We start from the raw sequence: 144179 nt of genomic DNA on the forward strand, positions 1-144179 counted from the left end.
GAAGTGGGGGTGGGCAGTGGCAGTGGAAAGGTTCTCGCTGGGAACAAGCCAAATAGTAATAATTGCTGCTGATGTAATGTGTTGGTTAATGTGGTTTAATGCTAACAGCGATAACAGGCTTAGAATAAAAGTTTGTTATATCTGTAAATAAGCGAATGAAACCTGCACAGATCAATGTGCCCTTTGCCCCATAAAATAGCTGTGGTCACTTGGACCTTTGGACCATCGCTCTCTGAAGGTGTGTCCCCAGCCCATGTTGAATAAACCAGATTAACTTTACTCCTATCCCAGCAAAACCCGACACTTTTAGCATGGCCAATCTACCTAACCGACACATCTTCGGACACAAAGGGACAATTTAGCGTGGCCAATCCACCTCACCTGCACAATCTTTGGACACTAAGAGGCAATTTAGCAGGGCCAATCTATCTAACCTGCACATCTTTGTAACCAAAGATGTTAGTGTTGGTGTCCAAAATAGTTGGGCCAGGGTTTGTGTTAGACAGGAAGATTTTTTTAGGTGTTTAGCCTGGTTGAGTTTCCCTATTAGGCCAGAATTCTCTGGCCATTCAAGCCAGTGAGATTCTCCAGTCCTGCTGGCAGCACACCCCCATCCATGAGTTTCCTGCTGGCATGGGGTGCTGTCAATGGGAATTCCCACTGACGGCGATGGGAACCAGAGAATCCCGCTGACAAACAACACACCACCTCCAGCCGAGGGGCTTGGAGGCTGGTGAACTTGAGGTTTTTAGGTGTCCAGATTACCAGCAACCTGTCCTAATCCCCCCTGCTCACGCTACAGTTAAGAAAGCCCACCAACACCTCTACTTTTTTTGGAAACTAAGGTAATTTGGCATGTTCGCTACGACTCTCTCCCACTTTTACAGTTGCACTATGGAAAACTTCTTTCTTGTTGTATCACAGCTTGGTATGGCTCCTGCTCTGTCCAAGACCACAAGAAACTAAAGGGCCATGAATGTAGCCCAATCCATCATGCAAACCACCCTCTGTCTACACTTCTCGCTGCCTCAGAAAAGAAGCCAGCATAATCAAGGACCCCACATGCCCCAGACATTTGTCTCTTCCAGCTTCTTCCATTGGGAAAAAGCTACAAAGGTCTGAGGCCAACTCAAGAACGGCTTCGTCCCTGCTGACTTTTGAATGGAAATACCTTGTATTAAGTTGATCTTTCTCTACACCCTGACTATAACCCTACATTCTGCACTCTCTCATTTCCTTCTCTATGAGTGGTATGCTTTGTCTGTATAGCACGCAAGAAACAATATTTTTCACTGTATACTCACACATACAACAATAATAAGTCAAATAAAATCAAAGAATCTTGTCCTTTACGTTTGATTCAGACTATTTGGTAATGGGGTTTGTTGCGTGTCTAATCTCTGGGTTGTGTTTTTTTCCTGTTTGTTGCCCATTGCAATGGCACAAAGGTGTCCTATGAGTCTAGTTTTTAAATGTTGATTTGAGACATTGTTTAGTTTGGACTGACAAGATTACATTGTGTTGCTCGGATGCAATGTTTGATTTACTGAGGTGGTTCTCATGTGTTCTTGTTTTGTCAGAGGCTGTGGCTTAGAGGTATCGTCATTGGACTCGCAATCCAGAGATTCGGCGTAACGTCCTGGGGTCCTGGCTTCGAATCCCGCCACAGCAAATGGTGAAACTTGAGTCTGGAATTAAAAGTCTGATGATAACCATTGTCGATTGTCAGAAAAACCCATCTGATTCACTAACGTTCTTCAGGGAAGGAAATCCACCATCCTTACCTGGTCTAGCTTACATGTGACTCCAGAACCACAGCAATGTGGTTGACTCTGAAATACCTTCTGAAATAGCTCGGCAAGCAAACTAGTTCAAGGGCAGTGCTAGTCCAATGAATGAAAAGAGAGGAAATGCTGAAAACTCCCCAGAAACAATAGAGAATCAAGGGATTGTGAATCAGTCGAGTGAACCTTCATTGCACTCCCTCTATGTCAATATTCCAGGTGTGGCCTCACCAAGCGTCAATACTCTCTGACGATTAAGGAATGTACATTACTGTCTAGCACTTCCTGGCCACTCAAAAATAAGCAATATTAGCATACATGGGATTGGGGGGTGGTGGGTAATACACTGTCTTGGATTGAGAAATTTGGGACACAAAACAGAGAGCAGGAATAAATGGGTCTTTTTTCAGGTGGGCCAGCTGTGATGGGTTTGGGACTGTAAGGATCAGTACCTTGGGCTTCAGCTATTCACAATGTTTTAGATGTCGGGACTAAATGTGATATTTCCAATATGACACAAAACTCGGTGTGAACTGTGAGGAGGATACAAAGAAGCTGCAAAGGGACTTGGAGAGGCTGGGTGAGTGGGTGAAAATTTGCCAGATGGTTAGCGCTGCTGCCTCACAGTGCCAGGGACCCGGGTTCAATTCCGATCTCAGGTCATTGTCTGTGTGGAATTTGCACATTCTCCCCATGTCTGTGGGTTTCCTCTGGGTGCTCCGATTTCCTCCCACAGCCCAAAGATGTGTAGGTTAGGTGGATTGACCATACTAAATTGCCCCTTAGTGTCAGGGGTACTAGCTAGGGTAAATGTGTGGGGTTATGGGGATAGGGCCTGGGTGGGATCGTGGTCGGTGCAGACTTGATGGGCCAAATGGCCTCCTTCTGCACTGTAGGGATTCTATGTTATTCTGATATGGGCCAAACGTGAGCAGTTGGGATTGCTGGGAGGGCACCATGGATCAGTTGGACCGAAGGGCCTGTTTTCATGCTGTGTTGCTCTATGACAGAGCAGGTTCAAAGGGCCGAATGGTCTACTCCTGCTCCAACCTAATATGCTATTATGTATCGTTTTTAATGCCCTTAATTGATGGCATGTTCCTCGAGTAAACGTTTCAACTAAAAGACAGCACCTCTGGCAGTGCAGCATGTCCTCAGTACTGCAGCAAGTGTTGGCTGGTACATGTTCGGAACTCTGGATTCAAAACCATATTTTTCTTCTTTCAAATCATAAAGTTTAAAGTTTATTTATTGGTGTCACAAGTAAGGCTTACGTGAGCACTGCAAAGAAGTTACTGTGAAAATCCCCGAGTTGCCACACCCTGGCACCTGTTCGGGTACCCTGAGGGAGAATTTAGCATGGCCAATGCACCTAACCATCTGGTCGCAGCAGCTGAGGGACTTCACTGGTGCAACATTTATCAAGAAGTGGGAAGCAGAAGATCTGGTCTGAAGGAGTGTTAAGCCAGAAACATTGCATTAGCGTTTTCCAACTACTCTCCTTCTCTAACCCCCAAAAAAGGAAGGTAAAAGTGAAGCTAAGTTTTATACATTTTTTCAAACAATTGTGTTGGTGCTCAAAATGTCAGTCAGTGGGGTTAAGTGCTGTGGTTGTGAGATGTGGGATATCTGTGATGCTTCCAGTGTCTCGCCTACTATATCTGCAGGAAGCTCACCCTATTGCAGCTCCTTACAGAACGCATGGATAGGTTGGAGCAGCAGTTGGATGCACTGAGGAGCATGAAGGAGGCAGGAAGCGTCATAGATAGGAGTTGAGAGACATGGTCACACCCAAGGTGCAGTCTGATGGGTGACTGCCAGAAGGGGGAGCCAGTCAGTGCAGGAATCCCCTGTGATCATCCCCCTCTCCAACAAGTATACCATTTTGGATACTGTTGGGGGAGATGGGCTGTCAGGGGATCCACACAGAAAGAAGGCTCACAACACCAGGTTAAAGTCCAACAGGTTTATCTGGTCGCAAAATCCACTAGCTTTCGGAGCGCTGCTCCTTCATCAGGTAAGCGGCAGGGTAAGGGAACAGGTAAGAGACACTTACCTGACGAAGGAGCAGCGCTTCGAAAGCTAGTGGCTTGTGCTACCCAATACACCTGCCGGATTTTCACCTGGTGTTGTGAGACTTCTTGCTGTGTTTACCCCTGTCCAACGCTAACATCTCCACATCATGACTATCAGGGGATACCAGCAGCAGCAGCGGCCAAAGCAATGGCACCGCAGCAGGCTCTGTTGTTAAGCAGGGAGGGATAAAGAGGACTAGAGCAATAGTTATAGGGGACTCTATAATTAGAGGTGCAGATGGGCGTTTCTGTGGATGTGAAAGAGACTCCAGGATAGTATGTTGCCTCCCTGATGCCAGGGTCTAGGATATCTCTGAATGGACAGAAAGCATTTTGAAGGGAGAGGGCGAACAGTCAGAGATCCTGATACATATTGGTACTCATGACATAGGCAGGAAGAGTGATGAAGTCCTGCAGCAGCAGTTTAGGGAGTTAGGTAGAAAGTTAAAAAGCAGGACTTCTGGGTTGTAATCTCAGGGCTACTCTCTGTACAATGTGCTAGTGAGGTTGGGAATAGGAAGATAGTGCTGCTGAACACGTGGCTAAGCAGCTGGTGTAGGAGGGAGGGTTTCCGATATCTGGACCATTGGGGTCTCTTCCGGGGCAGATGGAACATGTAGAGGAAGGATGGGTTGCATCTAAACTGGAAAGGCATAATAAATATTCTGGCCGGGAGGTTTGCTAGTGTCACACGGAAGGATTTAAACTTGTTTGGCAGGCAGGGTGGCAACGAAAGCAAAGGTGAATTAGCTGAAGGGGAACCTGAGAGTAGGGCCAGTAAAACTCAGAGAAATAGCAGGCAGGGAGGGATTGCTAATCAGAGTCTGGTGGACTGAGGTGCATTTGTTTCAATGTGAGAAGTGTAACAGGTAAGACAGATGAACTTAGAGCTTGGATTAGTACTCGGAACTACGATGTTGTTGCCTTTACAGAGACTTGGTTAAGGAAAGGATGTGATTGACTGCTTAACATTCCAGCATACAGATGTTTCAGGCGGGATAGAGGCAGATGTAAAAGGGGTGGGGGAGTTGCATTCCTGGTTGACAAATTTATTGGAGTTCTATGAGGATGTGTCTCAGGCGGTGCATAGAGGAGAGCCGGTGGATGTGGTCTTTCTTGATTTTCAGAAGGCGTTTGACAAACTACCTCACAAGAGGTTATTGCAGAAGGTCAGGGGGCATGGAGTTGGGGGTAGGGTGTTAGTGTGGATAGAGGATTGGTTGTCAAATAGGAGGCAGAGAATGGGGGTTAATGGGTGCTATTCGGATTGGCGGTTGGTGACTAGTGGAGTGCCCCAGGGGTCGGTGCTGGGGCCTCAGCTATTTACCATTTATATAGATGATCTGGAGGAGGGAACCAAGTGTATGGTGTCGAAATTTGCTGATGACACCAAGATTGGTGGAACGGCAAATTGCGCGGAGGGTGTGGAGAGTCTGCAGAAGGATCTAGATAGGCTGGGCGAATGGGCCAGGAACTGGCAAATGGAATTTAATGTTGGCAAGTGAGAGGTGGTCCACTTTGGTAGGAATAATGGTAGGAAGGACTATTACTTACGTGGCGAAAAACTGCAGCAGGCGACGGTGCAGAGGGACCTCGGGGTCCTTGTGCATGAGTCGCAAAAACCCAGCCTACAGGTGCAGCAGGTGGTCAGGAAGGCAAATGGGATGCTGGCCTTCATAGCGAGGGGGATTGAATATAAAAGTAGGGAGGTCTTGCTGCAGCTGTATAGGGCATTGGTGAGGCCGCAGCTGGAGTAGTGTGTGCAGTTTTGGTCGCCGCACTTACGCAAGGACATTTTGGCCTTGGAGGGAGTGCAGAGGAGGTTTACCAGGCTGATGCCGGAGTTGAGGGGGTTGAGCTATGAGGAGAGGCTGAATAAACTAGGCTTGTACTCATTAGAGTTTAGAAGAATGAGGGAAGATCTCATTGAGACATATAAGATGATGAATGGGATGGATAGGATAGAGGTGGAGAGACTCTTCCCGCTCAGAAAGGACAGTAGGACTGGGGGGCAGAGCCTCAAGATAAAGGGGGGGCGGTTTAGAACGGAGTTGAGGAGGAACTTCTTCACTCAAAGGGTGGTGAATCTCTGGAATTCTCTACCCATTGAAGTGGTGGAGGCTGCCTCGCTAAATATTTTTAAGACACGGGTTGATGGGTTTTTGATAAGCGAGGGGGTTAAGGGTTATGGGGAGAGGGCAGGAATATGGAACTGAGCCACGACAGATCAGCCTTGATCTTATTGAATGGCGGGGCAGGCTCGAAGGGCTAGATGGCCTACTCCTGCTCCTATTTCTTATGTTCTTTTGTTCTTAAGGAGAATATCACATTTGTACTCCAGGAGGATACCTCAGAGGGCTCATACAGTGAGGTAATATGGGGAGAGTTCAGGAATAGGAAAGGTGTAATCACAATATTGGGGGTTTACTATAGACTGCCCGACTGCCAGTGGGAGATTGAGGAACAGATATGTGGGCAGATTTTGGGAAAGTGTAAAAATAACAGGGTTGTTGTGGTGGGAGATTTTAATTTCCCCTAAATTGACTGGGACTCACTTAGTGCTAGTGGCGTGGATGGGGCAGAGTTTGTAAGGAGCATCCGGGGCACTTCCTGAAACAGTGTGTCGATAGTCCAACGAGGGAAGGGTCCATCCTGGACTTGGTATTGGGGAATGAGCCCGGCCAGATGGTCGATGTTTCATTCGGGGAGCAGTTCGTGAACAGTGACCACAATTCAGTAAGCTTTAAGGTACTGATGGATAAAGATAAGTGTAGTCTCCTCAAGTATCCTGGCAGATGGACTGCAACCCAGACAAGTGTGTGGTGGTTCATTTTGACAGGTCAAATGGGATGAAGGAATATAATATTAAGGGTAAGACACTTAACAGTGCGGAAAATCAGAAGAATCCTAGGGTCCGAGTTCATCGGGCTCTCAATCGGCTTCGCATGTAGAGGATGTGGTTAAGAAGGTGTATGGTGTACTGGCCTTCATCAATCGAGGAATTGAGTTTAGGAGTCGGGAGATAATGCTGCAGCTGTGTAAGACCCTGGTCAGACCCCACTTGCAGCACTGTGCTCCGTTCTGGCCGCCACATTACAGGAAGGATGTGGAAGCCATTGAAAGGATGCAGAGGAGATTTACACAGACGTTGCCTGGATTGGGTAGCATGCCTTATGAGGATAGGTTAAGAGAGCTCGGTCTTTTCTCCTTGGAGAGACGAAGGATGAGAGGTGACCTGATAGAGGTTTATAAGATGTTGAGAGGTTTTGATCGGGTGGATTCTCAGAAGCTTTTTCCCAGTGCTGAAATGGCTGCCACAAGAGGACACAGGTTTAGGGTGCTGGGGAGTAGGGACAGAGGAGATGGCAGGGGTAAGTTTTTCACTCAGGAGGGTGGTGGGTGCATGGAATCGGCTGCCAACAGTGGTGGTGGAGGTGGAATCAATAGGGTCTTTTCAGAGACTTCTGGATGAGTACATGGAACTTAGTAAGATTGAGGGTTATAGGTAAGCCGAGTAGGTAGAGATATGTTCATTGCAACTTGTGGGTCGAAGGGCCTGTTTGTGCTGTAGTTTTTCTATGTTTTATGTTCTATGTTCTAAGCTAAGGTGCTAAATTGGGGGAAGGCTAATTATAATAATATTAGGCAGGAACTGAAGAATGTAGATTGGGAGCAGATGTTTGAGGGCAAATCAACATCTGGCATGTGTGAGTCTTTCAAGTGTAAGTTGATGGGTGTTCAGAACTGACACATTCTTGTTAGGATGAAGGATAAATGTGGTACGTTTTGAGAACCTTGGATAATGAGAGATATTGTGAGCCTCGTCAAAGAGAAAAATGAAGCATTTGTCAAAGCTGGGATTCTGGGAACACACAAAACAAATGTGGAATACAAGGAAAGTAGAAAGAGACTTAAGCAAGGAGTAAGAAGGGCTAAAAGGGGTCATGAAAAAGCATTGGCCAGCAGGATTAAGAAAAATCCCAAGGCTTTTTATACATATATAAAGCGCAAGAGGGTAGCCAGGGAGACGGTTGGCCCACTCAAGGACAAGGGGGATATCTATGCATGGAGCCAGAGGAAATGGGCAAGATATTAAATGAATACTTTGCATCAGTTTTCACCAAACAGAAGGACTTGGTGGATGTTGAGTCTGGGAAAGGATGTGTAGATAATTTAAGTCATGTTGACGTCAAAAAGGAGGAGGTATTGGGGTTCTTGAGAAACAGTAAAGGAGACAAGTCCCCAGGGCCTGATGGGATATTTCCCAGAATACTGAGAGAGGCAAGAGAGGAAATTGCTGGGGCCTTGAGAGAAATCTGTGTATCTTCACTGGCTACAGGGGAGGTTCCAGTGGATTGGAGATTAGCCAGTGTTGTTCCTTTGTTTAAGAAGGGTAGCAAGAATAATCCAGGTAATTACAGGCTGGTGAGCCTTGCATCAGTGGTACGGAAATTATTGGAGAGGATTCTTCAAGACAGGATTTATTCCCACTTGGAAATAAGTGGTTATATTAGTGAGACGCAACATGGTTTTGTGAAGGGGAAGTCACGTCTCACGAACTTGATCTAGTCTTTGGAGAAAGTGACAAAGATGATTGATGAGGGTAGGGCAGTGGGTATTGTCTACATGGACTTGAGTAAGGCCTTTGACAAGGTCCCTCATGGCAGACTGGTGCAGAAGGTGAAGTCGCATGGGATCAGAGGTGAGCTAGCAAGGTGGATACAAAACTGGCTTGGTCAAAAGAAGACAGAGGGTAGCAGTGAAGGTGTGTTTCTGAATGGAGGGCTGTGACAAGTGGAGTTCCTTAGGGATTGGTGCTGGGACCTATTGCAGACAGCATATATATAAATGATTTGGAGGAAAATGTAACTGGATTGATTAACAAGTTTGTGGATGACACAAAGTTTGTGGATTTGTGGATAGTGATATGACCATCAGACGATACAGCAGAATATTGATCAGTTGGAGACTTGGGCGAAGAGATGGCAGGTGGAATTTAATCTGGACAAATGTCAGGTAATGCATTTTGGAAAGAGTAATACAGATAGGAAGTATACTGTAAATGGCAGAACCCTTAAGAGTATTGATAGGCAAAGGGATCTGGGTGAAACAGGGACAAAAGTCTGAGGTCACATACCAACGGCCTCAAGAGCAGCTTCTTCCCTGCTGCCGTCAGACTTTTGAAAGGACTTACCTTATATTAAGTTGAGCTCTACATCCTAGCTATGACTGTAACACTACATTGTGCACTCGCTCCTTTCCTTCTCGATGAGCAGTATGCTTTGTCTGTATAGCGCACAATAAACAATACTTTTCTTTGTATACTAACACGTGACAATAATAAATCAAATCAATATCAAAGTCGCTGAAGCAGGCTGTTGGCAAGGGGTTGAGAAAGGTGTGTACTCTGCTAGGTTATAACCCAAAAGAACTCCCCAGGAGGATAAGGGTGGCAGGTGCATGGGAACACCAACACTTGAAAGGTCCCCTCCAAGCCACCCATCATCCAGATTTGGAAATATATCAATGTTCCTTCACTGCCCGAGAAGTCAAAATCCTGTAGCTCCCTCCCTAACAGCGCTGTGGATGTACGGACACAGAAAGAAGTCTCACAACACCAGCTTAAAGTCCAACAGGTTTATTTGTAGCAAATGCAACAAGCTTTCGGAATAGGCTTTCCTTCGTCAGGTGGGTGGGAGTTCCACACTGGTGGGTGTACTTACACTGCAGGGAGAGCAGCGATAGAGGCGGGACGTAGAGGGAAGGGGCAGAAGGTTAGGGGAATGGGGCGAAGGAGAGGGGGAACGCAATGAAGCGGAGGGGGAATTAGGTGAGGAGGGTCCCCGGCACTGAGGGACAAGAGATGCAGCCAATCACCTCCGAGGTTCCGCAATACCGCTTCCCTTCAGATGAGTGACAGGCGCTCCGGCCAATCCTGCTCCCCAATTGGCAACGCCCCTGGAACGCTGCGTGTCAGCGGATGAGGCCAATCCGTATCCGGCTTAACTGAAACCTCGCCTCTCTCAGTCTGAGTGACAGCGGCACTGACCAATCGCCCTCCATCTTCCGGGAACGACCTCCTTTTATGTCAATTAGTCATAGTGACCAATCGGCTTCCCCATTGCTCGGAAACCCGCCTCTAAATCTGAATGAATGACACAAGAGCCAATTGTCTTGCGGACCACTCGAAATCCCGCCTCCCTCATGGTGACTGACAGGCGGTTGAACCATTCGCATTTCAGACTCTCCCAAAATCGGTGTTCAGGCGCAGAGCGACAGGGGCGCGAACCAATCGCCTTCTAAGCTTCATGATCCCCTCCTCCTCAGTCTCAGTGACCGGTGTCTTCCCGGTGTCAAGAGCGCCCGCTTCTTCTCTGATTGACAGTTATTGCGACCAATCGACAGTCCCCCGAACCGCCCCCTCAATGTAAATGACATCCTGTCTGACCAATAGGCTTCTCCATTCCAGGAATCCCGCCTCCCTCGCTCTGAGTGACAGGAACACCGGCCAATCAGCTTCTCCATTCCCCGGAATCCCGCCTCCCTCACTCAGTGACAGACACAAACAACATGTTGAGTTTCTGTTCTTTTTTTTAAGGGGGCGGCTGTTCGTTTGTCCTTGCGGGTCGAACCAAGTAAACAAACTTAAATTACGTTTGGACAAAGAAAAAGGGGGCGGCTCCCCAAAAGGAGGGGGGACGGCCCGAACGGAAACAAAAGTACAAAGGAAACTTAAGACAGGCCAGCCTCGGAAATGTCCCGAATTAACACATTGCTGAAGTCGCGGCCTCGCTTGGCTCTGTGGCAGAGGTAGATCAGCTGTGGGCCAACAACCTTTGTACAAATTCACTGCTCGAGGTATGTCACAGCTAAGCGTTAATGGCTCTGGTTGAAAGAGTCGTTCGTGCATGTTAAGTGTACCAGAGTGTAACGCCGGGCTCAGCATGACGGCAAGCACTAGGCTTCTACTGTGCTGTGTGCTGCGATTGGTGATGTTTCCTAAGGAAAAAAAGGCATATCAAAACCTTAATCTATCCTTGTGTCTCTGTATTCTGTGTATTATTAGTGGTTTTGAGGCTTGTGGTGTTCTTTTCAAAATATCATGCTGTGATGTTCCACATGGTTATCCAATTTACCATTCATCTGTTTTACAGTGTTGCGAATATGGCAAGTTGGCCAAATCTTTTGAGGTATTTTTTAAAAAGGTAGTTTTTTTCCCCCCTCATCTTCCCCTTCAGGGATTCGCACTGTGGGTAGTCTCACAACACCAGGTTGGGGTCCAATAGGTTTGCTTGGTAGCGCGAGCTTTTGGAGCACTGCTTCTTCATCAGGTGTGTCACCTGATTTAAGAGCAGCGCTCCGAAGGCTTGTGCTACCAGGTGAACCTCTGAATTTTGATCTGGTGTTGTGAGACTACTTACTGTGCTCTTCCCAGTCCAACGCTGGCAATTCCACCTTCAGGGATCGGCTAGCATTATGATAATGCCTTCACGGTAAGCCCTATCCCCAAGTGAAAGATAGAAGGTATAAGAATATAACATCTTTCACACCACTACAAAGTCCCAAATGCCTCAGAGATGATGACTAGCTTTCCAATTTCGCATTCTGCAGAAAAACATGACAGCCAATTGGCATACAGTTCGATCACAAATAGAAGTCACATGAAGGTCTGGTTAACCTGCTTTCTCTTCATGGTGACTGAGGGAGGAATTGTGGCCAGATCACCAGTTCCTCGTGCCCCATCAGCTCTTTCCACAAGAACGGAACTTGATGGTGCTTTGGCTGTACAGAACGCCCTCTTGACTGCACTAAAGGGTCACCGTAGTTTAATGTGATTTATTATTGTCACGTGTATTGGGATACAGTGAAAATACTGTTCCTTGTGCACTGTACAGACAAAACATACTGTAGTTAAGAAAGCCATCAGTGGATGAGAAACTGGTTTGCATGATGGACTGGACGACGTTCACAACCCTTTGTAGTTTCTTGCGTTCTTGGTCAGAGCAGGAACGATACGAAGCTGTGATACATCTGGACAGGATGCTTTCAATGGTGCATCTGTAAAAGTTGATTAGAGTCATAGCAGACATGCCAAGTTTTCTTAGCCTCCCGAGAAAGTTGATGCATTGGTGGGCTTTCTTACTATTGCGTCAGTGTGGAGGTGCTTTGGCAAAGCAGAGCTCACCCTAGTTTGTATGTTGAGGGCTGGGCCTTGAAACTGAATCTCCTGATAGATGGATAAGGCTGCTGAGTCAAGCTCCCACTTTGATGTAACCATTCTTCATATCATACAATCATACAATCCCTACAATGCAGAAGGAGACCACTCAGCCATTGAGTCTGCATTGACCACAATCTCACCCAGGCTGTATTCCAGTAACCCCACATATTCACCCTGCTAGTCCCCCTGATACTAGGATCAATTTAGCAAGGGGAGCTGGAGTGCTGTGTGCAGTTTTGGGTGCCGTACTTACGCAAGGATATTTTGGCCTTGGAGGGAGTGCAGAGGAGGTTTACTAGGCTGATACCAGAGTTGAGGGGGTTGAGCTATGAGGAGAGGCTGAATAAACTAGGCTTGTACTCGTTAGAGTTTAGAAGAATGAGGGGAGATCTCATTGAGACATATAAGATGATGAATGGGATGGATAGGATAGAGGTGGAGAGACTCTTCCCGCTCAGAAAGGATAGTAGGACTAGGGGGCACAGCCTCAAGATAAAGGGGGGGGGCGGTTTAGAACGGAGTTGAGGAGGAACTTCTTCACTCAAAGGGTGGTGAATCTCTGGAATTCTCTGCCCGTTGAAGTGGTGGAGGCTACCTCGCTAAATATCTTTAAGACGCGGGTTGATGGGTTTTTGATAAGAGAGGGGACTAAGGGTTATGGGGAGAGGGCGGGAATGTGGAACTGAGCCACGACAGATCAGCCATGATCTTATTGAATGGCGGGACAGGCTCGAAGGGCTAGATGGCCTACTCCTGCTCCTATTTCCTATTTCTTATGAGTGAAATCAAAATGTGATTATCGGGGTCTATAAGGCACCTCAGCCCCTGCGGTGCCCAACGGGCACCGAAGAGAGTTTCTGCTTCTTGGATTTAATGATGAACTGTGGAATCTTTGAGAAAAACTGTTTCGATTCCAGCGGTTCACAGATTGTTTTGTTTGAAGAATCATTTTACAAATGTAATCATGGAGCCTCCAATGTAAATTATAATTCTATATAATAACCACAATATGAACAGGTTCCATCAGTTTACAGCTGGCAGGAGGCAGGGAGACGGTGTGAAATTATGGGATGGATCTGTCAGTGACCTTTAATCCCGTAGATTGTCAACGGCGCCGAGTTTTTCCCGTCGACATTCCATCCCGGGCTGAAGATGGGAAAGATTCTCCCAGTGAAAGTGTGGGTGAAAGTGTGGAGATGGGACATGTTGTCCGCATTGTAAAATGACACCTGTCCACCCTCACAGTCCAGGAAAACCCCGATCTTCCGGGGATTCACACTCGGGATGAGGGGCGTCAGTGAGGGGGAGGTGAAGGCAAAATAACTACTTCCGGGTCTCAGCCCCACCATCCAGAATCCAGACTCAGGTCTCAGGTAGATTCCCCCTTTCCTCTTCACAGACTCTCGGGCCACTCCCAGAAACCACCGTGTCTTCTCCCCCACCTCCACCTCCCAGTAATGTCTCCCTGATGTGAATCTCTCTGATCCCAGGACAAATTCCCAGGAATCAAACCTCTCCGGGGTGTTAGGGAGCAGCTGCCGTTTGTCTCCGAGTCTCACACTGGTCCGGTCCTCAGACAGGATGAGCCGGGGATGCGCTGTGTTCGGATCCAGAGTCAGAGAGGCTGGAGCTGGGGGAAAGTGAAAATAACACAGTCAGTGATTTAGAGAGAGGGGGTGGGGAGGGGAGAGTGTGTGAGGAGTGAGGAAGAGAGGAGAGAGGTTTGTGAGGGGGAGGGGTGAATGAGGGGGAGGAGAGAGTGGGAGCAGGAATGGGATGGCAACATGGAGCCAGAGGGAGGGAAGAGGAGGGGGAATAGACCAGAAAGGAGAGGCAGGGAAGAGCGGAGAGAAGATAGTGAGTGACAGAGAGATAGGGAGGGGGTTGAGAAGACAGGTGGAGGGGTGCAGTTGGGAAGAGAGAAAAGAGGCAGGAATGAGAGGGACGAGAGGGAGCCGGAGTGTAAAGAGGGAGATTGAGAGTGGGATGTGGGAGATTCAGAGTGGGATGTTTGAGTGTGGAAGCAGGAGCGAGAACGGCAGAGCAGATGACAGGGGTTGGGATAGTGGGTGAGAAAGAAAGAGCAGAGTGGAGAGAGGATCTGGAAGGCAGATAGTGTGGGAGGAAGAAATAAACAGACCCTTCCATGTTAAGACAGGATGGGAAATAAAGCAGGAGGGGCAGGGAAGAATGTGAGAGAGAGGGAAAGGGGAGAGAGTCTGAAGAGAAGAGAGTGAGGGGGAGAAGTATACCAGAATGATGAGGGAAGGGGATAGGAGGTGAGGTGGAGAGAGATTATGTGTCGATGGGGGAGAATAGGAAGGTGCTGAGAGAGAGTGGGTGAGGAGCAGGGTCAGGGAGCAGGAGGGACAAATGAGTGGCTAGCAGGGAGATGGGATGGTTGTGGGAAATGGGAGAGAGATTGCGGGACAGATTGATTTCCAAGTTAATTACTGTCATAAGTAGGCTTACATTAACACTGTAGTGAAGTTAGTGTGAAAATCCCCTGGTCACCACACTTCGGTGCCTGTTCGGGTACACTGAGGGGGAATTTAGCATCGCGAACCAGCATGTCTTTCGAACTGTGGAAGGAAACCCACGCAGACGTGAAGGAGAACGTGTAGATTCTGCACAGACGTGACCCAAACCAGGAATGGCAAGCGGCTCCCTGGCTCTTTGGGGCAGCAATGCGAACCACTGAGCCACCATGCCACACAAGGTAGGAAGAAGAGACGAATTAAAGAGGGAGAGACAAAGGAAGAATGGGAGGTGAGTGAGAGAGGGAGAAAGGGGAGGGAGAGAATGTAGATGGAAAGAAGTTAGTGGGGAGAAGGGGGGAGTATGTGAGCAGAGGAGCGCAAAAGTGACAGGGAGTGGAAGAAGAGAGAGATAGCATGGTTGGGGAAGGAGAATTTGAGAGAGGGAAGACAGGCTGTGAGAAGAAGAGTGGGGGGGTGACGGTCAAGGTTGAGGAGAGAGGGAGAGGGGACAGAGGTAGAGGAGAGAAAGCTGGAGATAGCGGGTGGGAGGTGATATCTCTGTGAAACATTGTGTAAATGTCACTGTACAGATTGTTCACAATCCGAGTCTGTAAGATATCACACAAAACCTCAATTCCAAGAACAAAAGAATTTGGAACAGGAGTAGGCCATTCAGCCCCTCGAGCCTGTTCTGAGCAAGATCATGACTGATCTGATTAAATATTGCCAGTGATCCGGCCTCTACTGCTCACTGGGGTAGAGAATTCCAACACAAGTGACCCTCTGATAGAAAACAAAATCTCATTTCTGTATTAAATGGGAGATTGCTAATTTTCAAAATGTGCATTATACAAGATGCCATCGCAAGGGAAACATCCACGCAGCATCAATCCTGTCCAGTCCCCTCAGTGTCTTCTATGTTTCAATAAGATCACCTCTCATTCTCCTAAACTCCAATGGATGTAGGCCAAATCTGCTCAGACTTTCATGATAATATAACTACCTTCATCCCAGGAATCAGTCTCTAATTCAATGGTCATTTCTTACATTGTGTATATTAATAATTTGGATAAGGGAAGTGAATGTGCTACTGCTAAATTTGAGATGACACAAAAATAGGTGGGAAGGCAAGTGCTGAGGATGACAGGGTCTACAGAGGGATAAAAAAATTAGGTGTGTGGGTGAAAGCTTGGCAGATGAAAAATAATGCAGGAAAATGTGAAGTTATGCAGATTGGTGGGAAGAATAAAGGAGCTGGATATTATTTAAATAGAGAAAGACTGCAGAAAGCTGCAGCACAGAGGGATTTGGGATCCTTGTGCATAAATCACAAAAAAGCTGGCATGCAAGCTCAGCAAGTGTTAGGGAAGACAAATGGAATATTGACCTTTATTGAAAAGGGAATGGAGTATGAAAATAGGGAGGTCTTGTTAGAACTGTGCAAGTGACTAGTTTGACCACACCTGGAATACTGTTTTCATCCCCTCAACTCAGAAAAGACATGCCACCATTAAAAGTAGTCCAGAGAAAGTTAATTTGACTGATTCCAAATATGGCAGGATATTTTTATCAATCGAGGCTAAGTAGGTTGGGCCTGTACTCATGAGAGGTGACCTTATTGATACATATAGGATTCTCAGGGGGCTTGACAGCTTGGATGCTGATAGTTCATTTCGCCTTGTAGGAGAGTCCACGACCAAAGGGCATATTCTCAGAGCAAAGGCTTATCCATTTAAGACAGAGATGAGGAGGAATTTCTTCTCTCAGAGTAGTGAATTCTTGGAACTCTTCACCGCAGAGAGGTGTAAAGGCTGGGATATATCTTTGGGGCTGAGAGAGACAGATTTTCAATCAGTAATGGAATCAGGGTTATGGAAGTAAGGTGGGAAAATGGAGTTGGAGGATTGTCACATCAGACCAGTCCTGATCTCATTGAATGGCAGAGCAGACTCAATGAGCCAAATGGCCTACCTTTGTCTTATGATTTCATGATCTTACGTAAGGAGATCAAAATATTGCACATTCCTCCAAATGCAGCCTCACTATGGCCCTGTATGCTTGCAGGCACAATTTTTTAAATGTGATTGTCCTTACAATAAACACTAACATTCCATTTATATTCCTAATTACTTCCTGTAAATGCAAACTAAGGTTTTGTGATTTTTACACCAGGACATCCAGATCCCTCTCTGCACTAAAGTTCTGAGTTTCTCAGTGCGATATCAGACCAGACCCCAAATTTGTTACAATATTGGATGAGGCTCCATATTTGGTTATGTTCAGAATAGGAACAATGTTTTTTTGGTGCACAGGGCAACTTTGAAATCCCAGTTACTGAAGAAGGGTAGAAAGCCATGAGATTCAATAATTTGAAAGAAATTCAATAATTTGAAAGAAATTCAATAATTTGAAAGAAATACAATAATTTTTGAGACAGCGTCAGGTTGGCAATGCTGCCTCACAGCTCCAGAGACCTGGGTTCAATTCCAACCTTGGGTCACTGTCTGTGTTGAGGTTTGCACGTTCTCCCTGTGTCTGCATGGGTTTCCTCCGGGTGCTCCCGTTTCCTCCCCACATCAATGATGTGTGGATTAGGTGGATTGGCAATGTTAAATTGCCCCTTTAATTTTTGTGTGTGAGTGTGTGCCCTGTGATGGATTGGTGTCTTAACACCCTGTGCCTGTTGGCATTGTCTCTGACTCGCCAGTACCCTGAATTAGAGTAAGTGGGGAAGTGAGGAATAAATTTTTCTCTGAAAGAGTCAACAAAGCAAACAGTTAATACTATATATCTTATACATAAATAATGAACAAGGTAACCATGAATTAAAAGGAAATCCTAATTACCCACAAAGAGGATAAAGCCATAAGATTCCATAATTTGAAAGAAACACAACGCACAGTGGTGCATTGGTTCGGCTGCTACCTCACAGCTCCAGGCACTGGTCTCACACACACCTCAAACCTCATGTTAGATGACATGACCAAGGCAGAACACACAGACTTTCTCAATAATCTGTCCAAATGTCAATGATCACCATTCATTAAAAACCTTCCATAAATAATGGAGGATCAGGTGACTGGCATTAATGAGGAACAACAAGATGCTTTTATGCTTATAAGAATAGTAGAAATAGAGAAATGAATGAGATTTGAAGTAGATAAATTTCCCCAGACTTGGTGGTCTCTATCTCAGATGCTGAAAGTAGTGACTGTCAAGAAAGTTGACGCATTGGTGGTTATCTTTCAAAATTCTACCGACCCTGCAATTGTTCCTGCAGATTGGAAGGTGCAAATGTAACTCCGATGTTTAAGAAAGAAGGGAGAGAGAATATGGAGAATGAAAAACTTGTTAGTCTGACATTAGTCCGAAGGAAAATGCTAGGATCTGTAACAAATGATGTAATAACTGAACACTGAGAAAATAATGGTGAATTTGGGCTCAGTCTGGATTTCTGAAAAAGGATCAGTTTAACAAACTGCATAGGAACAGGCCCTTCGGCCTTCCAATCCTGCACCGACCATGCTGCCCAACTTAACTAAAACCCTCTACCCTTTTGGGGACCATACCCCTCTGTTCCCTCCAATTCATGTACTTGTCAAGACGCCCCTGAAAAGTCACTACGGTGTCCGCTTCCACTACCTTCCCCAGCAACCCAGTTCCAGGCACCCACTCTTGGAGTAAAAAATTTGTCCAGATCAATTTCCATCTGCCATCTCTCCGCCCAAGTCTCCAACTGCTGTATTCCCTGATGGTCCTCATCGCTATCCACAAATCCACCAACCTTTTCGTCATCCGCAATCTTACTAATCCATCCAGTTACATTTTCCTCCAAATCATTTATATATATTACAAACAGCAAAGATCCCAGTACTGATCCCTAAGGATCACCACTTGTCACAGCCCTCCATTCAGAAACACACCCTTTCATTCCTACGCTCTGTCTTCTTTGACTTTATCCACTTTGCTAGTTCACCTCTGATCCCATGCAACTTTAGCTTCTGCACCAGTCAGTCATGAGGGACCTTGTCAAAGGCCTTACTGAAGTCCATGTAGACAACATCCACTGCCCTACTCTCATCAGTCATCTTTGTCACTTCCTCAAAAAACTCGATCAAGTTTGTGAGACACGACCTCCCCTTCACAAAACCATGTTGGCTCTCACTAATACGTCCACTTATTTCCAAGTGGGAATATATCCTGTCTCGAAGAATCCTCTCCGATAATTTCCCTACTACTGAAGTAAGGCTCATCGGATTGGAATTACCTGGATTACTCTTGCTACCCTTCTTAAACGTAGGAACAACATTAGGTATTCTCCAATCCTCTGGGACCTTCTCTGTATCTAGTGAGGATGCAAAGATTTCTCTCAAGGCCCCAGAAATTTCCTCCCTTGCCTCTCTCAGTATTCTGGGCTATATCCCATCAGGCCCTGGGGATATGGAGGGCATTAGATATGACAAGAGGTTAGAGAAACTTGTTTTGTTCTCACTGGAACAATGGAGGTTGAGGGGCGAATTGATAGATTATGAGGGGCATAGACAGAGTTGATATTCAGAAGCTTTCTCCCAAGGTGGAAGAGTCACTTACTAGTGAGCATAAGTTAAAGTTGCGAGGGACAAGGTTTATAGGAGATGTACGAGGCAAGTTTTTTTTTACACAGAGGGTGATAGGTGTCTGGGATTCTCTGCCAAGAGAGGTGGAAGGAGATACGATAGTGGCTTTTAAGGGGAGTCTTGACAAATACATGAATAGGGTGGGAATGGATGGATATGGTTCCCGTAAGGGTAGGGGGTTTTAGTTCAGTTGGACAGCATGGTCGATGCAGGCTTGGAGGGCCAATGGGCGTGTTCCTGTGCTGTAATTTTCTTTGTTCTTTGATATGTTGACCTTCATCGCGAGAGGATTTGAGTATTGGAATAGGGATGTTTTGCTGCAATTATATAGCGCATTGGTGAGGCCACACCGGGGGTACTGCGTGCAGTTTTTGTCTCCTTATCTGAGGAAGGATGTCCTTACTATCAAGGGAATACAGCAAAGGTTTACCAGGCTGATAGCTGGGGTGGCAGGTCTGTCATATGAGGAGAGATTAAGTCGGTTAGGATTATAGTCACTGCAGTTTAGAAGGGTGAAATGGGATCTCATAGAAACTTTTAAATTCTAACAGGGTTAGACAGGATAGATTCGTAAAGAATGTTCCAAATCGTGGAGGAGTCTGGATCGAGGGGTCATAGTTTGAGGATAAGGGGTAACCCTCTTAGAACTGTGGTGAGGAGGAATTTTTTCACCCAGAGGATGGTGAATCTGTGGAATTCACAATAACTGAATGTAGTTGAGGCCAAAATGTTGTGTGATTTCAAAAAGAAATTAGATATAGTTCTTGGGGCTAATGGACCAAGGGATATGGGGAGAAGGGGGGATCAGGATATTGAATTTGATGATCCGCCATGATCAAAATAAAAAGCAGAGCATGTTTGAAGGGCCAAATGGCCTACTCCTGCTTCTAATTTCTATGTTAACTAGAGAACTATATGGAGTGGCAGTTATCTGTCAACCACCAGTTGGTTCATGAGTGTTAGTCAGTGCAGCAGGAAGTAAAACTAGCAAGCGACTCAGCAGAGAGTCTATAAATAAGACACACCTTTCAAAATGCATGGCCAGTAATAGGTGCATGAGACAGGTGACTGAGCTGGACTGGGATGGAGACTGAGTGAGGGGTGAATTAGGTTCATGCGGGAATGAAATGCACAGGGGAAAGAAATGTGGTTGTCATTGGAATTATTCTAAGTTAATTAGGTGAGTAATTTAATTAAATTTAAGTAGATAACATGAGGAATAATGCAAGACAGGTGTTATGTTGCAGATGAGGAATGTGTGATTTTGGATGTCCAGGTAATCCATGACTAACACATCTGCAGGAAGTGTAAGTAGCTGGAGGACTTCCAGATCAGAATTAGTGAGTTAGAGGCTGAACTGCAGACACTGCACAACGTAAGGGAATGGGAGAAATCCCTGGATAATTTGATCCGGAATATGGTCACACCTCTGAGAATAGTGAGTGACAGGAGAATGTGACCTAGAGTGAGACAAGTGAAGGGACACAGTAATGGAGAAGCCTCAGACTTTGCAGTTGTTGAAAAGATTTGAGGTGCTTATCATCTGTGTGGATGAAAGCAAAGGCTGCAAAGTTAATGAGCAGTCTAACCATGGCACCATGATACAGGAAGCCAATGAAGTGAGGGATGACAAACAGGAATGTGGTGGCAGTAGGGGACAATATAGTGTGGGACACAGATACTGATCTCTGCAGCAAAAGCGAGAGGCCAGACAGTTGTGTTGCTTGACCGTACCAGAGTTCTGAGCTGGAGAGGAATTTTCATTGTAAGTGGGAGGATCCAGTTGGCATGGTCTATTTCGGTACCAAAGACATAGAAACGACAAGCAAAGAAGATTGTCCTGGTCCACTCCACTAATGGCAAATCAGGGTGATATTGTGGGCTGGGTGGGGACACTGAGGTTGGAGGGAAGTGGTCACACAAGCAGGGATATTTGGGATGTCTGTAAAGGGCATAGTCACCATGAGAGGCTAGGTACCAATTACGAAGCAGAACCTCAAAGGTAGTAATCTGTGGATCATTACCTGAGCTACATGTAAACTGGCAGAGGGAACATACGGTGGCAAAGATAAATGTTCAAAGGCTGGTGTCTGTATCATGGGCATTGGCACCAGTATTGGGCAGAGTGGGGTTGTTTTGATTTGATTCTGGTGTAATGTAATGAGGCGGGTAGAATTAGGGACCTTGTGGTGAAGGATCCTCTTGGGAAGAGTGATCATTGTATGGTGGAGTTTCTGATGCAGATGGAGGAGGAGAAAGTGGGTTCCCGGACATGTGTCCTTTGTTTGAACAGAGGGGAGTACGGTAGGATGAGAGAGGAATTGGCGAATGTTGATTGGAGGAGCGCGATGGAAGGTAGGTCTGCTGAGGAACAGTGGAGGATCTTTAAGGAGATCTTTCTTGGTGCTCAGCAGAAATTTATTCCGATGGTTAAAAAGGTTCGTAGGAGGAGAGATAATCAGCCGTGGATAACGAAGGAGGTAAAGGAAAGTGTTAAATTAAAAGCGGATGCGTTCAGAGTCGCTAAGAGTAGTGGGTGAGAAGAGGATTGGGAGAGGTTTAAATGTCAACAAAGAATGACAAAGAAGTTGATAAAGAAGGGTAGGATAAACTATGAAGCTGGGCTAGCGCTTAATATAAAAAAGGATAGCAAGAGTTTTTATAAATATATGAAAAGGAAGATCTGGCTCGGGTGAACGTTGGACCGTTAGAGGATGAGAGGGGTGACTTAGTGGTAGGGGATGGGGAAATGGCTGAGGCCTTGAATAACTTTTTTGTTTCGGTTTTCACGGAGGAGGATGTGAATAATTTGCCGGGTGTTAGCGATGGAAAGATGGTAGGAGTGGAGGGCCTGAATGACATTATTGTTACTAGAGAGGCGGTGCTCGACAGACTGGAGGGACCGATTGTGGACAAGTCCCCAGGACCGGATGGAATGCATCCAAGGGTTCTGAAAGAAATGGCGGAGGTGATAGTGGATGCCTTGGTGATTATTTTCCAAACGTGGCTGGATTCCGGGGAAGTGCCGGAAGATTGGAAAACGGCTAATGTTACGCCGTTGTTTAAGAAGGGTGGCAGGCAAAAGGCAGGGAATTATAGGCCGGTTAGTTTAACGTCCGTTGTAGGTAAAATGTTAGAATCCGTCATCAAGGAGGAAATAGCAAGGCATCTTGAGGAGAATTGTTTGATAGAGCAGACGCAGCACTGTTTCATTAAGGGGAAGTCGTGTCTGACGAATTTATTGGAGTTCTATGAGGATGTATCTAGGGCGGTGGATGGAGGAGAGCCGGTGGATGTGGTGTTTCTTGATTTTCAGAAGGCGTTTGACAAGGTGCCTCACAAGAGTTTATTACAGAAGGTATGGAGTTGGGGGTAGGGTGTTAGCGTGGGTAGAGGATTGGTTGTCAAATAGGAGGCAGAGAGTGGGGGTCAATGGGTGCTATTCGGATTGGCGGTTGGTGACTAGTGGAGTGCCCCAGGGGTCGATGCTGGGGCCTCAGCTATTTACCATTTATATAGATGATCTGGAGGAGGGTACCGAGTGTATGGTGTCGAAATTTGCTGATGACACCAAGATTGGTGGAACAGCAAATTGTGCAGAGGGTGTGGAGAGTCTGCAGAAGGATCTAGATAGGCTGGGCGAATGGGCCAGGAACTGGCAAATGGAATTTAATGTTGGCAAATGTGAGGTTGTCCATTGTCCACTTTGGTAGGAATAATGGTAGGAAGGACTATTACTTACATGGTGAAAAACTGCAGCATGCGACGGTGCAGAGGGACCTCGGGATCCTTGTGCATGAGTCGCAAAAACCCAGCCTACAGGTGCAGCAGGTGGTCAGGAAGGCAAATGGGATGCTGGCCTTCATAGCGAGGGGGATTGAATATAAAAGTAGGGAGGTCTTGCTGCAGCTGTATAGGGCACTGGTGAGGCCGCAGCTGGAGTACTGTGTGCAGTTTTGGGCACCGCACTTGCGCAAGGATATTTTGGCCTTGGAGGGATTGCAGAGGAGGTTTACTCGGCTGATACAGGAGTTGAGGAGGTTGAACTATGAGGAGAGGCTGAATAAACTAGGCTTGTACTCGTTAGAGTTTAGAAGAATGAGGGGAGATCTCATTGAGACTTAAAAGATGATGAATGGGATGGATAGGATTGAGGTGGAGAGGCTCTTCCCGCTCAGAAATGACAGTAGGACTAGAGGGCACAGCCTCAAGATAAAGAGGGGGGGTGCGGTTTAGAACGGAGTTGAGGAGGAACTTCTTCACTCAAAGGGTGGTGAATCTCTGGAATTCTCTGCCCGTTGAAGTGGTGGAGGCTGCCTCGCTATATATTTTTAAGACGCGGGTTGATAGGTTTTTGATAGGCAAGGGGATTAAGGGTTATGGGGAGAGGACGGGAATGTGGAACTGAGACACGACAGATCAGCCATGATCTTATTGAATAGTGGGGCAGGCTCGAGGGGCTAAATGGCCTACTCCTGCTCCTATTCCTTGTGTTCTTATGTTCTTAAGGAAAGTATAGGGTGCCGAATATAGTGTTACAGTTACAGGTAGGGTGAAAAGAAAGCTCAGCTTAATATATGATAACACCAATCAAAATACTGATGGCAGTAAGGAAGAAGCTGTTCTTGAGTTGGTTTGTACGTATTCTCAGACTTTTGTATCTTTTTCCTGACAGATACAAGAAGTTGGAAGGGAATATGTCCAGGGTGCACGGGGTCCTTGATTATGCTGGCTGCTTTCCCTGAGGCAACGGGAAGTGTAGACGGAGTCAATGGATGGGGGGCTGGTTTGCATGATGGATTAGGTCTTGGTCAAAGCAGGAGCCATATCAATGCTTTCTATGGTGCATCTGTAAAAGTTGGTGAGAGTCATGGTGGTCATGCTAAATTTCCTGAGCCTCCTGAGAAAGTAGAGGCACTGTTGATCTTTCTTAACTATAGTCATGGCGTGGAGGGACCAGGACAGGCTATTAGTGATCTGAACACCTTGAATTCTGAAGCTCTCGACCATTTCCACTTCCTCCCTGTTTTTGTAGACAGGAGCATGTCCTCCAATACATTTCCTGAAGTTGATGACTCTTGTTCATTTTACGACATTGAGGGAGATTGTCGTCAAACCATTTTACCAGATTCTCTATCTCGTCCCTGTAGCCCATCTCATCATTGTTTGAGATTTGACCCACCACGGTTGTATCATCAGCAAATTTGAATATTGGGCTGGAGGGGAATTTGGCCACGTGGTCATAGGTGTTTGAGGAGTATCGTCGGGGACTGAGGAAACAGCCTTGTGGAGCACTGGATGATCACAGAGGAGATCTTGTTACCTATCCTTACTGAATTGCGGTCTGTGGAAAAGAAATCTAGGATCCAGTTGCAAAGGGACGAGCCAAGCCATTGGCTAGGGAATTTCAAGATGAGTTTTGTAGCAATAATAGTGTTGAAGGCTGAGCTGTAGTCAATAATTAGGAGTCTGTCATAAGTGTTCTTGTTAACTAGGTGATCCAGGTTTGAGTGTCGGGTTGGGGAAATGGCACCTGCTGTGGACCTTTTGCGGTGATAGGCCAACTGTGATGGATCCAGTCAACCTGGGAGGCTGGAATTGATTCGTGCCATGACAAACCTTTCAAATGGTGGATGTCAGAACCACCGGACGGTAGTCAAGTTAAAGTTTATTTATTAGTCACAAGTAAGGCTTACATTAACACTGCAATGAAGTTACTGTGATATTCCCCGAGTCGCCACAGTCTGGCCCCTGTTCCGGTCAATGCACCGAACCAGCATGTCTTTCAGAATGTGGGAGGAAACCGGATCACCCGGAGGAAACCCAAGCTAACACAGGGAGAACGTTCCAACTTCACACAGACAGTGACCCAAGCTGGGAATCGAACCCAAGTCCCTGCTCACCACTGTGCGATATTGCCACCTCCCCCACTCCCCCGTGCTGCCTGATTGTTGGGACGGTCGACACCTGAACTGCTAGAATGAATGTTCCAGCAAATCGCATAACTCGGGAAGTCAAAAGGGCTTCAAACTAAATTCAGAGGGTAAGCTAACTTGAATATATGTGGCAAATCCAGGGGGAGATTCAAGGCAAGAAACCATCAAAATAATATGGGAAATGAGGATCAGACAATAACGGGAATGGACAAAGAAATAAAACCTACGAATATACTAATAGTCAAGACGAAATAGTACAAAGATAATAAAAATATGAAACTAAAGGCTCTGTATCTGAATGCACACAACATTCATAATAAAGTTAACAAATTGATAACACACATTGAAGTAAATGAATATGATCTGATTACAGAGACATTGCTGCAAGAGGAAAGGATAACATTTACTAACATTCAAGAAGAATAGAAAGTTAGGTAAAAGTGGAGTGGGAGCACTGTTTATCAAGGACCTCATTGTGCAATAGCTGAAGATGATCCTGGTTCAGGAGATCCGGATATAAAATCGGTTTGGAGATGAGGAATAGTAGGGGAAAGAAGTCAATAGTGGAAGTGGCCGACAATCTTCGTAACAGTAGCCACAATGTGGGTCACAGATAAAAAGACAGTAATAATCATGGGTGATTTTTCATCTAAATATAAACCAGAAAAATCAGGTTGTAGTTGTCTGGATGGGGAGTTCACAGAATTCTTTCGAGAAAGTTTCTCATAGCGGAACGTTCTGGGATTAACCAGAGAGTAGGTTACATTGGACTTGTCTTTGTGTGATGTGACAGGAATAATTAGTGAATTCAGAATGAAGGCAGCACTTGGTCGCCGCAACTACAATATAATTGAATTTGAAATCCAGTTTGAAAGGGAAAAGAGATCGGCATTTTAAACTTAAATAGGGGCAACTATCTGGTCATGAAAGGAAAGCTAGTTGTAGTGAACTGAATCCCCAGGCTTGGGGGCATATCGATAGAGAAGCAATGGCAGATATTTAAGACAATATTTCAGAATATTCAGAATAAATATATTCCTACTGTAAAGAAAATCCCCAGTGGGAGGACCCACCATCTGTGGTTCACTAAAGAAGTTAAGGAAAGGCTCAAATTCATGGAAAAACATATAACTGAGCAAAGATGAATAGCAGGACAGATGACTGATCAGAATGGAAGGAATGGCAGAGATCAAACCCCCACAATAATGTAGCAGCAACAAAATAGGTATCCAGTGTTCCCACACTAAACATAAGAAGTCACATTGTCTCTACAAACTGGAGACATTTGATATAACTGGAGACTCAATACAATCTTGATCTTCCATTGGATGGTGATGCCCCACCCAGAGGAACAATCTGTACAATTAATCCCTGGTCTTCAAGGGACGACAGGAAATCCTATTAGAAATGATATAAGGAGTTATTTGCTCCGTTTCCTTTCTAATATTTATACCGGAAACGACAACATCAAAACAGAAAACTTCATCATTATCACAGTGCTGTTCCTGTGATCTTGATGTTTGGAAATTGGTTTTCTCATTTTCTACATTCAAACGCTGACTGTTCCTCAAAATAATTCCAGCGGTTCTAAAGTGTTTAAGCTCACACTGCAGGAATGAAGGGAGCTTTTGATGATTTCTCTGTGAGCAGGAGGTGAGTTATTGTTCTTACTCCTGCTTGCTGCTCCTTTCTCTCTCGCCCCTGCTGTGTATTCATGAGGATTTCTTGTCCCCTGTTCCCTCCTCAGGAACGACAGAACACTTTCCCACACTGCAAACCCGCGGGAAACTGGACAGTGACTTTGTTCTGAAGATCAGCCCTCAGAGTGGATTGGGCCTCTGATCAAATTCATCGAGTGAGCGATGGGTTCACTGGTTCACTACCTCAATGGAGTCACTCAAAAACTCAACCTCACTCAATCCAAACTGCCCTGTCATCCTCCCTATTCTAGATGTAAAGCTTTGATCTAGACTCTGTGACTGTGTGAAACCTGCGGATGTTTATAACCACCCTTTTGTTCCGGATCTTGACCATTTCAATAAGGTCACCACATTCCCTCCCTTATCCACTGCAGACTCTCACTTTCTGCATCCATCCTGTTGAATAAGGTGTCGAACTCCACCAGATTATCTGCCATTTAACACTTGCTTTCTAATGCCTGTGTGTCTTGATAAATGATGATTAAAAAAAAGTTTCCCACAATGACAGAGGAGACCAGTCCAGTCTCCTGGAGCAATTCCATTTCACATCCTGAGATTGGTGCTCTATTCCTCTGGTTATACAGATCTCTTCACTGCTTTGACACACAGTGCTGATGGCTTCAGACACTTCCCCAGAGGAACCTCAGAAAGAGAAATATGAGAATGGGGAGACTGCAGGTATTAACAACTGGAAATGTGAATATTTAAGCTGGATCTTTGGAGCCCATTCAATATGTTTACAACTGGATTGATAAGCAGGACAATTAATATGAGACTTACCGGGGTTAATGAAGTTTATCATTTGTCTCCATGCTCTGTACTGTAAAAGGTCTTTGTACTTTCTGATAGACAGGGCGGCAGCAGATACTGAGAGATTGTGAACCTCATGACTAATCCTGTAAATGGTAAAAATAATCTATGAATTTGTCTTTGCAGAAGATTTTAGAACTTATTTAAATGGTCAAGTTTACAGCATTTTTGATGACAGAGAAAACGAACAAAGTGAAATGTTAATCTTGTTTCTCTAAATGAGAAAGAAATAACTTTTAAATTCAAGAGCAGAGAATGGAAACAGCCATGTCTTCAAAAAGGTTCAAAACCTGATAACAGACATCACAGACTGCAGGAAATGATGAATATTTAGCCTGTCCACTTGCTGTGTGATAAACAAAGTTTGTAGAACAAAGACAAAGGCTGAAAACATCCCAAAGCTGAATATCCAATTCTGCAATCCCTGGGCTCACAACCTCCCAGAATGCTGCTCTTCTCTACTTCTGACACCTTGTACATCTCTGATTTCAGTCACTCCCCCATTGGGAGCTGGACCTTCAGCTGTCGAGGTCCTGAACTCTGGAATTCTCTCCCTGATCCTCTCTATCTTTCTTTCTTTTTTCTTCCTTGAAGACGCTGTCTGAAATCTACCTCTATGATCCAAATTAATATTTCCTTATTTGGCTCTGTGTCAATTTACTTTAGAATGCTCCTGTGAAACTCCTTGCAATATTAATTTCCAATAAAGGTTCTATATGAACACAAGTGTTGTGTTGTTAAGGACGCAGAGCCAATTTTTATTTAGTATAAACTTAGAATCCATTCTCCCTTTAACCTGAGACTTTCTTGGGTTGGTCAGGCTCCATGCAGGAACATGGGTGACCCACTCCTTGGAAACATGGACCCCGAGGTACTCTCGGGGTCAGTGGAAAGGTCACAGACATTAAGAATCAACATCGAGCAAGTGATCACTTCCGGCCTGATTGTATTATTTACACTTCCCTGTTATTTATTACACTATCGTAGAACAGTTATGTAAAATCCCTGTAATGAGATGAGTTATCATAAAGTTCTCGTCAGTGTGTATACGCGGAGCTTATCATTTCCTGCAGTGTGTGATGTCTTGGTAACTAATGACCGAACATTTAAAGTTGTGACAACAACCAATAAATAAATACAAAATAACACATCACTGAGTTTATTTTACCAAACTGCAAAGTTTCAGTAAAGAACATGTCCTACCTTCTCTTCCGACAAGCTTCCTCCTGAAAGAAATGAATCAGGAACAGTGAGGATGACAGTAACAGATTTCAGGAGCAGTTAGACAGGCTGGTGAACTGAGCAGACTCAGAGCAGATGAGATTTCACACGGAAATGTAAAGTGATGCATTTCGGAAGGTGTCAAATAAACTGGAATTGAACACCAGTCCCGCTCACAGACACAGTGACTCACACACCATACCAGACACACCCACACACACAACATGGAACTGGAACCGGATTACAATGGGAATTCCAGGAGTAAATTAAACTCGGGAAACACGAAAATAATCACAACCCAACCGTGAAAATCTAGAAAACTTATTACAGATATTCCCGGGAATCTTATTCAGTGTGGGATCCATTAGTTCAGAGTCACAGCAGAATTTCCACGGAATAGACAGAAATTTGTTGAATTCGGTTACTGTTTTTCAGTAAATTCTATACAAATTTCACCATAACCATCAGTTATTTAGTGACTGTGTGAAGTTTCCCTGAATTGATCCACAATATATTCCCTCACCTTCAGAAATATCAGCTGGTCTTTGTGCTCCAGCTGTTTCCGCAACTTTGAGAGTTTCTTCTCAATAGAAATTAAATTGTCCTGAATCTCTCGAAGGTTTCTCTCCATTGGTTCGAGAATCCTCTCCTCTTCTTCCCTGAGACCTCTGAGTAATCGCTGCTCTTTCTCAGTGAGAATCTGGTGCATTTTAGTGAACTCGGATGTGATGTGTTTCTGCAGACTGTTCGACTGTTTCTACCCAATGAAATGTGAAACATAATTAATGTCCCGCGATAAAGGGAACAAAACTAACCGAGATCCCAGAAAATCAGCAAGGGACACCTTACCCAAACTTCAGAAATCTTCCGTTTCTGTTTCTTTTCCGTTTTTAGAACCACCGATTTCTTCTCTGTGAGAGAAACTAAAGAAGATTTGAGCTGATCCTGGGATTGGGAGAGAAAATCACAGAATGAAAGTGCTGGATGTTGAAAATGTGATAAAACTATCAGGTAAATAATATTCCCCTTTTACCTTGTAGATTTCAACAGCTTCTTTCATGGGCCAGAAGCGGTGCTCTCTGTGTTCCCGCGAATCTCTACAAATCAGACAGATCAATTTCTTGTCAGTTTCACAAAACAGCTTCAGTTCTTCCTGGTGTTCCTCACAGTGAAGTTTACTTTCCTTCTCTTTCCGATTTAGCTTTAATTGTCGAGCTTTCTCGGCCAGATTCGCTAAGGCCCGATTTACCCTGAGGTTTCTTTTCGGAAACTCCCCTCTACATTCCGGGCAGGAGTTTATCGCCTTTTCCCAACACTGGGTGATACAGGAGCGGCAGAAGTTGTGTCCACAATCCAGTATTACCGGATATGTGAAGAAATCGAGACAAATGGGACAAATTGTCTCCTCGGTCCAGCTCTCTGCTTGTTGTCTGGAAGCCATGCTCACAGTCAGCACTTCCTGATTTAAACTGCTTTTACTTTCGGTGTTACTGCCGCACATCCTCAGTTCAGCTATTTACTGATGAAGTTCACTACAGCACTCAGGGAATTATTATCACAGAGTGGGCCCTGTCCTCGCCACTTTCACACTGGAGATAACAACTGGCGCGGTCTAAAGGATAACGGAGGGAAATCATTGGACTCAGTCGGGGGCAGGTTGGGCTCCCGGGGATGTTGACAGTGGAAAGAGAGATGGAGAGATAGAATGGGGAGAAGGGGTGGAGATGGGAGGGATCGAGATTCCATTACATTTCTCTTCAGTCTGAACCCAGTGCCGATTAAAACCACTCTGGTGAAACTCGGTGTGAGATCCAGATCCAGAAATTGAATTGTGTTCATGACTGCAGCCGCTCACATTAAAACATCAAGTACTATAAATGTCAAGGAGACATTTTACACAGCAGGTATCGGGAAGATATTTAGAGGGTTCCATCTGTGAAGTTTAGTTTATTTTCTAGAAAGAGAAACTTACAGTTTTATAAATGTTTATGAATCCCTCCTGGGGACCCTGACCCAGAGAAACATCAACTGATGACGGAGCGAAAACAGAAAATGCTGGAAAATCTCAGCAGGTCTGACAGCATCTATGGAGAGAGAACAGAGCTAACGTTTCCAGTCTGGATGTCTCTTCGTCAGGTTCCAGCATCCGCAGTAATTTACTTTTAACTGATGAGGGAACATTTGAAGTGGAATCTCTCCTCCAATATTGGGCGGAGTTTCTTCACACAGAGTGGGGAGAATGTGGAACTCGCTGTCACATGGAGTGGTTGAGGGAGAGAGAGTTGACACATTGACAGTTCTGCTCTCCCAGTCCCTGATAAAGAGGAAGCACATCACAGGGTGTGGGGGCAGGACTGTGGGACATGGGATATGGGAGAGGGTAAAACGACATCCTATTGGGATTGAATCTGAAGAGTTTCCCCCAACACTCGCGCTATTCCAGCAAGAAAAACCACAGGCTGTGAAGTTTTCCGATGGATCAGATTCATTAACAGGCATTTTTGTAAAGTTGGGAAAATGGCAGGTAGAGGTAGAGACATCAATGTGGATTGGAAATCAATGTCTTGTTTTATTGCAGACATATTGTCTGTGATTCTGGTGTAAAATGTTTCATATATCTGACAGTGTTGAACATTGGGTTTTATTGTTACTGCCTGGGCGTTAATCAGCTCCTGTGTGGAGAACAGGAAAGATAACCTGTCCTGGGCGACCTGGACACCCCTTACACAGCCCAGCGGAATTTACTGACATTTATTTCAACACATGGAAGATCTGGGAAGTTTGTGTCATTGGCGACAATCCTCCCGCTGGATGGAATTCTCCTTGATTTTGGGAAATTCTCTCACCCATCTTCAGCACTGGGGGGAGTTATATTTTCATCGTTAAAATCTGACCGGAGCTCATTAGAGGGGTCTGTTTTTGTACAAAGCGTGCAGGAAAGTTTCTTGACTCAGTATGTTGATAGGCCAACTAGAGGTGAGGCTATATTGGATTTGGTGCTGGGAAATGAGCCAGACCAGGTGCTAGACTTGGAAGTTGGGGTGCATTTTGGTGATAGTGACCACAATTCGGTTACGTTCACCTTAGTGATGGAAAGGGATAGGCATGAACCTCGGGTCAGTAGTTTTAGCTGGGGGAAAGGTAATTATGAGGCTATTAGGAGAGAATTAGGAAGCATAGGTTGGACTAGGAGACTACAGGGTCTCGGAACGTCCGAAATGTGGAGTTTTTTCAAGGAGCAGCTACTGCGAGTCCTTGATATGTATGTCCCTGTCAGGCAAGGTGGAATTGGTCGAGCTAGGGAACCGTGGTGCACTAGGAAAGTTGATTCGCTGGTTAAAAAGAAAAAGGAGGCTTATGTCCGGATGAGACTTGAGGGCTTGGGTAGTGCACTAGAAAGCTTTAGATTGGCTAGGAGGGAGTTAAAGAGAGAGTTAAGAGGGGCTAAAATAGGACATGAGAAGATTTTGGCTAATAGGATTAAGGAGAATCCTAAGGCGTTCTATAGATATGTTAAGAACAAAAAGTTGGTTAGGGCAAGATTAGGGCCAGTTAGAGATAGCAGTGGGAATTTATGTGTGGAACCGGAAGAGATTGGAGAGGCATTGAACCAATATTTCTCTTCGGTGTTCACGCAGGGGGACATAAATGTAGCTGTGGAGAACACTGGGTTACAGGGTTGTAAACTGGACAGTATTGCAGTAGATAAGGAGGATGTGCTAGATATTCTTGAGGGTTTGAAAATAGATAAGTCCCCTGGGCCGGACGGGATTTACCCTAGGATTCTCTGGGAGGCAAGGGAGGCGATTGCAGAGCCTCTGGCTCTGATCTTCAGGTCGTCGTTGGTCACCAGTATAGTGCCAGAAGATTGGAGGTTAGCGAATGTTGTCCCATTGTTTAAGAAGGGGAACAGAGACTTCCCCGGGAATTATAGACCAATGAGTCTTACTTCTGTTGTGGGTAAGGTTTTAGAAAAAATTATTAGGGATAGGATTTATAGTTATTTGGAGAGTAATGAAATGATTAGAGACAGTCAGCATGGTTTTGTGGAGGGTAGGTCGTGCCTTACTAACCTTATTGAGTTTTTTGAGAAAGTGACCAAAGAGGTGGATGGGGGTAAGGCAGTTGACGTGGTATATATGGACTTTAGTAAGGCGTTTGATAAGGTTCACCATGGAAGCCTTCTGCAGAAATTGCAGATGTATGCGATTGAGGGTGATTTAGGAAATTGGATTAGGAATTGGCTGGCGGATAGGAGACAGAGGGTGGTGGTTGATGGTAAGTATTCAACATGGGGTTCAGTTACTAGTGGTGTGCCTCAGGGATCTGTTTTGGGGCCACTGCTGTTTGTAATTTTTATAAATGATCTGGATGAGGGTATAGTTGGGTGGATTAGTAAATTTGCTGATGACACCAAAGTTGGAGGTGTGGTAGATAGTGAGGAAGGGTGTCTTAGTCTACAGGGAGACTTGGACAAGTTGCAGAGCTGGGCCGAGAGGTGGAGGATGGAGTTTAATGCGGAAAAGTGTGAGGTAATTCACTTTGTCAGGAATATCGGATGTGTAGAGTATAGGGCTAACGGTAGGACTCTGAATAGTGTGGATGAACAGAGGGATCTGGGTGTATGTGTACATAGATCCCTGAAAGTTGGGAATCAAGTAGATAGGGTTGTTAGGAAGGCATGCGGTGTCTGGGCGTTTATTGGTAGGGGGATTGAATTTAGGAGCCGCAGCGTCATGTTGCAACTGTACAAAACTCTGGTGCGGCCGCACTTGGAGTATTGTGTGCAGTTCTGGTCCCCACATTATAGGAAGGATGTGGAGGCTTTGGAGAGGGTGCAGAGGAGGTTTACCAGGATGTTGCCTGGTATGGAGGGGAGGTCCTATGAGGAGAGACTGAGGGATTTGAGGTTGTTTTCGTAAGAAAGAAGGCGGCTACGAGGGGACCTTATTGAAACAGAGAAGATGATTAGAGGTTTAGGTAGGGTGGACAGTGATAGCCTTTTTCCTCGGATGGAGAAAGCTAGCACGAAGGGGCATAGCTTTAAATTAAGGGGTGGTAGTTATAGGACGGATGTCAGGGGTAGGTTCTTTACCCAGAGGGTGGTGAGGGATTGGAATGCCCTGCCTGCTGCAGTTGTAAATGCGCCAAGTTTGGGGGCGTTTAAGAGATCCGTGGATAGGTTTATGGATGGTAAGGGTTTGGTTTAGGTTAGAGGGTCATTGTTTCTTAACTGGTCGGCGCAACATCGTGGGCCGAAGGGCCTGTTCTGCGCTGTAATGTTCTATGTTCTATGGAGACATTCAGGAGTCAAATAAAGTGTCGGAAAATGTGAATTCTGTCTGGGGATAGATATTCGGAACATTGTAACTTTCCAGGGTGACAAGGTGCGGAGCCCAGTGGAATTTACTGGCTATCATTTCCGGCCAAAAGAAATCTGGGAAGTTTCTGTCATTTGTGACAATCTCTCTACTTGACGGCTGCTCCTGTTCTCGTGAGTAATTCATTGCGGGTGCATTCAGTTTCTGGGATGGGTTGAGACTCTGTGTGATCTCAAGTCTGTCATTGTTACAAAGCGCACCGCTGCCATCTGCCGACGGAATCACAGTGCTGCAGGGAAACATTCCCTATTCAAAACGGCCCAAGAAATGGGTACTGTCTCCGAAGGTTCACAGATTCAATGGACCGGTTAACCTCTTTCTGTGTTGTATCAAACTGGCATTGTTATTTATTCAGAACCTTGGATCTGATCAAATCAAAATTAACAAATCCCATTCAGTAAATCCCGTTGTTCGATGATATGATCCCTGACTATTAGTGAGAAAGATGATCAAGAGAATCACATTAATATTCACCACTCTGTGAGAAGGCTTTACGCAGTAAAATTCTGCAATAACTGAATACATGCTGCTATATTTAGTTGGTTTAGAAACCCGCAATGAAAATATTTAAGCATAAATTGTTGTGCTGACAGCGGGAGTTAACAACAGTAATCGTGGAGCCCAAGTGTTTGGAGAACTCAGGAACTGAACAGGATCGCTGCAGGCCTGGTATCAAGACCCTGCCTTGTGTAAGTCAACTCCAATCTGCTGCACTCCCGGTTTGTCTGTTCATCTGATGAATATCGCAATGGGATTCATTCTGCCGGATGAAATGTTGGACGCTGAACTCTCCAAGGATTTCATTCAGACACCCCAGAGGATCACAGAGTCACTCAACACAATAATATCAACTATGATCTCGATATGTTCCATCTAAGGTTCGTTCTGATATAATTATTATTCCTCATTCACTGAGATCACTGTTAACTGATTAACTATTTCTAAAAGGACATCGACACATCTCTCTTTCCAACAGCCGCTTATACACAGCTCTGGTAATGCAGTGTTCGCCGTTCCCGACAGGAATTAGGAATATTCCCATTCTGTCCTTTCCAGCCTTTCAGCCTCAGCATTGAATTCAGGAACTTCAGATTCTAACCACCGTTACCATTCTGCTGTAACCATTAACACTGCTCTGGAACCACCTTATGCTTCTTCACCAGTCCCATTCCCCATTGTCTAAAACTTTGCACCGTTACATTTTTAGACATTTAACCTCTCCTGTCTTCCACCATTTCATAGAGCTTTCCCCATTGTTACTCTCCGCCCTTTTCCCTGACACTGTCCTTGCTGACAAATTGTTTACTCTGTAAAATAGGGATGTGAGTAAGGTGTTGCTCATTTCCAGCCATTTCCCACTGGCGCTCAGCACAAAGCCCAAGTACTCAGGCTCAGAACCTCCCGGCAATTCCTTCACCTCCGATCCCAGATGGCTGTATTTGTGCCGTTTTAAGTCCCGCACAACTCAGGTGCCTTGTATTCGTCTTCGTACCGCACTGTGACACCCACCACTGTAACTCTCTGATCTACCGTGAGTATTGTGTCAGATTTCCATAAGGAGCCGTCCTTGGCCACTAGTCTTGGCTCCTTATAAGATGTTGAGCAGTACTTACTGACATCTCGGTGGAGTTGTTGGAATCCCTTGCTGTGCTGTTTAATTCTTGCGTTCTTTACAAACGGGCAACAACCGAAATGTGGGCGATGGTTTTGTTTACTGCCTCGCAGCACTGATATGATTTGATAGCGTTTGATATCTCCCCCTTGTTAGGGATGAACTTGTGGGATAGAGCTTACTTCGAAAAAGTAAGTTGTTAATGAGACGAGATGGTTTCATTTGGAATGCTGTATTTATTTATCTGTCTGAGGTTTATTTGGGTGTTTCAGTTTGAAGGATGCTTGCGATTTCCTTATTGGTGTACCGGCATCCTGCAAATCTCGGCTCGAGTTCCCTCAGGAGTGTAACTTGCTTCGGGGTTCACTTACAGACACAGATCCCCGGCTTAGAATTGACCTGAAGAGCTTCCAGGCGCTTCTGGTTGCGCAAAGCGACATGGAGCCAACGGGGAGGAGCGCCTGTCGCCGTGGTCGCTAAAAACAGGAGAAAACTCCACAGAGACAGCTGGCCAGAATTCATTCTCCGGGGAAACCCGCCCAAGAGAGCCAGAGTTACTCCCGCCTGGGTTCGCGGGTTGTCTGGTACTCCAGCCAATATCGCAATGGGATTCCCTCTGCCGGGCAAAATGATGTGAGGGTCAACTCACTCTGCAAACTTCCTTGGACTCAACAGAGCGTCTCAGAGACACTGCACTAAAAAAATCAATCACAAGCCTCGTGTTTCCCACCTAAAATATTTCTTTATATTTTAAATCGTTGACTCGGGTCACTGTTAACTCCTGACTTTCGGTCTATTACAAAGGAATTGGAATTTCAGAGCAAAGAATTCTCACTGTAAGTTGACAGAAGCGCGGTGGCAAAGTGGTTAGCATTGCTGCCTCACAGCGCCAGGGATCCGGGTTCAATTCCAGCCTCGGGTAACTGCCTGTGTGGAGTTTGCACGTTCTCCTCGTATCTGCGTGGGAATGCTCCAGTTTCCTCCCACAGTCCAGACGTATGCGGGTTAGGTTGATTGGCCATGCTAAATGACCCCTTAGTGTGTGATTGACAGGGTAAATACTTGGATAGGGCGAATGCTCGATGGGCCGAATAGCCTCCTTCTGCACTGCAGGGATTCTGTGATTCTATTCTATGATCCTATAAAGGGCCTTGGTGAGTGGGCAGCTGTTATTAAGATGTGGAGATGCCGGTGTTGGACTGGGGTGGACACAGTAAGAAATCTCAGAACACCGGGTTAAACTCCAACAGGTTTATTTGGAATCACGAGCTTTCGGAGCGCTGCTTCTTCAGCTGTTGCACTTTAACCTGGTGTTGTGAGACTTCTTACTGAGAAAGAAGACTTCCGGCATTCGTCTAATACTTGTGAACAATACGGAACAAGTTAGTCAGTTTCCTGACTTTCCTCTATTCCGGTGGCGGTTCTGTTATGTAATGAGATATGGGGATTATTCTAACTCTGGCGTCCTTCCCCAATCCTTACCCCATTTCCTTATTCCTTCCGGCCTTGTCTGTGACTCTGTTGTTGGATAATTTTCTGTCGGTCAATAACACAGTTATCACCTTGAAAGACAGTGAAATTAATGGATCATCTCCCTGTCTGTTTCAGTGTTTTCTGAATGTTGTCTGTATTTGTGATGGGGACACGGGTTTGGGTGCGCGTGAGGTGTGAAGTGTGTCTGATTATGTATCCAGTTCCCGCAACAAATCTTTGCGTTCAAATCACCTCCCTTGGCCTCGCTGCACCCCATCTTTGCAAACTCCTCCAGCCTGATAACTTATTAAGATCTCTGAGCTGCTTCAAATCTGCCTCTTGTTAAACCCTGATTCCCTTTGCTCCAACATTGGTGGCTGTGTCTTCAGCTGTCCCGGCCCTAAGGCCGCGGTTCCACTAATACCTCCCGACCTCTCTCCCCTCTTTTAAGATACTCTTTAAATATTAAGATTGACGCCGTTTTTCGATTTTTGGTAAATAGGTTTGTCTCTGTGGCTCAAATCATCTTTTGACAATTACTTTAATAATTATTTTGTGGGCAGCATCAGGACTATATTTAATTGAACCCTGGTTAATCCACTGTAACCATGCCTTACACGTCAGATTGGGGATAATCTGATGATTTTTCCTGTGTTTTGAGCAGGAATGATCTGAACAGAGGAATAACCAGATGAAGAGCGCAATGTAACGTTGCAGTGTGGGTGTCAATCAGTGTGTGTGACATGTGAATGGAGCTGGTGAATCAGTGACACTCAGGATCACAGAATGTGGTGAGAAAACTGAATCAGCTGAATTTGGGACATTGTCTCTTTCTAAAGCCCGGGGCTCCGGGTCCTTTCCCGGGATACCCTCCCCCACTCGCGCTTCCCACCACGTGATGCTGTGCTGCGTCCAGCCCCTCCCCCTGCCCCCGCTGACGCTGCCTGATCCTCCAATTAGAGCCGCGCTTCTTCCCGCGCTCTGACGTTGGGCTGGAGGTCAGCGCGTGGCCGCTCCTCGCGCTCTGGGCGGAGCTTTTCCTCCCGCACGCCCGCTTTCCCCCCTCAGCCGCCCGGAGCCGCATCATGGGCGCTCATTCAACTCCTCCTTTCATATGAGGCCAACACTTTCTCATGGGATGTCTAGTTTCACTCCATTCCATGGCCTCCTGAGAGTTTGCAAAGAGGCTGCCGTGAGATGCGGAGCCCAGTGCGTCTGGAAGAAGCCGAACTGAGCATCTCCCCCAGCCAGAGCAAAGAGCTGAATTCCAGAGGTGGAGTGAGAGTGACTGCCCTGAACATCATGGCAGCATTTCACCCAGTGTGGCATCAAGGAGCCCCAGCGAAACACAACTCAATGGCAATCGGGGGGAAACTCTCCACTGGTTACAGTCTGGATTCTTACTGCAGGAACATCATCATCAAGCTGCTAAAGTCCCTGGTTCTGGAGACCCCAGTCAGGGGAACCATCCTTCCAGCACCTATCCTGTGTCAACCCCCTTTTCATTGAAACTCTGGGGAACAGAGGCCGAGTGTATTTATTCTCATCTCACATGACAATCTTCAGTTCAAGTCAACTTTGAAAATGTGGATTTGATCCGATCTAAATGTCAGATCATATAAAAATCATAATGTGATCTCGCAATGGAAAGAGACCATTCGGCTCACCCTGCCTGTGAATCTGCGAAAACTGTCCCCACTTCTTGGGCCGTTTTTAATGGGGAATTCTTTCCTGCAGCACTAAGGTTCTGTCAGCAGGTGGCAGCGCTCCGCTTTGTAAGAATGAAAGATTTGTGTTCACACACACGGCGGGATTTTCCAGCTCCAAAACCAGAAAATCACGCCCAAGGTCAACGGACCTTTGAATGACCTTTGTCCACCCCCTCACCCCCACCCGCCAACGCCTCTACTTTCTCAGGAGGCAAAGGAAATTTGGCATGACCGCAGCAGCTCTCAGTAATTTTTACGGCTGCACCTTAGAAAGCACCCTTTCCGATATATCACAGCTTGGTGTGGTTCCTGCTCTCACCAAAACTGCAAGTAATTACAAAGGGTTGTGAACAGAGCCCAATCCATCATGCAAATCTCCCTCCTATCCATTGACTCTTCCCCCTGCCTCAGAAAAGCAGCCAGCAGAATTAAAGACCCCAAGCGGACGAGCACACTTGCTCCCAGAGCTGGAGATTCAGGTTCGAACGTAAGAACATAAGAATTAGGAGCAGGAGTAGGCCATCTGGCCCTTCGAGCCTGCCCCGCCATTCAATAAGATCATGGCTGATCTGTCATGTCTCAGCTCCACTTTCCGGCCCTCTCCCCATAACCCTTAATCCCCTCTCTTATCAAAAACCCATCAACCCGCTTCTTGAAAATATTTAGCGAGGCAGCCTCCACCACTTCAACGGGCAGAGAATTCCAGAGATTCACCACCCTTTGAGTGAAGAAGTTCCTCCTCAACTCCGTTCTAAAACGCCCCCCCCTTTATCTTGAGGCTGTGCCCCCTAGTCCTACTGTCTTTTTTGAGCGGGAAGAGTCTCTCCACCTCTATCCTATCCATCCCATTCATCATCTTATACGTCTCAATGAGATCTGCACACAGTACTCCAGCTGCGGCCTCACCAGTGCCCTATACAGCTGCAGCAAGACCTCCCTTCTTTTATATTCAATCCCCCTTGCTATGAAGGCCAGCATCCCATTTGCACTTCCCTTCCCCAAATTATTAATATACATAATATAAGAAATGACCATTGAATTAGAGACTGATTCCTGGGATGAAGGCAGTTGTATTATCATGAAAACCTGAGCAGATTTGGCCGATATCCATTGGAGTTTAGGAGAATGAGAGGTGATCTTATTGAAACATAGAAGACGCTGAGGGGGCTCGACAGGATTGATGCTGAGTGGATGTTTCCCTTGCAATGGCGTCTTGTATAATGCACAGTTTGAAAATTAGCAATCTCCCATTTAATACAGAAATGAGATTTTGTTTTCTATCAGAGGGTCATTTGTGTTGGAATTCTCTACCCGAGTGAGCAGTAGAGGCCGGATCACTGACAATATTCAATCAGATCAGTCATGATCTTGTTCAGAACAGGCTCGAGGGGCCGAATGGCCTACTCCTGTTCCAAATTCTTTTGTTCTTGGAATTGAGGTTTTGTGTGATATCTTACAGATTCGGATTGTGAACAATCTGTACAGTGACATGTACACAATGTTTCACAGAGATATCACCTCCCACCTGCTGTCTCCAGCTTTCTCTCCTCTACCTCTGTCCCCTCTCCCTCTCTCCTCAACCTTGACTGTCACCCCCCCCACTCTTCTTCTCACAGCCTGTCTTCCCTCTCTCAAATTCTCCTTCCCCAACCCTGCTATCTCTCTCTCCTTCCACTCCCTGTCACTTATGCGCTCCTCTGCTCACATACTCCCCCCTTCTCCCCACTAACTTCTTTCCACCTACATTCTCTCCCTCCCCTTTCTCCCTCTCTCACTCACCTCCCATTCTTCCTTTGTCTCTCCCTCTTTAATTCATCTCTTCTTCCTACTTTGTGTGGCATGGTGGCTCAGTGGTTCGCATTGCTGCCCCACAGAGCCAGGGAGCCGCTTTCGATTCCTGGTTTGGGTCACGTCTGTGCAGAATCTACACGTTCTCCCTCACGTCTGCATGGGTTTCCTTCCACAGTTCGAAAGACATGCTGGTTCGCGATGCTAAATTCTCCCTCAGTGTACCCGAACAGGCACCGAAGTGTGGTGACTACGGGATTTTCACACTAACTTCATTACAGTGTTAATGTAAGCCTACTTGTGACACTAGTTAACTTGGAAATCAATCTGTCCTGCAATCTCTCTCCCATTTCCCACAACCATCCCACCTCCCTGCCAGCCACTCATTTGTCCCTCTTGCTCCCTGACCCTGCTCCTCACTCTCTCAGCACCTTCCTATACTCCCCCATCGACACATAATCTCTCTCCACCTCACCTCCTATCCCCTTCCCTCATCATTCTGCTATACTTCCCCCCCTCACTCTCTTCTCTTCAGACTCTCTCCCCTTTCCTTCTCTCTCAGATTCTTCCCTGCCCCTCCTGCTTTATTTCCCATCCTGTCTTTACACGGAAGGGTCTGTTTATTTCTTCCTCCCACACTATCTGCCTTCCAGATGTTCTCTCTACTCTGCTCTTTCTTTCTCACCCACTATCCCAATCCCTGTCATCTGCTCTGCCGTTCTCTCTCCTGTTTCCACACTCAAAACATCCCACTCTGAATCTCCCACATCCCACTCTCAATCTCCCTCTTTACCCTCCGGCTCCCTCCAGTCCCTCTCATTCCTGCCTCTTTTGTCTCTTCCCAACTGCACCCCTCCACCTATCCTCTCATCCCCCCTCCCTATCTCTCTGTCACTCACTGTCTTCTCTCCGCTCTTCCCTGCCTCTCCTTTCTGGCCTATTCCCCCTCCTCTCCCCTCCCTCCGGCTCCATGTTGCCATCCCATTCCTGCTCCCACTCTCCCCCTCACAAACCTCTCTCCTCTCCTCCTCACTCCTCACACTCTTTCTCCTCCCCACCCCCTCTCTCGACATCACTGACTGTGTTATCTTCACTTTCCCCCAGCTCCAGCCTCTCTGACTCTGGATCTGAACACAGCGCATCCCCAGCTCATCCTGTCTGAGGACCGGACCAGTGTGAGATTCGGAGACGGATGGCAGCTGCTCCCTGACACCCCGGAGAGGTTTGATTTCTGGCCCTTTGTCCTGGGATCAGAGGGATTCACATCAGGGAGACATTACTGGGAGGTGGAGGTTAGGGAGAAGACATGGTGGATTCTGGGAGTGGCCCGAGAGTCTGTGAACAGGAAAGAGGACATTGACCTGAGCCCTGAGTCCGGATTCTGGATGGTGTGGCTGTTTCCCGGAAGTGGTTATTCTGCCCTCACCTCCCCCTCAGAGACCCCCTTCACCCCGAGTGTGAATCCCCGGAAGATCGGGGTTTTCCTGGACTATGAGGGTGGACAGGTGTCATTTTACAATGCGGACAACATGTCCCATCTCCACACTTTCACCCACACTTTCACTGAGAGAATCTTTCCCATCTTCAGCCCGGGATCGAATCACGACGGGAAAAACTCGGCGCCGCTGACAATCTGCGGGATTAAAGGTCTCTAACAGATCCATCCCATAATTTCACACCGTCTCCCTGCCTCCTGCCAGCTGTAAACTGATGGAACCTGTTCACATTGTGGTTATTATATAGAATTATAATTTACACTGGGGGCTCCATGATTACATTTCTAAAATGATTCTTCAAACAAAACAATCTGTGAACCGCTGGAATAGAAACAGTTTTTCTCAAAGATTCCACAGTTCATCATTAAATCCAAGAAGCAGAAACTCAACATGTTGTTTGTGTCTGTCACTGAGTGAGGGAGGCGGGATTCCGGGGAATGGAGAAGCCGATTGGTCAAGGTGGATGTCATTAACACGGGAGGGACTGTCGATTGGTCGCTATAACTGTCAATCAGAGAAGAAGTGGGTGCTCTTGACACCGGGAAGACTCCGGTCACAGAGACTGAGGAGGCGGGGTTCATGAAGCTTAGAAGGCGATTGGTTCGCGCCCCTGTCGCTCTGCGCCTGAACACCGATTTTTGGAGAGTCTGAAACGCGATTGGTTCAACTGCCTGTCAGTCATCATGAGGGAGGCGGGTTTCCGCGTGGTCCGTAAATCAATTGGTTGTTGTGTCATTCATTCAGATTAAGAGGCGGGTTTCCGCGCATTAGGGAAGCCGATTGGTCAGTATGACTTATGACATAAAAGGAGGCCGTCCCGGAAGGTGAAGGGCGATTGGCCAGAGCCTCTGTCACTCAGATTGAGAGAGGCGAGGTATCAGGGAAACCGGAAACGGATTGGCCTTATCCGCTGACACGCAGCGTTCCAGGGGCGTTGCCAATTGGGGAGCAGGATTGGCCGGAGCGCCTGTCACTCATCTGAAGGGAGGCGGGTTTGCGGAACTTTGGAGGTGATTGGCTGCATCTCTTGTCCCTCAGTGCCGGGGATCCCCCTCGCCCCGTTCGCCCTCCGCTTCATTGCGTTCCCCCTCTCCCTCGCCCCATTCCCCTCACCATCTGCCCCTTCCCTCTACGCCCCGCCTCTATCGCTGCCCTCCCTGCAGTGTAGGTACACCCGCCAGTGTGGAACTCCCACCCACCTGACGAAGGAACAGCCTATTCCGAAAGCTTGTTGCATTTGCGACAAATAAACCTGTTGGACTTTAAGCTGGTATTGTGAGACTTCTTTCTGTGTCCGTACATCCACAGCGCTGCTAGGGAGGGAGCTACAGAATTTTGACTTCTCGGGCAGTGAAGGAACATTGATATATTTCCAAATCTGGATGCTGGGTGGCTTGGGAGGGAACTTTCAAGTGTTGGTGTTCCCATACACCCTTCTTCTGGGGAGTTCTTTCGGGTTATAACCGAGCAGAGTGTACACCTTTCTCAACCCCTTGCCAACAGGCTGCTTTAGCGATTTTGATACTGATTTGATTTATTATTGTCACATGTGTTAGTATACAAAGAAAAGTATTGTTTATTGTGTGCTATACAGACAAAGCATACTGCTCGTAGAGAAGGAAAGGAGCGAGTGCACAATGTAGTGTTACAGTCATAGCTAGGGTGTGGAGCGCAACTTAATATAAGGTAAGTCCTTTCAAAAGTCTGATGGCAGCAGGGAAGAAGCTGTTCTTGAGTCCGTTGGTGTGTGACCTCAGACTTTTGTACCTGTTTCCTGACAGATAAAGGTGGAGGAGAGAATGTCTGGGGTCCTTAATTATGCTGGCTGCTTTTCTGAGGCAGGGGAAGAGTCAATGGATAGGAGGGTGGTTTGCACGATGGATTGGGCCACTTTCACAACCCTTTGTATTTACTTGCAGTCTTGGTCAGAGCAGGAGCCCTACCAAGCTGTGATATATCAGGAAAAGGTGCTATGGTGCATCTGTAAAAATTGCTGAGAATTGCAGCAGATGTGCCAAATTTCCTTCACCTCCTGAGAAAGTAGCGGTGTTGGTGGGTTTCCTAAACCATAGCGCAACATGGAGGGACCAGGACAAGTTGTTGATAATCTGGACACCTGGAAACTTGAAGCTCTCAACCATGGCGGCACGGTGATACAGTGGTAAGCATTGCTGTCTCATAGCGCCAGGGACCCGGGTTCGATTCTGGCCTCAAGTCATTGTCTGTGTGGAGTCTGTACATTCTCCCCACGTCAGGAAGAACCTATTGATTCCACCTCCACCACCGCTGTTGGCAGCCGATATTTTTAATTGATTAATAGGATGTGGACGTCTCTGTTTAGACCAGTATTTATTTTTAATCCCTCACACCCCTTGAGAAAGTCGTGTGCTGCCTTCTTGAACGGCTGAAGTCCCTGAAGGCGAGGTACACCCCTGTGTTGTTCGGAAGGGGGTTCCAGGATATGATTTCCATCAAGTGAAAGTGAAGGAACTGCGATGCATTTCCAAGTCAGGATGTTGAGTGATTTGGAGAGGAACCTCCAGCAGGTAGTTTTCCCATGTGTCTGCTGCACTTGTCCTTCAAGATGGTAGTCGTCATGGGATTGGAAGGTGTTGCTGAAGGAGCCTTGGTGAATTTCTGCAGCGCTTCTTGTAGATGGTACACACTGCTGCGAAGGTGCACTGATGGTGGATGAGTGACTGTTTGTGGATGAGGTGCCAGTCTAGTGTCTGTTTTGTCCTGGATGGTATTATGGAGTGTTTTTGGAGCTGCATTCAACCAAGAAAGTGGAGCGTATTCCATCACATTCCTGACTGGTGGACTATCTTTAATACATAATTGCATTTGGTGACCGATGTTGTCAGAGGATTTCCAGCGTCACTTGAAACTGTCTCCTCTGTCTCCAAGTGAATCCGGCCCCTGCCCAATGGGCACCTTCCATCCTTTGGAAACATTGCTGATGATATGAACATGCCCAGTACCCGGAGCCAAAGGAGGGAGTGATAAATCCTGGCTGTTGTTTTGCGTTTACCTGGTGGAATGAGTTTTGTCAGCAGGTGGCAGCGGTGCACTTCTGTAACAGTGAAAAATTGAATTCACGCAGAATCTCAACTCATTCCAGAAACGTACTGCACCCGCAATGAATTAATTACTGACAAGGACAGGAGCGTCGAGTTGCCACAAATGAAAGAAATTTCCACCTTTTCCTTGAGTTGAAATTAAAGTCAGTATATTCCACTGAGCACCTCAACTTGATACCCTGGAAGATCACAATATTCCCAATATCTATCCCTAGATGAGGGAGAATTCCACATTTCTCCGACACTTTGATGTGAAAAATTACTTCATGATTTGACTGCCGAAAGTCCTCGCTCAGATTTTAACGATGATGGCAGAACTCTCCGTGGTGCTGCCGAGGGTGAAGGCATTTTCCAAAACTGAGGAGAATTTAATCCGCTCAGAATGACAGAAATTCCAATTTCAATAACTTCCCAGATTTTCTCTGTGTTGAAATGAATGTTAGTAAATTCCGCTGGGCTGTGTAAGGGGTGCCCATGTCCCCCAGGACAGATTCTCTTTCCTGTTCTCCACACAGGAGCTGTTTAAAACCCAGGCAGTAACAATAAAACCCAATGTTCAATACTGTCAGATATATGAAACATTTTACACCAGAATCACAGACAATATCTCTGCAATAAAACAAAACATTGATTTCCAATCCACATTGATCTCTCTGCCTCTACCTGCCTGTTAATGAATCTGATCCATCGCCAAACTTCACAGCCTGTGGTTTTCCGTGCTGGATTCGCGCCAGGATAGGAGAGATGGAGTTACTCCGAAGAATGAAGATAGATGGGTGACAGTGAGAGGGGCTGGGAGGAAGCAGTCAGTACAGGGATACCCTGTGGTCTTTCCCCTCGGCAACAAGTCTACTGCTTTGGATACTGTTGAGGGGGACGATCTACCAGTGGTAAGCCGCGGTGACCGGATCTTCAGCACTGAGTCCGTCCCTGTGGCTCAGAAGGGAAGAGGGGTGGGGGGTGCGGTGCGGGGAGCAGGAGAGCAATAGTTATTGGGGACTCGAAAGTTAGAGGTACAGATAGAAGGTTCTGTGGCAACGAAAGAGACTCATGGATGGTATGTTGCCTCCTGGGTGCCAGGGTCCGTGACTTCTCGGACCGTGTTTTCAGGATCCTTAAGGGGGAGGGGGAACAGTTCACAACTCATGGTACATATCAGTAACAACGACTTTGTAAGAGAAGGGACGGGGATTTAAAACAGGAATTTAGGGAGCTAGGGTGGAAGCAGAGAGTCAGGACAAACCATGTTGTCGCCTCTGGTTTGTTGCCAGTGCCACGTGCTACCAAGTTGAGGAACAGGGAGAGAGTGCAGATAAACACGTGGCTACAGGGATGGTGTAGGGGGGACGGTTTCAGTTACATGGATAATTGGAGCACATTCTGGGGAAGGTGAGACCTGTACAAACAGGACGGTTTGCACCTGAACCAGAGGGGCACCAATATCCTGGGTGGGAATTTGCCACGGCTCTTCGGAAGGGATTTAAACTAATTTGTCAGGGGGATGGGAAAACGAGCTGTAGTCCAGAAGCCAGTGTTGAGTGTAGTGAGGTACTGAGGAGGGTATCAATGTCGCACGAGTGTACAGGCAGCCAGGAAGGTGGGTTGAAGTGTGTCTACTTCATTGCAAGGAGCACCCGGAATAAGATAGGTGAACTTGGAGTGTAGATTGGTACTTGGGACTGCGATGTTGTGGCTATGACGGAGACATGGTAAGAACAGGGACAGGAATGGTTGTTGGAAGTTCCGTGTATAGATGTTTCAGTAAGAGTCGGGAAGGTGGTAAAAGAGGTGGAGGAATAGCATTGTTAATCGAGTATAGTTTAGCGGCTGCTGAAAGGCAGTTCGAGGGGAATCTGCCTCCTGAGGTAATGTGGACTGAAGTTGGAAATCGGAAATGAGTGGTCACGTTTTTAGGAGTTTTCTGTAGGCCCCCAAATATCAATAGAGAAGCGGAGGAAGAACTTGCAAAACAGATTATGGATAGGTGTGGAGGTCACGGTGTAGTTGTCGTGGGTGACTTTAACTTTCCAAATATTGATTGGAGCCTTTATAGGTCGAATAGTTCGGATGGGACAGTTTTTCGACAGTGTGTGCAGGAGAGTTTCCTGTCACAATATGTGGATAGGCCGACAAGTGGTGGGGCCACATTGGACTTGGTACTGGGTAACGAACCGGACCAAGTGTTAGATTTGTTTGTGGGAGAGGACTTTGGAGATAGTGACCGGAATTCGGTGTCTTTCATTATTGCAATGGAGAGGGATAGGGCCATACGGCAGAACAACGTTTATAATTGAAGGAGGGGTAATTATGATGCGATTAGGCAAGAATTAGGGAGCATAAGATGGGAACAGAAACTGTCAGGGAAAGGCACAAATGAAAAGTGGAGCTTGTTCAAGGAACAAATACTGCGTGTCCTTGATAGTTGTGTCCCTGTCAGGCAGGGAGAAAATGGCCGAATGAGGGAACCATGGTTCACGAAAGAGGTTGAATGCCCTCTCAAGATGAAAAAGGAAGCGAATGTAAGGGTGAGAAAACAAGGTTCATTTGGGTCGCTTGAGGGTTACAAGGTAGGAAGGAATGAGTTTTAAAAAAGGGCTTAGGGGAGCCAGGAGGAGGCATGAGAAGTTCTTGGTGGAGCAGATCAAGGAAAACCCCAAAGCTTTTTACTCTTATGTGAGAAATAAAAGAATGACCAGGACGAGGTTAGGGCTGGCCATGGAGTCAGAAGAGATAGCAGAGGCGATGAACTAATACTTTTCTTCAATGTTCACCAAGGAAAGGGACCATGTTTTTTGAGGATGAGAGTATGATACAGGCTGATAGGCTGGAGGAGGTAGATGTTCTGAGGGAAGATGTATTCGCAATTTTGAAAAACCTGAGGGTCAATAAATCCCCTGGGCCAGATGGGATATATCCTAGGATTCTGTGAGAGGCAAGGGATGAGATTGCCTAGACTTTGGCTTTGATCTCTGGGTCCTCAATATCCATGGGGATAGTGCCAGAGGGCTGGAGAGTGGCAAATATTGTTCCTCTGTTCAAGAAAGGTAATAGGAATGACCCTGATAATTATAGGCCGGTTAGTCTTACTTTGGTGGTTGGTAAGTTAATGGAAAAGGTCCCGAGGGATAGGATTTATGACCATTTGGAAAGATGCAGCTTAATCTAGTATAGTCACCACGGATTCGTGAAGGGTAAGTCTTGGCTCACAAATTTGATTGAATACTTTGAGGAGGTAATTAATGTGTGGACGGAGGTAGAGCAGTTGATGTTGTATGCATGGATTTTAGTAAGGTGTTTGATAAGGTTCCCCATGGTCGGCTCATGAAGAAAGTAAGGAGGTGTGGGATAGAGGGAAATTTGGCCATTTGGAGAAGTAACTGGCTATGTCATAGAAGACAGAGGGTGGTGGTGGATGGAAAAGTTTCAGACTGGAAGCCAGTTACCACCGGTATACCACATGGATCAGTGCTGAATCCTCTGCTATTTGTGATTTTTATCAATGAGTTGGAGGAGGGGGCTAAAGGTTAGGTCAGTAAATTTGCTGATGACACCAAGATTGGTGGGGTAGTGGATGAGGTGGAAGGCTGTTGTCGGCTGCAAAGAGACATTGATAGGATGCAGAGCTGGGCCGAAGAAAACGGCAGATGACGTTTAACCCTGATAAGTGCAAGGTGATTTGTTTTGGTAGATCCAATTTGAATGTGGCTTATAAGGTCAACGACATGATTCTGAGGAATGTGAATGAACAAAGAGATCTTGGGGTTCATATCCACAGATCTCTGAAGGTTGCCACTCAAGTGGATAGAGTCATAAAGAATGTCTATAGTGTGTTAGTGTTTATTTATAGCAGGGGGTGGGGGGGCGGTGTGGTTGAGTTTAAGAGTAGTGGGGTTATGCTGCAACTATACAGGACCTTGGTGAGACCACACTTGGATTATTGTGTGCAGTTCTGGTCACCTCACTATAAGAAGGATGTGGAAGCATTAGAGAGAGTGCAGAGGAGATATACTGGGATGCTGCCTGTTTTGGAGGGTAAAACTTATGAGGAAAGGTTGAGGGAGCTAGGACTTTTCTCTTCAGAGTGGAGGAGGATGAGAGGCGACTTACGAAAGGTTTATAAGATGATGAGGGAAATAGATACGGTGGACGTTCGGAGACTATTTCCTCAGGTGGATGTAGCTGTTATTAGGGGGCATAACTATAAGGTTCATGGTGGGAGATATAGGAGGGATGTCCGAGGTTTCTCTTTCATATTTCTCTTTCTGTGGTTCCTCTGGGTAAGTGTCTCAAGCCATCAGCACTGTGTGTCAAAGCTGTGAAGGGATCTGTCTCGTCTCGTCTGTCATTCTCGGAAGTAGTTTTTATCATCGTTTATCAGGAAGACGTAAAGATATTAGAGAGCAAATGTTAAACGGCAGATATTCTGTTTGGTGGAATTCGACTCATTAATCAAGAGGAGGGGGCTGTAGAAACTGCGAGCCTGTGCTGGAGAAAGGAGGGAGTGTGGTGATCTTACTGAAATATTCATGGTTCAGAATGAAAGGGAGATTGCAAACATCCAGAGTCTAGATCGAAGTAGGTGTAGCTTTAAATCTAGAATAGGGAGGGTGACAAGGCAGTTTGGATTGAGTGAGGTTGAGTTTTTGAGTGACTCCAGTGAGGTAGTGATCCAGTGAACCCAGCGCTCAGTCTGTGAATTTGATCAGAGACCCAATCCATTTTCAGAACTGATTTTAAGAACAATATCATAGTCCAGTTTCCCTCTGGTTTGCAGTGTGGGATAATATTCCGTGGCTCCTGAGGAGGGAGCAGGAGAGAAGAAGTCCTCCTCCTAACTCTGGTGACTCGGGGCCGTGGGATGTATGAATATTCAGTGGGGATGAGAGAGAGCAAGGAGAGTCGAGCAGCAGTGAGAAAGACAAGTCACCTGCTGGTCACAGAGAAATCATTAAAAACTGCCTTCATTCCCACAGTGTGACGCAAATTCCTTCAGAACCAGTGAATATGTTTGCGGAACAATCACTGCTGTAATGCAGGAAATGTAAAAAACAATTTCCAAATTGCAAGCTCCCAGAAACAGCATAATGATGAAGTTTGATGATCTTGTTTCAGTGTAAATATTGGGCAAGAAACAGAGGGAACAAACTGCTTACCTAATTTCTGATGGGAATTTCCAGTGGTCGATTAAGATCAGTGATTAGAATATTCTGTTCCTCTGAGTGGGACATCGCAATCCGATGGAAGATCAAGTTTGCACTGAGTCTTCAGGTGTGAGATTTTTGCCTATGTGAGTACACTGGCTATCTACTTTGAAGCTGCTACACAATTGCAAGGGCTGGATCTCTGCCTTTCTATACATTCTGTTCAGTCATCTGAGTTGCGATTCATCTTCCCACAGTTATATGATTTTTCCTTAAATTTAATGTTCGCTTTAACTTCTTTCGTTAACCACAGATGGTGGATCATCCTTTAGGGATTTTCTTGCCTTGAATCTACCTCTGGATTTGTCACAACTACTCAAGGTTGATCCCTCTCTCTCTATGTTTAGTTTGATGCCCTCTTTACTTCCCTTGTTAAGTGAATTGCAAGAACACTCATCTCAGCATAGTTTAGGTGTAGATCATTCAAACAATACAACCTTACCATCCCCAAAACTGGTACAATGCCCATGATCGAGAGGCACTCCTCCCACACCAGACTTTGAACATCCATCTCTGCAATCTGCAATTCCCTCTGCCAATTTGCAGCTCAGGTAATCATCCAGAGATTATTACCTTTGAGGTCCTCCTTCTTAATTAGGTACTTAGCCTCTCATGCTGATTGTGTCCTTACAGATGTCTGAAATATCCCTGTTAGTATGAGCCCATTTGCCCACTTCTGTCCCCAACAGAAGCAGCCTGGAGGGACTGAATGGCCTACTCCTGTTCCTAATGTTTGTGTTCCTGTAATTTAAATATTATTTGGCATCTTACAGGCTCACATTGTGTACAACCTGTGCGGTGACATCTACATGCTGCTTCATGGAAATATCGCTCCCACCCGATCTCCCTGCAGCTTTCTCTCCTCCTTCTTTGTTCCCTCACTCCTCAACCTTGTCCTTTCCCCCTTACTCTCTTTCTCACTATCTGTCTTCCCTCTCTTAAATTCTAACTCCCCACCACCCCTCGATCCACTCGCTTTCTCTCACTTCCTTCTACTCACCTCTCTCCCTCTTCTCCACCCATCCTTCCCTACACCTATGCTGTCTTATTTTCCCCCCGGCTCTCACCTCTCAATATGCCCTTCTCTTGCCCGATTTAGCTTCCTCTCTCTTTCTTACCTCAATCTCTCTATCCCATTCTCCACAATCACTCCCTCACCCTAACTTGCAAGAATCTGTTCTTCCCATTCTCTATCCCGAGTCTCCACACACTCGCTCTTAGTTCCCCCCTGCTCTCTTTCTACCTTTGCATACTATCCTTTCCCCTTTCCTCATCATACAACTATACCTCTTCCCTTCACCATCCCATCTCTCTTTCTATTGTTTCCCTCTCCACCACATTTTTCCCTGTCCTATTTCTTTCCGGTCCTCTTTTACACATTTTCTCCTCTCTCGCACTCTCTCTCTCTCATACACCATCATGTTGTTCCTCCCAAGGTCCTGTTCGCACCACTTGCCCTTCTTTCTTACAGTCTTCCGCTTTTGTGTTCACCCTCCTACTCTCTCTCTTATGCACACTCTTCCACTCTCCCTGCCATGCCAAACCGTGTACCTCCCATCTTATTATGTCACAACATCCGACACTATCTGCCACTCAGTTGCTCTCTATATACTGCCCTGTGGTTCTCACCCACTACCCCAATCTCATCTCATTGTTTCTCTTGCTTCCACAAACAAGCATTCCCAATCGCATCTGACCTCCCCCTCATCCTGCTCTCCATTTCCCTCTTTACACTCTAGCTCCCTTCACTCCCTTTCACTGCTGAGCTGTTTTCTCTTATCTCAACTGCACCATTCTACCTCCTTCTCTTTCCCCCTCCCTATAATCCTGTCAACCCCCTCTCGACACTTCCTTGCCTCTCCCTTCTGTTCTCTCCACGTTTCTCTCCCTTCCACCGCTCACCATTCCTGGCCTCATGCTCCCCTCCCTCTCATTTCCTCTCTTCTCCCCCTCAAAACCTCTCTTCCTCATTTCTCACACTTCCTCCTCTCCCCACACCCTTTTTCTAAATCACTGAGTGTGTTATTTTAAAATTCCCCCAGCTCCAGCCTTTCTCACTCTGGATCCGAAGACAGCGAAGCCCTGGTTCATCCTAACTGAGGACTGGACCAGTGTGAGACTCGGAGACAACCTGGAAAGATTTGAACCCTCGAATATATCCTGGGATCAGAGAGATTCACATTAGGGAGACATTAGTGGGAGGTGGAGGTGGGGGTGAAGACAGTGGATTGTGGGAGTGGCCCGAGAGTCTGTGAACAGGAAAGGAGGAATCGACCTGAGCCCTGAGTCCGGATTCTGGGCTGTGGGACTGGAGTATGGAAGGGGTTATTTTGTCCTCACCTCCCCCTCACCAGCGCCCCCCACCTCCACCACCGCCCTCCACCTCCCCCACCCCCCCACCCCTCCACCACAACTTCGAATGTGAATTCCTGGAAGATCGGAGTTTTCCTGGACTGTGAGGGTGGACAGGTGTCATTTTACAATGCGGACAACGTGTCCCATCTCCACACTTTCACCCACACTTTCAGTGAGAGATGGAACAGTCCGAGATGGAATATCGACGGGAAAAACTCGGAGCCGCTGACAATCTGCGGGATTAAAGGCCGCTAACAGATCCATCCCATAATTTCACACCGTCTCCCTGCCTCCTGCCAGCTGTAAACTGATGGAACCGGTTCGTATTGTGGTTATTATATAGAATTATAATTTACACTGGGGGCTCCATGATTACATTTCTAAAATGATTCTTCAAACAAAACAATCTGTGAACCGCTGGAATAGAAACAGTTTTTCTCAAAGATTCCACAGCTCATCATTAAATCCAAGAAGCAGAAACTCAACATGTTGTTTGGGTCTGTCACTGAGTGAGGGAGGCGGGATTCCGGGGAATGGAGAAGTCGATTGGTCGGTGCTCCTGTCACTCTGAGCGAGGGAGGCGGGTTCCCGGGGACTCGACAAGCCGATGGGTCAGTGTGGCTGTCATTTACATTGAGGGGGCGGTTCGGGGAGGGACTGTCGATTGGTCGCTATAACTGTCAATCAGAGAAGAAGCGGGCGATCTTGGAATCGGAATGGGCCCGGTCACTGAGACTGAGGGAAGCGGGGTTCATGAAGTTTAGAAGGCGATTGGTTCGCGATCCTATCATTCAGAGCCTGAACACCGATTTTTGGGGAATCTGAAGGGCGATTGGTCAAACTGCCTGTCAGTCATCGTGAGAGAGGCGGGATTTCAAGTGTTCCGTAAGACGAATGGTTGTTGTGTCTTTCATTCAGATTATGGGGCGGGTTTCCGAGCAGTGGGGAAGCCGACTGGTCAGAGTGACTTCAGGGAGCCGATCCGCGGCATGAGGAGGCCGATTGGTCAGCGCTGCTGTCACTCAGACTGAGAAAGGCGGGATTCCTGTTATCTCGGAAGCCGAATCGCCCTACCCGCTGTCATTCAGAGTCACGGGGTCGGGGCCTCTGCCAATTGGGGAGGTGGAGTGACCGGAGCGCCTGTCACTCATCTGAAGGGAGAGGGGTTTGCGGAAATTGGAGGTGATTGGCTGCATCTCTCGTCCCTCTGTGCGGGAAATAGCTGTCTCCTGGTTTTCTGAACTGTAATTAGTGAAGACCGCTGTCAGTCAGAGCTTGTGGGGCGGGTTTCTACAGATCCCCGAAGCGGATTGGTTGGCTGTCCTGTCACTCAGATGGGATTCGGGGACGGAACTCGGCACATCGGCAGTGAGTTTTTGATTTGATTTGGTCCATTATTGTCACATGTATTAGCATCCAGTAAAAAGTATTCTTTCTTGCGCACGAAACACAAAATGCATACCGTTCACAGAAAAGGAGCGGAGAGAGTGCAGAATGTCATGTTACATCAGATCTAGGGTGTGGAGAAAGCTCAACTTCATGCAAGGTAAGTCCCATTCAAATCTTTGATGGCATCAGGGAAGAGCTGTTCTTGAGTCGGTTGGTTGTGATCTCAGATTGTTGTATCTTTTTTCCCGACAGATAAAGGTGGAAGAGCTGTTTTTGAAGTTACCGGTCGATACGTGAAGTGAACGGAGCAAGCCCCTCTTCCATCTCCCTGCTCCAAAAATCAACTTAATATATGGTTCCCAGATGCGGGACGTATCAGATATTAAACTGGTAAGAACAAATACGGCACTTGATCTTAGCCAAAAGGCCGAGAAGCGATGCCAAACAAAGTGTTTTACTCACAGGTGTTGCCCCTTTTAAGGAAGGAATGAGCAGCAGAAGGAGGGGGTGGGGTGGGTCCACCTGAGAGAGGTCACAGAGTTTCTTTCATGCCGTCCGAATGTTACTGCTGAAAAGCAGCCTGACCAAGATTCGAACCTGAATCTCCTGCTCTGGGAGCACCGCGTTTGACAAAGTACCTCATAAGAGGTTATTGCAGAAGGTCAGGGGACTTGGAGTTGGGGGTAGGGTGTTAGCGTGGATAGAGGATTGGTTGTCAAATAGGAGGCAGAGAGTGGGGGTCAACGGGTGCTATTCGGATTGGCGGATGGTGACTAGTGGAGTGCCCCAGCGGTCGGTGCTGGGGCCTCAGCTTTTTACCATTTATATTGATGATCTGGAGGAGGGAACCGAGTGTAGGGTGTCGAAATTTGCGGATGACACCAAGATTGGGGGAACGGCAAATTGTGCGGAGGGTGTGGAGAGTCTGCAGAAGGATCTAGATAGGCTGGGCGAATGGGCCAGGAAATGGCAAATGGAATTTAATGTTGGCAAGTGTGAGGTGGTCCACTTTGGTAGGAAGAATGGTAGGAAGGACTATTACTTACGTGGCGAAAAACTGCAGCAGGCGACGGTGCAGAGGGACCTCGGGGTCCTTGTGCATGAGTCGCAAAAACCCAGCTTGCAGGTGCAGCAGGTGGTCAGGAAGGCGAATGGGATGCTGGCCTTCATAGCAAGGGGGATTGAATATAAAAGAAGGGAGGTCTTGCTGCAGCTGTATAGGGCACTGGTGAGGCCGCAGCTGGAGTACTGTGTGCAGTTTTGGTCGCCACACTTACGCAAGGATATTTTGGCCTTGGAGGGAGTGCAGAGGAGGTTTACTAGGCTGATACCGGAGTTGAGGGGGTTGAACTATGAGGAGAGGCTGAATAAACTAGGCTTGTACTCGTTAGAGTTTAGAAGAATGAGGGGGGATCTCATTGAGACATATAAGATGATGAATGGGATGGATAGGATAGAGGTGGAGAGGCTCTTCCTGCTCAGAAAGGATAGTAGGACTAGGGGGCATAGCCTCAAGATAAAGGGGGGGCGGTTTAGAACAGAGTTGAGGAGGAACTTCTTCACTCAAAGGGTGGTGAATCTCTGGAATTCTCTGCCCGTTGAGGTGGTGGAGGCTGCCTTGCTAAATATTTTTAAGATGCGGGTTGATAGGTTTTTGATAGGCAAGGGGATTAAGGGTTATGGGGAGAGGGCGGGAATGTGGAACTGAGACACGACAGGTCAGCCATGATCTTATTGAATGGTGGGGCAGGCTCGAGGGACTAGATGGCCTACTTCTGCTCCTATTTCTTATGTTCTTATGTTCTTATGAATGTACTACTGCTAAATTTGAGATGACACAAACATAGGTGGGAAGGCAAGTGCTGAGGATGACAGGGATAAAAAAAATTAGGTGTGTGGGTGAAAGCTTGGCAGATGAAAAATAATGCAGGAAAATTATGCAGTGAAGTTATGCGGATTAGTGGGAAGAATAAAGGAGCTGGATATTATTGAAATAGAGAAAGACTGCAGAAAGCTGCAGCACAGAGGGATTTGGGATCCTTGTGCATAAATCACAAAAAAGCTGGCATGCAAGCTCAGCAAGTGTTAGGGAAGACAAATGGAATATTGACCTTAATTGAAAAGGGAATGGAGTATGAAAATAGGAAGGTCTTGCTAGAACTGTACAAGTGACTAGTTCGACCACACCTGGAATACTGTTTTCATCCCCTCAACTCAGAAAAGACATGCCACCATTAAAAGTAGTCCAGAGAAAGTTAATTTGATTGATTCCAAATATGGCAGGATATTTTTATCAATCGAGGCTAAGTAGGTTGGGCCTGTCTTCGTTGGAGTTGAGAAGACTGAGAGGTGACCTTATTGATACATATAGGATTCTCAGGGGGCTTGACAGCTTGGATGCTGATAGTTCATTTCCCCTTGTGGGAGAGTCCACGACCAAAGGGCATATTCTCAGAGCAAAGGCTTATCCATTTAAGACAGAGATGAGAAGGAATTTCTTCTCTCAGAGTAGTGAATTCTTGGATATCTTCATGGCAGAGAGGTGTAAAGACTGGAACATACCTTTGGGGCTGAGAGAGACAGATTTTCAATCAGTAATGGAATCAGGGTTATGGAAATAAGGTGGGAAAATGGAGTTGGAGGATTGTCACATCAGACCAGTCCTGATCTCATTGAATGGCAGAGCAGACTCAATGAGCCAAATGGCCTACTTTTGTCTTATGATCTCATGATCTTACGTAAGGCGATCAAAATATTGCACATTCCTCCAAATGCAGCCTCACTAAGGCCCTGTATGCTTGCAGGAACAATTTTTTATATTTGATTGTCCTTACAATAAACACTAACATTCCATTTATATTCCTAATTACTTCCTGTAAATGCAGACTAACGTTTTGTGATTTTTACACCAGGACATCCAGATCCCTCTCTACACTAAAGTTTTGAGTTTCTCAGTGCGATATCAGACCAGACCCCAAATTTGTTACAATATTGGATGAGGCTCCATATTCGGTTATGTTCAGAATAGGAACAATCAACGTTTTTTTTGGTGCACAGAGCAAATTTGAAATCCCAGTTACTGAAGAAGGGTATAAAGCCATGAGATTCAATAATTTGAAAGAAATAGAAAAGTTTTTGAGACAGCGTCAGGGCATAATGGTTGGCAATGCTGCCTCACAGCTCCAGAGACATGGGTTCAATTCCAACCTTGGGTCACTGTCTGTGTTGAGGTTTGCACGTTCTCCCTGTGTCTGCATGGGTTTCCTCCGGGTGCTCCCGTTTCCTCCCCACATCAATGATGTGTGGATTAGGTGGATTGGCAATGTTAAATTGCCCCTTTAATTTTTGTGTGTGAGTGTGTGCCCTGTGATGGATTGGTGTCTTAACACCCTGTGCCTGTCGGCATTGTCTCTGACTCGCCAGGACCCTGAATTAGAGTAAGTGGGGAAGTGAGGAATAATTTTTTCTGTTAAAGAGTCAACAAAAAAAACAGTTAATACTATATATCTTATACATGAATAATGAATGAGATAACCATGAATTAAAAGGAAATCCTAATTACTCACTAAGAGGATAAAGCCATAAGATTCCATAATTTGAAAGAAACACAACGCACAGTGGTGCATTGGTTCAGCTGCTACCTCACAGCTCCAGGCACTGGTCTCACACACTCCTCAAACCTCATGTTAGATGACATGACCAAGGCAGAACACACAGACTTTCTCAAAAATCTGTCCAAATGCCAATGATCACCATTCATTAAAAACCTTCCATAAATAATGGAGAATTAGGTGACTGGCATTAATGAGGAACAACAAGATGCTTTTATGCTTCAAAGAATAGTAGAAACAGAGAAATGAATGAGATTTGAAGTAGATAAATTTCCCCAGACCTGGTGGTCTCTTTCTAAGATGCTGAAAGTAGTGACTGTAGAGAAAGTTGATGCATTGGTGGTTATCTTTCGAAATTCTACAGACTCTGGAATTGTTCCTGCAGATTGGAAGGTGCAAATGTAACTCCGATGTTTAAGAAAGAAGGGAGAGAGAATATGGAGAATGAAAAACTTGTTAGTCTGACATTAGTCCGAAGGAAAATGCTAGGATCTATAACAAATGATGTAATAACTGAACACTGAGAAAATAATGGTGAATTTGGGCACAGCCGGGATTTCGGAAAAAGAATCAGTTTAACAAACTGCATAGGAACAGGCCCTTCGTCCTTCCAATCCTGCACCGACCACGCTGCCCAACTTAACTAAAACCCTCTACCCTTTTGGGGACCATATCCCTCTGTTCCCTCCAATTCATGTACTTGTCAAGACGCCCCTTAAAAGTCACGACGGTATCCGCTTCCACTACCTTCCCCGGCAACCCAGTTCCAGGCACCCACTCTCTGAGTAAAAAATTTTTCCAGATCAATTTCCATCTGCCGTCTTTCCGCCCAAGTCTCCAACTGCTGTATCCCCTGATGGTCCTCATCGCTATCCACTCATCCACCAACCTTTTCGTCATCCGCAATCTTACTAATCAATCCAGTTACATTTTCCTCCAAATCATTTATATATATTACAAACAGCAAAGATCCCAGTACTGATCCCTAAGGATCACCACTTGTCACAGCCCTCCTTTCAGAAACTCACCCTTCCATTCCTACGCTCTGTCTTCTTTGACTTTATCCACTTTGCTAGTTCACCTCTGATCCCATGCAACTTTAGCTTCTGCACCAGTCAGTCATGAGGGACCTTGTCAAAGGCCTCACTGAAGTCCATGTAGACAACATCCTACTCTCATCAGTCATCTTTGTCACTTCCTCGAAAAACTCAATCAAGTTTGTGAGACACGACCTCCCCTTCACAAAACCATGTTGGCTCTCACTAATACGTCCACTTATTTCCAAGTGGGAATATATCCTGTCTCGAAGGATCCTCTCCAATAATTTCCCTCCTGCTGAAGTAAAGCTCATCGGATTGGAATTACCTGGATTATTCTTGCTACCCTTCTTAAACATAGGAACAACATTAGGTATTCTCCAATCCTCTGGGACCTTCTCTGTATCTAGTGAGGATGCAAAGATTTCTCTCAAAGCCCCAGCAATTTCCTCCCTTGCCTCTCTCAGTATTCTGGGCTATATCCCATCAGGCCCTGGGGATATGGAGGGCATTAGATATGACGAGGGGTCACTGGAACAATGGAGGTTGAGGGGCGAATTGACAGATTATGAGCGGCATAGATCGAGTTGATATTCAGAAGCTTTCTCCCAAGGTGGAAGAGTCAATTACTAGTGAGCATAAGTTTAACTCGCAAGGGACAAGGTTTATAGGAGATGTACGAGGTAAGTTTTTTTACACAGAGGGTGATAGGTGTCTGGGACTCTCTGTCGGAGAGGTGGAAGGAGATACGATAGTGGCTTTTAAGGGGAGTCTTGACAAATACATGAATAGGGTGGGAATGGAGGGATATGGTTCCCGTAAGGGTAGGGGGTTTTAGTTCAGTTGGACAGCATGGTCGATGCAGGCTTGGAGGGCGAATGGGTGTGTTCCTGTGCTGTAATTTTCTTTGTTCTTTGATATGTTGACCTTCATCGTGAGAGGATTTGAGTATTGGAATGGGGATGTTTTGCTGCAATTATATAGCGCATTGGTGAGGCCACACCTGGATTACTGTGTGCAATTTTAACCTCCTTATCTGAGGAAGGATGTCCTTGCTACAGAGGGAATACAGCGAAGGATTACCAGGCTGATTTCTGGGGTGGCAGGTCTGTCATATGAGGAGAGACTAAGTTGGTTAGGATTATAGTCACTGCAGTTTAGAAGGGTGAAAGGGGATCTCATAGAAACTTTAAAATTCTAACAAGGTTAGACAGGATAGATTGGTAAAGAATGTTCCAAATCGTGGAGGAGTCTGGAATGAGGGGTCATAGTTTGAGGATAAGGGGTAAACCTTTTAGAACTGAGGTGAGGAGAAATTTCTTCACCCAGAGGATGGTGAATCTGTGGAATTCACAATAACTGAATGTAGTTGAGGCCAAAATGTTGTGTAATTTCGAAAAGAAATTCGATATAGTTCTTGGGGCTAATGGATCAAGAGATATGGGGAGAAGGAGGGGATCAGGATATTGAATTTGATGATCTGCCATGATCAAATTAAAAAGCAGAGCATGTTTGAAGGGCCAAATGGCCGACTCCTGCTTCTAGTTTCTATGTTAACTAGAGAACTATATGGAGTGGCAGTTATCTGTCAACCACCTGAAATCAGTTTGTTCATGAGTGTTAATCAGTGCAGCAGGAAGGAAAACTAGCAAGCGACTCAGCAGAGGGTCTATAAATAAGACACACCTTGCAAAATGCATGGCCAGTAATAGGTGCATGAGACAGGTGACTGCGCTGGACTGGGATGGAGACTGAGCGAGGGGCGAATCAGGTTCATGCGGGAATGAAATGCACAGGGGAAAGAAATGTGGTTATCACTGGAATTATTCTAAGTTAATTAAGTGAGTAATTTAATTAAATTTAAGTAGATATCATGAGGAACAATGCAAGACAGGTGTTATGTTGCAGTTGAGGAATGTGTGATTTTGGATGTCCAGGTTATCCATGACTAACACATCTACAGAAAGTGTAAGCAGCTGGAGGACTTCCAGATCAGAATTAGTGAGTTAGAGGCTGAACTGCAGACACTGCACAATGAAAGGGAATGGGAGAAATCCCTGGATAATTTAATCTGGAATGTGGTCACACCTCTTAGAATAGGGTCATCTGTTTTGGTCAGCAGTGAGTGACAGGAAGATGTGATCGAGAGTGAGACAAGGAAAGGGACTGAGCAGACAGTAATGGAGGAACCTCAGACTTTGCAGTTGTTGAAAAGATTTGAGGTGCTTATAATCTGTGTGGATGAAAACAAAGGCTGAAAAGTGAGTGAGCAGTCTAACCATGGCACTATGATACAGGAAGCCTATCAAGTGGGGGATAACAAACAGGAAGGTGATTGCAGCAGCGGACAATATAGTGTGGGACACAGATACCGATCTCTGCAGCAAAAGCGAGAGCCCAGACAACTCAGTTGCTTGATTGTACCAGAGTTCTGAGCTGGAGAGGAATTTTCACTGTAAGTGGGAGGATCCAGTTGGCATGGACTATTTAGGTACCAAAGACATAGAAAGGACAAGCAAAGAAGATTGTCCTGGTCCACTCCACTAATGGCCCATCAAGGTGATATTGTGGGCTGGGTGGGGACACTGAGGTTGGAGGGAAGTGGTCACACAAGCAGGGGTATTTGGGATGTCTGTAAAGGGCATAGTCACCACGAGAGGCTCAGTACAAATTAAGGAGCAGAACCTCAAAGGTAATAATCTCTGGATCATTACCTGAGCTACATGTAAACTGGCAGAGGGAAAATGAGATGGCAAAGATGAATGTTCAAAGGCTGGTGTCTGGATCATGGGCATTGGCACCAGTATTGGGGATATTGGTTTGTTTTGATTTGATTTATTATTGTCACGTTTCTACTGAGAAAAATATTGCTTCTTGCAGGCTATACAGATGAAAAGTACTCTTCGTAGAGCACATATGAGAGAAGGAAAGTATAGGATGCCGAATATAGTGTTACAGTTACAGATGGGGTGAAGAGAAAGCCACCTTAATATATGATAACACCAATCAAAAGTCTGATGGCAGCAAGGAAGAAGCTGTTCTTGAGTTGGTTTGTATGTATTCTCAGACTTTTGTATCTTTTTCCCGACAGATACAACAAGTTGGAAGAGAATATGTCCAGGGTGCACGGGGTACTTGATTATGCTGGCTGCTTTCCCTGAGGCAGCGGGAAGTGTAGACAGAGTCAACGGATGGGGGCTGGTTTGCATGATGGATTAGGCTGCACTTTGTAGTTTGTTGCGGTCTTGGTCAAAGCAGGAGCCATATCAATGCTTTCTATGGTGCATCTGTAAAAGTTGGTGAGAGTCATGGTGGTCATGCTAAATTTCCTAAGCCTCCTGAGAAAGTGCAGGCACTGTTGATCTTTCTTAACTATCGTATTGGCATGGAGGGACCAGGACAGGCTATTAGTGATCTGAACACCTTGAAATCTGAAGCTCTCGACCATTTCCACTTCCTCCCTGTTTTTGTAGACAGGAGCATGTCCTCCAATACATTTCCTGAAGTTGATGACTCTCGTTCATTTTACGACATTGAGGGAGATTGTCGTCACACCATATTGCCAGATTCTCTATCTCTTTCCTGTAGCCCATCTCATCATTGTTTGAGATTTGACCCACTACGGTTGTATCATCAGCAAATTTGAATATTGGGCTGGAGGGGAATTTGGCCACATGGTCATAGGTGTTTGAGGAGTATCGTCAGGGACTGAGGAAATAGCCTTGTGGAGCACTGGAGTTGAGGATGATCACAGAGGAGATGTTGTCACCTATCCTTACTGATTGCGGTCTGTAGAAAAAAAATCTAGGATCCAGTTGCAAAGGGAGGAGCCAAGCCATAGGCCAGGGAATTTCAAGATGAGTTTTGTCGGAATAATGGTGTTGAAGGCTGAGCTGTAGTCAATAAATAGGAGTCTGACATTGGTGTCCTTGTTAACTAGGTGATCCAGGTTTGAGTGTCGGGTCGGGGAAATGGCGTCTGCTGTGGACCTTTTGAGGTGATAGGCCAACTGTCGTGGATCCAGTCAGTCTGGGAGGCTGGAATTGATTCGTGCCATGACTAACCTTTCAAAGCATTTCATAATGGCGGATGTTAGAACCACCGGACGGTAGTCAAGTTAAAGTTTATTTATTGGTCACAAGTTAGGCTTACATTAACACTGCAATGAAGTTACTGTGAAATTCCCCTAGTCACCACAGTCTGACCCCTGTTCCGGTCAATGCACCTAACCAGCATGTCTTTCAGAATGTTGGAGGAAATGGGAGCACCCGGAGGAAACTCAAGCTAACACAGGGAGAACATGCAAACTACACACAGACAGTGACCCAAGCTGGGAATCAAACACAAGTCCCTGCTAACCACTGTGCTATCTTGCCTCCTCCCCCCACCCCGCACCTCCCCCCCCCCCCCCCCCCGCCCCCCCCAAACCCACCCCATGCTGCCTCATTGTTTGGACGGTCTACACCTGAACTGCTAGAATGAGTGTTCCAGGAAATTGCATAACACGGGAAGTAAAAAGGGCTTCAAACTAAACTCAGAGGGTAAGCTACCTTGAATATATGTGGCAAATCCAGGGGGAGATTCAAAGCAAGAAACCATCAAAATAATATGGGAAATGAGGATCAGAGAATAATGGGAATGGACAAAGAGATAAAACCTACGAATACACCAACAGTCAAGACTAAATCGTACAAAGACAATAAAAATATGAAACTAAAGGCTCTGTATCTGAATGCACACAACATTCATAATAAAGTTAACAAATTGATAACACACGTTGAAGTAAATGAATATGATCTGATAACTTTACGGAGACATTGCTGCAGGAGGAAAGGATAACATTGACTAACATTCAAGAAGAATAGAAAGTTAGGTAAAGGTGGATGGGGAGCACTGTTTATCAAGGGCCTCATTGGTGCAGTAGCTGGAGATGATCTTGGTTCAGGAGATCCGTTAAAAATTGGTTTGGAGATGAGGAATAGTAGGGGAAAGAAGTCAATAGTTGGAGTGGTCGACAATCCTCACAACAGTAGCCACAATGTGGGTCACAGATAAAGAGACAGTAATAATCATGGGTGATTTTCATCTAAAAATAACAGAAAAATTAGGCTGTAGTTGCCTGGATGGTGAGTTCACAGAATTCTTTCGAGAAAGTTTCTCATAGTGGAACATTCTGGAATTAACCAGTGAGTAGGTTATATTAGACTTGTCTTTGAGTAATGTGACAGGAATAATTAGTGAATTCTGAGCGAAGGCAGCACGCCGCCGCAGCAACTACAATATGATTGAATTTGAAATCCAGTTTGAAAGGGAAAAGAGAGGGTCTAAGTTCGGTATTTTAAACTTAAGTAGGAGCAACTATCTGGTCGTGAAAGCTAAGCTAGTCATAGTGAACTGGGTCCCCAGGCTTGGGGATATATTGATAGAGAAGCAATGGCAGATATTTAAGATGATATTTTAGAATATTCAGAATAAATATATTCCTACTAGAAAGAAAATCCCCAATGGGAGGACCCACTATCTGTAGTTCACTACCTGAGCAAAGATGAATGGCAGGTCAGATGACAGATCAGAATATAAAGGATGGCAGAGATCAAACCCCCACAATAATGTAGCAGCAGCAAAATCCAGTGTTCCCACACTAAACATAAGGAGAAGTCACATTGTCTGTACAAACTGGAGACATTTGATATAACTGGAGACTCAATACAATCTTGATCTTCCATTGGATGGTGATGCCCCACCCAGAGGAACAATCTATACAATTAATCCCTGGCCTTAAAGGGACCACTGGAAACCCTAATAGAAATGATATAAGGAGTTATTTGCTCTGTTTCCTTTCTAATATTTATACCGGAAACGACAACATCAAAACAGAAGACTTTATCATTATCAAATGCTTTTCCTGTGATCTTGTTTGGAAATTGGTTTCCTCATTTTCTACATTCAAACACAGACTGTTCCTCAAAACGATTCCACTGGTTCTAAAGTGTTTAAGCTCACACTGCAGGAATGAAGGGAGCTTTTGATGAGTTCTCTGTGACCAGGAGGTGAGTTATTTTTCTTACTCCTGCTTGCTGTTCCTTCCTCTTTCACTCCTGCTGTGTGTTCATGAGGATTTCTTGTCCCCTGTTCCCTCCTCAGGAATGAGAGAACATTTTCCCACACTGCAAACCCGTGGGAAACTGGACAGTGATTTTGTTCTGAAGATCAGCCCTCAGGATGGGTTGGGCCTCTGATCAAATTCATCGAGTGAGCCGTGGGCTCACTGGCTCACTACCTCAATGGAGTCACTCAAAAACTCAACCTCACTCAATCCAAACTGCCCTGTCATCCTCCCTATTCTAGATTTAAAGCTATATCTACTTTGATCTCGACTCTGTGACTGTGTGGAACCTGTGGACATTTATAACCACCCTTTTATTCCGGATCTTGAACATTTCAATAAGATCACCACATTCCACTGGAAACCCCTAGTTGTTTAAAAAGGGTAACAGGCAAAAGGCAGGAAATTATATGACGGTTAGTTTAATGTCTGTTGTAGGAAAAATGCTTGAATCCGTAATCAAGGAGAAAATAACGAGGCATCTTGAGAAGAATTGTTTGATAGAGCAGACGCAGCACGGTTTCGTTAAGGGGAAGTCGTGTCTGGCGAATTTATTAGAATTCTGTGAGGATGTGTCTAGTGCAGTGGATAGAGGGGAACCGGTGGATGTGGTGTTTCTCGATTTTCAGAAGGCGTTTGATAAGGTGCCGCACAAAACGTTGTTACAGAAGTTTAGGGGGCATGGAGTTGGGGGTAGGGTGTTCGCGTGGATAGGAGATTGGCTGTCAAATAGGGGGCAGAGAGTGGGTGTCAATGGGTGCTATTTGGATTGGCGGTTGGTGACTAGTAGAGTGCCCCAGGGATCGGTGCTGGGGCCTCAGCTATTTACCATTTATATAGATGATCTGGAGGAGGGAACCGAGTGTAAGGTGTCGAAATTTGCTGATGACACAAGGTAAGTGGAACGGCAAATTGTGCGGAGGGTGTGGGAAGTCTGCAGAGGGATCTAGATAGGTTGAGCGAGTGGGCGAGGACCTGGCAGATGGAATACAATGTTGGCAAGTGTGAGGTTATCCACTTTAGTAGGAATAATGGTAGGAAGGACCACTACTTACAGGGCGAAAAGCTGCAGCATGCTACGGTGAAGAAGGACCTGGGGGTCCTTGTGCATGAGTCGCAAAAACCCAGCCTACAGGTGCAGCAGGTGGTCAGGAAGGCAAATGGGATGCTGGCCTTCATAGCGAGGGGGATTGAATATAGAAGTAGGGAGGTCTTGCTGCAACTGTACAGGGCACTGGTGCGGCCGCAGCTGGAGTACTGTGTGCAGTTTTGGTCGCCGCACCTGCGCAAGGATATTTTGGCCTTGGAGGGAGTGCAGAGGAGGTTCACTAGGCTGATACCGGAGTTGAGGGGGTTGAGCTCTGAGGAGAGGCTGAATAGACTGGGCTTGTACTCATTAGAGTTTAGAAGGATGAGGGGAGATCTCATTGAGACGTATAAGATGATGAATGGGATGGATAGGGTAGAGGTGGAGAGGTTCTTCCCACTCAGAAAGGACAGCAGGACTAGCGGGCACAGCCTCAATATAAGGGTGGGGGGGCCAGTTTAGAACAGAGTTGAGGAGGAACTTCTTCACTCAAAGGATGGTGAATCTCTGGAATTCTCTGCCCGTTGAAGTGGTTGAGGCTACCTCACTAAATATATTTAAGACGTGGGTAGATAGGTTTTTGGTAGGCAAGGGGATTAAGGGTTATGGGGAGAAAGCGGGAAAGTGGAACTGAGCCACTTCAGATCAGCCATGATCTTGTTGAATGGCAGGGCAGGCTCAAAGGGCTAGATGGCCTACTCCTGCTCCTATTTCTTATGTTCTTATGTTCCCTCCCTTATCCACTGCAGACTTGCACTTTCTGCATCCATCCTCTTGATTAAGGTATCGAATTCCACCAAACAGATTACTTGCTCTCTAATGTCTGTGTGTCTTCCTGATAAATGATGACAAAAAAAAATGTTTCCCACAATGACAGACGAGACCAGTCCAGTCTCCTGGAGCAATTCCATTTCACATCCTGAGATTGGTGCTCTGTTCCTCTGGTTATACAGATCCCTTCACTGCTTTGACACACAGTGCTGATGGCTTCAGACACTTCCCCAGAGGAACCTCAAAGAGAAATATGAGAATGGGGAGACTGCAGGTATTAACAACCGAAAATGTGAGTATTTAAGCTGGATCTTTGGAGCCCATTCAATATATTTACAACTGGATTGATAAGCAGGACAATTAATATGAGACTTACCGGGGTTAATGAAGTTTATCATTTCTCTCCATGCTCGGTACTGTAAAAGGTCTTTGTACTTTCTGATAGACAGGGCAGCCGCAGATACTGAGAGACTGGGAACCTCCTCACTAATCCTGTAAATGGTAAAAATGATGCTATGAATTTGTTTTTGTTCGAAGATTTTAGAACTTATTTAAATGGTCAAGTTTACAGCATTTTTGATGACAGAGAAAATGTACAAAGTGAAATGTTAATCTTGTTTCTCTAAATAAGAAAGGAGTAACTTTTAAATTCAAGGGCAGAGAATGGAAACGGCCATGTCCTGAAAAAGGTTCAAAACCTGATGGCAGACATCACAGACTGCAGGAAATGATAAATATTTAGCCTGTCCACTTGCAGTATGATAAACAAAGTTTGTAGAACAAAGACAAAGACTGAAAACATGCCAAAGCTGAATATCCAATTCTGCAATCCCTGGGCTCACAACTCTCCCAGAATCCAGCTCGCCTCTACTTCCGACACCTTGAACATCTCTGATTTCAGTCACTCCCACATTAGGAGCTGGACCTTCAGCTGTCGAGGTCCTGAGCTCTGGAATTCTCTCCCTGATCCTCGCTATCTTTCTTTCTTTTATCTTCCTTGAAGACGCTCTCTGAAATTTACCTCTATCATCCAAATTAATCTTTCCTTATTTGGCTCTGTGCCAATTTACTTTATAATGCTCCTGTGAAACTCCTTACAGTATTAATTTCCAATAAAGGTTCTATATGAATACAAGTGTTATGTTGTTAAGGACGCAGAGCCAATTTTTATTGAGCATAAACTTAGAATCCATTCTCCCTTTAACCTGAGACTTTCTCGGGTTGGTCAGGCTCCACGCAGGGACATGGGTGTCCCACTCCTTAGAAACATGGACTGCGCGGTTCCCTGAGAGTCAGTGGGAAGGTTACAGACACTAACAGCCAACATCGGGCAAGTGATCACTTTCGGTCTGATTGTATTATTTACACTTCCCTGTTATTTATTACAATATAGTTGAACAGTTATGTAAAATCACTGTAATGAGGTGAGTTATCATAAAGTTCTCGTCAGTGTGTGTACGCGGAGCTTATCATTTCCTGCAGTGTGTGATGTCTTGGTAACTAATGACCGAACATCGAAAGTTGTGACAACAACCAATAAATAAATACAAAATAACACTTCACTGAGTTTATTTTACCAAACTGCAGAGTTTCAGTAAAGAACATGTCCTACCTTCTCTTCCGACAAGCTTCCTCCTGAAAGAAATGAATCAGGAACAGTGAGGATGACAGTAACAGGTTTCAGGAGCAGTTAGACAGGCTGGTGAACTGAGCAGACTCAGAGCAGATGAGATTTCACACGGAAATGTAAAGTGATGCATTTTGGAAGGAAGATTGTGGAGAGTCAAATAAACTGGAATTGAACATCAGTCCTGCTCACAGACACAGTGACTCACACACCGTCCCAGACACACCCACACACTCACAACATGGAACTGGAACCGGATTACAATGGGAGTTCCAGGGATACATTGAACTCGGGAAACATGGAAATAATCACAAAGCAAGTGTGAAAATCAAGAAAACTCATTCTCAGGAGGTTACAGGAATTCCCGGGAATCTGCAGGTAGTGTGGGAGCCATCAGATCCGAGACAACAGGAAAACGGTTCAGGAAGGGACACACAATTCTGTTCAATTCAGTTAGTATTTTTCAGTAAATTCTATATTAATTTCACCATTACCATCAGTGATTTAGTGACTGTGTGACGTTTCCCTGAACTGAGCTGCAATATATTCCCTCACCTTCAGAAATATCAGCTCGTCTTTTTGCTCCATCTGTTTCTGCAACTTGGAGAGTTTCTCCTCAATAGAATTTAAATTCTCCTGAATCTCTCGAAGGTTTCTCTCCATTGATTCCAGAATCCCCTCCTCTTCTTCCCTGAGATCTCTGAGTAATCGCTGCTCTTTCTCAGTGAGAATCTGGCGCATTATAGTGAATTCGGATGTGATGTGGGTCTGCAGACTGCTCGACTGTTCCTGCCCAATGAAATGTGAAACATAATTAATGTCCCGCGATAAAGGGAACAAAACTAACCGAGATCCCAGAAAATCAGCACAGGGAGACCTTACCCTAAGTTCAGCAATCTCCCCTTTCTGTTTATGTTCCATTTCTAGAACCGCCGATTTCTTCTCCGTGAGAGAATCGAGGGCAGATTTGAACTGATCCTGGGATTGGGAGAGAAAATCACAGAATGAAAGTGCTGGATATTGAAAATGTGATAAAACAATCAGGTAAATAATATTTCCCTTTTACCTTGTAGATTTCAACAGCTTCTTTAATGGGCATGAAATTATGAGATTTGTGTTCCCGCGAATCTCTACAAATCAGACAGATCAATTTCTTGTCAGTTTCACAAAACAGCTTCAGTTCTTCCTGGTGTTCTTCACAGTGAAGTTTACTTTCCTTCTCTTTCGGATTCAGCTTTAATTGTCGAGCTTTCTCGGCCAGATTCGCTAAGGCCCGATTTACCCTGAGGTTTCTTTCCGGAAAATCCTCTCTACATTCCGGGCAGGAGTTCATCTCCTTCTTTTCCCAACACTGGGTGATACAGAAGCGGCAGAAGTTGTGTCCACAATCCAGTGTTACCGGATCAGTGAAGAAATCGAGACAAATGGGACAAATTGTCTCCTCGGTCAAACTCTGGATCTGTTGTCTGGAAGCCATGTTCACACTCAGCACTTCCTGATTCAAACCGCTTTCAGTTTCGGTGTTACTGCCGCACATCCTCAGTTCAGCTCTTTCCCGATGAAGTTCACTGCAGCACTCAGGGAATTATTATTACAGAGTGGGCCCTGTCCCCGCCACTTTCACACTGGAGATAACAACTGGCGCGGTCTCAAGGATAACGGAGGGAAATCATTGAACTCAGTCGGGGGCAGGTTGGGCTCCCGGGGATGTTGACAGTGGAAAGAGAGAGAGAGGGATGCAGAGATAGAATGGGGAGAAGGGGTGGAGTTGGGAGGGATCGAGATTCCATTACATTTCTCTTCAGTCTGAACCCAGTGCCGATTAAAACCACTCTGGTGAAACTCGGTGTGAGATCCAGGTCCAGAAATTGAATCGTGTTCATGACTGCAGCCGCTCACATTAAAACATCAAGTACTGTAAATGTCAAGGAGACATTTTACACAGCAGGTATCGGGAAGATATTTAGAGGGTTCCATCTATGAAGTTTAGTTTATTTTCTAGAAAGAGAAACTTACAGTTTTCTAAATGTTTATGAATCCCTCCTGGGGCCCCTGACCCAGAGAAACATCAACTGATGACGGAGCGAAAACAGAAAATGCTGGAAAATCTCAGCAGGTCTGACAGCATCTGTGGAGAGAGAAGAGCTAACGTTTCCAGTCTGGATGTCTCTTCGTCAGGTTCCAGCATCCGCAGTAATTTGCTTTTAACTGATGAGGGAACATTTGAAGTGGAACCTCTCCTCCAATATTGAGCGGAGTTTCTTCACACAGAGTGGGGAGAATGTGGAACTCGATGTCACATGGAGTGGGTGAAGGAGATAGAGTTGATACATTGACAGTTCTGCTCTCCCAGTCCCTGATAAAGAGGAAGCACATCACAGGGTGTGGGGGCAGGACTGTGGGACATGGGAAATGGGAGAGGGTAAAACGACATCCTATTGGGATTGAATCTGAAGAGCTTCCCCCAACACTCGCGCTATTCCAGCAAGAAAAACCACAGGCTGTGAAGTTTTCCGGTGGATCAGATTCATTAACAGGCATTTTTGTAAAGTTGGGAAAATGGCAGGTAGAAGTAGAGATATCAATATGGATTGGAAATCAATGTCTTGTGTTATTGCAGAGATATTGTCTGTGATTCTGGTGTAAAATGTTTCATATATCTGACAGTGTTGAACATTGGGTTTTATTGTTACTGCCTGGGTGTTAAACAGCTCCTGTGTGGAGAACAGGAAAGATAATCTGTCCTGGGCGACCTGGACACCCCTTACACAGCCCAGCGGTATTTACTGACATTCATTTCAACACATGGAAAATCTGGGAAGTTTGTGTCATTGGCGACAATCCTCCCGCTGGATGGAATTCTCCCCGATTTTGGGAAATTCTCTCACCCATCATCAACACTGGGGGGAATTATATTTTCATCGTTAAAATCTGACCGGAGACATTCAGGAGTCAAATAAAGTGTCGGAAAATGTGAATTCTCTCTGGGGATAGACATTGGGAACATTGTAACTTTCCAGGGTGACAAGGTGCGGAGCCCAGTGGAATTTACTGACTATCATTTCCGGCCAAAAAAAATCTGGGAAGTTTCTGTCATTTGTGACAATCTCTCTACTTGACGGCTGCTCCTGTTCTTGTGAGTGATTCATTGCGGGTGCAGTCAGTTTCTGGGATGGGTTGAGACTCTGTGTGAACTCAAGTCTTTGTTACAAAGCGCACCGCTGCCACCTGCTGACGGAACCACAGTGCTGCAGGGAAACATTCCCCATTAAAAACGGCCCAAGAAATAAGGACTGTCTCTGAAGGTTCACAGATTCAATGGACCGGTTAACCTCTTTCTGTGTTGTATCAGACTGGCATTGTTATTTATTCAGAACCTTGGATCTGATCAAATCCAAATTAACAAATCCCATTCAGTAAATCCCATTGTTTGATGAGATGTTCCCTGACTATTAGTGAGAAAGATGATCAGGAGAATCACATCAATATTCACCACACTGTGAGAAGGCTTTACGCAGTAAAATGCTGCAATAACAGAATACATGCTGCTATATTTAGTTGGTTTAGAAACCCGCAATGAAAATATTTAAGTATAAGTTGTTGTGCTGACAGCGGGAGTTAACAACAGTAATCGTGGAGCACAAGTGTTTGGAGAACTCAGGAACTGAACAGGATCGCTGCAGGCCTGGTATCAAGACCCTGCCTTGTGTAAGTCAACTCCAATCTGCTGCACTCCCGGTTTGTCTGTTCATCTGATGAAGATCGCAATGGGATTCATTCTGCCAGATGAAATCTTGGACGCTAAACTCTCCAAGGATTTCATTCAGACACCCCAGAGGATCACAGAGTCACTGAACACAATAAAATCAACTATGATCTCGATATGTTCCATCTAAGGTTCGTTCTGATATAATTATTATTCCTCATTCACTGAGATCACTGTTAACTGATTAACTATTTCTAAAAGGACATCGACACATCTCTCTTTCCAACAGCCGCTTATACACAGCTCTGGTAATGCAGTGTTCGTTGTTCCTGACAGGAATTAGGAATATTTCCATTCTGTCCTTTCCAGCCTTTCAGCTTCAGCATTGAATTCAGGAACTTCAGCTTCTAACCATCGTTACCATTCTGCTGTAACCATTAACGCTGCTCTGGAACCACCTTATGCTTCTTCACCAGTCCCATTCCCCATTCTCTTATACTTTGTACCGTTACACCTTCAGACATTTAACCTCTCCTGTCTTCCACCATTTCATAGAGTTTTCCCCGTTGTTACTCTCCGTCCTTTTCCCTGACACTGTCCTTGCTGAGAAATTGTTTACTCTGTAAAATAGGAATGTGAGTAAGGTGTTGTTCATTTCCAGCCATTTCCCTCTGGCGCTCAGCACAAAGCCCAAGTACTCAGGCTCAGAACCTCCCGGCAATTCCTTCACCTCCGATCCCAGATGGCTGTATCTGTGCCGTTTTAATTCCCGCACAACTCAGTGCCTTGTATTCGTCTTCGTACCGCTCTGTGACACCCACCACTGTAATTCTCTGATCTACCGTGAGTATTGTGTCAGGTTTCCATAAGGAGCCGTCCTTGGCCATTAGTCTTGGCTCCTTGTAAGATGTTGAGCAGTACTTACTGACATCTCGGTGTAGTTGTTGGAATCCCTTGCTGTGCTGTTTAATTCTTGCGTTCTTTACAAACGGGCAACAACCGAAATGTGGGCGATGGTTTTGTTTGCTGCCTCGCATCACTGATATGATTTGATAGCGTTTGATATCTCCCCCTTGTTAGGGATGAACTTGTGGGATAGAGCTTACTTCGAAAAAGTAAGTTGTTAATGAGACGAGATGGTTTCATTTGGAATGCTGTATTTATTTATCTGTCTGAGGTTTATTTGGGTGTTTCAGTTTGAAGGATGCTTGCGATTTCCTTATCGGTGTGCCGGCATCCTGCAAATCTCGGCTCGAGTTCCCTCAGGAGTGTAACTTGCTCCGGGGTTCACTTATAGGAACAGATCCCCGGCTTAGAATTGACCTGAAGAGCTTCCAGGCGCTTCTGGGTGCGCAAAGCGACACGTATCTGCGTGTCGTGCTGGCTCAGCCCAGACCTGGTGGTGAAGCTGAGCTCGCACTCGCTGCATTGGTATTCCCCGACTGTTACAGGTTACCTTTCTCCGCTACACTGAGGGCAGTGCCAGGCAATGGATTGATAGTGTCCTGTTTTACCGCAGAGCCAACACCTGGTTCTGATGGTTATAACCTGGAGCACTTTGGTCATGTGGATGTTGGAGAAGCCGATCGTGCGGAGGAGGGTGTTACAGGAGCTGCAAAACAACCCGATCAATGGGGGTAATGGGTGACCACCTCTCTGACTGATACTGTGTCATAAGTCGGCTCGATAGTGACCCCTTCCATGAAGGTGGTCGTCTCGGATGTTTCTCCATTTGTGTCAATTGCCGCTCCATTGGCCGGAGTTTCTCTCCCCTTATTGGAAACGCGATATTTCTTCTAAAAGGAGATTTGTGTTGTTACAAAGTTCGCATTTTCCGGTGGATGGGCCGTCCACTCTTCGATAACAGTGTCGTCCGCCACTGGGTTGGCTGCCTCTCCTGCTCTGGGACCCGAACTCAGCTGCCAACAGGGCTGGTAGCAATGGCGGGGATCTCAAGATCTCCTCTTGGGTTGGAGTTACGGAAGATCTTGTTACTCGCTCCGGAGAGCTGGAACATGTGTGGCGGTGACATTGACATTTTGCACATTGAGCTGCTACAGACGCCACTGCGGGAGGTTGTTTATCCGGGACGGATCCCAGCCTCTCTGAACCATCAACAACGGGATTCCCATTCCTTGATACCATCTTGAGACTCGGCCTCTGATCCACGCAGATCGCGGCCGTCTCGTACTTTTCCCTAGTCGTTGAGTCCCTCAGTAGCGGAATACTGAGTTTACCAGCGGAAGCCAACGGGGAGGAGCGACTGTCGCTGTGGTCGCTAAAAACAGGAGAAAACTCCACAGAGACAGCTCGCCAGAATTCATTCTCCGGGGAAACCCGCCCTAGGGAGCCAGAGTTACTCCCGCCTGGGTTCGCGGGTTGTCTGGTATTCCAGCCAATATCGCAATGGGATTCCCTCTGCCGGGCAAAATGATGTGAGGGTCAACTCACTCTGCAAACTTCCTTGGACTCAACAGAGCGTCTCAGAGACACTGCACTAAAAAAATCAATCACAAGCCTCGTGTTTCCCACCTAAAATATCTCTTTATATTTTAAATCGTTGACTCGGGTCACTGTTAACTCCTGACTTTCGGTCTATTACAAAGGAATTGGAATTTCAGAGCAAAGAATTCTCAGTGTAAATTGACAGAAGCGCGGTGGCACAGTGGTTAGCATTGCTGCCTCACAGCGCCAGGGATCCGGGTTCAATTCCAGCCTCGGGTAACTGCCTGTGTGGAGTTTGCACGTTCTCCTCGTGTCTGCGTGGGAATGCTCCAGTTTCCTCCCACAGTCCAGATGTATGCGGGTTAGATTGATTGGCCATGCTAAATGGCCCCTTAGTGTGTGATTGACAGGGTAAATACTTGGATAGGGCCTGCGTGGAATTGTTGCTGGCGAATGCTCGGTGGGCCGAATAGCCTCCTTCTGCAGTGCAGGGATTCTGTGGTTCTATTCTATGATCCTATAAAGGGCCTTGGTGAGTGGGCAGCTGTTATTAAAATGTGGAGATGCCGGCGTTGGACTGGGGTGGACACAGTAGGAAATCTCAGAACACCGGGTTAAACTCCAACAGGTTTATTTGGAATCACGACTTTCGGAGCGCTGCTCCTTCAGCTGTTGGACTTTAACCCGATGTTGTGAGACTTCTTACTGAGAAAGAAGACTTCCGGCATTCGTCTAATTCTTGTGAACAATACGGAACAAGTTAGTCAGTTTCCTGACTTTCCTCTATTCCGGTGGCGGTTCTGTTATGTTACGAGATATGGGGATTATTCTAACTCTGGCGTCCTTCCCCAATCCTTAACCCTTTCCCTTGTTCCTTCCGGCCTTGTCTGTGACTCTGTTGTTGGATAATTTTCTGTCGGTCAATAACACAGTTATCACCTTGAATGACAGTGAAATTAATGGATCATCTCCCTGTCTGTTTCAGTGTTTTCTGAATGTTGTCTGTATTTGTGATGGGGACACGGGCTTGAGTGTGCGTGAGGTGTGAAGTGTGTGTGATTATTATCCAGTTCCCGCAACAAATCACCTCCCTTGGCCTCGCTGCTCCCTATCTTTGTAAACTCCTCCAGCCCGATAACTTATTAAGATCTCTGAGCTGCTCCAATTCTGCCTCTTGTTAAACCCTGATTCCCTTTGCTCCAACATTGGTGGCTGTGTCTTCAGCTGTCCCGGCCCTAAGGCCGCGGTTCCACTAATACCTCCCGACCTCTCTCCCCTCCTTTAAGATACTCTTTAAATATTAAGATTGTCGCCGTTTTTCGATATCCGGTAAATAGGTTTGTTTCGGTGGCTCATATCAACTTTTGACAATTACTTTAATAATTATTTTGTGGGCAGCATCAGGACTGTATTTAATTGAACCCTGGTTAATCCACTGTAACCATGCCTTACACGTCAGATTGGGGATAATCTGATGATTTTTCCTGTGTTTTGAGCAGGAATGATCTGAACAGAGGAATAACCAGATGAAGAGCGCAATGTAACGTTGCAGTGTGGGTGTCAATCAGTGTGTGTGACGTGTGAATGGAGCTGGTGAATCAGTGACACTCAGGATCACAGAATGTGGTGAGAAAGCTGAATCAGCTGAATTTGGGACATTGTCTCTTTCTGAACCCGGGGCTCCGGGTCCTTTCCCGGGCTCCCCTCCCCCACTCGCGCTTCCCACCACGTGACGCTGTGCTGCGTCCAGCCCCTCCCCCTGCCCCCGCTGACGCTGCCTGATCCTCCAATCAGAGCCGCGCTTCATCCCGCGCTGTGACGTTGGGCTGGAGGACAGAGCGCGGCTGCTCCTCGCGCCCTGGGCGGAGCTTTTCCTCCCGCGCGCCCGCTTTCCCCCCTCAGCCGCCCGGAGCCGCATCATGGGCGCTCATTCAACTCCTCCTTTCATTTGGGGCCAATACTTTCTCATGGGATGTCTAGTTTCACTCCATTCCATGGCCTCTTGATAGTTTGCAAAGAGGATGCCGTGAGATGCGGAGCCCAGTGCGTCTGGAGGAAGCCGAACTGAGCATCTCCTCCAGCCAGGGCAAAGAGCTGAATTCCAGAGGTGGAGTGAGAGTGACTGCCCTGAACATCATGTCAGCATTTCACCAGTGTGGCATCAAGGAGCCCCAGCGAAACACAACTCAATGGCAATCGGGGGGAAACTTTCCACTGGTTACAGTCTGGATTATTACTCCAGGAACATCACCATCAAGCTGCTAAAGTCCCTGGTTCTGGAGACCCCAGTCAGGGGAACCATCCATCCAGCACCTACCCTGTGTCAACCCCCTTCTCACTGAAACTCTGGGGAACAGAGGCCGAGGGTATTTACTCTCATCTCACATGACAATCTTCAGTTCAAGTCAACTTTGAAAATGTGGATTTGATCCGATCTAAATGTCAGATCATATAAAAATCATAATGTGATCTCGCAATGGAAAGAGACCATTCGGCTCATCCTGCCTGTGAATCTTCGAAAACTGTCCCCACTTCTTGGGCCGTTTTTAATGGGGAATTCTTTCCTGCAGAACTAAGATTCTGTCAGCAGGTGGCAGTGCTGCGCTTTGTAAGAATGAAAGATTTGAGTTCACACACGGCGGGATTTTCCATCTCCAAAACCAGAAATCACAGCCAAGGTCAACGGGCCTTTGAATGACTTTTGTCCACCCCCTCACCCCCACCCGTCAACGCCTCTACTTTCTCAGGAGGCAAAGGAAATTTGGCATGTCCGCAGCAGCTCTCAGTAATTTTGACAGCTGCACCTTAGAAAGCACCCTTTCCGATATATCACAGCTTGGTATGGTTCCTGCTCTGACCAAAACTGCAAGTAATTACAAAGGGTTGTGAACGTAGTCCAATCCATCATGCAAATCTCCCTCCTATCCATTGACTCTTCCCCCTGCCTCAGAAAAGCAGCCAGCATAATTGAAGACCCCAAGCGGACGAGCACACTTGCTCCCAGAGCAGGAGATTCAGGTTCGAATCCTGGTCAGGCTGCTTTTCAGCAGTAACATTCGGACGGCATGAAAGAAACTCTGTGAGGCCTCTCAGGTGGACCCACCCCACCCCCTCCTTCTGCTGCTCTTTCCATGCTTAATAGAGGCATCATCTGTGAGTAAAACACTTTCTTTGGCATCGCTTATCGGCCTTTTGGCGAAGATCAAGTGCAGTATTTGTTCTTATCAGTTTAATATCTGATACGTCCCGTATCTGGGAACCATATATTAAATTGATTTTTGGAGCAGGGAGATGGAATAGGGGCTTCCTCCGTTCACTCCACATATCGACCGGTAACTTCAAAAACAGCTCTTCCACCTTTATCTGTCGGGAAAAAAGATTCAAAAATCTGAGATCACAACCAACCGAATCAAGAACAGCTTCTTCCCTGATGCCATCAAACATTTGAATGGGACTTCCCTTGCATTAAGTTGAGCTTTCTCCACACCCTAGATCTGATGTGACATGACATTCTGCACTCTCTCCGCTCCTTTTCTATGAACGGTATGCGTTTTGTGTACAGTGCGCAAGAAAGAATACTTTTTACTGGATGCTGATACATGTGACAACAAGGAACCAAATCAAATCAAAAACTCACTGCCGATGTGCCGAGTTCCGCCCCCGAATCCCATCTGAGTGACAGGACAGCCAACCAGTCCGCTTCGGGGATCAGTAGAAACCCGCCCCACAAGCTCTGACTGACAGCGGTCTTCACCAATTACAGTTCAGAAAACGAGGAGACAGCTCGTTCCTTCACAGAGGGACAAGAGATACAGCCAATCACCTCCAATTTCCGCAAACCCCTCTCCCTTCAGATGAGTGACAGGCGCTCCGGTCACTCCACCTCCCCAATTGGAAGAGGTCCCGACCCCGTGACTCTGAATGACAGCCAGGAGGACCAATCGGCTTCCGGGATAACAGGAATCCCGCCTTTCTCAGTCTGAGTGACAGCAGCGCTGACCAATCGGCCTCCACTGATTGCAGGTGATTGCAGAGCCTCTGGCTCTGATCTTCAGGTCGTCATTGGTCTCTGGTGTAGTCCCGGAGGATTGGAGGATAGCGAATGTTGTCCCATTGTTTAAGAAGGGGAACAGAGACTTTGCCGGGAATTATAGGCCGGTGAGTCTTACTTCTGTTGTGGGCAAGGTTTTAGAAAAAATTATTAGGGATAGGATTTATAGTTATTTGGAGTGTAATGAATTGATTAGAAATAGTCAGCATGGAATATAAAAGTAGGGAGGTCTTGCTGCAGCTGTATAGGGCACTGGTGAGGCCGCAGCTGGAGTACTGTGTGCAGTTTTGGGCGCCGCACCTGCGCAAGGATATTTTGGCCTTGGAGGGAGTGCAGAGGAGGTTTACTAGGCTGATACCGGAGTTGAGGGGGTTGAGCTATGAGGAGAGGCTGAATAAACTAGGCTTGTACTCGTTAGAGTTTAGAAGAATGAGGGGAGATCTCATTGAGACGTATAAGATGATGAATGGGATGGATAGGATAGAGGTGGAAAGACTCTTCCCGCTCAAAAAAGACAGTAGGACTAGGGGGCACAGCCTCAAGATAAAGGGGGGGCGGTTCAGAACGGAGTTGAGGAGGAACTTCTTCACTCAAAGGGTGGTGAATCTCTGGAATTCTCTGCCCGTTGAAGTGGTGGAGGCTGCCTCGCTAAATATTTTTAAGAAGCGGGTTGATGGGTTTTTGATAAGAGAGGGGATTAAGGGTTATGGGGAGAGGGCGGGAAAGTGGAACTGAGCCACGACAGATCAGCCATGATCTTATTGAATGGCGGGGCAGGCTCGAAGGGCCAGATGGCCTACTCCTGCTCCTATTTCTTATGTTCTTATGTTCTTATGTTCTTATGTTTTGTAGCGGGTAGGTCGTGCCTTACTAACCTTATTGAGTTTTTTGAGAAGGTGACCAAAGAGGTGGATGGGGGCAAGGCAGTTGACGTGGTATATATGGATTTTAGTAAGGCGTTCGATAAGGTTCACCATGGTAGGCTTCTGCAGAAAATGCAGATGCATGGGATTGTGGGTAATCTAGGAAGTTGGATCAGGAATTGGCTATCAGATAGGAGACAGAGGGTGGTGGTTGATGGTAAATATTCATCATGGAGTTCAGTTACGAGTGTTGTGCCTCAGGGATCTGTTTTGGGGCCACTGCTGTTTGTAATCTTTATTAATGATCTGGATGAGGGTATAGTTGGGTGGATTAGTAAATTTGCTGATGACACCAAAGTCGGAGGTGTGGTAGATTGTGAGGAAGGGTGTCATAGTCTGCAGGGAGACTTAGATAGGTTGCAGAGCTGGGCCAAGAGGTGGCGGATGGAATTTAATGCGGAGAAGTGTGAGGTAATTCACTTTGGTAGGAGCAACAGATATGTCGAGTATAGGGCTAACGGGAGGACTTTGAATAGTGTGGATGAACAGAGGGATCTAGGTGTATGTGTACATAGATCCCTGAAAGTTGGGAATCAAGTAGATAAGGTTGTTAAGAAGGCGTACGGTGTCTTGGCGTTTATTGGTAGGGGGATTGAATTTAGGAGTCGCAGCGTCATGTTGCAACTGTACACTACTCTGGTGCGGCCGCACTTGGAGTACTGTGTGCAGTTCTGGTCCCCACATTACAAGGAGGATGTGGAGGCTTTGGAGAGGGTGCAGAGGAGGTTTACTAGGATGTTGCCTGGTATGGTGGGGAGGTCCTATGAGGAGAGACTGAGGGATTTAGGGTTGTTTTCGTTGGAAAGAAGGCGGCTAAGAGGGGATCTTATTGAAACATATAAGATGATTAGAGGTTTAGATAGGGAGGATAATGATAGCCTTTTCCCTCGGATGGAGAAAGCTAGCACGAGGGGGCATGGCTTTAAATTAAGGGGGGGTAGCTACAGGACGGATGTCAGGGGTAGGTTCTTTACCCAGCGGGTGGTGAGGGATTGGAATGCCCTGCCTGCTGCAGTTGTAAATGCGCCTAGTTTGGGGGCATTTAAGAGATCTATGGATAGGTTTATGGACGAAAAGGGATTGGTATAGGCTAGTGGGTCATTGTTTTTGTAACTGGTCGGCGCAACATCGTGGGCCGAAGGGCCTGTTCTGCGCTGTAATGTTCTATGTTCTATGTTCGATGTTCCACATGCCGCGGATCGGCTCCCTGAAGTCACTCTGACCAATCGGCTTCCCCACTGCTCGGAAACCCGCCCCGTAATCGGAATGAAAGACACAACAACCAGTCGTCTTATGGAACACTTGAAATCCCGCCTCTCACGATGACTGACAGCCAGTTTGACCAATCGCCCTTCAGATTCCCCAAAAATCGGTGTTCTGGCTCAGAATGATAGGATCGCGAACCAATCGCCTTCTAAGCTTCATGAACCCCGCTTCCCTCAGTCTCACTGACCGGGCCATTTCCGATGCCAAGAGCACCCGCTTCTTCTCTGATTGACAGTTATAGCGACCAATCGACAGTCCCTCCCCGAACCGCCCCCTCAACGTCAATGACAGCAACACTGACCCATCGGCTTGTCCAGTCCCCGGGAACCCACCTCCCTCGCTCAGAGTGACAGGAGCTCCGACCAATCGGCGTCTCCATTCCCCGGAACCCCGCCTCCCTCGCTCGGAGTGACAGGAGCTCCGGCCAATCGGCTTCTCCAATTCCCGGAATCCCGCCTCCCTCTCTCAGTGACAGAATCAAACAACATGTTGAGTTTCTGCTTCTTGGATTTAATGATGAACTGTGGAATCTTTGAGAAAAACTGTTTCGATTCCAGCGGTTCACAGATTGTTTTCTTTGAAGAATCATTTTACAAATGTAATCATGGAGCCCCCAATGTAAATTATAATTCTATATAATAACCACAATATGAACAGGTTCCATCAGTTTACAGCTGGCAGGAGGCAGGGAGACGGTGTGAAATTATGGGGTGGATCTGTTAGAGACCTTTAATCCTGCAGATTGTCAGCGGCGCCGAGTTTTTCCCGTCGATTCTCCATCCCGGACTGAAGATGGGAAAGATTCTCTCAGTGAAAGTGTGGGTGAAAGTGTGGAGATGGGACATGTTGTCCGCATTGTAAAATGACACCTGTCCACCCTCATAGTCCAGGGAAACCCCGATCTTCCGGAGATTCACACTCGGGGTGAGGCGGGTCCGTGAGGGGGAGGTGAGGGCAAAATAACCACTTCTGGGTAACAACCCCACCATCCAGAATCCGGTCTCAGGGCTCGGGGAGATTCCCCCTTTCCTGTTCACAGACTCTCGGGCCACTCCCAGATCCCACCCTGTCTGCTCCCCCACCTCCACCTCCCAGTAATGTCTCCCTGATGTGAATCCCTCTGATCCCAGGACAGAGAGACCGGGATCAAACCTCTCCGGGGTGTCAGGGAGCGGCTGCCGTTTGTCTCCGACTCTCACACTGGTCCGGTCCTCAGACAGGATGAGCCAGGGTTGCGCTGTGTTCGGATCCAGAGTCAGAGAGGCTGGAGCTGGGGGAAAGTGAAAATAACACAGTCAGTGATTTAAAGAGAGCGGGTGGGGAGGAGAGGAGAGAGGTTTGTGAGGGGGAGGGGAGAATGAGGGGGAGGAGGGAGTGGGAGCAGGAATGGGATGGCAACATGGAGCCGGAGGGAGGGGAGAGGAGGGGGAATAGACCAGGAAGGAACGGCAGGGAAGAGCGGAGAGAAGATAGTGAGTGACAGAGAGATAGGGAGGGGGGATGAGAAGATAGGTGGAGAGGTGCAGTTGGGAAGAGAGAAAAGAGGCAGGAATGAGAGGGACTGGAGGGAGCCGGAGTGTAAAGAGGGAGATTGAGAGTGGGATGTGGGAGATTCAGAGTGGGATGTTTTGAGTGTGGAAGCAGGAGAGAGAACAGCAGAGCAGATGACAGGGATTGGGATAGTGGGTGAGAAAGAAAGAGCAGAGTAGAGAGAGCATCTGGAAGGCAGATAGTGTGGGAGGAAGAAATAAACAGACCCTTCCGTGTAAAGACAAGATGGGAAATAAAGCAGGAGGGGCAGGGAAGAATGTGAGAGAGAGGGAAAGGGGAGAGAGTCTGAAGAGAAGAGAGTGAGGGGGTGAAGTATACCAGAATGATGAGGGAAGGGGATAGGAGGTGAGGTGGAGCGAGATTATGTGTCGATGGGGGAGAATAGGAAGGTGCTGAGAGAGAGTGGGTGAGGAGCAGGGTCGGGGAGCAGGAGGGACAAATGAGTGGCTGGCAGGGAGATGGGATGGTTGTGGGAAATGGGAGAGAGATTGCGGGACAGATTGATTTCCAAGTTAATTAGCGTCACAAGTAGGCTTACATTAACACTGTAATGAAGTTAGTGTGAAAATCCCCTAGTCACCACACTTCGGTGCCTGTTCGGGTACACTGAGGGAGAATTTAGCATCGCTAACTAGCATGTCTTTCGAACTGTGGAAGGAAACCCACGCAGACGTGAGGGAGAACATGTAGATTCTGCACAGACGTGACCCAAACCAGGAATCGAAAGCGGCTCCCTGGCTCTGTGGGGCAGCAATGTGAACCACTGAGCCACCATGCCACACAAAGTAGGAAGAAGAGACGAATTAAAGAGGGAGAGTCAAAGGAAGAATGGGAGGTGAGTGAGAGAGGAAGAAAGGGGAGGGAGAGAATGTAGGTGGAAAGAAGTTAGTGGGGAGAAGTGGGGAGTATGTGAGCAGAGGAGTGCATAAGTGACAGGGAGTGGAAGGAGAGAGAGATAGCAGGGTTGGGGAAGGAGAATTTGAGAGAGGGAAGACAGGCTGTGAGAAGGAGAGTGGGGGGGTGACGGTCAAGGTTGAGGAGAGAGGGAGAGGGGACAGAGGTAGAGGAGAGAAAGCTGGAGACAGCGGCTGGGAGGTGATATCTCTGTGAAATATTGTGTAAATGTCACTGTACAGATTGTTCACAATCCAAGTCTGTAAGATATCACACAAAACCTCAATTCCAAGAACAAAATAATTCGGAACAGGAGTAGGCCATTTGGCCCCTCGAGCCTGTTCTGAACAAGATCATGACTGATCTGATTGAATATTGTCAGTGATCCGGCCTCTGCTGCTCACTGGGGTAGAGAATTCCAACACAAATGACCCTCTGATAGAAAACAAAATCTTATTTCTGTATTAAATGCGAGATTGCTAATTTTCAAAACATGCATTGTACAAGACGCCATCGCAAGGGAAACATCCACTCAGCATCAATCCTGTTGAGTCCCCTCAGTGTCTTCTATGTTTCAATAAGATCACCTCTCATTCTTCTAAACTCCAATGGATATCGGCCAAATCTGCTCAGGCTTTCATGAAAATATAACTGCCTTCATCCCAGGAATCAGTCTCTAACTCAATGGTCATTTCTTATGTTATATATATTAATAATTTGGATAAGGGAAGTGAATGTACTACTGCTAAATTTGAGATGACACAAAAATAGGTGGGAAGGCAAGTGCTGAGGATGACAGGGTCTGCAGAGGGATAAAAAAAATTAGGTGTGTGGATGAAAGCTTGGCAGATGAAAAATAATGCAGGAAAATTTGAAGTTTTGCAGATTGGTGGGAAGAATAAAGGAGCTGGATATTATTTAAATAGAGAAAGACTGCAGAAAGCTGCAGCACAGAGGGATTTGGGATCCTTGTGCATAAATCACAAAAAAGCTGGCATGCAAGCTCAGCAAGTGTGAGGGAAGACAAATGGAATATTGACCGTAATTGAAAAGGGAATGGAGTGTGAAAATAGGGAGGTCTTGCTAGAACTGTAGAAGTGACTAGTTTGACCACACCTGGAATACTGTTATCATCCCCTCATCTCAGAAAAGACATTCCATCATTCAAAGTAGTCCAGAGAAAGTTAATTTGATTGATTCCAAATATGACAGGATAGTTTTATCAATCGAGGCTAAGTAGGTTGGGCCTGTACTCAGTGGAGTTGAGAAGAAGGAGAGGTGACCTTATTGATATATACAGGATTCTCAGGGGGCTTGACAGCTTGGATGCTGACAGTTTGTTTCCCCTTGTGGGAGATTCCACGACCAAAGAGCATATTCTCAAAGGAAAGGCTGATCCATTTAAGACAGAGATGAGGAGGAATTTCTGCTCTCAGAGTAGTGAATTCTTGGAACTCTTTACCGCAGAGAGGTGTAAAGACTGGAATATATCTTTGGGGCTGAAAGAGACAGATTTTTCATCAGTAATGGAATCAGGGTTATGGAAATGAGGTGGGAAAATGGAGTTGGAGGATTATCACATCAGACCAGTCCTGATCTAATTGAATGGCAGAGCAGACTCAATGAGCCAAATGACCTACCTTTGTCTTATGATCTCATGATCTTACGTAAGGAGATCAAAATATTGCACATTCCTCCAAATGCAGCCTCACTAAGGCCCTGTATGCTTGCAGGCACAATTTTTTATATTTGATTGTCCTTACAAGAAACATTAACATTCCATTGATATTCCTAATTACTTCCTGTAAATGCAGACTAAGATTTTGTGATTTTTACACCAGGACATCCAGATCCCTCTCTACACTAAAGTTCTGAGTTTCTCAGTGCGATATCAGACCAGACCCCAAATTTGTTACAATATTGGATGAAGCTCCATATTTGGTTATGTTCAGAATAGGAACAATCAACGTTTTTTTTTGGTGCACAGAGCAAATTTGAAATCCCAGTTACTGAAGAAGGGTATAAAGCCATGAGATTCAATAATTTGAAAGAAATACAATAATTTTTGAGACAGCGTCAGGGCATAATGGTTGGCAATGCTGCCTCACAGCTCCAGAGACATGGGTTCAATTCCAACCTTGGGTCACTGTCTGTGTTGAGGTTTGCACATTCTCCCTGTGTCTTCATGGGTTTCCTCCGGGTGCTCCCGTTTCCTCCCCACATCAATGATGTGTGGATTAGGTGGATTGGCAATGTTAAATTGCCCCTTTAATTTTTGTGTGTGAGTGTGTGCCCTGTGATGGATTGGTGTCTTAACACCCTCTGCCTGTCGGTATTGTCTCTGACTCGCCAGGACCCTGAATTAGAGTAAGTGGGGAAGTGAGGAGTAATTTTTTTCTATTAAAGAGTCAACAAAGCAAACAGTAATACTATATATCTTATACATAAATAATGAACGAGGTAAGCATGAATTAAAAGGAAATCCTAATTACTCACTAAGAGGATAAAGCCATAAGATTCCATAATTTGAAAGAAACACAAGGCACAGTGGTGCATTGGTCAGCTGCTACCTCACAGCTCCAGGCACTGGTCTCACACACACCTCAAACCTCATGTTAGATGACATGACCAAGGCAGAACACACAGACTTTCTCAATAATCTGTCCAAATGTCAATGATCACCATTCGTTAAAAACCTTCCATAAATAATGGAGAATCAGGTGGCTGGTATTAATGAGGAACAACAAGATGCTTTTATGCTTATAAGAATAGTGGAAATAGAGAAATGAATGAGATTTGAAGGAGATAAATTTCCCCAGACTTGGTGATCTCTTTCTCAGATGCTGAAAGTCATGACTGTCAAGAAAGTTGATGCATTGGTGGTTATCTTTCAAAAGTCTACAGACTCTGGAATTGTTCCTGCAGATTGGAAGGTGCAAATGTAACTCCGATGTTTAAGAAAGAAGGGAGAGAGAATATGGAGAATGAAAAACTTGTTGGCCTGACATTAGTCCGACGGAAAATGCTAGGATCTGTAACAAATGATGGAATAACTGAACACTGAGAAAATAATGGTGAATTTGGGCACAGTCGGGATTTCGGAAAAAGGATCAGTTTAACAAACTGCATAGGAACAGGCCCTTCGTCCTTCCAATCCTGCACCGACCATGCTGCCCAACTTAACTAAAACCCTCTACCCTTTTGGGGACCATATCCCTCTGTTCCCTCCAATTCATGTACTTGTCAAGACGCCCCTTAAAAGTCACTACGGTATCCGCTTCCACTACCTTCCCCAGCAACCCAGTTCCAGGGACCCACTCTCTGAGTAAAAAAATTTGTGCAGATCAATTTCCTTCTGCCATCTCTCCACCCAAGTCTCCAACTGCTGTATTCCCTGATGGTCCTCATCGCTATGCACAAATCCACCAACCTTTTTGTCATCTGCAATCTTACTAATCAATCCAGTTACATTTTCCTCCAAATCATTTATATATATTACAAACAGCAAAGATCCCAGTACTGATCCCTAAGGATCACTATTTGTCACAGCCCTCCATTCAGAAACTCACCCTTCCATTCCTACGCTCTGTCTTCTTTGACTTTATCCACTTTGCTAGTTCACCTCTGATCCCATGCAACTTTAGCTTCTGCACCAGTCAGTCATGAGGGACCCTGTCAAAGGCCTTACTGAAGTCCATGTAGACAACATCCACTGCCCTACTCTCATCAGTCATCTTTGTCACTTCCTCAAAAAACTCCATCAAGTTTGTGAGACACGACCTCTCCTTCACAAAACCATGTTGGCTCTCACGAATACGTCCACTTATTTCCAAGTGGGAATATATCCTGTCTCGAAGAATCCTCTCCAATAATTTCCCTACTACTGAAGTAAGGCTCATTGGATCGGAATTACCTGGATTATTCTTGCTACCCTTCTTAAACGTAGGAACAACATCAGGAATTCTCCAATCTTCTGGGACTTTCTCTGTAGCTAGTGAGGATGCAAAGATTTCTCTCAAGGCCCCAGAAATTTCCTCCCTTGCCTCTCTCAGTATTCTGGGCTATATCCCATCAGGCCCTGGGGATATGGAGGGCATTAAATATGACGAGAGGTTGGAGAAGCTTGTTTTGTTCTCACTGGAACGATGGAGGTTGAGGGGCGAATTGATAGATTATGAGGGGCATAGACAGAGTTGATATTCAGAAGCTTTCTCCCAAGGTGGAAGAGTCAATTACTAGTGAGCATAAGTTTAAGTTGCGAGGGATAAGGTTTATAGGAGATGTACGAGGTAAGTTTTTTTACACAGAGGGTGATAGGTGTCTGGGACTCTCTGCCGAGAGAGGTGGAAGGAGATACGATTGTGGCTTTTAAGGGGAGTCTTGACAAATACATGAATAGGGTGGGAATGGAGGGATATGGTTCCCATAAGGGTAGGGGGTTTTAGTTCAGTTGGACGGCATGGTCGATGCAGGCTTGGAGGGCCAATGGGCGTGTTCCTGTGCTGTAATTTTCTTTGTTCTTTGATATGTTGACCTTCATCGTGAGAGGATTTGAGTATTGGAATGGGGATGTTTTGCTGCAATTATATAGCACATTGGTGAGGCCACACCTGGACTACTGTGTGCAGTTTTGACCTCCTCATCTGAGGAACGATGTCCTTGCTATAGAGGGAATACAGCAAAGGATTACCAGGCTGATTTCTGGGGTGGCAGGTCTGTCATATGAGGAGAGATTAAGTCGGTTAGGATTACAGTCACTGCAGTTTAGAAGGGTGAAAAGGGGATCTCATAGAAACTTTAAAATTCTAACAGGGTTAGACAGGTTAGATTCGTAAAGAATGTTCCAAATCGTGGAGGAGTCTGGATCGAGGGGTCATAGTTTGAGGATAAGGGGTAAACCTTTCAGAACTGACGTGAGGAGAAATTTCTTCACTCAGAGGATGGTGAATCTGTGGAATTCACAATAACTGAATGTAGTTAAGGCCAAAATGTTGTGTGATTTCAAAAAGAAATTAGATTGAGTTCTTGGGGCTAATGGATCAAGAGATATGGGGAGAAGAGGGGAGGATATTGAATTTGATGATCCTCCATCATCAAATTAAAAAGCAGAGCATGTTTGAAGGGCCAAATGGCCTACTCCTGCTTCTAGTTTCTATGTTAACTAGAGAACTATCTGGAGTGGCAGTTAGGTTGGAGGGAAGTGGTCACACAAGCAGGGGTATTTGGGATGTCTGTAAAGGGCATAGTCACCGTGAGAGGCTCGGTACAAATTAAGGAGCAGAACCTCAAAGGTCATAATCTCTGGATCATTACCTGAGCTACATGTAAACTGGCAGAGGGAAAATGAGATGGCAAAGATGAATGTTCGAAGGCTGGTGTCTGGATCATGGGCATTGGCACCAGTATTGGGGATAGTGGGTTGTTTTGATTTGATTTATTATTGTCACATTTATGCTGTGAAAAATATTGTTTCTTGCAGGCTACACAGACGAAAAATACTATTCATAGAGTACATATGAGAGAACGAAAGTCTTGGATGCCAAATATAGTGTCACAGTTACAGATGGGGTGAAGAGAAAGCCAGCTTAATATATGATAACACCAATCAAAAGTCTGATGGCAGCAAGGAAGAAGCTGTTCTTGAGTTGGTTTGTACGTATTCTCAGACTTTTGTATCTTTTTCCCGACAGATACAAGAAGTTGGAAGAGAATATGTCCAGGGTGCATGGGTTACTTGATTATGCTGGCTGCTTTCCCTGAGGCAACGGGAAGTGTAGAAGGAGTCAATGGATGGGGGGCTGGTTTGCATGATGGATTAGGCTACACTTTGTAGTTTGTTGCGGTCTTGGTCAAAGCAGGAGCCATATCAATGCTTTCTATGGTGCATCTGTAAAAGTTGGTGAGAGTCATGGTGCTCATGCTGAATTTCCTAAGCCTCCTGAGAAAGCACAGGCACTGTTGATCTTTCTTAACTATCGATTTGGCATGGAGGGACCAGGACAGGCTATTAGTGATCTGAACACCTTGAAATCTGAAGCTCTCGACCATTTCCACTTCCTCCCTGTTTTTGTAGACAGGAGCATGTCCTCCAATACATTTCCTGAAGTTGATGACTCTCGTTCATTTTACAACATTGAGGGAGATTGTCGTCACACCATTTTGCCAGATTCTCTATCTCTTTCCTGTAGCCCATCTCATCATTGTTTGAGATTTGACCCACTACGGTTGTATCATCAGCAAATTTGAATATTGGGCTGGAGGGGAATTTGGCCACATGGTCATAGGTGTTTGAGGAGTATCGTCAGGGACTGAGGAAATAGCCTTGTGGAGCACTGGAGTTGAGGATGATCACAGAGGAGATGTTGTCACCTATCCTTGCTGAATTGTGGTCTGTAGAAAAGACATCTAGGATCCAGTTGCAAAAGGAGGAGCCAAGCCATAGGCCAGGGAATTTCAAGATGAGTTTTGTAGGAAGAATGGTGTTGAAGGCTGAGCTGTAGTCAATAAATAGGAGTCTGACATAGGTGTCGTTGTTAACTAGGTGATCCAGGTTTGAGTGTCGGATCGGGGAAATGGCGTCTGCTGTGGACCTTTTGCAGTGATAGGCCAACTGTTGTGGATCCAGTCAATCTGGGAGGCTGGAATTGATTCGTGCCATGACAAACCTTTCAAAGCATTTCATGATGGCGGATGTTAGAACCACCAGACAGTAGTCAAGTTAAAGTTTATTTATCAGTCACAAGTAAGGCTTACATTAACACTGCAATGAAGTTACTGTGAAATTCCCCTAGTTGCCACAGTCTGGCCCCTGTTCCAGTCAATGCACCTAACCAGCATGTCTTTCAGAATGTGGGAGGAAACCGGGGCACCCGGAGGAAACCCAAGCTAGCACAGGGAGAACGTGCAAACTACACACAGACAGTGACCCAAGCTGGGAATCGAACCCAAGTCCCTGCTAACCACTGTGCTATCTTGCCACTTCCCCAACTCCCCCCCCCGCCCGCCCGCCCGCCCCCCGCACCCCATGCTGCCTCATTGTTGGGACGGTGTACACCTGAACTGCTAGAATGAGTGTTCCAGGAAATTGCATAACACGGGAAGTAAAAAGGGCTTCAAACTCAACTCAGAGGGTAAGCTACCTTGAACATATGTGGCAAATCCAGGGGGAGATTCAAGGCAACAAACCATCAAAATAATATGGGAAATGGGGATCAGAGAATAACGGGAATGGACAAACAGATAAAACCTACGAATACACCAAGAGTCAAGACTAATTAGTACAAAGGTAATAAAAATATGAAACTAAAGGCTCTGTATTTGAATGCACACAACATTCATCATAAAGTTAACAAATTGATAACACATATTGAAGTCAATGAATATGATCTGATTACAGAGACATTGCTGCAGGAGGAAAGGATAACATTTACTAATATGCAAGAAGAATAGAAAGCTAGGTAAAAGTGGAGTGGGAGCACTGTTTATCAAGGGACTCATTGGTGCAATAGCTGGAGATGATCCTGGTGCAGGAGATCCTGATATAAAATCGGTTTGGAGATGAGGAATAGTAGGGGAAAGAAGTCAATAGTGGGAGTCGTCGACAAACATAAGAACATAAGAACATAGGAAATAGGAGCAGGAGTAGGCCATCTAGCCCTTCAAGCCTGCCCCGCCATTCAATAAGATCATGGCTGATCTGTCGTGGCTCAGTTCCACTTTCCCGCCCTCTCCCCATAACCCTTAATCCCCTCTCTTATCAAAAACCCATCAACCCGTGTCTTAAAAATATTTAGCGAGGCAGCCTCCACCACTTCAACGGGCAGAGAATTCCAGAGATTCACCACCCTTTCAGTGAAGAAGTTCCTCCTCAACTCCGTTCTAAACCGCCCCCCCCTTTATCTTGAGGCTGTGCCCCCTAGTCCTACTGTCTTTTTTGAGCGGGAAGAGTCTCTCCACCTCCATCCTATCAATCCCATTCATCATCTTATATGTCTCAATGAGATCTCCCCTCATTCTTCTAAACTCCAACGAGTACAAGCCTAGTTTATTCAGCTTCTCTTCATAGCTCAACCCCCTCAACTCCGGTATCAGCCTAGTAAACCTCCTCTGCACTCCCTCCAAGGCCAAAATATCTTTGTGCAGGTGCAGCGCCCAAAACTGCACACAGTTCTCCAGCTGCGGCCTCACCAGTAGCCACAATGTGGGTCACAGATAAAGAGACTGTAATAATCATGGCTGATTTTCATCTAAATATAAACCAGAAAAATCAGGCTGTAGTTGCCTGGATGGGGAGTTCACAGAATTCTTTCGAGGAAGTTTCTCATAGCAGAACGTTCTGGAATTAACCAGAGAGTAGGTTATATTAATAATAATTAGTGAATTCTGAGTGAAAGCAGCACTTGGTCGCCGCAACTACAATATGATTGAATTTGAAATCCTGTTTGAAAGGGAAAAGAGAGGGTCTAAGTTCGGTATTTTAAACTTAAATAGGGGCAACTATCTCATCATGAAAGCTAAGCTAGTTGTAGTGAACTGGGTCCCCAGGCTTGGGGATACATCGATACAGAAGCAAAGGCAGGTATTTAAGATGATATTTCAGAATATTCAGAATAAATATATTCCTACTGTAAAGAAAATCCCCAATGGGAGGACCCACCATCTGTGGCTCACTGAAGAAGTTAAGGAAAAGCTCAGATACATGGAGAAACATATAACTGAGCAAAGATGAATGGCAGGACAGATGACTGATGAGAATGTAAAGAATGGCAGAGATCAAACCCCCACAATAATGTAGCAGCAGCAAAATAGGTATCCAGTTTTCCCACACTAAACATAAGGAGAAGTCACATTGTCTGTACAAACTGGAGACATTTGATATAACTGGAGACTCAATACAATCTTAATCTTCCATTGGATGGTGATGCCCCACCCAGAGGAACAATCTGTACAATTAATCCCTGGTCTTAAAGGGACCACTGGAAACCCTAATAGAAATGATATAAGGAATTATTTGCTCTGTTTCCTTTCTAATATTTATACCGGAAACGACAACATCAAAACAGAAGACTTCATCATCATCACAATGCTGTTCCTGAGATCCTGCTTGGACATTGGTTTTCTCATTTTCTACATTCAAACACTGACTGTTCCTTAGAATAATTCCACTAGTTCGAAAGTGTTTAGGCTCACACTGCAGGAATGAAGGGAGCTTTTGATGATTTCTCTGTGACCAGGAGGTGAGTTATTTTTCTTACTCCTGCTTGCTGAACATAGAACATAGAACATTACAGCACAGAACAGGCCCTTCGGCCCACAATGTTGCGCCGACCAGTTAAAAAACAATGACCCTCTAACCTAAACCAAACCCTTCCCATCCATAAACCTATCCACGGATCTCTTAAACGCCCCCAAACTAGGCGCATTTACAACTGCAGCAGGCAGGGCATTCCAATCCCTCACCACCCTCTAGGTAAAGAACCTACCCCTGACATCCGTCCTATAACTACCACCCCTTAATTTAAAGCTATGCCCCCTCGTGCTAGCTTTCTCCGTCCGAGGAAAAAGGCTATCACTGTCCACCCTATCTAAACCTCTAGTCATCTTATATGTTTCAATAAGGTCCCCTCTTAGCCGCCTTCTTTCTAACGAAAACAACCTCAAATCCCTCAGTCTCTCCTCATAGGACCTACCCTCCATACCAGGCAGCATCCTGGTAAACCTCCTCTGCACCCTCTCCAAAGCCTCCACATCCTTCCTATAATGTGGGGACCAGAACTGCACACAATACTCCAAGTGCGGCCGCACCAGAGTTTTGTACAGTTGCAACATGACGCTGTGGCTCCTAAATTCAATCCCCCTACCAATAAACGCCAAGCCAACGTATGCCTTCCTAACAACCTTATCTACTTGATTCCCAACTTTCAGGGATCTATGTACACATACACCTAGATCCCTCTGTTCATCCACACGATTCAGAGTCCTACCGTTAGCCCTATACTCTACACATCCGTTATTCCTGCCAAAGTGAATTACCTCACACTTTTCCACATTAAACTCCATCCTCCACCTCTCGGCCCAGCTCTGCAACTTGTCCAAGTCTCCCTGTAGACTAAGACACCCTTCCTCACAATCTACCACACCTCCGACTTTGGTGTCATCAGCAAATTTACTAATCCACCCAACTATACCCTCATCCAGATCATTAATAAAGATTACAAACAACAGTGGCCCCAAAACAGATCCCTGAGGCACACCACTCGTAACTGAACTCCATGACGAATACTTACCATCAACCACCACCCTCTGTCTCCTATCCGCCAGCCAATTCGCCAGCCGCTCAAAAAAGACAGTAGGACTAGGGGGCACAGCCTCAAGATAAAGGGGGGGCGGTTTAGAACGGAGTTGAGGAGGAACTTCTTCACTCAAAGAGGGTGAATCTATGGAATTCTCTGCCCGTTGAAGTGGTGGAGGCTGCCTCGCTAAATATTTTTAAGACGCGGGTTGATGGGTTTTTGATAAGAGAGGGGATTAAGGGTTATGGGGAGAGGGCGGGAAGGTGGAACTGAGCCACGACAGAACAGCCATGATCTTATTGAATGGCGGGGCAGGCTTGAAGGGCTAGATGGCCTACTCCTGCTCCTATTTCTTATGTTGTTATTTTCTTAATTCCTAATCCAATTTCCTAAATCACCCTCAATCCCATACATCTGCAATTTCTGCAGAAGCCTTCATTATTGAAGCCTGACATTATTGTTACCTTCTGCAGAAGGTAAAGGAAAGTGTTAAATTAAAAGCGGATGCATTTAGAGTAGCTAAGAGTAGTGGGCGAGAAGAGGATTGGGAGAGGTTTAAATGTCAACAAAGAATGACAAAGAAGTTGTTAAAGAAGGGTAGGATAAACTATGAAGCTGGGCCAGCTCTAAATATAAAAAAGGATAGTAAGAGTTTTGATAAATATATAAAAAGGAAGAGGCTGACTAGGGTGAACGTTGGACCCTTAGAGGATGAGAGGGGGGACTTAGTGGTAGGGGGTGGGGAAATGGCTGAGGCCTTGAATAACTTCTTTGTTTCGGTCTTCACAGAGGAGGACGTGAATAATTTGCCGGGTGTAAGCGATGGAAAGATGGTAGGAGAGGAGGGCCTGAATGACATTATTGTTACTGGAGAGGCTGTGCTCGACAGACTGGAGGGACTGATTGTGGGCAAGTCCCCAGGACCGGATGGAATGCATCCAAGGGTTCTGACAGAAATGGCGGAGGTGATAGTGGATGCCTTGGTGATTATTTTCCAAATGTTGCTGGATTCCGGGGAAGTGCCGGAAGATTGGAAAACGGCTAATGTTACGCCGTTGTTTAAGAAGGGTGGCAGACAAAAGTCAAGGAATTATAGGCCGGTTAGTTTAATGTCTGTTGCAGGTAAAATGTTAGAATCCATGATCAAGGAGAAAATAGTGAGGCATCTTGAGGAGAATTGTTTGATACAGCAGACGCAGCACCGTTTCATCAAGGGGAAGTCGTGTCTGACAAATTTATTGGACTTCTATGAGGATGTGTCTAGGGCGGTGGATAGAGGAGAGCCGGTGGATGTGGTGTTTCTTGATGTTCAAAAGGCGTTTGATAAGGTGCCTCACAAGAGGTTATTACAGAAGGTCAGGGGGCATGGAGTTGGGGGTAGGGTGTTAGCGTGGATAGGGGATTGGCTGTCAAATAGGAGGCAGAGAGTGGGGGTCAATGGGTGCTATTCGGATTGGCAGTTGGTGACTAGTGGAGTGCCCCAGGGGTCGGTGCTGGGGCCTCAGCTATTTACCATTTATATAGATGATCTGGAGGAGGGAACCGAGTGTATGGTGTCGAAATTTGCTGATGACACCAAGATTGGTGGAACGGCAAATTGTGCGGAGGGTGTGGAGAGTCTGCAGAAGGATCTAGATAGGCTAGGTGAATGGGCCAGGAACTGGCAAATGGGATTTCATGTTGGCAAGTGTGAAGTTGTCCACTTTGGTAGGAATAATGGTAGGGAGGACTACTACTTACATGGCGAAAAACTGCAATATGCGACGGTGCAGAGGGACCTCGGGGTCCTTGTGCATGAGTTGCAAAAACCCAGCCTGCAGGTGCAGCAGGTGGTCAGGAAGGCGAATGGGATGCTGGCCTTCACAGCAAGGGGGATTGAATATAAAAGTAGGGAGGTCTTGCTGCAACTGTACAGGGCACTGGTGAGGCTGCAGCTGGAGTACTGTGTGCAGTTTCAGTCGCTGCACTTACGCAAGGATATTTTGGCCTTGGAGGGAGTGCAGAGGAGGTTTACTAGGCTGATACCGGAATTGAGGGGGTTGAACTATGAGGGGAGGCTGAATAAACTAGGCTTGTACTCGTTAGAGTTTAGAAGAATGAGGGGAGATCTCATTGAGACATATAAGATGATGAATGGGATGGATAGGATAGAGGTGGAGAGGCTCTTCCCGCTCAGAAAGGACAGAAGGATAAAGATAAAGGGGGGGCGGTTTAGAACAGAGTTGAGGAGGAACTTCTTCGCTGAAAGGGTGGTGAATCTCTGGAATTCTCTGCCCGTTGAAGTGGTGGAGGCTGCCTCATTAAATATATTTAAGACGTGGGTTGATAGGTGTTTGATAGGCAGGGGGATTAAGGGTTAAGGGGAGAGGGTGGGAATGTGGAACTGAGACACGACAGATCAGCCATGATCTTATTGAATGGCGGGGCAGGCTCGAAGGGCTAGATGGCCTACTCCTGCTCCTATTTCTTATGTTCTTACGTTCTTTCTCTCTCACTCCTGCTGTGTATTCATGAGGATTTCTTATCCCCTGTTCCCTCCTCAGGAACGACAGAACATTTTCCCACACTGCAAACCCGCGGGAAACTGGACAGAGATTTTGTTCTGAAGATCAGCTCTCAGAATGGATTGGGCCTCTGATCAAATTCATCGAGTGAGCGATGGGTTCACTGGTTCACTACCTCAATGGAGTCACTCAAAAACTCAACCTCACTCAATCCAAACTGCCCTGTCATCCTCCCTATTCTAGATGTAAAGCTTTGATCTAGACTCTGTGACTGTGTGAAACCTGTGGACGTTTATAACCACCCTTTTATTCCAGAGCATGAACATTTCAATAAGATCACCACATTCCCTCCCTTATCCAATGTAGACTCGCACTTTCTGCATCCATCCTCTTGATTAAGGTGTCCAATTCCAGCAAACAGAATATAAGAACATAAGAAATAGGAGCAGGAGTTGGCCATCTAGCCCTTCGAGCCTGCCCCACCATTCAATAAGATCATGGCTGATCTGTCGCGGCTCAGTTCCACATTCCCGCCCTCTCCCCATAACCCTTAATCCCCTCTCTTATCAAAAACCCATCAACCCGCGTCTTAAAAATATTTAGCGAGGTAGCCTCCACCACTTCAACACCTGCTCTCTAATGTCTGTGTGTCTTCCTGATAAATGATGATAAAAAAATGTTTCCCACAATGACAGAGTAGACCAGTCCAGTCTCCTGGAGCAATTCCATTTCACATCCTGAGATTGGTGCTCTATTCCTCTGGTTATACAGATCCCTTCACTGCTTTGACACACAGTGCAGATGGCTTCAGACATTTCCCCGGAGGAACCTCAGAAAGAGAAATATGAGAATGGGGAGACTGCAGGTATTAACAACTGGAAATGTGACTATTTAAGATGGATCTTTGGAGCCCATTCAATATATTTACAACTGGATTGATAAGCAGGACATATAATATGAGACTTACCGGGGTTAATGAAGTTTATCATTTCTCTCCATGCTCTGTACTGTAAAAGGTCTTTGTACTTTCTGATAGGCAGGGCGGCAGCAGACACTGAGAGTTTGTTATACTCCTGACTAATCCTGTAAATGGTAAAAATGATGCTATGGATTTGTCTTTGTTAGGAGAATTTAGAACTTATTTAAATGGTCAAGTTTACAGCATTTTTGATGACAGAGAAAATGTACAAAGTGAAATGTTAATCTTGTTTCTCTAAATGAGAAAGAAATAACTTTTAAATTCAAGGGCAGAGAATGGAAACGGCCACGTCTTGAAAAAGGTTCAAAACGTGATAACAGACATCACAGACTGCAGGAAATGATAAATGTTTAGCCTGTCCACTTGCTGTATGATAAACAAAGTTTGTAGAACAAAGACAAAGACTGAAATCATCCCAAAGTTCAATATCCAATTCTGCAATCCCTGGCCCCACAGAATCCTGCTCTTCTCTACTCCCGACACCTTGAACATCTCTGATTTCAGTCACTCCCACATTGGGAGCTGGACCTTCAGCTGTCGAGGTCCTGAACTCTGGAATTCTCTCCCTGATCCTCTCTATCTTTCTTTCTTTTTTCTTCCTTGAAGACGCTCTCTCAAATCTACCTCTATCATCCAAATTAATCTTTCCTTATTTGGTTCTGTGTCAATTTACTTTATAATACTCCTGTGAAACTCCTTGCAATATTAATTTCCAATAAAAGTTCTATATGAATACAAGTGTGGTGTTGTTAAGGACGCAAAGCCAATTTTTATTTAGTACAATCTTAGAATCCATTCTCCCTTTAACCTGAGACTTTCTCGGGTTGGTCAGGCTCCATGCAGGGACATGGGTGTCCCACTCCTTAGAAACATGGACTGCGCGGTTCCCTGAGAGTCAGTGGGAAGGTCACAGACACTAACGGCCAACATCGGGCAAGTCATCTCTTCCGGCCTGGTTGTATTATTTACACTTCCCTGTTATTTATTACAATATCGTAGAACAGTTATGTAAAATCACTGTAATGAGTTGAGTTATCATAAAGTTCTCGTCAGTGTGTATACGCGGAGCTTATCATTTCCTGCAGTGTGTGATGTCTTGGTAACTAATGACCGAACATTTAAAGTTGTGACAACAACCAATAAATAAATACAAAATAACACATCACTGAGTTTATTTTACCAAACTGCAGAGTTTCAGTAAAGAACATGTCCTACCTTCTCTTCCAACAAGCTTCCTCCTGAAAGAAATTAACCAGGAACAGTGAGGGTGACAAGAACAGGTTTCAGGAGCAGTTAGGCAGGCTGGTGAAATGAGCAGACTCAGAGCAGATGAGATTTCACACGGAAATGTAAAGTGATGCATTTTGGAAGGAAGATTGTGGAGAGTCAAATAAACTGGAATTGAACATCAGTCCCGCTCACAGACGCAGTGACTCACACACCGTCCCAGACACACCCACACACTCACAACATGGAACTGGAACTGGATTACAATGGGAGTTCCAGGAGTAAATCAAACTCGGGAAACACGAAAATAATCACAAACCAACTGTGAAAATCAAGAAACTTATTACAGATATTCCCGGGAATCTTATTCAGTGTGGGATCCATTAGTTCAGAGTCACAGCAGAATTTCCCCGGAATAAACAGAAATCAGTTACTGTTTTTCAGTAAATTCTATATTAATTTCACCATTACCATCAGTTATTTAGTGACTGTGTGATGTTTCCCTGAACTGAGACACAATATATTCCCTCACCTTCAGAAATATCAGCTGGTCTTTTTGCTCCATCTGTTTCCGCAACTTGGAGAGTTTCTTCTCAATAGAATTTAAATTCTCCTGAATCTCTCGAAGGTTTCTCTCCATTGGTTTTAGAATCCTCTCCTCTTCTTTCCTGAGATCTTTGAGTAAACGCTGCTCTTTCTCAGTGAGAATCTGATACATTTTAGTGAACTCGGATGTGATGTGGGTCCGCAGGCTGCTCGACTGTTCCTACCCAATGAAATGTGAAACATAATTAATGGTCCACGATAAAGGGAACAAAACTAACCGAGATCCCAGAAAATCAGCTCAGGGAGACCTTACCCTAACTTCAGAAATCTTTCCTTTCTGTTTCTCTTCCATTTCTAGAACCGCCAATTTCTTCTCTGTGAGAGAAACTAAAGAAGATTTGAGCTGATCCTGTGATTGGGAGGGAAAATCACAGAATGAAAATGCTGTATGTTGAAAATGTGATAAAACTATGAGGTAAATAATATTTCCCTTTTACCTTGTAGATTTCAACAGCTTCATCGGTGGGCCGGAAGCGGTGCTCTCTGTGTTCCCGCGTATCTCTACAAATCAGACAGATCAATTTCTTGTCAGTTTCACAAAACAGCTTCAGTTCTTCCTGATGTTTCTCACAGTGAAGTTTACTTTTCTTCTCTTTCGGATTCAGCTTTAATTTTCGAGCTTTCTCGGCCAGATTCGTTAAGGCCCGATTTACTTTGAGGTTTCTTCCCGGAAACTCCTCTCTACATTCCGGGCAGGAGTTTTTCTCCTTCATTTCCCAACATTGGGTGATACAGGAGCGGCAGAAGTTGTGTCCACAACCCAGTATTACCGGATCAGTGAAGAAATCGAGACAAATTGGACAAATTGCCTCCTCGGTCAAACCCTGGAGCTGTTGTCTGGAAGCCATGCTCACACTCAGCACTTCCTGATTCAAACCGCTTTTACTTTCGGTGTTACTGCCGCACATCCTCAGTTCAGCTATTTACTGATGAAGATCACTGCAGCACTCAGGGAATTATTATTACAGAGTGGGCCCTGTCCCCGCCACTTTCACACTGGAGATAACAACTGGCGCGGTCTAAAGGATAACGGTGGGGAATCATTGAACTCTGTCGGGGGCAGGCTGGGCTCCCGGGGATGTTGTGGATGTGGTAAACACAGTGAGAAGTCTGACAACACCATGTTTTAGTCCAACCGATTTATTTGATAGTAAACTCACAAGCTTTCGAGGGGATTCCCTCTTGTCAGCTGATTCACCTGGGGACTGTCTTGAAAGGTACACAGATTCGATGGGCCGATTAACCTCTTTCTGTGTTGTATCAGACTGGCATTGTTATTTATTCAGAACCTTGGATCTGATCAAATTCAAATTAACAAATCCCATTTAGTAAATCCCATTGTTTGATGAAATGTTCCCTGACCATTCTGTGAGAAGGCTTTACGCAGTAAAATTCTGCAAAAACTCAATACATGCTGCTATATTTAGTTGGTTTAGAAACCCGCAATGAAAATATTTAAGTACAAATCGTTGCGCTGACAGCGGGAGTTAACAACAGTAATCGTGGAGCACAAGTGTTTGGAGAACTCAGGAACTGAACAGGATCGCTGCAGGCCTGGTATCAAGACCCTGTCTTGTCCAAGATAACTCCAATCTGCTGCACTCCCGGTTTGTCTGTTCATCTGATGAATATCGCAATGGGATTCATTCTGCCGGGTGAAATGTTGGACACTGAACTTTCCACGGATTTCATTCAGACACCCCAGAGGATCACAGAGTCACTGAACACAATAAGATCAACTATGATCTCGATATGTTCCATCTAAGGTTCGTTCTGATATAATTATTATTCCTCATTCACTGAGATCACTGTTAACTGATGAACTGTTTCCAAAAGGACATCGACACGTCTCTCTTTCCAACAGCCGCTTTTACACAGCTCTGGTAATGCAGTGTTAGTTGTTCCTGACAGGAATTAGGAATATTCCCATTCTGTCCTTTCCAGCCTTTCAGCCTCAGCATTGAATTCAGGAACTTCAGATTCTAACCACCGTTACCATTCTGCAGTAACCATTAACACTGCTCTGGAACCACCTTATGCTTCTTCACCAGTCCCATTCCCCATTCTCTTATACTTTGTACCGTTACACCTTTAGAAATTTAACCTCTCTTGTCTTCCACCATTTCATAGAGTTTTACCCATTGTTACTCTCCGCCATTTTCCCTGACACTGTCCTTGCTGAGAAATTGTTTACTCTGTAAAATAAGAATGTTAGTAAGGTGTTGTTCATTTCCAGCCATTTCCCTCTGGCGCTCAGCACAAAGCCCAAGTACTCGGACTCAGAACCTCCCGGTAATTCCTTCACCTCCGATCCCAGATGGATGTATTTGTGCCGTTTTAAGTCCCGCACAACTCAGTGCCTTGTATTCGTCTTCGTACCGCACTGTGACACCCACCACTGTAACTCTCTGATCTACCGTGAGTATTTTGTCAGGTTTCCATAAGGAGCCGTCCTTGGCCACTAGTCTTGGCTCCTTGTAAGATGTTGAGCAGTACTTACTGAGATCTCGGTGTAGTTGTTGGAATCCCTTGCTGTGGTGTTTAATTCTTGCGTTCTTTACAAACGGGCAGCAACCGAAATGTGGGCGATGGTTTTGTTTGCTGCCTCGCATCACTGATATGATTTGAAAGCGTTTGATATCTCCCCCTTGTTAGGGATGAACTTGTGGGATAGAGCTTACTTCAAAAATGTAAGTTGTTAATGAGACGAGATGGTTTCATTTGGAATGCTGTATTTATTTATCTGTCTGAGGTTTATTTGGGTGTTTCAGTTTGAAGGATGCTTGCGATTTCCTTATTGGTGTACCGGCATCCTGCAAATCTCGGCTCGAGTTCCCTCAGGAGTGTAACTTGCACCGGGGTTCACTTACAGACACAGATCCCCGGCTTAGAATTGACCTGAAGAGCTTCCAGGCGCTTCTGGGTGCGCAAAGCGACATGTATCTGCCTGTCGTGCTGGCTCAGCCCAGACCTGGTGGTGAAGCTGAGCTCGCACTCGCTGCATTGGTATTCCCCGACTGTTACAGGTTACCTTTCTCCGCTACACTGAGGGCAGTGCCAGGCAATGGATTGATAGTCTCCTATTACTCTTCGGTAACAGTGTCGTCCGCCACTGGGTTGGCTGCCTCTCCTGCTCTGGGACCCGAACTCAGCTGCCAACAGGGCTGGTAGCAATGGCGGGGGTCTCAAGATCTCCTCTTGGGTTGGAGTTACGGAACATCTTGTTACTCGCTCAGGAGAGCTCGAACATGTGTGGCGGTGACATTGACATTTTGCACATTGCGCTGCTACAGACGCCACTGCGGGGAGGTTGTTTATCCGGGACGGATCCCAGCCGCTCTGAACCATCAACAACGGGATTCCCATTCCTTGGTACCATCTCGAGACTCAGTCTCTGATCCACGCAGATCGCGGCCGTCTCGTACTTTTCCCTAGTCGTTGAGTCCCTCAGTAGCGGATTACTGAGTTTACCAGCGGGAACCAACGGGGAGGAGCGACTGTCGCTGTGGTCGCTAAAAACAGGAGAAAACTCCATAGAGACAGCTCGCCAGAATTCATTCTCCGGGAAAACCCGCCCAAGAGAGCCAGAGTTACTCCCGCCTGGGTTCGCGGGTTGTCTGGTACTCCAGCCAATATCGCAATGGGATTCCCTCTGCCGGGCAAAATGATGTGAGGGTCAACTCACTCTGCAAACTTCCTTGCACTCAACAGAGCGTCTCAGAGACACTGCACTAAAAAAATCAATCACAAGCCTCGTGTTTCCCACCTAAAATATTTCTTTATATTTTAAATCGTTGACTCGGGTCACTGTTAACTCCTGACTTTTGGTCTATTACAAAGGAATTGGAATTTCAGAGCAAAGAATTCTCACTGTAAATAGACAGAAGCGCGGTGGCACAGTGGTTAGCATTGCTGCTTCACAGCGCCAGGGATCCGGGTTCAATTCCAGCCTCGGGTAACTGCCTGTGTGGAGGTTGCACGTTCTCCTCGTGTCTGCGTGGGAATGCTCCAGTTTCCTCCCACAGTCCAGACAAACGCGGGTTAGGTTGATTGGCCATGCTAAATAGCCTCTTAATGTGTGATTGACAGGGTAAATACTTGGATAGGGCCTGCGTGGAATTGTTGCTGGCGAATGCTCGATGGGCCGAATAGCCTCCTTCTGCACTGCAGGGATTCTGTGATTCTATTCAATGATCCTCTAAAGGGCCTTGGTGAGTGAGCAGCTGTTATTAAGATGTGGAGATGCCGGCGTTGGACTGGGGTGGATACAGTGAGACGTCTCAGAACACCAGGTTAAACTCCAACAGGTTTATTTGGAATCACGAGCTTTCGGAGCGCTGCTCCTTCAGCTGTTGGACTTTAACCTGGTGTTGTGAGACTTCTTACTGAGAAATAAGAGTTCCGGCATTCGTCTAATATTTGTGAACAATACGGAACAAGTTAGTCGGTTTCCTGACTTTCCTCTATTCCGGTGGCGGTTCTGTTATGTTACGAGATATGGGGATTATTCTAACTCTGGCGTCCTTCCCCAATCCTTATCCCATTCCCTTATTCCTTCCGGCCTTGTCTGTGATTCTGTTTTTGGATAATTTTCTGTTGGTCAATAACACAGTTTTCACCTTGAAAGACAGTGAAATTAAAGAATCACCTCCGTGCCTGTTTCAGTGTTTTCTTAATGCTGTCTGTATTTGTGATGGGGACACGGGCTTGGGTGCGCCTGAAGTGTTCCCGCAACAAATCTTTGCGTTCAAATCACCTCCCTTGGCCTCGCTGTTCCATAACTTTATGAACTCCTCCAGCCCGATAACTTATTAAGATCTCTGAGCTGCTCCAATTCTGCCTCTTGTTAAACCCTGATTCCCTTTGCTCCAACATTGGTGGCTGTGTCTTCAGCTGTCCCGGCGCTAAGGCCGCGGTTCCACTAAAACCTCCCGACCTCTCTCCCCTCCTTTAAGATACTCTTTAAATATTAAGATTGACGCCGTTTTTCGATATCTGGTAAATAGGTTTGTTTCGGTGGCTCAAATCAACTTTTGACAATTACTTTAATAACTATTTTGTGGGCAGCATCAGGACTGTATTTAGTTGAGCCCTAGTTAATCCACTGTAACCATGCCTTACACGTCAGACTGGGGATAATCTGATGATTTTTCCTGTGTTTTGAGCAGGAATGATCTGAACAGAGGAATAACCAGGTGAAGAGCGCAATGTGACGTTGCAGTTTGGGTGTCAATCAGTGTGTGTGACGTGTGAATGGAGCTGGTGAATCAGTGACACTCAGGATCACAGAATGTGGTGAGAAAGCTGAATCAGCTGAATTTGGGACGTTGTCTCTTTCCAAATCCGGGGCTCCGGGTCCTTTCCCGGTCTCCCCTCCCCAACACGCGCTTCCCATCACGTGATGCTGTGCTGCGTCTAGCCCCACCCCCTGCCCCCGCTGACGCTGCCTGATCTTCCAATCAGAGCCGCGCCTCTTCCCGCACTCTGACCTTGGGTGGGAGGTCAGAGCGCGACTGCTCCTCGCGCTCTGGGCGGAGCTTTTCCTCCTGCGCGCCCGCTTTCCCCCCTCAGCCGCCCGGAGCCGCATCATGGGCGCTCATTCAACTCCTCCTTTCATATGAGGCCAACACTTTCTCATGGGATGCCTAGTTTCACTCCATTCCATGGCCTCCTGAGAGTTTGCAAAGAGGATGCCGTGAGATGCGGAGCCCAGTGCGTCTGGAAGAAGCCGAACTGAACATCTCCCCCAGCCGGAGCAAAGAGCTGAATTCCAGAGGTGGAGTGAGAGTGACTGCCCTGAACATCATGGCAGCATTTCACCCAGTGTGGCATCAAGGAGCCCCAGCGAAACACAACTCAATGGCAATCGGGGGGAAACTCTCCACTGATTACAGTCTGGATTATTACTGCAGGAACATCACCATCAAGCTGCTGAAGTCCCTGGTTCTGGAGACCCCAGTCAGGGGAACCATCCTTCCAGCACCTACCCTGTGTCAACCCCCTTCTCATTGAAACTCTGGGGAACAGAGGCCGAGTGTATTTGTTCTCATCTCACATGACAATCTTCAGTTCAGGTTAACTTTGAAAATGTGGATTTGATCCGACCTAAATGTCAGATTATATAAAAATCATAATGTCATCTCGCAATGGAAAGAGGCCATTCGGCCCATCCTGCCTGTGAATCTTCGAAGACTGTCCCACTTCTTGGGCCGTTTTTCATGGGGAATTCTTTCCTGCAGCACTGAGATTCTGTCAGCAGGTGTCAGGGCTGCGCTTTGTAAGAATGAAAGATTTGAGTTCACACACACGGCGGGATTTTCCAGCCCCAAAACCAGAAAAATCACACCCAAGGTCAACGGACCTTTGAATGACCTTTGTCCACCCCCTCACCCCCAACCGCCAACGCCTCTACTTTCTCAGGAGGCAAAGGAAATTTGGCATGACCGCAGCAACTCTCAGTATTTTTTACAGATGCACCAGAGAAAGCACCCTTTCCCATATATCACAGCTTGGTATGGTTCCTGCTCTGACCAAAACTGCAAGTAACTACAAAGGGTTGTGAACGTAGCCCAGTCCATCATGCAAATCACCTTCCTATCCATTGACTCTTCCCCCTGCCTCAGAAAAGCAGCCAGCATAATTAAAGACCCCAAGCGGACGAGCACACTTGCTTCCAGAGCAGGAGATTCAGATTCGAATCCTGGTCAGGCTGCTTTTCAGCAGTAACATTCGGACTGCATGAAAGAAACTCTGTGAGCCCTCTCAGGTGGACCCACCCCACCCCCTCCTTCTGCTGCTCATTCCTTCCTTAAAAGAAGCAACATCTGTGAGTAAAACACTTTCTTTGGCATCGCTTCTCGGCCTTTTGGCGAAGATCAAGTGTCGTATTTGTTCTGATCAGTTTAATATCTGATACGTCCCGTATCTGGGAACCATATATTAAATTGATTTTTGGAACAGGGAGATGGAATAGGGGCTTGCTCCGTTCACTCCACGTATCGAACGGTAACTTCAGAAACAACTCTTCCACCTTTATGTGTCGGGAAAAAAAGATACAACAATCGGAGATCACAACCAACCGACTCAAGAACAGCTTCTTCCCTGATGCCATCAAACATTTGACTTTGCATTGAGTTGAGCTTTCTCCACTTCCCAGCTCTGATGTAACACGACATTCTGCACTCTCTCCGCTCCTTTTCTGTGGACGGTATGCGTTTTGTGTATAGTGCGCAAGAAAGAATACTTTTTACTGGATGCTAATACGTGTGACAATAATGAACCAAATCAAATCAAAAACTCACTGCCGATGTGCCGCACAGAAGAGATGCAGCCAATCACCTCCAACTTTCCGCAAACCCATCGCCCTTCAGATGAGTGACAGGCGCTCCGGTCACTCCACCTCCCCAATTGGCAGAGGTCCCGATCCCGTGACACTGAATGACAGTGGGTGCGACCAATCGGCTTCCTGGATTACCGGAACCCCGCCTCTCCCAGTCTGAGTGACAGCAGCGCTGATCAGCAGAACCAGCAGAGATCAAGCCCTTGCGATTGTGCAGTAGCTTCAAAATAGATAGCCAGTGTACTCACACAGGGAGAAATCTCATACCTGAAGACTCAATGCAAACTTGATCTTCCATTGGATTGCGATGTCCCACTCAGAGGAACAGAATGGTCTAATCAGTGATCTTAATTGACCACTGGAAATTCCCATCAGAAATTAGGTAAGCAGTTTGTTCCCTCTGTTTCTTGCCCAATATTTACACTGAAACAACATCATCAAACTTCATCATTATGCTGTTTCTGGGAGCTTGCTATTTGGAAATTGGTTTTACATTTCCTGCATTACAGTAGTGACTGTTCCGCAAACATATTCACTGGTTCTGAAGGAATTTGCGTCACACTGTGGGAATGAAGGCAGTTTTTAATGATTTCTCTGTGACCAGCAGGTGACTTGTCTTTCTCACTGCTGCTCGACTCTCCTTGCTCTCTCTCCTCCCCACTGAATATTCACGCATCCCACGGCCCCGAGTCACCAGAGTTGGGAGGAGGACTTCTTGTCTCCTGTTCCCTCCTCAGGAGCCACGGAACGTTTTCCCACACTGCAAACCAGTGGGAAACTGGACTATGATATTGTTCTGAAAATCAGCTCTGAAAACGGATTGGGTCTCTGATCAAATTCACAGACTGAGCGGTGGGTTCACTGGTTCACTGCCTCACTGGAGTCACGCAAAAACGCAACCTCACTCAATCCAAACTGCCTTGTCACCCTCCCGATTCTAGATTTAAAGCTATACCTACTTCGATCTAGACTCTGGATGTTTGCAATCTCCCTTTCATTCTGAACCATGAAAATTTCAGTAAGATCACCACACTCCCTCCTTTATCCAGCACAGGCTCGCAGTTTCTACAGCCCCGTCCTCTTGATTAATGAGTCGAATTCCACCAAACAGAATATCTGCCGTTTAACATTTGCTCTCCAATATCTTTACGTCTTCCTGATAAACGATGATAAAAACTACTTCCTAGAATGACAGACGAGACGAGACAGATCCCTTCACTGCTTTGACACACAGTGCTGATGGCTTGAGACACTTACCCAGAGGAACCGCAGGAAGAGAAATATGAAAGAGAAACCTCGGACATCCCTCCTATATCTCCCACCATGAAACTTGTCGTTATGCCTCCTAGTAACAGCTCCATCCACCTGAGGAAATAGTCTCTGAACGTCCACTCTATCTATTCCCCTCATCATCTTATAAACCTTTAGTAAGTCGCCTCTTATCCTCCTCCAATCTAAAGAGAAAAGTCCTAGCTCCCTCAACCTTTCCTCATACGTTTTACCCTCTAAACCAGGCAGCATCCCGGTATATCTCCTCTGCACTCTCTCCAATGCTTCCACATCCTTCTTATAGTGATGTGACCAGAACTGCACTCAATAATCCAAATGTGGTCTCACCAAGGTCCTGTATAGTTGCAGCATATCCCCACTGCTCTTAAACTCAGCCCACCCCCCCTATTAGTAAACACCAACACACAATAGATCTTCTTTATGACTCTATCCACTTGAGTGCCAACCTTCAGAGATCTGTGGATATGAACCCCAAGATCTCTTTGTTCATTCACATTCCTCAGAACCATGTCGTTGACCTTATAAGCCACATTCAAATTGGATCTACCAAAACGAATCACCTTGCACTTAAATGGGTTAAACGTCATCTGCCGTTTTTTTTCGGCCCAGCTCTGCATCCTATCAATGTCTCTTTGCAGCTGACAACAGCCTTCCACCTCATCCACTCCTCCACCAATCTTGGCATCATCAGCAAACTTACTGACCCAACCTTTAGCCCCCTCCTCCAAGTCATTGACAAAAATCACAAATAGCAGAGGATTCAGCACTGATCCATGTGGCATGCCGCTGGTAACTGGCCTCCAGTCTGAAACTTTTCCATCCACCACCACCTTCTGTCTTCTATGACTTAGACAGTTATTTATCCTAACGGCCAAATTTCCCTCTATCCCACACCTCCTTACTTTCTTCATGAGCCGACCATGGGGAGCCTTATCAAACACCTTACTAAAATCCATGTATACAACATCAGCTGCTCTACCTTCATCTACACACTTAGGTACCTCCTCAAAGAATTCAATCAAATTTGTGAGGCAAGACTTACCCCTCACGAATCCGTGGTGACTATACCGGATTAAGCTGCATCTCTCCAAATGGTCATAAATCCTATCCCTCTGGACCTTTTCCATTAACTTACCAACCACCAAAGTAAGACTAACCGGCCTATAATTATCAGGGTCATTCCTTTCACCTTTCTTGAACAGAGGAACAATATTCGCCACTCTCCAGTCCTCTGGCACTATCCCCATGGATATTGAGGACCCAGAGATCAAAGCCAAAGGCTCTGCAATCTCATCCCTTGCCTCTCCAAGCATCCTAGGATATATCCCATCTGGCCCAGGGGATTTAGTGACCCTCAGGTCTTTCAGAATTGCTAATACATCTACCCTCAGAACGTCTACCTCCTCCAGCCTATCAGCCTGTCTCATACTCTCATCCTCAAAAACATGGTCCCTCTCCTTGGTGAACACTGAAGAAAAGTATTCATTCATCACCTCTGTTATCTCTTCTGACTCCATGACCGGCCCTAACCTCATCCTGGTCATTCTTTTATTTCTCACATAAGAGTAAAAAGCCTTGGGGTTTCCCTTGATCCGCTCCACCAAGGACTTCTCATGCCTCCTCCTGGATCTCCTAAGCCCTTTTTTTAAGCTCATTCCTTGCTACCTTGTAACCCTCAAGCGACCCAACTGAACCTTGTTTTCTCATCTTTTCATACGCTTCCTTTTTCATCTTGAGAGGACATTCAACCTCTTTTGTGAACCATGGTTCCCTCATTCGGCCATTTCCTCCCTGCCTGACAGAGACATAACTATCAAGTAAATGCGGTATTTGTTCCTTGAACAAGCTCCACTTTTCATTTGTGCCTTTCCCTGACAGTTTCTGTTCCCAACTTATGCTCCCTAATTCTTGCCTAATCGCATCATAATTACCCTTCCTTCAATTATAAACGTTGTTCTGCCGTATGGCACTATCCCTCTCCCTTGCAATAATGAATGACACCGAATTGTGGTCACTATCTCCAAAGCCCTCTCCCACAAACAAATCTAACACTTAGCCCGGTTCGTTACCCAGTACCAAGTCCAATGTGGCCCCACGTCTTGTCGGCCTATCCATATGTTGTGTCAGGAAACTCTCCTGCACACGCTGTACAAAACTGCCCCATCCGAACTATTCGACCCATAAAGGTTCCGATCAATATTTGGAAAGTTAAAGTCACCCACGACAACTACACCGTGACCTCCACACCTATCCATAATCTGTTTTGAAATTTCTTCCTCCACGTCTCTATTGATATTTGGGGGCCTATAGAAAACTTCTGAAGACTTGACCACTTATTTCCTATTTCCAACTTCAGCCCATATTACCTCATGAGGCAGATTCCCCTCGAACTGCCTTTCAGCAGCTGCTAAACTATACTCGATTAACAATGCTATTCCTCCACCTCTTTTACCACCTTCCCTACTCTTACTGAAACATCTCTCCCCAGAACTTCCAACAACCATTCCTGTCCCAGTTCTTACCATGTCTCCGTAATAGCCACAAAATCGTAGTCCCAAGTCCCAATCCCCGCTCCAAGTTCACCTGTCTATTCCGGGTGCTCAGAAGAACATAAGAACATAAGAAATAGGAGCAGGAGTAGGCCATCTAGCCCTTCGAGCCTGCCCCGCCATTCAATAAGATCATGGCTGATCTGTCGTGGCTCAGTTCCACATTCCCGCCCTCTCCCCATAACCCTTAATCCCCTCTCTTATCAAAAACCCATCAACCCGCGTCTTAAAAATATTTAGCGAAGTAGCCTCCACCACTTCAACGGGCAGAGAATTCCAGAGATTCACCACCCTTTGAGTGAAGAAGTTCCTCCTCAACTCCGTTCTAAACCGCCCCCCTTTATCTTGAGGCTGTGCCCCCTAGTCCTACTGTCCTTTCTGAGCAGGAAGAGTCTCTCCACCTCTATCCTATCCATCCCATTCATCATCTTATATGTCTCAATGAGATCTCCCCTCATTCTTCTAAACTCTAACGAGTACAAGCCTAGTTTATTCAGCCTCTCCTCATAGCTCAACCCCCTCAACTCCGGTATCAGCCTAGTAAACCTCCTCTGCACTCCCTCCAAGGCCAAAATATCCTTGCGTAAGTACGGCGACCAAAACTGCACAGTACTCCAGCTGCGGCCTCACCAATGCCCTATACAGCCGCAGCAAGACCTCCCTACTTTTATATTCAATCCCCCTCGCTATGAAGGCCAGCATCCCATTAGCCTTCCTGACCACCTCCTGCACCTGCAGGCTGGGTTTTTGCGACTCATGCACAAGGACCCCGAGGTCCCTCCGCACCGTCGCCTGCTGCAGTTTTGCGCCACGTAAGTAATAGTCCTTCCTACCATTATTCCTACCAAGGTGGACCACCTCGCACTTGCCAACATTAAATTCCATTTGCCAGTTCCTGGCCCATTCGCCCAGCCTATCTAGATCCTTCTGCAGACTCTCCACACCCTCCACGCAATTTGCCGTTCCACCAATCTTGGTGTCATCAGCAAATTTCGACACCATACACTCGGTTCCCTCCTCCAGATCATCTACATAAATGGTAAATAGCTGAGGCCCCAGCACCGACCCCTGGGGCACTCCACTAGTCACCAACCGCCAATCTGAATAGCACCCATTGACCCCCACTCTCTGCCTCCTATTTGACAACCAATCCTCTATCCAAGCTAACACCCTACCCCCAACTCCATGCCCCCTTACCTTCTGCAATCAACTCTTGTGAGGTACCTTGTCAAACGCCTTCTGAAAATCAAGAAAGACCACATCCACCGGCTCTCCTCTATCCACCGCCCTAGACACATCCTCATAGAACTCCAATAAATTGGTCAGACACGACTTCCCCTTCATGAAACCGTGCTGCGTCTGCTCTATCAAACAATGAAGTAGACACACTTCAACCCACCTTCCTGTCTGCCTGTACACCCCTGCGACCTTGATACCCTCCTCAGTACCTCACTACACTCAACACTGGCTTCTTTTTCCCATCCCCCTGACAAATTAGTTTAAATCCCTTCCGAAGAGCCGTGGCAAATTCCCTCCCAGGATATCGGTGTCCCACTGGTTCAGGTGCAAACCGTCCTGTTTGTACAGGTCTCACCTTCCCCAGAATGTGCTCCAATTATCCATGTAACTGAAACCCTCCCTCCTACACCATCCCTGTAGCCACGTGTTTATCTGCACTCTCTCCCTGTTCCTCAACTTGGTAGCACGTGGCACTGGCAACAAACCAGAGATAACAACATGGTTTGTCCTGACTCTGAGCTTCCACCCTAGCTCCCTAAATTCCTGTTTTAAATCCCCGTCCCTTCTCTTACCAAGTCGTTAGTACTGATATGTACCATGAGTTGTGAACTGTTCCCTCTCCCCCTTGAGGATCCTGAAAACACGGTCTGAGAAGTCACGGACTCTGGCACCCGGGAGGCAACAAACCATCCATGAGTCTCTTTCGTTGCCACAGAACCTCCTATCTGTCCCTCAAACTTTCGAGTCCCCAATAACTATTGCTCTCCTGCTCCCCACCCCGCACCCACCCCCCTTCCCTTCTGAGCCACAGGGACGGACTCAGTGCTGAAGATCCGGTCACCGCGGCTTACCACTGGTAGATCGTCCCCCTCAACAGTATCCAAAGCAGTAGACTTGTTGCCGAGGGGAAAGACCACAGGGTATCCCTGTACTGACTGCTTTCTCCCAGCCCCTCTCACTGTCACCCATCTATCTTCATTCTTCGGAGTAACTCCATCTCTCCTATCCTCGCGCGAATCCAGCACGGAAAACCACAGGCTGTGAAGTTTGGCGATGGATCAGATTCATTAACAGGCAGGTAGAGGTAGAGAGATCAATGTGGATTGGAAATCAATGTCTTGTTTTATTGCAGAGATATTGTCTGTGATTCTGCTGTAAAATGTTTCATATATCTGACAGTGTGGAACATTGGGTTTTATTGTTACTGCCTGGGTGTTAAACAGCTCCTGTGTGGAGAACAGGAAAGATAATCTGTCCTGGGGGACATGAGCACCGCTTACACAGCCCAGCGGAATTTACTAACATTCATTTCAACACAGAGAAAATCTGGGAAGTTATTGAAATTGGAATTTCTGTCATTCTGAGCGGATTAAATTCTCCTCAATTTTGGAAAATGCCCTCACCCTCGGCAGCACCACGGAGAGTTCTGCCATCATCGTTAAAATCTGAGCGAGGACTTTCGGCAGTCAAATCATGAAGTAATTTTTCACATCAAAGTGTCGGAGAAATGTGGAATTCTCCCTCATCTAGGGATAGATATTGGGAATATTGTGATCTTCCAGGGTATCAAGTTGAGGTGCTCAGGGGAATATACTGACTTTAATTTCAACTCAAGGAAAAGTTGGAAATTTCTTTCATTTGTGGCAACTCGGGGCTCCTGTCCTTGTCAGTAATTAATTTATTGCGGTTGCAGTAAGTTTCTGGAATGAGTTGAGATTCTGCGTGAATTCAATTTTTCACTGTTACTGAAGTGCACCGCTGCCACCTGCTGACAAAACTCATTCCACCAGGTAAACTCAAAGCACCAGCCAGGATTTATCACTCCCTCCTTTGGCTCCCGGTACTGGGCATGTTCATATCATCAGCAATGTTTCCAAAGGATGGAAGGTGCCCATTGGGCAGGGGCCGGATTAACTTGGAGACAGAGGAGACAGTTTCAAGTGATGCTGGAAATCCTCCGATAACATCGGTCACCAAATGCAATTATGTATTAAAGATAGTCCACCAGTCAGGAATGTGATGGAATACGCTCCACTTTCTTGGTTGAATGCAGCTTCAAAAACACTCCATAAGACCATCCAGGACAAAACAGACACTAGACTGGCACCTCATCCACAAACAGTCACTCATCCACCATCAGTGCACCTTCGCAGCAGTGTGTACCATCTACAAGAAGCGCTGCAGAAATTCACCAAGGCTCCTTCAGCAACACCTTCCAATCCCATGACGACTACCATCTTGAAGGACAAGTGCAGCAGACACGTGGGAAAACTACCTGCTGGAGGTTCCTCTCCAAATCACTCAACATCCTGACTTGGAAATGCATCGCAGTTCCATCACTTTCACTTGATGGAAGTCATATCCTGGAACCCCCTTCCGAACAACACAGGGGTGTAGCTAGCCTTCAGGGACTTCAGCCGTTCAAGAAGGCAGCTCACCACTTTCTCAAGGGGTATGAGGGATTAGAAATAAATACTGGTCTAAACAGAGACATCCACATCCTATTAATCAATTAAAAATATAGTTAGGACTCAGGAAATGGAAATATGTTCCTAATTTGATTCATGGACAGAATTGAGATAATATTGTGCTCCTGAGTCAGCGCAACTACCTTACAACCTCTTTCCCCCCAGCTAACTTTTCTAAATACGTTACACTCTGAACTTTTTAATGCCTGCCATGTTTTTTCTGTAGCCATGACTCTAGTCTCCATTCTATCCAATTCCCTTCAACATTTGATTGTCTCCAGTTCTCGTTTTAATACAGATTCTGATCCAGTAACTGAATTCAAAGATGGATTCCACATACCCCATAAATCCTCCAAATTTTCCTATCACGGAGATATCACAGACCAGATGTTGTGCTTAAAAGACAGATGATTTATGGTTCCACAATATCAAACTATTTCCCAGTCCACAGACTTTATTAGCAAACAAATCCTGTCCACCAGAATAAACATGGTCCTGTCCTGGATGTATTTAATAGCAGCGATAATCGCACAATCCAAAACACAATCACTTGTAAATTCGGCGATACCTCTGCAGGTTGGATGAATAAGTGAATTTCATCTCAAACACAGACAGGTGAATGGCTTCACTCCGGTGTGAACTCTCTGATGTATCAACAGGTCGGAAAAACGAGTGACTCTCTTCCCACACACGGAGCAGTTGAATTGTCCCTCCCCAGTGTGAGTGCATTGGTGTCTGAAGTTGGCCACGAGGAACCACTAAGGTAACAATCTTCAGAATAGCCCCCGTGTATTACTGAGTACGGAAAGGGCAAAGGGTAGATGGATGGTCGGCTGGAAAGACAGTGTAGCAAGTAGCCTTTAGAATCATGGGAAATTTGAAACTTGTTCAGACCGGAAGGTTACAGAGGACTAAGGTAACTATTGTGGGGCGATTCGGAAGTAACATTGAAAAGGGGCAAAATAAGGAATATAAAGAGTTTCGAGAGACTGATGGTGTTAACATAGAAATAATGGCAATTAAAAGGGTTAAGTAAGGAAAATGCAATAGCTTCTAAAATTGGGTTTTCTGTAAATGTCTGTGAACATGTGGAATATGAGATATCCTCCCCACTGATTGTACCCGATCCCAAAATCATCCCTTTTACTATTCAACCAGCATGCTCACCAGATTTTACTCATACATGTCCAAAACGTAAATGAGGAATATCTGCGAGCATCAACGCATAACTTTATATTGGCTATGTCTTTCCAATTTTAAACAATTTCATTACTTTTACTTTAGTACTTGTTGCAAGGCAAAACTTGTATCAAACATTTGGATTTTCAATCATCTTCCAACCCTGACACCCTTTCCATGGCCTCATCTCATTCACTGCGCATGCGCGGGTAGACTTTCAATCAGGGTGGGAGTCACACTGAACAATTCAATGCGTCATCATGATTTAAATTTAGACCCTTTATTCTGGAACTCAACAACTCATTGGAGATTCGAAGAATGAAAGGGAATCTCGTTGAAATATATTGGATTCCAATGGGGCTTGACAGGGTAAATGCTGAGACGGTGTTTTCTCTCGAGTGAGAGTCCAGGACCAGAGGGAATTGTCTCAGAATAAAGCGGTGCTAATTTAAGACTAAGGTGAGGAGGATTTTTTCCTCTGAGTGTTGTGAGTCTTTGATACTCCTTGCCACAGAAAGTTGTGGGGCCAGAGTCGTTGCTTATATTTAAGGCTAAGATAGATTCTTGATCGGTAAAGTAATCATGGGTGATGGGGAATGGGCGAGAAAGTGGACACTGAGGAATGTCGGGCCAATTATGATCCTATTGAGTGGCGGAGCAAGCTCAAGGAACTGAACAGCCCACTCCTGTTTCCATTTGTTATGGTCGAATTAGTTCCTGCTGCACCGAGGTTCCGTCAGCAGGTGGCAGCGGTGCGCTTTGTAACAATGAAAGACTTGAGTTCACACAGAGTCTCAACCCATTCCAGAAACTTACTGCACCCGCATTACATCGCGACACCACTCTGTTTGTGAGCAATGTTGGAAGGTAAAGCAGGTACTTCACACAGAGCAAGTTCTCTCAGATAAAAACAAATAAAATTAATTGCTAGTTAACCTCTTTGTATCGGTGCTGTTTGAGAGAGGAACCTTGGTCAGGACAAAGTTTCAACTCTCCTGCTTTTCTTTACCGTGGCATTTAAACATAATTCAAAGCAGACAAGACCTTGGTCAACATCTCACCGAAAGATCAGCACATGTGTTGCTTAGCACACGGAATTAACAGTCGGGGAATAGAGATGGATATCCAGCCTCTCGAGTCCTTGAGACTATTTAAATCAAGTTTGCATTGTCTGTACAGAATCATGATGTAGTAGGTGGTGGAAAGGTTGGCGACATTGGAGAGTCTAAACACAAATTGGGTGACATCTTTCCAGAACACCCTCGTCCTGTCCGTAAGCCTGACCCTGAGCTTCCAGTGACCGTTATCTTAACTGTCCGCCCCATTCCCTCTCTCACCTTTCTGCACTCGGCATCCTGCTCTGTTCCAGTGAATCCTCTGTCAAACAATTCCTTATACTGATCCAAACTGTTCTGCAACCGAGGTGAACTTCTGACCTCACATCCATTCCCTTACCCAAGGAAATTCCAGTTCTAACATCGCTTGTGTCTGTGGGGCCTCAGCTCACCACCTGTTGCTGAAACTGTATTCCGGGCTTTTGTTACCGCTGCTCTTGATCGCCCCAATTCAGTGGCAGCTCTTGTGTTCCAATCCCAATTCGTGTCACTACTGGATGGGAAGTTTGCAGAATGGAAGTCTGTCTCACAGGATCGTAAGTTTTTCCTTTCTTATAAAAAAAATCCTGGATAAACAGTGTCACAAAGCCACTAATTAGTTTTAACAACTGGAAAAATAGATTTATTATAGTGAAAAGTTTGATTGTATTATAATGTTGCATTACTCCCCAGTTATCTTCACAAATGTCTACAGTCTTCAACATTAACACCCCACTCTGAAACCATATGGCCCATCTTCCGTCAATTTCGATGACAATCTCAAGATGAGTTTCCAAACTCCATTCCCAGACAAACACGTTTTGAAATCTTCTTTCAAACAACGCTTTCCATCAGCTGTTTTCGTCAAGGATCCACTCCTGGTTTTCTATCTATCCTTTCAAATAAAGCTTCCGCTCTACTTTTTAACAACGGTTTCCCACTTCTCCTTTCAGATTTCCCTTGACTTAAATTGACACAAAATCAGCCCCCAGCACAGTACTGTTGCTTCACACACTGGAAGCAAGGATACGAAATCTTACAATTACTTCAGACATGTTGCTTGTTCGTAGCAAACCTTACTAACTCTTCATTGCCCAGGCCTGACGTTTACTTCCACTGCGTTCAAGGCAGTTCCTCCTTATTCCGTTAACTACGGACGTCTTAGAAACTTCACTTCATTTCTCTAGTTTCCTTAACCAACTGTACTTTATGTTTCCTGTCTTTGTGTTCTTTACCATTAGCCCATGGTATGGATTTTCTTCGAGCAATGGTGAGAGAGATGTCCCGCTCTCTATCCTTCTATAGCCACCTGCCAATGAACTCAGTTAAAACCACACTCAAAAAACGCTCCTATCTAAAGATGGCCCAGTTACTAAGCAATGAGTTCTACTTCTCCAGTCTTAGAGTCCTGGACCTGAATCCCAAATTAAATTAGGAAGACAGACAAAACCCCAACATTTTTTCTATTGTTGCATAAATGTGAGGATAGGATCATTCACACCAGGTATAATTCCACTAAAAAATTAGGGATCATTAATAGTAAAGCAATCTTTATTTAATAGCACAGTTTAATTATAACTCTACTAAATGCAGCAGCTTATCTGTAACTCATTGAAGAATATTTAAACATGAAAAGAAACAACTCTAACTTCTATCTTATCACTGCTCCAGTTCCAAATAAGCAACTTTCTTTTACAGACTCCAAAACCACTTTAAGTACAGTTAGCAACTATAAATATACTTTCTATAGTGAGTGTAAACAGCCTTGAAGCTTTGAGAAATTTTGTGGAGAGAACATCTGACAGATCTCTGTCTTGAAACAAAATCCCAGCCAGAGTTGAAAGCTGCTTCTTTTTTCTCTCTGCTACATACCAAGCTCCTTCAATGAAGCACATTATCACATGACCCTGTGTACCGAAACCTACCTGCCATTCCTTTAGCCAAAAATCCCAGTCAGTTAGCTGTCTCTTAAATAAACACCACATGGCTATAATGAGTAATTATGATGCTGCTCTCCCAGCATCTGAGCTGCACTCCCACCAGACATACCAACTGTCCGTAGAAAATTACTGACGTTAAAAACATTCCCCTTAAACGTTATATACCCATAACTACTTTCATCAGATCAGCTTGCTCTCTGAGCACAATAGAAGCAAATTTGAGCAAAAACCAAGCCTCCACACATACAAACAACATTGTCGATCATTGGTCCAATTGTATCCTGCCTCACATGGCAACACTAAATTAACCCACTTATAACGATACCTGATTCCTAATATTAAACAGTACAAATGTAGATCTCTTGGAATTACATCGGTTTTCTGGACACATTCTAATGTGAGTGGACTTGTTCAAAATTCTTCTTCATGTATCCTAACTCACAGCAAGACTTGTTCACACATCACTTCAGAATGCACTCCACGGCTAGATTATAATATTGTCGGCTTTGTTTATCAATGTCTCCATGATCTCATTCCTCCATATCTCTGTAAATATCTGCAGCTTTACAAATCTCACCATATCTGTGCCATTCGAATTCTGATCTCTTGTGTAAACTCTGATTTTTGTCGCTTCATCACTGGCGGCTCTATGTTCACGTGGCCAGATCTTAAACTCTGGGATTATCTCTCCCCTCCTCACCCCTTGCCCCCCATTTCTCCCCACCCCCAAGCATTCCGTGTTTCCTTTAACAACATTCTCGAAATCCTTCCTCTTTGACTAACAGTTTGCTCACCTGAACCATTTCACTACATTAACTTTGGCCCATAATCCACATGCGAAGAATCTTTTGAAGTTTACAACGTGAAAGGTGCTATGTAAATGCCAGTTACAGTTATTATTGTTGAGTTTTCCGTTATTTCGGGGATTTGCAACCGGTGCCGGGACAAGTAACTGTGGAAGCAGGAACAGCATTGCTCATCCCCCTCATTCCAGCCAGTCCAAACTGTTGTTTTATGATGATTCTGGTGAGCAGACTCCCCTGGTTAGGAAGCTCAAAGCGCGCCTGACACTGAAACTGGAGGAGAAGATAAAGATCTTCCTGATGTTATGGGGAGAAGTGAAATGGACAGGAGGACAAACAACAATATAAAGATATAATTCACCAACTCACCAGGTCCCCTTCCACAGCACATTCCAAATCCATCACCTCTCCCACCTGCAGCAGATAGACGAGCACATCACCACCTGCAAGATCCTCTCCAATCCACATGCTCTACATTCAATATTAATGACTCCCAGAGCCAGTCGCTCTGCAATGTTACCATAGCGGCATCGGGCAGGGTGGGCCTGGGTGGGAATCTCTGTCGGGGAGTTGGTGCAGACTCAGTGGGCTGAATGGCCTCCTTCTGCACTGTGGCGATTCTATGATAGCGCCACCACTTCGGCTCATTCTGACTTGTCAGTGACATCCTATCAATCTTCTTAAGAATTGTATATGTTTCAATAAGATTGCTTCTCGTTCTTTTCCACTCTACAGAATATTTACCCAGTCTATTCACTCTCTCCTCACACCACAGCCCGCCCAGAAATCAATCTAGGCAATCCTGTCTGTTCTCCCTCTGAGGTCAGTAAATCACTCCTTAGATAAAGAAACAAGAAGTGTGCACATTCCACCAGGTGTGAACTCACAACGTCCTAAGAAAACAGCAACCACATTTGTTTTTACTCTTACACTGCAATCCGTTAGGAATAGAAACAAGACAGTAGTTCACAGTAAACTCAGTAAAGAGAGTGAAATATACACTGAAGGATACACTGAAGTTGGATTCATGGCTTTCACAAGCGATTTTTTTCAGCCTCCGTGTCCCAGCGACCCTCTGCCGAGTCTGAAGAGGTGCGGTGAGAGATTTGTTCCGCAGTGTGAGCGCAGCAGATTGGAGCGGATTTGTCCAAGTCTGGGTTTTGATACCAAGGCTGACAGCGATCCTGTTCACTTCGTGAGTTCACCAATCATTTACTCTGCACCATTACCGTCCAACGATCACCTGTTTATAATCCTCTTCAGTTTTACAGATCGATTAAGAGTCATATAAATACCGCAACATAAATCAAACTTAAACACAACTGGAAAATCCTTATGTGTGTATATTTCCCACCCAATTGACTATATGACGAGCATTCTCGTCCTCAGTTTTCTCATTGATGGCTGCGGAATGCATCATCAGACAATGGCATTGAGTGAAATCAATTGTCAGAATGCAGATGTGATACAATCTAAGAACAGAAGGAGCACGTAAGAGTCATAATATGACCCAGCAGAGTCCATTCGGCCGATCGTAACTGTGAATCGGGCCGTTTTGAATGGGGAATTCTTCCCTGCAACACTGTGATTCCGTCAGCAGGTGGCAGCGGTGCGCTTTGTAACAATGAAAGACTTGAGTTCACACAGATTCTCAACCCATCCCAGAAACTGACTGCAATGAAGTACTCACAAGAACAGGAACAGCCGTTGTGTAAGGAAATACATGGTATGACACATGAGCAGAATAAATGAGATGAATTAGCAGTTAGCCTCTTTTTGCTGTTGCTGTTTCAGTGAGGAAAATTGTCCAGGACACTGGGGGAATTCCCCTGATCCTCTTTACTGAGGGATCTGAAACATCCACTTGAGGCAGACGCGACCTCGGTTCAACATCTCCACCGGACTGACTGAGCTGGAAGTGAAAAGAGAGTAACAGGAGTAAACCATTCAGATCCTGGAATCCTTTCCGCATTTCAATGAGTACATGACCGATCTGTTTCTCAATTCCATTTACAGCCTTTGACAGAAATCGGTTGACATTCTGGAAAGTCTAGATTTTTCCGATATCCACAGAATATCGTGGGACAATATTGGGAAAATCAGATTTTGTAGTGAAAATATGATTGATGTTTTCACTGGTGAAACACCTCACTCCAATGTTAAAGCTGATGACAGAAGTTCTCAATGCTGATAATGGGTGAGAGCAGTTTCCAAAAAAAAAGAGGGTCTCTGCCGGCGGGAAGATTGCTGCCGATGATAGAAACTTCCCAGACTGTCTTTCCATGAAGGGGAATGTGAGTGAATTCCGCTGGGATGAATAAGGAGTGCACGGATCACGCGCCAGACTTTCGTTCCAGCTTCCCACACAGTCTCTGCTTGACGCACGGGAAGTAAAAATGAAAATATATCTGAGTGTTAGAAATTGTGGCAGAGATGGAGCATTTTACAGAATAGAATCACGGAGAATATCTCTGCAATTAAAAATGCAATTATTTTTAATCAACGTTGCAACCCGCTCCCCTCCTCCTTCACTATCTACATTACAGTCTAATTAAAATATCTGCTTATCACTCAATCCGATGCGGGAAATATGCCAAAATGTCACAGCCTGTGAGTTCTCCCTGTTTGTGTTTCCTACCTTGCTGGACAGCGCAAGTGTTTTTCCAGTAGCGGGAGGCGCTTTAAGATCACTTCCATTAGACAATGCTGGAAATGCTCAGCAGTTCTGGCAGCCTGCGTGGAGAGAGAAATGGAGTCCATGTTTCGAGTCCGTGTCACTTCTTCTTAACTCTATTTCCTCTCTCCACTGAGCCTACCAGACCGGCTGGGATTTTGCAGCATTTTCTGTTTTTGTTTCAGGTTCCAGCATCTGCAGTATTTTGCTTTTAGACTCCCAATTGGATGAGATTTCACCCTCTCCCACTTTACATTGGTTTGTCCCACAGTATTACCCCCATCCCTATGATATGTTTCCTCTTTCTCAATGAGTGAGAGGGTCGGCACTGTTTGAGATATGAATCCATATAAAAAAAGCCCCTGGACCAGTGTTTAAATATGCCTGCATTTTATTTATATTTCAGAAAATAAGTCTCATTTGCCCAGACAGACAGAAAACAAGCTCCATAAACATGCTGTGATGATCTTGTAATTCAAGCCTCCCTGTCAATGTATCAACTCTCTCTATCTCAACCACTCCAGGTGACAGTGAGTTCCACATTCTCACCCCACTCTGCGCATAGAAATCCCTCCGAATACTGGGGGAAAGATGAGATTCCAAGTCCTTCCAATCAACATCAGTTGATGTTATTTTCTGGGCCATTGTCCCTGGGAGGTATCCACTGAACACAGAGACTTGTGTTGTAGAGATGGCTGGGAGGAACCCGCCAGTGCATCAACTCTCCAATGCCTCTCCACCTCTATCCCTCACCAGGAGGGGTTGAGGTCTTGCACTGCTTCCTTGAGCAGAGGCCTGAACAATTCCCATTCACCACTCTCCTCCACCAGACTCAACTTGTCACAACAATTTCTCCTTTAATTTATTTCGTTTCCTGCAACTAAAAGGTGTGGCTTTGAGTACTAGGAAGGGCCTATGTTTATATTTTTGCGGGGTGTGTGGAAGACTCCTGGTTCCATTCTACTCTGGAACACTCTGCAACTCCTTTTTCTATTGCATCAATGACAGTATCAGTGCCACTTTGTACTTTCATCTGGAACTGGGAAAAAAATCGACTTTGCTTCCAATTTTCACCTCTCCCTCGCTTTCACATCTCCAACACTTCATTTCCTTTCTTTGACTTCTGTCTCTATTTCTGCTGATAGACTGACCACCATGTTCATTTTAAACCCACCGATTACCACAATTACTTTGACGACAGCTCCTCACACCCGGTTCCCTGTAAGAACACAATCCTATTCTCCCAGCTTCTCCATCTCTGTAATATCTGTTTTGATGATGCCACCTTCGACAATGGTGCTTCTGACATATCTGTTTTTTTTTATTTCACTGAGTCTCTCCCCCTGCACGATCCACACCCCCTCGCTGCAATTGATATGAAACTCAACCCTGACTAATCCATGCCCTTTACCTCTACCCCACTCCTTTTCCTTTCTCTCAGTACCATCCACTGGTTCACTCTTAGACTTGTATTCTTTGTCCCTTCCTGTCATGCCCTGTTTACCATTTCCAATATCAGTACCTTTCTCCCTTGCCTTGTCTCTTCACTTTGGTAAATCACATCATCCCAAATTTGATGCCTCGTCCGAACATCTAACTTGAAACTCTCTACTTTCCTAGTTAAGCGCCTGCTGGAAGATTATCCCCAGCACAGTTCAGGTGCAGGCTGTCCCAATGGTACAGATTCCCCAGTACTGATGTCAGTGCCCATGAACCGGAATGCACTTCTCCCACTCCAGTCTTTGAGCCATGCATTCATTTCTCCAATCTTTATTGCTCCATGCCTATTTGCACATGGCTCGGGCAATAATTCAGAAATGATTACCATTAAGGTTTGTGTATTAATTTGGTGCCTAGCCCAGTCTATGCAGAACCTCCTTCCTCGTTCTGCCTACATCATTGGCACCTACATGGACCTCGGCCACTGGGCGCTCCCCTGCCCACTGCATGTTCCTCTCCAGCCCAGAGTACATATCTCAAACCCTTGCACAGCGCAGGTAACACAAGACATCTGTACTCTCACCCCTTGCTGCGGAGAACCCTTGACTGTACTGGCCTCTATGGCCACTGCATTCTTACGGGCTTCCCCCAGCTGAATGACATCTTGCTCCCATGCTCAAATGTCCATTCTTGCTTGCTTCGTTCCAGTGAATCCCAACACAAATTGGAGGAGCAGTATCTCATCTTCTGATTAGGCATGTTACAGCCCTCAGCACTCAACATTGACTTCAATAACTTTACACTGTGACCTTTCTCCTCCACCTTGACCCTTTTTTTAATTTCAAACTTTTTTGTGCCAACACAAACCCTCCCCTTCCCCACTGGGCCAGCTGCCACTTGTTCTTTAGCCTTACAGTAAGCACTGACTTTTCTTTCTTCCTTTAGCATTTGCTGCTAAATTACCTTAACACCACTAACAGCTCCTTGTGTAGTCCATCACACTGTCTCTCTCTCGTACCCTATACACATACTCATTGCAATCTCGGCGAATTCCCACCTTTCACTGACCGTCTATCTGCTCCAGCTGCTCCTTCCTCGCTTAAACAAATTAAAATTCATCATATTTCTCAGAAACGTTAACTTTCTTTCTCTCTGCACAGATCTGCCAGACCGGCTGAGATTTTCAGCATTTTCATTTTTTTATTATTTCTGTGAGCTTCTTATGCAAACATTCCAGAAATCTGGCGGTAAGTATCTCGCCCTCAGTTCTCCCTGTCAGCTGCGACTCACCATGAGGCAAAAAGACGGTGGAATCGAATCTCTCTCCAGATACCTGGGACATCACCAAGGTTTGTTGTGAGATTCTGTTCTTACGATAACCCATACATACCCCGACTTCGCAGTGGTCACTCCGTGTTCAAATACCTCGTCGGCTTTAAGGAGCTGTGGGAGGCCCCGGTTGGGGAAATGGTTTACTTTCGGGCAAATAAAACCAAAAATCACAGCTACAACTCATTTAAATATCGCCTTTGTGCCTGTCGTTTTCTAGACGAGTGCGGGACTTCCTGCTCCAGGAGGGGCTGTTCATTCATTAGTTCAATTCAGTTCAAAAGTTTTATTGCTTTATTGTCTTTCTTTGATTTTCTTTTCCCCCCACACTTTCCCCCTGTTTTATCTTCTCTTTCCTTCCCCTTTCTCCCCTTTGCTTCCCCTTTCCCCGCTTTTTCTCTATTTTCCCTCTCTCCCAGCCACTCGTCCCTTTTACTCTCTCTACGGACTGCCATTCGTTGCCTTTCCCCTTCTTTTTGTGGCTATGACTCATCTTTCATTCCCCCACCCTGCAGTATAAATATCTCCCACTTCCTATGCCTTTTAGCTTTGATAAAGGGTCACCTGGACTCGAAACGCCAGCTCTTTCATCTCCTTGCAGACGCTGCTGAGATTTTCCAGCATTTTCTCTATTGGAATGTAATTCCGTGCATGGATCTGGAACATTCACCGAGTTTCACCACAGGGTTTGTAATCGGCAGCAAGATCAGACTGGAGTAAAATGTAATGGAATCTCGATGCTGTCCATCTCCGCCTCCTCCCTCTCCCCCTCTCCTTCCACAGTCAACATTCCCTGGAGCCCAAACCGCCCCTGACGGATTGTAATTATTCCCCTCCACGCTCCAACTGTTTCTCCATCACACTGAGCGAGGATTTATCAACGCGTGTGATAGCCGAGAGGACAGAGATTCATTTATAATCGCAATGAATGTCATCAGGAAATCTGGAACTGAAGGTGTTCAGGAATGCAGTTGGATCCCACAGTTAAACCGGTTTGAATCAGGACGTGCTGAGAGTGAACATGGCTTCGAAGCAGCTGGTCAAGAGTTTGAATGAGGAGACAATTTGTCCCATTTGTCTCGATTTCTTCACTGATCCGGTGATGCTGGATTGTGACCACAACTTCTGCCGCTCCTGTATCACCCAGTGTTGGGAAAAGAAGGAGATAACCTCCTGCCCGGAATGTAGAGAGGTGTTTCCGGAAGGAAACCTCAGGGTAAATCGGGCCTTAGGGAATCTGGCTGAGAAAGCTCGACAATTAAAACTGAATCCGAAAGAGAAGGAAAGTAAACTTCACTGTGAGGAACACCAGGAAGAACTGAAGCTGTTTTGTGAAACTGACAAGAAATTGATCTGTCTGATTTGTGTGACTGCGGAGGAACAGAGAGAGCGCCGCTTCCTGCCCATTAAAGAAGCTGTTGAAATGTACAAGGTGGAGGGAACAAATTGTATCGCTTGATTGTTTTGTGACAATTAGTTGTTCTGAGACTTTTATTCTGTGATTTTTCTCTCCCAATTCCAGGATCAGCTGAAATCTTCCCTCATTCTCTCAATGAGAAGAAATCGGCGGTTCTGGAAATGGAAGAGAAACAGAAAGAGAAGGTTTCTGAAGTTAGGGTAAGGTCTCCATGTGTTGGTTTTCTGGGATCTCGGTTAGTTTTGTTCCCTTTATCGCGGGACATTAATTATGTTTCACATTCCATTGGGTAGGAACAGTCAAGCAGTCTGCAGACCCACATCACATCCGAGTTCCCTAAAATGCATCAGATTCTCACTGAGAAAGAGTAGCGATTACTCAGAGATCTCAGGGAAGAAGACGAGAGGATTCTAGAATCAATGGAGAGAAACCTTCGAGAGATTCAGGAGTATTTAAATTCTATTGAGGAGAAACTCAGTTGCAAAAACAGATGGAGCAAAAAGACCAGCTGATATTTCTGAAGGTGAGGGAATATATTGGAGCTCTGTTCAAGGAAACTTCAGACATTCACTAAATTACTGATGGGAACTGTGAATTTAATATCGAATTTACTGAAAAATGAAGACATTTTGAATTAATTTAATATATCGCAGGCCCTTTATTGAAATTTACCACAGACACAACATAACCGATAATAAGTCTGTAGATTTTACAAAAAAAAACAGAACTGTACTGAGTTTGTGTCTACTTCTAACATTTTCTGCAGTTGAGAAGTTTATTAGTCACAAGTGGGCTTACATTAACACTGCATTGAAGTTACCGTGGAAATCCCCTAGCCTCCACATTCCAATGCCTGTTTGGTACACTGAGGGAGACTTTAGCATGCCAATGTATAGAATCAACATGTCTTTCGGACTGTGGGAGGAAACAGGAGCAAACCGCTGAAATCACTGGGAGAATGTGCTGCCTCATTACAGACAGTGACCCAAGACCGGGATTGAATCCGGGTCCCTGGCACTGTAAGGCAGCAGTACTAGCCATTGTGCCACCGTGCTGCACTAACTTACCACTCCCACGTTGTGCAGGATCTCAGGAATAGCGGCAACCTTCCGGGGATGAGTTGTCCTGATCTGGACATTTGGTTGGAATTATTTCCTTGCTTCATTTGTATAATTTCCTCCTGACATTGATATTGCAATTCAGTTCCCATTCCATCTTGTGACTGACCATCCTAAAATGCCCTTTAGTGTTGGATGGGTTTGCTATGGTAAATGTGCATGTTACAGTAGGGATAGAGCGGGAGAGGGCCTGGGTCAGAAAGTCGGTGCAGACTCGATTGTCTGAAAGGCCTCCTCTACACTGTAGGTATTATGCAGTGTTGCTCAAGCAAACCCATCCAACACTAAAGGGCATTTTAGGATGGTCAGTCAACCAAACTTGCACACCTTTGGAGTGCGAGAGGAGACCAGAGCTCCCATAGGAAACCCACGCAGACACAGTGAGAAAGTAGAGACTCCACACAGACTGTCACCCAAGGCCAGAATTGAACCCGGGTCTCTGGCGCTGTGAGGCAGCAATTCTGTCACCGTGCCGCCCCCTAGGGCATACGTAAAATGATATGTCAACCTACTAAACTTACAACAAAGGACGATTTCCATGCAAATCTTTTCTGCACTCTTTCTAGTTTAATAATATATTTTTCATAATAGAATGACCAAAACTGTACACAGTATTCCAAGTGAGGCCTTACCAATGTCTTGTACAACTTCAACATGACGCCCCAAGTCCTGTATTCAATGTTCAGAGCATTGCAATGCTCTGAATTGCAACAAAACTTCCCTACTTTTATACTCCGATCCTTTTGCAATAAATGCTAATATCCAATTTGCCTTTTCTAAATGCTGTACCTGCATACTATATTTCCCTCTCTCTCTTCGCCCCTTCCATTCTCTATTCTGCCAGCACATATTCTTTCCACTTCCTCTCCTTCTCCCTTCCAAGACACTTCCTGCCACCTTCCCGCTCTCTCTGTCCTCCCCTCTCTTTTTTATCCACCCTCCTGATTTCCTTGTCACACTGCTCTCTCTCACTCTCTTCTGCTTCCATACCCTCCAGACACCAGATCTCTCTCCAATCCCACTCTCCATCTCTTGACTCCAGCTCTCTCCACTTCTCTATTCCCCCATCTCTGCTCCGTTTTCTCTCTTCCCAACCTCATTCTCAGCTTTCATCTCTCTCCTCTCCCCTCTCTCTCACCTCCTGGATTTGCTTCCTATCTCATTTCTTTCCTTGAGGCTCATATCTCCCCTACACCTTATTGTCCTCTCCCTTCACTTCTTTACCTCACTGTGCTCTCTTATCCTCACTCCATCTGTTTCGCCCTGTGGGATTCTCCCCCTCTTTTCACACTCTCCTCTCTTCATCTGACTAAATCACTGACTGTGTTCTTTTAACTTTCCCCCAGCTCCAGCCTCTCTGACCCTGGATCCAAACACAGCCCAACCCCGCCTCATCCTGTCTGAGGACCGGACAAGTGTGAGATTTGGAGAGAAATGGTAGCCGCTCCCTGACACCCCGGAGAGGTTTGATTCCTGGCCCTTCGTTCTGGGATCAGAGGGATTCACATCAGGGAGACATTACTGGGAGGTGGAAGTGGGGCAAAAGACTTGGTGGCGGCTGGGAGTAGCCCGAGAGTCTGCAGAGAGGAAAGGGACAATCGACCTGAGCTCCGAGTTTTGGTACTGGGCTGTGGGGCTGAATCCCAGAAGCAGTTGTTTTGCCCTTACTTCCCCATCATGCACCTCCTTCACCCCAAGAGTGAAATCCCAGAAGATCGGAATTTACCTGGACTATGAGTGAGGGCACGTGTCATTTTACAATGCAGATAACACGTCCCATTTCCACACTTTTACCCACACTTTCACTGAGAGAATCTTTCGCTTTTACAGTCCGGGATGGAATGACAATGGAGAAAACCCTGCACCACTGACAACCTGCTGGATTAAAGATCATTAACAAATCCATCCCATAACTTCACACCGCCTCTCTGCGCCCTGCCAGCTGTCAGACCATAAGATATCGGAGCAGAATTAGGCCACTTGAAACCTACTCCACCATTCGATCATGGCTGATGTTTTTCTCATCCCCATTCTCCTGCCTTTTCCCCATAACCCCGATCCCCTTATCAATCAAGAACCTATCTATCTCTGACTTAAAGACACAAAATGACCTGCCCTCTACAGCTTTCTGTGGCAAAGAGTTTCTCAGATTCACCACTTTCTGGCTGAAAGAATTCCTCCTCACCTCCGTTTTAAAGGATCTTCCCTTCAGCCTGAGGTTGTTCCCTCTGGTTCTCGTTTTTCCTACAAGTGGAAACATCCTCTCCATGTGCACTCTATCCAGGCCTCGCAGTATCCTGTAAGTTTCAATGAGATGCCCCCTCACCCTCCTAAGCTCCAACGAGTACAGACCCAGCGTCCTCAACAGTTCCTCATATGACAACCTCTTCATTCCAGGGATCATGCTTGTGAACCTCCTCTGGACCCTTTGCAAGGTCAGAACATCCTTCCTTAGATATGGGGTCCAAAACAGCTCACAAAACTCCAAATGGAGTTTGACCAGAGCCTAATACAGCCTGAGAAGTACATTCCTGCACTTGTATTCTCGCCCTCTCGACATGAATGCTAACATTGCATTTGCCTTCCTAACTGCCGACTGAATCTGCACATGAACCTGAAGGGAATGTTGAAGAAAGACTTCCAGATCCCTTCGTATTTCTGATTTCCTAAGCATTTTCCCATTTAGAAAATAGTCTGTGCCTCAATTCTTCCTTCCAAAGTGCATAACCTCACACTTTTCCACATTGTATTCCATCTGCCACTTCTTTGCCCACTCTCCTAACCTGATCAAGTCCTTCTGCAGCGCCCCCTCCCCCCTGCTTCCTCAATATTACCTATCCCTCTGCATATCTTTGTATCAAATTCAAACTCAGCAACAGTGCCTTCAGTTCCTTCCTACAAATTGTTAATGTATAATGTGAAAATTTGTGGTTCCAGCATTGACCCCTGAGGCACACCATAGTTAGTGGCTGCCATCCTGAGAAAGACCCCTTTATCCACACTCTCTGCCTTCTGCCAGTCAGTAAGAAATCTCAAACACCAGGTTAAAGCCCAACAGATTTATTTAGTAGCACAAGCTTTCAGAGTGTTGCTCCTTCCTTCGGTGAGTGAAGAGTTGTGTTCACAAACAGGGCAGACATAGATACAGACTCAGTTTACAAGATCATGGTTGGAATGCGAGTCTTTACAGGTAATCAAGTCTTAAAGGTACAGGCAATGTGAGTGGAGAGAGGGTTAAGCACAGGTTGAAGAGAAGTGGAAATTGTCTCCAGCCAGAACAGTTAGTGAGATTTTGCAAGCCTAGGCAAGTCGTGGGGGTTACAGATAGTGTGACATGAACACAAAATCCCTGCAGAGGTCATCCCCATCTGTGAGGAACTTAGCTATCAGTTTTTGCTCGGCGATTCTACATTGTCAAGTGTCACGAAGGCCACCTTGGAGAATGCTTACCCGAAGATCAGAGGCTGAATGCCCATGACTGCTGCCCCTGACAGGAAGAGAACACTGCTGCCTGGCAATTGTCGAGTGGTGTTCATTCATCCGTTGTCATAGCGTCTGCATGGTCTTCCCAATGAACCATGCCTTGGGACATCCTTTCCTGCAGTATATCAGGTAGGCAAATTTGGCAGCCGGTAATTAGTGGTGTGCCTCAGGGGTCAATGCTGGAACCACAACTTTTCACAATATACATTAACGATTTGTAGGAAGGAACTGAAGGCATTGTTGCTACGTTTGCAGATAATACAAAGATGTGCAGAGGGACTGATAATATTGAGGAAGCGGGTTGGGGGGTGGCTGCAGAAGGACTTGGACAGGTTCGGAGATTGGGCGAAGAAGTGGCAAAAGTATGTATCGTGTACCGGGTGGATGGTGTTCTCACGTGAGATGATGACATCCATGTCTATGATCCTGCACATCTTGCACGGGCTACTGTGGCAAGGTTCTGTGGTGTTGTGGTCACTGTTCTCCTGAAGGCTGGGGTATTTTGCCTCGGACATTGGTGTGTTGAGGTTGTGCAGTTGTTTGATGACAAGAAGTGGGGGTGTGGGGATGGCCTTGGCGAGATGTACTTCTTCATCTATGACATGTTGAAGGCTCCAGAGAAGATATCGTAACTTCTCCGCTTCGGAGAAGTACTGGTCAAAGAAGGATACTCTGTCCGCCGTGTCCCATGTTTGTCTTCTGAGGAGGTCGGTGCGGTTTTCCGCAGTGGTGTGTCAGAACTGTCGATCGATGAGTCAAACGCCATATCCTATTTTATGAGGGCGTCTTTTAGCATCTATGGGTGTCTGTTGCAATCCTCCCCTGCCATTCAACCAATCCTCTATCCATGTAAGATGATGAGTGTGGGTCTCAGTCACAGGTGGAGAGAGAAGCCAGGTTAGCATTCCTGGTATAAACCCTGGGAACTGAAAGATCAGCAATGACTTCTGTAGGGCTGGGAGAAAGAAGGAGGAGGAGAGAAGAAACAAATAAAAGTTTAATTGTGGGAAGGAACTTTCCGGGTAGAGCTGTGAACTGCAGGAACCCAGTGACCTTCCTGCCTGTAGTGTTTCTCCAAAGGCAGAAGGTAGTGGGACACCACCATGTTTGAGATGAATCAGGGCAGAGATCTCCAGGGATGCTTTCAATAAAGTAATTTATATTTAGGGAAAAAAAGAACAACACAAAGAAGAGGGGAAGAAAATTTGTAAAACAATAACAAGCTCACCGCTTTGTATAAATTCCCAGGAGTTAATGCTAGATCTGCAAGAGCAGCTGTCAGGATTTCCACCCCAATCTTCCAGAATTCTTTCCCTTCTTCACAATGATGAACAATTTGGCTGTCACAGTTTTCAGCGGTGAGCTAGACATTTATTTTGCGTAGGTTGATGCGGGGGTGCGGGGGGTGGGGAAGTGGTGGGGAAGGTGGGAGAGCAGCTGTTGTTGTGATACTCGGCCATCTCCATTTTGGGTTCAAGCAGTGAACAAGTGCCATTACCGTGCTGCCTGGTCTGTTAAGTACTTCCATCATTTTCTATTTATATTAATCTCCAGTTGGTTTGTTTCTAGTAATTGTGACAAAGCTGTCTGCCTAACTGACTTCAAACTCTCAGCATGGTTCAACAGTGTTCCCTTAATGATTCAATAACAATGATGAACTGGATTGGGTTTGCACAGCTCTGTAAATATCGCCCAGAATGCCATGATCAAGGGAACATTTGTAATAAAACTGGAAGGAAGTAAACTTCTGTGTTTATGGGAGGTTTTACTTTATATTAAAGTAGCAAGCTGTCTTGAGACAGTTTGAAGATGTAGTTTGAATGCAGCCAGTCCATCACACAAAACAGCCTCCCATCCATTGACTCTGACTACACTTCCTGCTGCCTCGGCAAAACAGCCAGCACAATTAAGAACCACACGCACCCCCGATATTCTCTCTTCCACCTTCTTCCGACAGGAAAAAAGTCACATAAGTCTGAGGTCACGTACCAACTGGCTCAAGAACAGCTTCTTCCCAGCTGCTGTCAGACTTTTGAATGAACTTACCTTGCATTAAGTTGATCTTTCTCTACTCCCTAGCTATAACTGTAACAGTACATTCTGCACTCTTGTTTCCGTCTCTATGAACGGTATGTTTTGTCTGTACATCGCGCCAGAAACCATACTTTTCACTGTATGTTAATTCATGTGACAATGATAAATCAAATCAGATTGTGCATGATGTGATGCTGCTCTGAATATAGATTTGAAAATCTGTCTGTATTGATCACGATGTGTGGACTAATCGAATTGAGAGGACATTAATACTTAACCAAATGAAAAGCAGTTCAGTTGCTGCACTAATGTGTGAGTGGAGTCACAGTTATTGTTAGTTTCTGGTTTGTCTGACCTGTATCATCATTGTCCACATCAGCGAAATAATCTTTTAATCACTAGTATGTAATTACTTGTTTTAATAACATCTTTAATGTTCTTTGTAAATGGAACCATTTCCTGTTATTATATTGAATTATATTTAACATCCATTTTAACATTACATTGGTAAAATGATTTTCCAAACAAAACCATCTGAGAACCACTGGAATAGAAACAATTTTTCTGAAAGATTCCACAGTTCATCATTAAATCCAAGAAGCAGAAACTCAACCTGTTATTGGTGCTTGTCGAGATATGATGCGGAGATGCCAGCTTTGGACTGGGGTAAACACAGTTAGAAGTCTCACAACAGCAGGTTAAAGTCCAACAGGTTTATTTATAGCAAACGCCACTAGCTTTCGGAACTGCCTATTCCTTCGTCAGGTGGGTGGAAGGAACAAGCAGTTCCGAAAGTTAATGGCGTTTGCTAATAATAAACCGCCTGGACTTTAACCTGGTGTTGTGAGGCTTCTCACCTTGTCGAGGGCGGCAGGTTTCCGGGGAGTGGCATCGGATTGGTCAGAGAGCCTGTCACTTAGATAGAGAGGGTGTGTCCCTGGTGACTAGGGAAGCCGATTGGCTGGCAAATCCGCCAATCAGAAGCAGTAGGCGGGCTTCCGAATGTCCTGGAAGAGGATGGGTTGGAGCTCCTGTCACTCTGAGCGCGGAGTTCCTGCCTCCGGGGCGGGGCGGTGTTCTGGACGTTGATTGGTTAAAGTGCCTGTCCGTCATACGCCGGAGGATGAGCTTCCGGTCAGTTCGAAAGCTGGTTGGTTGCATCATCTGTCACTCAGAGAGTGGGTGCCCTGTTGTGTTGGCAGCAAGGGTCAGATCACAGCACAGCTACACCGAGCAAGAGCAGTTCCTAGAAGATCAGATTGGGAGGAGGAATTGTCCATCTGTTAACAGGCACAGGTGAGAGGGGCTTCCTCTTTGGTGAGGGTTGAAAAGTTATACAACCCCGAAAGTGCAGAAGGAGGCCAGAATGTCACGTTCCAGTGGGGAGTCCAATAAAATTCATGGGAGCTAAACTCGTATTGTTTGGGGACGTTTGGGGAGGAAAGGAGGTGGGGGATGATGGAGGTAAGGAGATGGGGTTGTAATGGAGGTGAAAGGCGATAATGGGGGTAGATAGCTGAAGGAGGATGATGAGGGTGAGGAGATGAGGAAGAGCGGGGATAGTCAGAGTGAAGCAGGTTTTGACGAGGAGCAGGGGAGGGTTTGTGTCACTTGAGAAGCAGTGGAAGGATTGTTAAGGAGGAGGGTGGAGAGTGGTTTTAGGAGGGGAGAAGGTTGATGGGGTTGAGGATGGGGAGAAGGGGTTCAGGAGGATGGAATAGAGGTTTAGGAGGAGCGATATCGTGTTAAGGAGAAGGGGTGTCGAGTATGAAGGATGGGCAGTGGTGAAGTTGATGGGAGAAAAGAGTGTGGTTTGTGGGATAGGAAGTACAGTGGGGTATGTGTTGAGGAGGGGTATGACAGGAGGATAACAGCGATCATTGTGAAATTAATTTGATCGATTTTATTCAGGCCTCAGTGAATATCAATCCCAGGGAATAAATTAAAACAATTGTCAGATTCAACAGCATTCAAATTACACAAAACAAATGAACACACTGTGACATTCTCTGAGGCAGAATAAAACCGCTTTTGAATGTTTGTACATTTTGAATTTTAGCAGCAAGAGGGCCTCTCTGAAATTAAGCACAATTCTCAGTTAGCTGATGTTGGATGTGGTTGTGTGGATCGTGATATTAATCCCATGTCCATCTAACAGAACTCTGTCTCTGTACATTTTCAGCAGTGAAACTAGCTGTTTTTTAAACTTAGTACTTAATCAATGTGTTAGTGACCTGTGAGAGTTTAAATTCCTGCTTTTACCAGCTGTTTTTGTCTTCACAGGAACAGTTGAATCAATGACAGAACCTCGATCCTGCATTTTCTCAACTGTGGACTATTTGAACAAGATGGTGTGGAACTTGTTGATAAATCTGAATGAGGAGGAGGATGATATTTTATTCAGAACAGAGACAAATCGACAAAGGAAACAAGGCAATTCAAAGGAACCTTTGTGTTTTACATAAAGGACATGGACTTGGATCTAGAGGATACAATTTCCATGTTTATCGATGTTGGAATACTGGGCAATGAAGTAAATAGTGAGGAGGATAATTACATATTTCAGGAAGATGGACTGGTGGAATCGACAGACACATACCAGACATAAGTAAATGTGGAGTAATGTATTCCAGGAGGAGCATGATGAAAACACAGCATCATTTAAATGGAATCGTTTTGATGGGCCGGCCTTGTGAATGGATAACTGTTCAGGCTCCACGGTCAAGTGGATCTAATATTATGATTTATGGAGAGATTCCAAGTATCTTTAATGCCTACTTCCCATGAAACGTATTACTGCTCAAATAGCAGGTAATGTCAAGTTTCAAGAACAAATTTCCAAACAGATAAATAACGCTCGGGATGTTGTTAACAATGTCTGTATGGGTGACGAGCAGTGAACAGAACTTATTGGAGTTCTAGCATCTACACATGTCTGAGTGATTGAGCATGGGGGGGGGGGGATGAGAGTCTGTGCTCACTGGTCATCCTGTCCACTGAGAATAATGCCAATCCAAGTATCTTGGTGAGCAAAGGTTTTCTTTGTTTCTATTCATTGTTCAGTCTGATATTTTATTTATTTGTCTTTTGGTTAAAAGTTATTTTTATGACATATAATTTATCAGTTAAATTATAAAAATCTTTTGAGATTACAGTTTTAGTTTGAAAACTTTTGCTCAATTCTATTACATTCCTCAACTCAAAGGGACCAATATACAAGTTTGTCCACCTACCATTTTTGAAAAAAAGAGCACAGTGACAAGAGAAGGCCATTCAGTCTCTCAAGCCTGAGAACTTTTGGTTAATCTCAGATTTACAGTCAGAATTCATCCAACATCAAAGTTGTACCATCCCTTGTTTTTTGACATTTTGCTCATTTCATTTATGAGAGCATAAGAACCAGGAGCACATTTGGCTATAATATCTTCTATCTTCAGATTGTAAATAGTTGGGACCTGAACACCAAACGTGTGACACCCCACTCGTTAAATCTTGCCAACAAGAAGACGGCCCATTTACCCTGACTCTCTTTCTTTCTCTTTTTTTCTCTCTCTCTCTTTCTCTCTCTCTTCTTTCTCTCTCTCTGCTTCCTCTCTCTCTCTCGCTCTGCTTCCTCTCTCTCTCTTTCTACTTTCCCGTACCTTGTAAATCTGGGTGATCTCCCTCATTGAGGCGCTGCTTGGGCGGGTTCTCCGTGCATCCCTTCTCGCTGCCACGGTTGCAGCGACCTCCCCGGGTACTGCCCTGGGCACTGGCTGACCCACTGCCCCCTCGCCGATGCCTCCCCTGACGGGTGAGGTCCCCCGCTGCCCAGTCAGGCTGCCCAGCTGTTTCCGAGCCTTGGCCACCTTCCTCCTGGCGGTGCGGTTGATCCGGACGGCATGGGGAGCGAATTCCTGGCAGCACAGGGGGCAGGGGAGACGCTTGGGCAGCGGGAAGCCGTCCTCCTCCGGCCGGAGAGGGAGGGTGGGGAGGCAGACCCGGCAGACGATGTGACCGCAGGGCACACTCACTGGCTGCTTGTAGAGCAGTAAAAAGTCTGACAACACCAGGTTTTAGTCCAACCTATTTATTTGATAATATACTCACTAGCTTTCGGGGTTACCCCCTTCGTCAGGTGAATGGAGAGTTCTGGCCTCAGACAGAGCATATAAAGCACAGACAGTTTAGAGATTACTGATTAAAATGCGAATCCTTACACCTAACCTGCTGTTCAAGACCTGAAGTGGCTGATAATGTGAGTGGAAGGAGCACTGATCACAGTTTAAAGAGATGTGTATTGTCTCCAGACAGTACAGTAAGTGAGGTTTTGCAAACCCAGGCAAGTCATGGGGGTTACAGATAGTGCGACATGAACCCAAGATCCCTGTTGAGACCGTCCTCATGTGTGCGGAACTTGGCTATCAGTCTCTGCTCAGCGACTCTGCGCTGTCGTGTGTCGTGAAGGCCGCCTTGGAGAACGCTTACCCGAAGGTCAGAGGCTGAATGCCCGTGACCACTGAAGTGTTCGCCAACAGGAAGGGAACAGTCTTGCCTGGTGACTGACGAGCGATGTTCATTCATCCGTTGTCGTAGCGTCTGCATGGTCTCCCCAATGTACCATGCTTCGGGACATCCTTTCTTGCAACGTATCAGGTAGACAATGTTGGCCGAGTTGCAAGAGTATTCACCATGTACCTGGTGGATGGTATTCTCACGTGTGATGATGGTATCCATGTCGATGATCCGGCATGTCTTGCAGAGGTTGCTGTGACAGGGTTGTGTGGTATTGTGGTCACTGTTCTCCTGAAGGCTGGGTAGTTTGCTGCGAATAATGGTCTGTTTGAGGTTGTGTGGTTGTCTGAAAGCAAGAAGCGGGGGTGTGGGGATAGCCCTGGCGAGATGTTCGTCTTCATCAATGATATGTTGAAGACTCCGGAGAAGATGTCGTAGTGGTGTTGTCAGACTTTTTACTGTGTTTACGCCAGTCCAACGCCGGCACACCCACATCATGCTTGTAGAGCTGCAGGCAGACAGGACAGATAGTTCCATCCAGGATACTCTCCATCTCCTCAGCTGCTGCCTCGGCCCCAGCACCGAGCGGCTGGTCAAAGTTTCGATTTCCCCTCAGACAGCTGTGGGAAAGGTGGGGAAGTCAGTCTCCGTAACACTTCCTGCATTAAACTCTACTCTGTGGAGCTGGAGGTGGGGCTCACTTAACAAGGAACAGAATCCACATTCTGATCCGCAGACTCAATATCTCCACTGATCCACGCAGCGTGACACTCGCAGGGAGGCTGTAAGTGTCAAAAGAAGTAAGAAGTCTCACAACACCAGGTTAAAGTCCAACCAGTTTGTTTGATAGTGATCCCACAAGCTTCTGGAAACGCTATTCCACTCTCAAAATAATCCAGAGAATAAGAACATAAGATTTAGGAGCAGGAGTAGGCCATCCAGCCCTTCGAGCCTGCCCTGCCATTCAATAAGATCATGGCTGATCTGTCGTGGCTCAGTTCCACATTCCTGCCCTCTCCCCATAACCCTTAATCCCCTCGCTTATCAAAAACCCATCAACACGCGTCTTAAAAATATTTAGCGAGGCAGCCTCCACCACTTCAACGGGCAGAGAATTCCAGAGATTCACCATCCTTTGAGTGAAGAAGTTCCTCCTCAACTCCGTTCTAAACCGCCCCCCCTTTATCTTGAGGCTGTGCCCCCTAGTCCTACTGTCCTTTCTGAGCGGGAAGAGCCTCTCCACCTCTATCCTATCCATCCCATTCATCATCTTATATGTCTCAATGAGATCTCCCCTCATTCTTCTAAACTCTAATGAGTACAAGCTTAGTTTATTCAGCCTCTCCTCATAGCTCAATCCCCTCAACTCCGGTATCAGCCTAGTAAACCTCCTCTGCACTCCCTCCAAGGCCAAAATATCCTTGCGTAAGTGCGGTGACCAAAACTGCACACAGTACTCCAGCTGCGGCCTCACCAATGCCCTATACAGCTGCAGCAAGACCTCCCTACTTTTATATTCAATCCCCCTCGCTATGAAGGCCAGCATCCCATTAGCCTTCCTGACCACTTGCTGCACCTGCAGGCTGGGTTTTTGCGACTCATGCACAAGGACCCCGAGGTCCCTCTGCACCGTCGCCTGCTGCAGTTTTTCGCCACGTAAGTTATAGTCCTTACTACCATTATTCCTACCAAAGTGGACCACCTCGCACTAGCCAACATTACATTCCATTTGCCAGTTCCTGGCCCATTCGCCCAGCCTATCTCGATCCTTCTGCAGACTCTCCACACCCTCCACGCAATTTGCCGTTCCACCAATCTTGATGTCATCAGCAAATTTCGACACCATACACTCGGATCCCTCCTCCAGATCATCTATATAAATGGTCAATAGCTGAGGCCCCAGCACCGACCCCTGGGGCACTCCACTAGTCACCAACCGCCAATCTGAATAGCACCCATTAACCCCCACTCTCTGCCTCCTATTTGACAGCCAATCCTCTATCCACGCTAACACCCTACACCCAACTCCATGCCCACTTACCTTCTGCAATAACCTCTTGAGAGGCACTTTGTCAAACGCCTTCTGAAAATCAAGAAAGACCACATCCACTGGCTCTCCTCTATCCACCGCCCTAGACACATCGTCATAGAACTCAAATAAATTTGTTAGACACAACTTCCCTTTAAGGAAACCGTGCTGCATCTGCTCTATCAAGCAATTCCCCTCAAGATGCCTCGCTATTTCCTCCTTGATGACGGATTCTAACATTTTACCTACAACAGACGTTAAACTAACCGGCCTATAATTCCTTGCCTTTTGCCTGCCACCCTTCTTAAACAACGGCGTAACATTAGCCGTTTTCCAATCTTCCGGCACTTGCATCCTTTCTGCTTGGTGTTTCTTCTGCTCTGCCCAAGTTTGCAAGAATTCGATTTCATAGAAACCTTGCAGTGCAGAAGGAGGCCAAACGGCCCATCGAGTCCGCACCAGCAACAAAGTAAAAAGTTTATTTATTCATCATAAGTCACTGTGAAAATCCCCCAGTCGCCACACTCTGTTCGGGTACACTGAGGGAAGATTTAGCATGGCCAATGCGCCTAGTAAGAAGTCTCACAACACCAGGTTAAGGTCCAATAGGTTTACTTGGTCGCAAAAGCCACTAGCTCCGAAAGCTAGTGGCCTTTACTACCAAATAAACCTGTTGGACTTAAACCTGATGTTGTGAGACTTCTTACTGTGTTTACCCCAGTCCAACGCCGGCATCTCCACATCACTGCATCTAACCAGCAGGACTTTCAGACGATGGGAGGAAACTGGAGCATCCAGAGAAACCCACACAGACGTGGGGAGAATGTGCAAAGATTCCCACCTAGACTCTATCCCAAAACCCCACACATTTACTCCACTAATCCCCCTAATGCCCTCTCTCTCTGTCTATCTCTGCCTCCCCTTCTATCTGCCTTCCCCTCAATCGCTCTCTCTCTCTCTCTCTCTGCTTCCCCCTCTCACTCTCTTTCTCTGCCTCCCTTCCCGCCCCACTTTCTGCCTTCCCTCTCTCTCTCTCTCCTTCCCCTCTCTCTCACTCTTTTTGCTTCCCTTCTATCTCCTGGGTCACTAAAGGGCAACTTAGCATAGCCAAACTACCTAACCAGCACATCGTTCAGACAGTGGGAGGAAAGTGGAGCACCTGGGAGGAACCCATGCAGACATGGGGAGAACTTGCAGACTCCACACAGACAGTGGCCCAAGTCAGGAATTGAACCCAGGACCTTGGAGCTATGAGGCAGCAGTGCTAACCACTGTGCTGCCCCATTTTATTTGATTAAATTTATTATTGTTACATGTATTAGTATACAGTGAAAAGTATTTTTCATTGCGTGCTATACAGACAAAGCATACCGTTCATAGAGAAGGAAAGAAGAGTGCGCCAAATGTAGTGTTCGAGTCATAGCTAGGGCGTAGAGAAAAATCAACTCAGTGCGAGGTAGGTCCATTCAAAAGCCTGACTGCAGCAGGGAAGAAGCTGTACTTGAGTCGGTTGGTACGTGGCCTCAGACTTTTGTATCTTTTTCCCGAAGGAAGAAGGTGGAAGAGGGAATGTCCGGGGTGCATGGGGTCCGTAATTATGCTGGCTGCTTTTCCGAGGCAATGGGAAGTGTAGACAGGGTCAAGGGATGGGAGGCTGGTTTGCATGATGGATTGGGCTGCATTCACAACCTTTTGTACTTGCTTGCATTCTTGGGCAGAGCTGGAGACATACCAAGCTGTGATACAACCAGAAAGAATGCTTTCTATGGTGCATCTATAAAAGTTGGTGAGAGTTGTAGCTAACATGCCAAATTTCCTACCACTATAAATTACAAAATGTCATGAATTTCCTGATGGCAGCAAATTAGTTCGGAATTTTGTTCTCCTGAAATTCCATGACCAGTCCACCTAACCTACACATCTTGGGATGTTAAGGGGCCACATTTGAACGGCCCCACACAAGCAATTGCTCTTCCATTCTGCTCTCTGATTCCCTCACCCTCTCTGCACTAACACCACCTCACCCCACACCCTAACCCCCACCCCAACCCCCTGGTGCACTCAACCCCATAGCAGGAAGGCGGAAGTAACGTTTGCTAACCTCAAAGGTACAGAAAAATGTCTGTCCCACCAGGTGTATGCACCAATCATTACATACATCATCACTGGGTGCGGGGGGGGAGGGGTCTGCTACACAAGATTCCGGCATGTTGGATTATTAATGAGGATTCACCGGATGAAAATGGGATTCCAAACATATACCCCCCCCCCCCTGCCCAGGAAACGCCATTAAGGGATTTGAGGAAAATGTCTAGTTTCCTCCTGCAGTCTTAAGATGTGGAAGTTAAGGGGATTGGCCATACTAAATTGTCCCTTGGTGTCCAAAGACATTTGGGTTAGGTGGATTGGCCATGCTAAATTGCCCCTTAGTGTCAGGAGGATTAGCTAAGGGAAATACATGGGGTTACAGTGAAAGGGCCTGGGTGGGATTGTGGCCGGTGCAGCCCCGATGGGCCAAATGGCCTTCTTCTGCACTGTAGGGATTCGAAGACTTCCAACTTCCACTACCGGACCTCGTTTCCAGAATGGAAAATTCCTCCCAGAGTTCCAAATCAGGACAATGTGTGTGTCTGTTCTGGGGTGAGGGTTGGGGGGATGGTGGTGGTGGGAAGGAGGGTGTCGGGGGAAGGAGGATGTTGGGGGGAGGGGGGTTGGGCGGTGGCAGTGGAAAGGTTCCCGCTGGGAATGAGATAAATAGCAATAATTGCTGCTGATGTAATCTGTTGGTTAATGTGGTTTAATGCTAACAGCGATAACAGGCTTAGAATAAAAGTTTGTTGTATCTGTAAATAAGTGAATGAAACCTGCACAGATCAATGTGCCCTTTGCCCCATAAAATAGTTGTGGTCGCTTATACCTTTGGACCATCGCTCTCTGAAGGTGTGCCCCCAGCCCATGTTGAATAAACCAGATTAACTTTACTCCTATCCCAGCAAAACCAGAAACATTTAGCATGGCCAATCTACCTAACCTGCACAATCTTTGGACACGAAGGGACAATTTAGCATGGCCAACCTATCTAACCTGCACATCTTTGTAACCAGAACATCGGGAGGAAACCTATGCAGATACGGGGAGAACGTGCAAACTCCACACAGACAGTGACGCAAGACAGAAATTGAACATCCGTCCCTGGTGCTGTGAGCCAGCAGTGCAAACCACCGTGCCACAGTGCTGCCCCACTGAATGGTGGAGCAGACTTGATGGGCTGAATGGCCTACCTATGCTCCTACGTCATGTGGCCTTATATGGTTAGATTTAGAATTAAATTTGCATTTAACGTTAGGTTTCAGGTTAGATTTAGAGTTAAGATTGGATGTAGGGTTTGGTTTAGGATTAGGTTTGTGTTTAGGGCTAGTTTTCGGGTTAGATTTAGGGTTAGGTTTATGGTCAGACTTAGGGTTTGAATGAGTAGTGTGGGTTACTTGGAGTTTAGGATCGGGGTCTATCGCAGTCTATATTTGTATACATAAGCTCAATATTAAAATGTTGGTCGTAGATGAGATAGTTCTTCCGTTAGTGTTGGTGTCCAAAATAGTTGGGCCAGGGGTTGTATTAGACAGGAAGATTTTTTAGGTGTTTAGCCTGGTTGAGTTTCCCTATTAGGCCAGAATTCTCTGGCCATTCACGCCAGTGAGATTCTCCAGCCCCGCTGGCAACACACCCCCATCTGTGGGTTTCCTGCTGGCATGGGGTGACATCAATGGGAATTCCCACTGACGGCGGTGGGAACCAGAGAATCCCACTGACAAACAACACACCACCTCCCGCCAAGGGGCTTGGAGGCTGGTGAACTTCAGGTTTTTAGGTGTCCAGATCACCAGCAACCTGTCCTAATCCCCCCTTGCTGATGCTACAATTAAGAAAGCCCACCAACGCCTCTACTTTCTCTGGAAACTCAGGAAATTTGGCATGTCCGCTACGACTCTCTCCAACTTTTACAGATGCACTATAGAAAACCTCTTTCTGGTTGTATCACAGCTTGGTATGGCTACTGCTCTGTCCAAGACCACAAGAAACGAAAGGGTCATGAATGTAGCCCAGTCCATCATGCAAACCAGCCTCCCATCCATTGACTCCATCTACACTTCCCACTGCCTTAGAAAAGAAGCCAGCATAATCAAGGAACCCACATGCCCCAAACATTTGTCTCTTCCAACTTCTTCCATCGGGAAAAAGCTACAAAGGTCTGAGGTCACATACCAACCAACTCAAGAACTGCTTCTTCCCTACCGCCATCAGACTTTTGAATGGAAATACCTCATATTAAGTTAATCTTTCTCTACACCCTGGCTATGACTGTAACACTACATTCTGCACTCTCTCATATCCTTCTCTATGAGCGGTATGCTTTGTCTGTACAGCACACAAGAAAAAATATTCTTCACTGTATACTCACACATACAACAATAAGAAGTCAAATAAAATCAAAGAATCTTGCTCTTTACGTTTGTTTCAGACTATTTGGTAATGGGGTTTGTTGCGTGTCTAATCTCTGGGTTGTGTTTTTTTCTCTTTGTTGCCCGTTGCAATGGCACAAAAGTGTCCTATGAGTCTAGTTTTTAAATGTTGATTTGAGACATTGTTTAGTTTGGACTGACAAGATTACATTGTATTGCTCGCATGCAATGTTTGATTTACTGAGGTGGTTCTCATGTGTTCTTGTTTTGTCAGAGGCTGTGGCTTCGAGGTATCGTCATTGGACTAGCAATCCAGAGATTCGGCGTAATGTCCTGGGGTCCTGGCTTCGAATCCCACCACAGCAAATGGTGAAACTTGAGTCTGGAATTAAAAGTCTAATGATAGCCATTGTCGATTGTCAGAAAAACCCATCCGATTCACTAATGTTCTTCCGGGAAGGAAATCCACCATCCTTCCCTGGTCTAGCTTACCTGTGACCACAGAGCCACAGCAATGTGGTTGACTCTGAAATACCCTCTGAAATAGCTTGGCAAGCAAACTAGTTCAAGGGCAGTGCTAGTCCAATGAATAAAAAGAGAGGAAATGCTAAAAACTCCCCAGAAACAATAGAGAATCAAGGGATTGTGAATCAGTCTAGTGAACCTTCATTGCACTCCCTCTATGTCAATACTCCAGGTGTGGTCTCACCAAAGGTCTACACTCTATGACGATTAGGAAATGTACCTTACTTTCTAGCACTTCCTGGCCACTCAAAAATAAGCAAAATTA

At 45.8% G+C, this 144179-nt stretch overlaps 2 protein-coding genes and 3 pseudogenes across 2 annotated transcripts; 2 read left to right on the top strand and 3 right to left on the bottom strand.

The window, feature by feature from the left end:
• Window positions 1-13159: 13159 nt before the first annotated feature.
• Window positions 13160-70043, bottom strand: LOC145335765 (E3 ubiquitin-protein ligase TRIM39-like). Its single transcript, XM_080181488.1, has 12 exons — window positions 69633-70043; window positions 69449-69544; window positions 69122-69355; window positions 68552-68574; window positions 67316-67431; window positions 36208-36312; window positions 29877-30355; window positions 29693-29788; window positions 29367-29600; window positions 28826-28848; window positions 27593-27708; window positions 13160-13710 (listed from the first exon to the last, which is right to left on the bottom strand). Exons 1-12 carry the CDS (start codon window positions 70041-70043, stop codon window positions 13160-13162), a joined length of 2484 nt encoding a protein of 827 aa, XP_080037614.1.
• LOC145335768 (U2 spliceosomal RNA) lies at window positions 54600-54766 on the bottom strand (annotated as a pseudogene).
• Window positions 70044-77893: 7850 nt separating the features above from the next.
• LOC145335769 (U2 spliceosomal RNA) lies at window positions 77894-78060 on the top strand (annotated as a pseudogene).
• Window positions 78061-81676: 3616 nt separating this feature from the next.
• Window positions 81677-99858, bottom strand: LOC145335739 (zinc-binding protein A33-like). The gene is made up of 6 exons (XM_080181458.1): window positions 99448-99858; window positions 99264-99359; window positions 98937-99170; window positions 98393-98415; window positions 97166-97281; window positions 81677-82227 (listed from the first exon to the last, which is right to left on the bottom strand). The coding sequence occupies exons 1-6, from the start codon at window positions 99856-99858 to the stop codon at window positions 81677-81679; spliced, it is 1431 nt and encodes a 476-aa protein (XP_080037584.1).
• Window positions 99859-105859: 6001 nt separating this feature from the next.
• LOC145335774 (U2 spliceosomal RNA) lies at window positions 105860-106036 on the top strand (annotated as a pseudogene).
• Window positions 106037-144179: the final 38143 nt, after the last annotated feature.

The sequence above is a fragment of the Carcharhinus amblyrhynchos genome, unplaced genomic scaffold (assembly GCF_965287045.1).
Source record: "Carcharhinus amblyrhynchos unplaced genomic scaffold, sCarAmb.v2.hapA scaffold_40, whole genome shotgun sequence".
NCBI lineage: Eukaryota > Metazoa > Chordata > Chondrichthyes > Carcharhiniformes > Carcharhinidae > Carcharhinus > Carcharhinus amblyrhynchos.

Bases quoted from the DNA above. Each gene is read 5' to 3' on its own strand.
- LOC145335765 (XM_080181488.1), bottom strand. From the start codon at position 70,043: ATGGCTTCCAGACAACAGATCCAGAGTTTGACCGAGGAGACAATTTGT. The intron at 68,575-69,121 runs GTGAGGGAATAT...CATTTCTTTCAG, and splicing joins ACGAGCTGATATTTCTGAAG to GAGGAAGCTTGTCGGAAGAG. The intron at 29,789-29,876 runs GTAAAAGGGGAA...TCCCAATCCCAG, and splicing joins AAGCTGTTGAAATCTACAAG to GATCAGCTCAAATCTTCTTT.
- LOC145335739 (XM_080181458.1), bottom strand. From the start codon at position 99,858: ATGGCTTCCAGACAACAGCTCCAGGGTTTGACCGAGGAGGCAATTTGT. The intron at 99,360-99,447 runs GTAAAAGGGAAA...TCCCAATCACAG, and splicing joins AAGCTGTTGAAATCTACAAG to GATCAGCTCAAATCTTCTTT. The intron at 98,416-98,936 runs GTGAGGGAATAT...AATTTCTTTCAG, and splicing joins ACCAGCTGATATTTCTGAAG to GAGGAAGCTTGTTGGAAGAG.